This window comes from Fringilla coelebs, assembly GCF_963513975.1.
Source record: "Fringilla coelebs genome assembly, chromosome: 1".
NCBI lineage: Eukaryota > Metazoa > Chordata > Aves > Passeriformes > Fringillidae > Fringilla > Fringilla coelebs.
The window spans coordinates 82,213,989-82,358,167 of record NC_140028.1 but is presented as its reverse complement, the minus strand read 5'-3'; the positions used below and the strand labels follow the sequence as shown (position 1 = coordinate 82,358,167).

General features: G+C 38.7%; 2 protein-coding genes across 3 annotated transcripts; one reads left to right on the top strand and one right to left on the bottom strand.

Annotated features, from left to right (window-relative positions):
• Positions 1–53,353: 53,353 nt before the first annotated feature.
• On the bottom strand, positions 53,354–66,182 carry LOC311160065 (UPF0489 protein C5orf22 homolog). The gene is made up of 9 exons (XM_084216528.1): positions 66,077–66,182; positions 63,514–63,659; positions 61,597–61,746; positions 59,208–59,658; positions 58,550–58,612; positions 57,421–57,542; positions 56,470–56,536; positions 55,734–55,873; positions 53,354–54,525 (listed from the first exon to the last, which is right to left on the bottom strand). Exons 1-9 carry the CDS (start codon positions 66,161–66,163, stop codon positions 54,393–54,395), a joined length of 1,359 nt encoding a protein of 452 aa, XP_084072654.1. The 5' UTR covers positions 66,164–66,182; the 3' UTR covers positions 53,354–54,392.
• A 45-nt stretch (positions 66,183–66,227) lies between these two features.
• On the top strand, positions 66,228–141,306 carry DROSHA (drosha ribonuclease III). 2 transcript variants are annotated; one of them, XM_084217337.1, is made up of 33 exons: positions 66,228–66,294; positions 67,856–67,975; positions 69,121–69,978; positions 72,974–73,066; positions 73,966–74,197; positions 74,742–74,883; positions 77,328–77,482; positions 80,445–80,525; positions 82,198–82,284; positions 82,392–82,478; positions 85,372–85,443; positions 86,989–87,070; positions 88,250–88,324; positions 91,645–91,814; positions 96,393–96,517; positions 99,893–99,992; positions 102,927–103,034; positions 107,366–107,473; positions 109,850–109,988; positions 110,711–110,771; positions 112,668–112,727; positions 114,683–114,782; positions 117,036–117,138; positions 120,132–120,202; positions 121,273–121,317; positions 124,098–124,255; positions 125,841–125,946; positions 130,893–131,034; positions 131,979–132,061; positions 132,175–132,278; positions 134,222–134,314; positions 135,101–135,147; positions 138,059–141,306. In XM_084217337.1, the coding sequence occupies exons 3-33, from the start codon at positions 69,128–69,130 to the stop codon at positions 138,187–138,189; spliced, it is 4,011 nt and encodes a 1,336-aa protein (XP_084073463.1). In that variant the 5' UTR covers positions 66,228–66,294; positions 67,856–67,975; positions 69,121–69,127; the 3' UTR covers positions 138,190–141,306. The 2 variants fall into 2 exon arrangements, with proteins under 2 accessions (XP_084073463.1, XP_084073464.1); XM_084217338.1 differs by lacking the exon at positions 66,228–66,294 and having other exon boundaries at positions 67,377–67,975.
• The last annotated feature ends 2,873 nt before the right edge of the window (positions 141,307–144,179 follow it).

The window sequence follows — 144,179 nt, the reverse complement described above, 5'->3', positions numbered from 1 at the left end:
GAAAAATGAATAATACCAACTCTAACATTGCTCTTGGGATAGCTTCATAGCATACTGTAGCACCGAGGCTTGACAGAAATTCAGGGTGTCACTGCTGAACAAAGCAGTTATTGGGATAGCTTCATAGCATACTGTAGCACCGAGGCTTGACAGAAAATCAGGGTGTCACTGCTGAACAAAGCAGTTAGTTCACAAAACCTCCTTAGCCCGTGGGCAAGAAGTTCAAAGCCATTTATAACATCTCTATTGCCAGAAGGGAGCTGGGGTATGTTTTTAATGCTGGTTCTGAGGTACAGAGTAAACAAAACAGAAAATGACTGATTTTGCCTTCACAGATGCATGACATAACTCTGATAACCAACACAGAGGTGTCATTTGAAAAGGTTTGTTTACTGCTTTCAATCCTCAAACAAGAGTGAGTATTTATGAGAGATGCAACAGGTCCATGCACCTGATGTGAAGGCTTTTGCACTCACAATGCTCGTTCAGGACTGGCAGGTCTTGCTCTGCTACCAGACACTGAATTCGGCCAGGCTCTCCTTCCCATCCTTCTCTACAAAGGCAAGTGAAGGGACTGAGCAGGGATTTCCATTGGGTCCCCAAACAGCCTGCTGAAACCTTGTGCCTGGCTCTGCAGCATCCTTCCTTTGCTCTGGCCGTGGGTCTCTATGGCTAAGCTCAGAGGAGGGGGCCCATGGCACAAAGAGAGGACACACACCTCTGCTGCCAAACTCTGCAACATTCAGTCCTTCACACCACAAGGCCTTGACAGTTTGTTTCTAATTTCCTGCTATGGGGATGTGAAAGAAATAGCTCAGCTCCTTGAACTCTTCCTGAGCATCCCTCTTGAAGCAAAGAGGATTGTTCATTGCATTGCGTGCAGGTGTTAGAGACCAATAAACAGAATTAATCTATTGAATTAAAGGAAGCAATGTTCTTTATGAAAAATATTTTAGCAAAATACCATTATCCATTTGCTTCATACTGTATATTTACAAAAAAGAACATAAAAATCACAGAATAATGTAAATATACCTTATATTACATAATCAATCATATGAACCATATGCATAATTACTCTGACTTAGAAAATTCATTGATACAGAATGGGGAGAAGGGAAAAATACAACAAAGACTATTGGTTTTGAATCACATGAAAATCGTGTCAGACATATGTATAATTTAATAGCTCTTGTTCATTGCATATCTTATATTTTATATTTAATCCATGTGTTAAATAAAAGATGGGGTGAATAATTCTGTTTTGGTTTCCTTTCATGTCCTTGAAAAGTCTGTCTTGTAGTCTTGGTTATCCTCTTTATCATTGAGGGTAAAATTATCAAAGAAACCATCTAATGTCCTGAGAGGAAAGAGCCAGTTGTGAATGTTCTGTTTCAAGTAAAGTCTTACTATTGCTTGATCACTTATTTAGCTCTTTCTTACTTAGAAACACCACTTTAATTCGTGCTACTTGCTTTCTGGCTATTTCAGGTGACAGGGACTTGGAAACACATGATGAGATATGCTAAGGTGTCTGATGACAGATGACAAGTCTGAAACAGGATGAAGGAGTCCTGCTGAAAATTGAAATGTCAGAATATGCTGTTTCCCACAGCGAAAACACTTTGCACATCACAAGTAATGAAAATGCAATCAAACTTTCTTAAAGCTTTTTTACACCCCTACACACACTTGTGCATAAATAAATATTTCAGACATGTGCAGCAAAATTAAAACTCACAGCTGGTTGCTGTAATTGATTTGAATGCAGTCTTTAAAATACTACCTATTTACCTGCTACCTGGTGTTAGAAGATGTCTTGTGATCAATGCCTTACAATGCAGTTTCTCAGCATAGTCAAACCTGTGGTGATTTGAAGCCCTGAAGACGTTTATGCATAAATGTATACATTATCAGTGTGCAGTTGCATTCTTCTACATGCAAAATTCTTTGTGTCCTTCTGTTTCTTTTCAGCAGTATATTTTCATCATATTCAGTACAGGAGAGTAGTGTTCCCTGGAAGTTTTCACAATGGAAAAGGAAAGGCTGAGTGTTATCCTGCTTGAAAAACCTGTGTGTCTTAACCCATTAAGAAAAAAATCTGCTTTTTTGGGGAGGTGTGTGTGAGTGTGTGTATGTGTGTGCAGGCATAAAGTTTACTGATGGAATGTGTTTATGCTGGCAAAAAGTTCTGACTGCATCCTGTGGGTTACAGAGGCCCACAACAGAGGCAATACGCTTCAATACAGCAATGGTGTGGCATGCTGTAGTGCCTATGTTGCATGTATTGCTCTTCTGCTTTAGGACCCCCAAAGGAATATGCATAAGTAAACAAGGGAATAAAAAGACATTTCATCCATTCAGGTGAAAATGTACATATATACTGCTGCTTGACTGAAAAACGGAGAGGGTGTCTTCTGGTGGTCCAGAAGGTAGCTTTGCCATTATGAACATGCTATCTTCACATGATTGTGCTGTTTCTTCCAGAAGAAAATTTAAATTTGACTCTTGGTTTCAAGAGGGATAAGATGAGAGCCGAGCCCACATGCTAAGACAGAGATCAGTTGCCAGAATACAAGTCTGGTCTGCACATCCAGTTGCACCCTTATCCACTGATTACCCACTGCTGATCATCACCTGTTAGGTGGGATGGCAGAACCATCACTGGCTAGGTGGACACTCTGATTTTCTGGCTTTGGCAACCCCTTTTCCTGCTGTTGAGGTGAAACCAGAGATCCTGACTTGCCCTTCCTTATTTGTGAGCTTCAAAGTGTAATATATCCATGTTATGTGCTGAATCCCTAGAGCTTGTTTACTGGCTTCAGTTTTAAGTTTGTTAAATACATATAATTGGGTACCAGCAGCAACAATCTAAATACAAAACTCAAAAAACTCCTTAAAGGTCTGTGAAATTCAGCAGTCTACTTTTCTGCTTGATCCACATGCAAAAAATTTGTTTGTATTTTTACAGAGTTACACAAGTGTTTTCTTCAATACTGTCTTCATTTCAAACCAAGCCAAGGTTTGTCAAATACATTTTCTTATATGGCCATGGAAAACATTTTTTTTCTGAACTAACTGCACTGGTGAGAAGCTGTTTCTAACATTTTCCTCAGCTAAACATGCACACTGACACATTACATTTAAATAGTGGAGCTGTTACTTCCTTGAGATGACAGGACTTTTACCTGCTGAGTTTGGTAGTGAAGGGAAATCTCATAAAAATCACAGCAGTGTAGGCAAATGTAAGGACATACACTCTGGGAGAAGCCATGCACACTCAGAAGAAAAAATTCTCAACTGAAGGCTGCAACCAAGAAAAGAGATTTTTATGTTGGCTACTGGGCTGGGAAGACTGCTACCCTGATCCAGCCAGGCATTTATCTTCATAAGTCTTCTTGAAATGAGGGAGAGTGCTTCCACACAAAATTTGAAATGTCATCCCATTTCAATTATCTTCTAAAATATTTTTAAGAGGTGCATACCAGAAATAAATTATTGCAATTTTGCCCTATGGAGTAGTCCAACAATCATTCATAGCAGCAAGGGGTCTAGGAAGGAAGATTTGAGAATAAGTGCAGACCTGGAATTTCATAAAAGAGATCAACGGATATTTATGGACAGAACTGCCTATTACTGTAGATATCCTTAGGTATCCTTTGTACAAAACATCACTAGCTTGAATGTTAGCATGTTTTCACTAGAAGAGGATTACATCAGATTTAACATAACTGCTGCAAAGTGTCACAGCAGTTCTCACAGCTAATCTGGAAGTAAAGCACAAAATAGCAGACTTTTAAATGTGACCTTTGTGAACCCAGTGTTAAATGTCCTTTTACATGGGAGAAACATGCAAACTATTTTTTCTGAGCAAATAAGTTCTAAAATTTGAAGCCAAAATTAGAGTAAAACAAGTTAATCAAGAAAAAAAGTTCCATGATTTCTGTTCTAAAGATGTTGGAATTGCAAATATTCCCTCTTTCAAAAAAAAAGTAATCATAGAATCATGGAATTGGTAAGGTTGGAAGCAGCCTCCAAGATCACATGGGAGTAACTACCTACAAATACTGAAACGAGTTATGATTATAAAATACTCTGGAGCAACATTTTGCTCTGTAATATGCTAAAGCTTTCCATCTTTTAGAACAAATTGTAGCCGTTTTTCTCTGAATCACATTTGATTTGGCAAAGATGTATGCATTTATCAGTGAATTTAGTATTCCTTTGAATAGTGCTGCATAAAAATGAAAGCAGTGATTTCAACTTTTTCAGCCATTGGATACAGGGTAAAAGTTGTTAGTGTGTTCCACAGGGTGAACCACTAATCATTTTTGCTGAACATAGATTTGGAACACACCCTTTGGGACCCTACATATTTGATTACATCTGCCATAATTAATTACACAGGCAAACATAACCATTTTACAAACTGAGAATGTGGATGGCACAAAGAGCTCCTTTGAATCCTTGATGACATGAACTTTGAGGTTCAGGATTGGAGCCAGAAGTCTTTCCATCAAGCTCAGTGCCTGGAACGGATACAGAAAATGTAAATTCTCTACGCCAAAGAGCAGCCCAAGTAAGACTTAGAGCTTTGCAGCCAGACTGCTGAATTCAGCACAGATCCTGCTGATTTCAGTAGCCTGGATTATCACATTTTCCTGAGACTGCTGGAAGCACATTTTCTGCTCATTTTCCAGTCAGGTGTACTACTAGCACACTTTTCATCAGGTTGTAAAGGCAAGTCCCCCTTTTTTTTTTTTTTCCATTCCTCTTTAGAAAAAAATGAAAGCAAGCCACTCTCAAATGTACTTCCTCCTATGTTCCCCAAATGACACCACTGGTGAAACATTTGTTTCATTTGCTTTAACTAGTTAGGTTCAGTCCAGCTTGTTTCTACTTGTCCTTTTTTTTACACAAGCCAATTTTGTAGAAACACATTGCTTCTCTCATGGAGGACAAGTTTTAAATGAGCTTCTCATGGGTTTCCATGATAACTCATAAAAAAGTTTTCCAAAAGGCAGAGAAACTCATGATGTGCAATCATAGCAGAACTTCAAGTGCTGGGCTGCAAAATAAGTTAGTAAAAAGTACCTACCACACAACAACACTTGTAGTCAAGTATTTCTGAACAAAAAGTACATAAATAATCTCATAAGAAAAGTTTTGTAGGAATATTCTTCTGAAAACATGGGGTCTTGATTCATTAAGTTATCATTCAATAATTTTCCCTAGCATGGTCTCTCTGGGAGGCTGAAATAAGACCAGTTCCCACGTCTGGGTGACTGAATAAGACATCACATTCCCACAACTCTCTCCATTCATGTCCCAAACAGTAAAAGCTGCTTCTGTGCAGGAAACTATGAACAACCATATTGGCATCCTGCTGCGCTCAGGCTAAACCTCTCAGCTTTGAGGCTGAGCTCAGGCAGGGAAATGTATCAGGAGAGTTTTGTAATTTCCAGTTTATATCACACCATTTTGTAGCATAGGCAGAGAAAGCCAGATGTGACTAGACCAGTCTGTGCAGAAATCGCTCTCTTCTTGGGAGCACAGGGTGAGCTCCCCTTGGAGGGTTTGTCAGTGGAGAGGGAGAGGTGAAGGATCCCTATCCTTGTTTGCAGGGTTCATGAGGTGGGTGTTTTCAGCACAGCTCAGTCTCTTGACCTGCAGAGCTCACATCTCAGACATCTCATACACTGTAGTTCATACTACTGAGATCAGCAGGCAGAACGCTACAGGCTTTTTGTGGAAATTGAAGTAGCGTTTCCTGTGGGGCCCTCGATATATTCCTGTGTATCATTGAAGTCCATGGGGAATGGGGTGGTGGAGGGCTTTTTTCAGTTTACTCATTATCTCCCGTCCTTACCGTATTGATTTTGTTTTCCATCTTATTTTGCTAGAAGGCATCTTGGACTGAAGTCTCACGAAAGAGACATTTTAATTACCTCACTTTTTTTTTCTTGTTGTGAATCCTTCAAGCATTATTGAAACCCAGGTTGTTTTTAACTTATTCTTCACTCTTTTAAAGTCTGTTTTTTCCAAAATCAATATTTGATCCCATAGCCACATTTAACCTGTGTTCTGTTCACAGACTTACAAGGCTGTGTCCTGTGAAGGAAGGATTAACATGAAATAAGCACTGTACAAGCCTTAAAATGAAATTTTGGATTTTGAAAGTATTACATAAAGATGCAGACATCTGCATTGCAGAGTCAAATCTTTACACAGAAGATAATTTTGTTCGCTGAAACAATAGTTATACTATAATTTTTCAGATTTCCTAATTTATAAGCTTTCAGACCAGATTTGGACTCAAGTTGCAAAGATGTAAATTCAGACTAATTGCTTACCATGTTGGGAGCTTTTTCCTCAACAATAGGAGCAAACCCATCCGTTTTGCATTGTACCTCTGGGACCAGTGTCATTGCCTGACTCAGAGTGCTGGAGTCAAACACGTTTTATGTCAGAGAAAGAGAAAAAATAAATATTCTCCACCATTCAGAGTCTCTCTGTGTAAGCTATAGGGACCCAAAAACATGTAAGTGGGGTTTTAGAATAACTTTTCTTGTCAGTCTCTACTTAAATAGTCTGAGACAGACCAATCTGTCCTATATGAAGCTAATCCTTAGCATATTGATACAGTATACCAATATAGTACTATTCCAGTATACTAATCCTTATTAAAGATTTGATGTCAGCTTAGGTTAACCAACTCATCAACCTTTTGCCTGAGAACATTTGAACTGCATTTTCAGAAAATTAACAGAAATTTGGATTAACTGAGATTTTGAATGACTACTGTCTTGCAAAGAATATAGAGGATTTTCAGAAAATGTCACCAAAACCACATCCTAAAGCCAGAGTTTTTTGAGATATTCTTAAAAATCATAGTTAAATTTGAGAATTAGGATTTAATTAACTAATGTTTTAGTTAAGTATAAAGCTTTTGTCTAGACAGAAAGAACCATTTCTCCACAAGGATGGTTTACAGAGTCTCAGGCAAATATTCTATTGAATATGAAAATCAAATGCTACCATTTTAACTTTGACTCTTAACAAATAAGAATTGGCAGCTACTTTCGTGGAGACTAATAACAACTCTTTGCCCCCCCCTAAAGTGTGTTGCTGCAGTTGTGTACACTATCCTTCTTAGTTCCTCTTGCTGCTAAAACTGAGTCCCAAAGCTAGAAAAATCAGTTCTTTGTATGTTAGCACAAAACAGTTCCTTTTTAAAAAACAATTAGCTATTTTTTTTTTTGCTTCTGAAAATGAAATTCTAAAACCTTTTCTAAATATCAAGGATTTGAATTAAAAACAAAATAAACACGATTCCCTGTCAGAGCAGGTCAAGCTACTAGACAGAGGAATCCCATAGGCATGATTGTTAGTCTGCTTTTGAAAACCTCTTGCAATTCCCTTCAGTAGGAAGTATTTAAAATAAATACAAAGAAGCAAACTTGGTTGGATGCCTTCCAGTAACAGAGAAATTTAGTGCTCATTTCATGTGGAAGAGAAAAGCCCATTACAAAAATAAAAAACCTTCCACTGTCTTCAGTTTTATTAGAAAACTTCATATTGTTAAATTGTGGATCCCTTTTCATTTTGTTAAAATAACTGATAAACATACACTTCATATTTATCCATTTGTATAATACCATTTTCTCTTTCTTGTTTCCTTCATATATCATATAAGATTGAGCAAAAATTTCGCTGAAAGGATGCATCAGATATCAAGAGCACTTTTTTGAAGAGGCAATCTTATATGTGTGTGTTTTCACTGCCTTGAAGACTGTGTTCCTGAAAGAGAAATTTCTTGCACGACAAAACATATTCTTTTTCAAGCTATATTTTTTCTTATAAGTATGTCAGCTTTTCTTTGAGGGAAAATGCCCCTTGGAATTGCAAAGTAGGTTCAAGGAATGTTAATTTTAATTCCTTTTTCTTGAAAAAATTGTGCACCAAATATACCACTTCATTCTTGATTTTAGGTGCAGAAAAAGAATTTATTTCTTGAAAAAAAATTACAGAAATCTTCTCTATTAAAGTGCTTGTGCTCTTTATAAATGAAAAAGGAATGGAACATGCAAAAAGAACCAGTTGAATGATGTATTGCAAATCAATAAATGAAAACATCAATACTAGGTAAATTACTTTTTTCTTTAAATGATGTGAAATAGGAACACTTCAAATTATGTTGAATAACTTTTACAGAGGTTCTTCCCTAAGAGCCAAAGCATACCACAGGGCATTTGAAACCTGAAATTACATGAGGACAGTTGACGTAATTGCATATCTCTTTGACCATGGGGAGTCTCCTAGAAAATGTCTGTGATTTATGAGGAAAAAAAAGAAATTCTTCCAAACATAAATGTCATTTTATCATCCTAAAAAAGTCATAGTGGCTGCCTGGAGAAGCTAGGATAAAGTTAAATCACTAATTTCAGTCTCACAAGGGCTTGATATGAGGACCTGTTTCTTACTTGTCTTCTGACAGTTGTAGGGGCATTCAAGGAAATTTCTTTCAGATAGAGTTGTGAAGATGAATCATTTAATGTATCCCAAGTGCATGCAAAAGAAATCCCAAACTTGCAGCATTCAACAAGATGAAAACTAATTAAAATATTTTTGATAGCCTTCAGAAACTTGGCAGTCCACTCAGCAGATTTTTCTACTAGGTAGTTTCAGAAAGCCCTCCTAAATTGTATGCCACTGAGCACTGTCCTCATCTACCGAGAGGGGATAGTTATCCTTGTATTTATTGGTAGCTTTGCCCTCTACCATTGTCACAGTGAAAACAAACTCACATTATTTATGCAAGTTTACACAAATCAAGGTGTAGCTTTAGACATGTCCATCACTTTCAGCTGGCTGCATGAATATTACAATATTTATGCCAAAACAGTATTTCAGAACGGTGTTCAAGGTACATTAGCTTGGACAGAGTAGCACATAATATGCTGGCTAACTCACATGTTTTATGGAACACCATTATGTATTCCTACATAAATGTACTTTCTATTGTGTACTATTCAGTATTCTGCAGTGGTGCTTTTCTGAATTGTCGAGAAAAAAAAATACTTATTTAATTTTAGTTTACTACATTGGCTTTTTTTTAATATAATTGGTTTTAAACCTTACAAGTTCTCTATTTCCTCAGTTTTATGTTCACTTTAATTATCACTTATTTTGACCACACTTCAAATGATAAAAGACATCTCAGTTTGTGAAAATTGTGTGCTGTTTGGCAGAAGTGTTATGCTTATTGTTTTGATAGAAAAATCCTTCTGTGTTAGCTTAATTTTCTTGAACACTTTGCTTTTAAAAGTTACTTTATTAATAAGTGCCTTGGAAATTCATGCATATGTTTATAGCATTGCTAATTCTAGTTTTCACCTCTTCCAGTGCATTGAAGAAGATTCACCTAACACAAGAAAATTTGCATTAAATTCATATGAGAAACCATTCAACACACATCAGAAGCAAAACAGAAAGAATAACGCTTAGTAGTTTTCCAACAGACCCCAAATAAAGTACTTTTTTTTAAAAGTTGGAAATTTGGATGTATTTAGAGTTTTCAACAATCTTAACATTTTCATGTTTTAGCTCTTCTACTAAGCTCATGAAGCGCACAGTATTGTAGCATGGGGCAGTAAACAAAACCATTCGAAGTCACAGACTGCTGCAGTGAAAAAGAAATTAACTATTTCCTAGAAAATAGATTTGCTACAAAATTCAGAGAAATGAATTTGCAGTTTCAGAAAAAGGTGTGAATTTCCATAAGCATACTAGGATCAGATAAATATCCATGCAATCATTCTGAGGTAGCTACTGACCCTCATTTCTACTCCTTTTAAATCTTTCCTAGATTCTTCATTGGAAATGGTTATGCTATTATTTGTCATTTCAAGTTGTAGTCTATGTCCAAGCATGTGTTATGTGATACCAAATTTTTTTACGTTGCTCCTGCCTTATTGAAAAAAAATAAAAATTGTTGTTGAGCTATGGCTATTTCCACCAGTTTATAAGTAGGGAGACAGACTATATAACGTCAGGCAAGATGAGAAAGAAGAAAAGAGCACAGAGAGCAAGAGTGAGTATGCTGAATTAATAACAAGCTGGTAACTCCAGAATTCAGAAGTGAAACACCCACGTGAAAAGACACAAAAAACTAACAAGAAAGTGGGAGGTCAGAAGATGACAACTCAGGAAGCTCAAAGGATTGGCTTGCTCACAGGAACAAAGGCTGACACATCTTCATCTACTTGGGCATAGCTTGGACAGCAGATATGAGGGAAGGCAAGCATACAGATGTCTGGCCTTGAGGCATGCTGCTCTCAACACACTAGAGAGATAGCCAAGAAAATTGTTGGATACTAAAAGGTCATGGGTATAATTCTATTTTGAAGTCTGCACACACAATAAACAGACACCCAAGCAAAAGCGACTCAGAAATCTGAGGATTTATAATACTATTTGTAAACAATAACAATTTGCCTTTTGACTACATACAAAATCCCAAACAAGGAGTGATGTACAGCTATCCAAATAGAAAGTCATGCCAAAGAATACAAAAGAAAACCCAAGGCCAAAATAAGCACCTGCATCAATGCCTTAAGCACAATTAAAGCGCCATCAAATATAGCACAGTATTTCCAATTAATACATAGGCCCTAATATTTCTCAGGGCTTTACTCAAGTCAAGGGAGAAAGTTACCTTCCCTTATCCATTAAGCCATCCATACACATCTGCCATTCCATTCCAAATTAAATGAGAGCTTTGAAGAGAATCCTTGCTGACATCTCGAGTTGATATCCCTCTTCCTAGCTCTTAACATTTTTACCTCAGCTGTGGAGTGCCACGGAGGTATAGTGGAGATGAAGATGGAGATGACATTTCAGAAGCAAATTGAGGGTGAGCAAAGTTCTCATAGCACTTCAGAACTACAAGGGATATATTAGAAATGGAAGAAAAGATGGAAGTTATTGAGGCTTGATGCAGGTAAAATATGAGGAGTGAGAGAACAGTTAGGTGAGAGCATTCCTCTATCACTGGAATTTGAAAGGGAGACTTTTTGCAAAGTAGTAAGAAGGGATTTAATAATAGTACTTAGAATAAGAAGTAATAAAGGTGTGAATAAGGGACAGGCATAATTCACGTGTGAACTGATTCTTGTGTGCACTGCTATAAAACACTAACAGAGTGATGCAGAAAATGCGTAGTGGAAGAAGCTTGCAGCTGAATCCCAATGATTGTCTTAGTGATAACCATGGACACAGTTATCTTTTTCTTCTAAGACTGCACAAAGAAACTTTTCATCTTCATTTCTGTTTGCAATGAAAAGAGGCAGTTCTTTGCCACTGTTAGACATCTATACACTTAAAATGCAAATGTAGTTAAATCAGTTATGATTTTTAATATTACCTGGACTACCCAGGAGACTCAAGTCACTGATTCTGTGCTTCCTGTCTTTGGGTGGTAAAAACAGATACAGGAATCTTTTAAGAAACAACTTCAAACATGATAAATAATGGCTTTTGTTGTTTGAGTTAATAAAAGTACAAAAGAATATGCAATAATGCCAGAAAAAGCATAGTATTTAAAACATTCAATTACATGAACTGAAACTTGCATCTGTTTCAAGCTGCTGCTGTTTCATTGTAAATAGCTGGCCTTGTACTATTTTTGTAAAGTACCTTGTATTTGTTATAAATCTAGCCATCAATCTATCCATCTCTTGGGGACCTAATCTGCATGATTGTTCTTTATCTGAGTGCAGCTGTGACTAGATTAGGAATGATTATTCTTTTCTTTACCTCTCCTGTTTAGTGCACTGCTTCTAGTTTACAAATACAAGTAGAAATTGATTAATTATAAACTAGGAGGTGAAGGTGGGGGTAGAAAAACCAGAATAGATACTATTTTTTTACTCCTGACAGAGCTAGACTGCACCTAGCTGGTTTACTGAAGACTCAGGCAATGTCCTTGCATTCATTTCACTAAATACAGTAGCTAATCAGAAGCACATTAAGCGCATTATGCCGCTGACATAATTTTCCACTAGAGAGGCATCCTTTACATGGTAGCTTGCAGTAATTTCATGGGGGAACAACTGAACAAAATCTTTAATTTAAAGTCCGATTTGATTTAAATACGGATTTCTTTGTAGTTGTTTTCTCTCCTTAACTAGAGCTAGTGCACTGTTCTCTCTTGATGCCAGGGAATTAGCAGTATTCCAACTCTGGCAAGTGTGGCACTGAATGGGGACATGTGATTCTGGCACAGGAGATTTTGCCATGTCAGAAGTTGTGTTCAGCTGGGGGAAGAAGACTCAGCGGCCCAGCCTGTGACTGCAGTTCCTGAAAAGAATTTAGTCCCTAAATTAGAAGGACTGTGGTGAGCTGAGAAGAAGGATCTCATTGATCTGAGGATTTCTCTATTGCTTGGTAGGCAGTTTGTTGGAGTCTGGGAAGCATGCTGGCTTCCGTCATAGGCCATGATCTGTTGCTCTTCTCCTTATTTCTTGTTCAGAATTCTTTAGACTTATAGTTCCTGCAAAGTTTGGGAGGGTTTGTGTTTGGTTTTATGGGATTTTGGTTTGTTTTTTTCTGTGGGAAATGTGGGTAGGATTTTTTGCTGGTTTTTTATTCAGTTAATATTTCTGATGCAATAATGGCTTTTCTTGGCTCTTTCTGTGCTGGCTGGTGGTGGTCCATGCATGTCTGATTAAATGCTTTTTGTTTCTGCTTTTTGTTTCCAGTTCCAGCAAAAGTATATTTCTGAAATGTTCCAGTTTCCCCTAAAGGCCACTAGGTGAACCAGCATATTTACCACTGTGGTGTAAGAGTATCCAAAGAACTGCAGGGCCCTTTGTGCTAGGTTCTGACAGACCCTGAATGTGATTGCAAAGAGAAAGGAGGGAATCTGCCTGGAGAACAAAATGTGAAGTATCTGTAGGTGCATCTGCGGATTCACCTAACAACCCACACAAAAGCTAAGGCACTTTAACACACGTCTGTAAATATATCCAAGCATTTTCAGTTAGATTCTTCTCTTCACGTGACTTAAATACGGGCTCTAGGCAGTTGTATTTGACCAAGGTATGATCATTGGCAACATATCTTTTGCAACAAGAAGATACATCATCTTTTGAAAAGGCAATAATAGCTCTTTGAATGAGAAGAAAGCAATTCCTTATTGTAAGGAGCTGACTTTTGATGGCCCAAACGTGCTTACAGGACAATGGAGTTGATGGGAAGCTCTTCACAACTTGGAATTCTGTGCTACTCACTAAGTCTAAGAGCATTTTCAGTCGCTATTCTACCTCAGAAGTTGTACTTAAAAAATAATTTCCCCACTCTTCTATCTCCTTCTTTCAACTACTGCAGTACTTTTTTCACTAGTTTTCTTGGCTAGAAGGTAGCCTTCTGGACAGATAACTGAAATTGAGTGCTCGCTACAATTTAGTTCTATTAATGCCAAACCACAAAATTTTGCAGCCTCAAAAAAACCCCAACAAACTGCTGCCTTTCATCTCAGAGGAGACACCTCAATAGTGTAACTGCTAATGGATTGGATAGGTTCCTGCCAAGTCATAATTCAAGTAGCTTTCTTTTAATCAGTCACTCATCTAATGTTATTTACCCAGTACCACAAATTTAATGCCACATATTTGGATTTCTTATTACTTCCAGTATCTGTTCCTTGGAAGACTGAAATGATTCCCCTCAAATTAGACTGAACTGCAAGAGTTTCAGATTCAATGAATCACATGAAAGTATTTTTAATTTGAATTTATAAAAAACCCCATTCACTATAAGCCACAAATCAAACCAACTCAACACACCTTTTTCCACAAGATTATGCAAGACAAGATGTTGACTTTTCTAGCTCAGTGATTTCACTGGCTCATGATTCAGCCTTGCTTGTTTGCTGGTACTGCTGCAAAAAGTCTAAAGGAAACTCCTAAGTACATGCTCTGCCAAAGCATGCAAACAGGCTTTAACTGTAGTACATGGGATTCTGGATAGTAAGATGACTGTGGCTTAACTCCAGCCAGCTGGTAAGCACCACACAGCCACTCATTCACTCCCCCACCAGTGGATGGGAGACAAAATTGGAGAAGTGAGAAAATTCAGGGGTTGAGATTAAGGTGGTTTAATGGGGAAAGCAAAAGTAAACACAAAACAAAAAAAGGAATTAATTCATCGTTCTCCATGGGCAAGCAGGTGTTTATCTCCAGAAAACAGGGATCCATCATGTGTAATGGTGACTTGGGAAGACAAATGCCATTGCTCAGAACTTTCTCCTCAGAACTCTCTTCCTCCTTCTTCCCCCATCTTTATCTGCTGAGCATGACACCATATGGAATGAAATATCCCTTTCATCAGCCGTGGTCAGCTGTCCCAGTCAGGTCCCCTCTCAAACACTTGTGCACCCCCAGTCTCCTCACTGTAGGAGCAGGGTGAGGAGCAGAAAAGGCCTTAACTCTGCCCACCAGTAACAAAACCATCCCTGTGTTATCGATACTGTGTTCAGTACAGATCCAAACTGCAGCTCTGTACCAACACTGCGAACAAAATGAACTCTTCCCCAGTCAAAACCAGCACAAGAGACCAGGGAAAAGGACACAAATCTGGGAGCAGACTGTCACAGTCGGTTTACCTTCAATTTGTTTTCCTTGTGTAGTAAATCTCTTTATCTTTCAATACAAACTTGCATTACAAAACCAGGATGGCAATTTTCATTCACATTTTAGGCAAGTAGTTACGATTTTCTTTTTTTCGAGAAAGAGGAAGAGCATACCTCAAGAGCAAGGAATGCATCCATGCATCCAGCCCTATAATTCTTCTTATACCTTTGTACAATATTTCCAAGTGTTATTGCTGAGAAATCATAAAGAAATACAATTCTGGGGGAAATTTCTTTCCAATTGTTGCAAAGGTATAATCATACAATAGGAAACAAATATCAAAACCATAATTTTCCTTCCTTCTCCAGCCCCATTTAATTTTGACCTAAAAATATAATTCAATATTTATTGACTGGTCTAAATCACCAATTGTAAAATACTGACAAGTATCTCACAGTTCATTGACTTCTGTAGCTGCAGTTTATCTTGCTGTCAGATCTTCCTCAGTCATTCTCTCTGAGTAGGTGGAGAAGAGACATGTTTGTCTCTTCTCCACATGCTTTGTTTAAGCAAAGGACGTAGAACATATAAAAACCCTCCAGATGCTACACTATTAATCATTCTGGTCAAAAAGCCTCTGGAGGAAGAAAATCTGTGAAGGGGAAGGAACCTAGGAGTGGGAGGTTTCTATGGCTCATCTTTAGTGAGTCAGTGGTTAAAAGTGCTGAGTCAAATGGACAGTTCTAATTGGGAAAGTGACTACACCCAACAAAATTGGTGTTTGTGAAGTTGTTTTTCTTCCCTGTTACATTTTGGAGATTTTGAACCAGACCTTTTGGGTAGAGGTCTGTGTTAGGAATTAAGTGGGAGCAGAAGAAAATAAAACACTTGGTCTTGAACACAGAATTCATTATATCAGACACTGAGAGAAACACCTGGGTTCCTGACAGGACTAGGGCATGCACGAGATTTGCTATTTTCTCTCCATAAAATCAATTTTGCACATTTTAATAGATATTCTCAGCCTTTTGTTTAAATTGATTACATTAGTAGTTTTGTAGCATGTAGTGTTTTTCCTTAGGTTTTGCCACAGTCCTTGAATTCATATCCCCACAGACCACTCAGATGTGTCAAAGAGTAATTACCTTCTTATCAATACAGAGCTAGCCCAGATCACAATTACTCACCTAAAGTTCAAAGGCCTAGTATCTCATCTACAACTTATTGCATTCTGTCTTTTGCCACCCTTCAGTTGTTTAGTCCTCTTTTTCCACCAACATTTTATTTTCCATAATAGTGAATATATTTCTTAACAAAAGACTCATCTCTCAAGCTCAGATACTGAGTAAAATTTGATGCCTTTTCCTCCGCATCAGTTTCTCTGAATAAATGATATGAAAGATTTGATATTTCAGAATATTAAATATAATATTAAATAAATATTAAATGTTAATATTTCATCATTCTCCTTCACCCTCTCTCTCACTTCCTTCATTTGACCATATACATGAGTTGGAGCCCTTTTTTGCCATCCAAGGTTGTAGTATTTGCTTTATTCTTTGGAAAAGTTTGTTTTTTGAGAGTCTACCATGTGCAGTAGTTATTTCCAAATTTGGTCATTGCGTGAATAGACACATACTGGTAACCAGGGTGACCACTAAACCACAGCTGAAATGCAAACAGTAGATTTGTTTCATTATCTTGCTTACAATGATGGACAACACAGAGATTTTCCATCTCATAGAATGTCATGCCCAATATTAAAACAGGGAGGAGTTGTACAGGAGTGGCTGATCACAGCATGGGGGAGGTTGGCCATCAGTCAGTGTGTGGTGAGCAATTGTATGGACCATCACTTGTTTTTCTTGGGTTTTAATACTTTATCTCCCTTTAAATAGTAGTACTAGTAGTAATTAATAATAATTCCAAAAAATATTTTACTTTATTTCAGTTTTTAAACTGCTCTCATCTTGACCCATGTATTTTTCACTTTTCTGATTCTCCTACCCATCCCACAGCAGGGGAGAGTAGCAGTCAGCTGCATGGTACTTACTTGCTGGCTGTATAACCATATATGAAGTTTCTTCCTTCCACCTTACTGCAGATCCAACAAACAGTCACACTGACAATATATAGAGCATCTCAACCTGTGTGATAATCTAATAAATCACTCTTTGGAAGCTGTAAATTAAAAACAGGATTTCTCCCTCCTCTCTACAAAAAGTGCTTGTCTAGGCTAAGAGGGAAGTGTGTAGCATTTATATTACAAAGAATTACTGAAAGAAATAAAATACTGAAGTCCAGCTTTTTTTTCTCCTCAGCAAAAACTTCATAGCAGTTCTTTTGAATCCAGAACGAAATGGCAGTGTTTCAGTGAAGAAGAGGATAGTTAAATAAATGCTAAGTGGATAACATGAGTTAAGGACATCAGACAAAGTAGTTAACATGTCCTTACGACAATCAATCCAGAAGAAAAGCTCTTCATTTTCGGATCTTTTTCTAACATGGATTAAAGACTGAGCAAGCAAGACAACTCTTTTCAGTACGGTGAGTTGGCTGGTGAGGACAGCAGGAAGCCTCCTTTTCCCCACTGTGTTCAAAACCCTTCTTGATACATAAACTGCTCATTAATCCTAAGGAGATGCTTCTATTTTTGCTTTAAACTAACATTGACTGGAGCTTCAGTGAAAGGATAAAGTATCTATTACCACATATATCTGATGGAAAGTGAGAAAGAATATAATTCTAGTGTATTCATGTCATGGAAGTCAGGGAAAGCACTCTGGATAGAAAAGAACCCTTATTTCCTGAATATCTGTTTCAGTTTTGTTTTCATTTATATGTTTAATAGATTTATTTGGAGATATTTTATCATGCATTAAAAGTCATTTGACCTGCTGCTCATACTGCAAGACTTTCCACATGCTTTGCACCAGGTGATGAGTGTAGGCATCAAGTAACTCAGGGATTTAGAGACTGAGGTTTTTAACTGAATTCAGTAGGAACCTACTGGCTGGACTGCAGAGTAGGTGTGAAGAATACTCTTCCAATAAACTCTTCAAAATGAGGTGCCTTCGTTCAGTTTTTCCCCAGAATTGTAAGTTTTAGAGAATTTGAACTGCTAAAATGAAACACTTATTTTTCCCATTCTCTAAAAAAAGGTACAGCTAATGAAGCACTTTCTGATCTCTTCCTTTATCACAGCATCACTGAACATGCTGATATTTCTTATCTCTCTGCTGGTGGAAGAACCCTGACACAGGGTAAAGCACCAATTTCTCATCCAGCGTGAGAACTGCTATTACTGCAGAAGAATGTAAGAGAAACCACAGAAAGCTCAGATCTAACACACTGCTCATTTGATCTAAAAATTAGGCAACTAACAGGAAATAGATTCTGGCCCTGGTGTCCCCTGAAGTACAGAGCCTCATACTTTGAAACCGAAAATCTCAGTCCTACTGTCACAGTCTCCTAGCAAATCAACTGCAGACTCTGCAACGCTTAGCAGTCTTGTACTCAGCAGTTTCCTGCTCTCCAGGGATTAGTCAAACAAGGATTTCTGCTCTCCTTGCCACAATCATGCTTTTGGAGTCAGTGCTTTTATTCTAAATTGGAACTGGAATATATGTCTTTAAAAACCTGATGTCTAGGATTTAATCCAATTCCTCAGGTGCTTTTAAAGAAGCTCTGGCTTGGAGTTCTAAATTATCTTTTCTTCAATGAGGATGGAAAGACAGGAAATTTCTGGACCAACTATTACTCTATTGATTTAGATTCCACCTTGAAATTTTGGATAGTGGAAGAGGACAGCTTCAACTAACAAAGGCACCTGCAAAGTCAGGATTTGTTCAAGAACCTGACATGTGTGTTCCTAACAAAGAGCAGAGATATGACACAAGTCAATCAGAAGTACTGATTTTAAATATTAATTCTGAGCTATAGCAGTGTCATTTTTTTCCAGGTTAACAATCTTGTCCCCTTTCTTTTCCTTTCTAGACTAGGTGCCTTCTTGTTACAACCTTGCTTACGAGCATTTTAAAAAGAAGTGAGGAAAAATGTATGATTGATTAATCAGCAGATGCTCATGTTTTCCAAGTGCTTCTCATTTTGATGGAGATCTCCAAATATCACACTAAGGGACTATGCTAGACTGAGAAAATTTTCTGGAGGAGTCTAGTTAAACCACCTCAAGTATTTCATTTTCCTGGTGAACCAAGCAGATGAGCTCTCTAGAGAGGAGTGGTCAACTCAGCACAGCGGAGCATTTCATCACAAAGGCTTCTGGGGCATCCTCATAAGCAAGAGGGGGAAATGTGCTAGGCCAGGGGAAAAGGTGTATTTGCATCAATACTGTTGTATAAATAACTCTATGACCCAGAGCTGCCCCATCATCCTGGGCAGTGCCAATGGGAAAGCTACATCATTTCCTTCAGGGCTGCAAATCTTCATCTATTCATGCATTTACCAAATACAGACTTTAACAAGCCTTGGACTTCTCTGGGGTTAGGCATTGGACCAGCAACCACAGGGCTCTTGATTGCTTTTCAGGTGTCTTAGTTTGAAGTCTGCTAGCACTAATATGCACAAGCCTGTGTTGGATCATATCAAAGGGGCTAATAACCTACTGCTGAGCAAAACCAATAAAATCCATTTCCTTCCTCTCCAAAACACTGAGTAATTTAAGAGATGCCAGTGGGAGGAACTAATGAATTCTTAATTTCGGGTTGTTGCTATAGCAATGAGCAATGAGCAACATTTACACCAATGAGCTGAAAGGAAATCAGTTTTTTTATTCCCTGTACATTGGCCAGCTATCACACAGCAATAGCTCATCCACTGGAGTGTAAACAAAATAATCTTGTTTGCTACCTGAAGAGCTAAGGTCACTTTAAAAAAAGCTGAAGAAGGCTAATGTGTTTGTAGGTGTTCTTTTGTACAAAACAGCTGGAAACTGTGCATTATGAATATTGACAACAAATAATTCATTTGTACTTTAGATACATAAATTGTATGCCAAAGAACGAAGGACAGTGGGTGCTAATAATGTGGAAACTTCTAAGTATGCACAAAGGGTTCCAGAAACGTGACTGACTTTGATTCAGTAGAACTTTGTCATGTTTTATCTTCACTGAGGTAGCTTTACTCTGACAGTTCCTTAGTTACTGGTGAGACACCTGAAAAACTGCTCAAGTTCTGCGCAGTTGGAAATTCTCATTAATAGAAATGACAATATTCCCTTTGGACTTCTCACCTGACTGAACAACATCTAAACACAGTAGTTATGCCTATGACAGGATGCAGTACTGGTGCAACAGAGAAGATTTGTTTTCAATTCCTATTTATCTGGAGAAATATTTCATTGTGAGTTGTGTTTTATTATGAAACTTGCCCAAAAAGTCAGTGCCAAAATTTGAAACAGTGAAAATGATTGGAAATATATTAAAATGGAATAAGGTGGGAAAAGATGATTTTTATTAGATATTCAAAATAAACTAGCTTATGGGTCTCACCCCTGAATAAAATAAAATTTCTCAGCATGTTCCTTTCAGAATGTACACTGGAGCACTGTTACATCTCTATTGTGATAAGAAGCTTAAATGAAAGTAGTTATTTTTGCTGTACACCAGTAGATACATCACAAACTCTGCTTCAAGATGCTTGTACAGAAGTTCACTTCACACAAATTCCTCTGGGGGTAGAGACCAAATTCTCACACTTCTCAGCATTTTTGCATCACCAAGAATAGGCACTCTGCCCATTCCTGTTTGAGAGGCTCTGAAACTCTTTCACAATACCAGGAAAGAGAGCCTACTTTCAGATTTGCCAGAACAAATCTTATTTGGTGTAGTAAGATGGTAGAAAAGGAAAAAAACCATTGTTTTTATACTGAAAGGTAATTAATAGAAAGTGACACAGCTGCATGCCCTTTGTACGCCGCTTTTTGGAGGTCCAGGAATAAAAAACATCTCACTGGAATATAAGCAAGTTTCCACCTCATGACCTAATGCTCTAGTTCTATGCTTAAAATGGTGCCTGTGGTTTGAAGATGAATAAGCCACAGCTCCATTTCATGAGCTGTGTGTTCTAGTTGGTATCTCAGACATAGTAAAGAGTTGATATCTCAGACATAATGTCCAGACAAGGACCCTGAGAGGAGACACTGAGGAACTCCCAGGACCTGTGCTGGGACCTTTAGCTCTAGGTCTGAACACTATGAGAGCATCACCAGGTCTAAATACGAGAGCATCAAGTGGCTCTCAGTAGAGCAGCTCTGGACATGCTTGCAGGGATTTTGGTCCATGGGGAGCACACCCACCCACCTAGCCGGCTGTGAGTGCCCTGGGTTAGGCAGCAGTCGAGAAGCCACCCTCTGCCAGGAAAGGAGAAGGGCATGGATACATCTTCTTGGCATGGATGGGTGAAGACATCATCATCTCAAGTGTACCACCAGCTGCTCACCTACTTTCCTCATCCAAGGGAACATTGCTCTCCGTAGGATGAGCTCACTGTTCCCCTAAACTAGACCGTCAGGAAGAACTAAACCACCAGAGACTTCCCATTTGAAACAATTCCTCTGTTTTTTGCTTAGGTGGGTTAAGACAGGCTCACACAAACATCTCTGCCAGCAGGTGGGTGTCAGAGTTGAGTGCAAGCCATGGGGCACAGGTCAGCTGTGACAGCAGATGCCAACAACAGCAGGACCATACCTTCCTCTCTCACGAGGCACAGCCCCACCATGCCCCAGTAAACCAAGGTTAAGGAGGGCTGGTACCACGGCCAGGGCCCAGGGTTGGTTGCAGTCCAGCAATTGCCAGGTTAAGCTGCAGGCATGAGTTCTCAAGAGAGAAAACAAAGAGGGAAAAACAAAGCTGGGGTCAGCAATGCAAAGGCAGGGCACGGGCATTCCTGCAAGAAAGCGTGGGTAAGGGAGACTGACAGGCAGCAGAGAGAGTAACAAGAACTGTCTATGGTCAAATCTCAGGTCTTGAACTAATCTGACCTTCCTTGCCAAACATATACAGCCTGAGGGAGACACATCTTCTTCTTGTTAGAGCAGTGTGATAAATAAGCAGAAGGCAAAAGGAGCCTGCTGTGCAGTAGGATCCAATACAGAATGGATTTGATTTACCCAACTGTGCTCCTTCCCTGTAAATTTTCTCCCTGATTGCACTTTCAAGAAGCAAGGTGAGAAACTGTTGTGGTTTAACTCCTGTCAGCAGCAAGCACCACAGCCTCTCACCACTCAAACACCCCCCACCACACTCATGGTGGGGAGTAGAATGGGAAAGAAAAGGGAAAATTTTCTGTGTTAAGATAAGAATGATTTAAAATAAAGTACTACGATTACTACTGTTACAGATGATACTAATATTTTTAATGACAAGGAGAGAGAAATAAAGCTCAAGAAAAACAAGTGATGCACCACACAATTGTTTGCCACCTGCTGAGCGATACCCAGCCTGCCCCTGAGCATCAATCAGACCCCTACCTGGATAACTCTCCCAGTTTATACACTATGCATGGCATTCTCTGGTATGGAATATCCCTTTGGCCAGCTGGGGTCAGCTGGGGTCAGCTGGGCTCCTGGCCATGCTCCCTCCTAGCTTCTTGTGCAGCTCCTCTCTGGCAGATCATGGGAAACTGAAAATCCCTGACTTAGGGTAAGCTCTACTGAGCAACAGCCAAAGCATCAGTGCATTATCAACTCCACTGTCAGCCTAGGCCCAACACTGTACCAGCTGCTAAGAGGAAAATTAGCTCTATCCCAGTTGAAACCAGGACAGAAACTTGCAGTGCTCCCTATCATAGAGTGGAGCAAAGGGTTTAACTTCCACCTTGACGGGCCATGCAGAGAAGCATTTTCACATACAGAAAACTGTTCTCAAAGTGAGAAGAGTTTCAAAGATTAATAGCCAAATTTTGTTGATCACCTGTTCCACTAGGCAGACTCCTGATCTCCCATTTAAGAACACATTATCTTCTGCATTATCAGATTTCTTCTCACGCGGTGAATTCTCATCAGCTCATAGAAGCAATGTGTTCCTCATCAAGTCTGTTCATTTTAATGATTTTTAATAGGCTTTGCTTCTTTGCCCAAGTCTCATCCCCAGTGCCTCTTCAGCAAGCTGTATCAAGGTAAAAAGGTTTCCCTTTCAAATTAATTCAGCTAGCACAGTCTCCTGAAATCTGGAAGTACCAAATCAATTTGGACTCTTTACAACATTCGCAGTATTAGATATGGTGTGTGGTTTGTCAGCAGTGCTCAGACAAGTACTTCCATGACTCTGCATGCAGAATGTAATATTTCTGAAAGTACAGAGGAGCTTCTGCCCTGGTACACTGCCATCCATATAAGCAACTGGAAAAGAAGATAATATGGGACTGCAAAGGACTGTGCTGCTTCACTTGCAGAATGCTTCTGCTGAACTACAACTCATTACAACATGCTCTCAGACTGCGCCACTTATGTGAAACCCACATCCTGCTCCTGGTTTAGGTATTCATTGTTAGTCTTGCTCTTGCTTCATTTGCTGTTATGATACATTTCTACCAACTTGTGATTTTCTTCTATTGAAAGAAACTGTTGAACTTTATATGACCTGATTCAGATAAACACTGTTATACTTCATATAACAGTGCAGAGACACAGGCTAACTTAAGTGGATATGATGTTATACAGAGAAATATTGAAAATCACCCAGTCTTCTGTACTACCAGGAAGGTTATTATCACCAAATTTTCTTCATTTTCAGTCTTCTGTCTCTGCACTGGCACCATGGAGTGGAAGGAGCCCTCTAAAGATCTAGTTCCATTTCACTGGCCTCACTCAAATCCTGCCTCACAGTTCTCCATGGAATCAATGGCCCTCCCATACACAAGTGGAAATGGAGCTGTTGTCTCACTTCTCCTGAGTAATCTCTTTCAAAGTGTTTATTTGCTGTCTTGTCTTAGTCTCGATACATGAACTTTCAACTACCTTTTCTTTATTCAGATGGTATTTTGCATCAAGAGGCAAGAAGAATTAGTAGCAAAAGAAAAAAGTCTTGATAGAAAGAAGCAAAATAATAGCATCTCTACCTGACTTGCTTCAGCTGTTGTCAGTATCAAACAACTCTTAGATCCAAAGTATGAGATTTGGTCAAAAAATCAAGCTGTTTGATTCATATTTTGTAAACATGAATTAATAGTCTCCATGCCACAGTTACCACTAGCTGCAACTCTTGACTAAATGTGAATGAAGATTAATCATGCTCTGTATACCCAGCTCAAATAACTCAACGCTGAATTTGTCGAGCAAAAGCACTTGATTAATATTCAAGAGGCTTCAGGTGGGTGAAAAAAACTAGTAGAACAACAACAACAAAGCAAAAATATAAACATTTTATGTTAGCAGCTCCCTCTCTGGTTCCAGCATTCAGTGGGATCAGGCTACTCATGGTGTCAATGACTGCTTATTTGAATATTTTTCTCCTGTGGGGTAACTAGTTATGTAAATATGGCTCTGTTAAGAGAGTAGAGCTGCATGGTGAACTATGACCCAGAAAACGCCTTCTACACTTTTCTGGTAGAAGAACCCTTAACCCTTCAGTGTAGTTAAACAGAAAACATGAATCTCACCAATACCTGTGAGGACCCCACCTTGGAGCAGGGAAATACTGTGAGAAAACCTCCCCTGAGGAGGAAAGAGCAGCAGAGAGAACATGTGATGAACTAATCAGAGCCCCCATTCCCTGTACACTGAGGAGGATGAGACAGAAAATTCTGAATGCAGTTGAGTTCAGGAAGAAAGGGAAAGTTGGGAGAGAAGGTGTTTTAATATTTAATTTCTCACTATCCAGCACTGAATTGTTTGGTAATAAATTAAATTAATTTCCCTGAAGTTGATTCTGCTTTGCTACTGATGGTAATTGGTGAATTTTCTCTCTCTGTTCTTTTTACGAAAACTTCACTGGAGAATGCAGGAATAGAAGGCATAAAAATGGACCCCAACCTAAAATCGACATAATCATGTAGTTAGTGACCTTACAGAAGGGCAAAGTATTAAAGTCATTTATTTCAGTGGTCTGTCTCCAGATTAAAAAAAGCTGAACCTCCTGTACTGAGAATGTTTTGACTAATCTAGTTTGTTTTGTTTACATTTTCATTATTTGAACAGGAGTCACTCAAACAGTCATTAAACAGCTGCTTCTTGCAAATTTTTATCAAAAGAGCTCTAATAACATATCTCAGTGTATTCCTCAGTCTCCTCACTTCTGTTTCATACCTCCCCTGTCACTTTCTGAGCACGGATGCCACTGTTACTCCATCTAGCTGAAACTCCAGCCAAACCCTTTAGTCCTTGATCTGCTATCCCAGTTATTTTTCACACAGCTGCTTACAGTTTCTTGTTATCCCTACTGAATTTCTTCTGAATCTATTCAGTTTATTATGTATTACATTAAGCTCAGTGCAAATTATGTAAGCCGAACACCAGGCTCTATTAGGAGAAAGATGACCAGCAGGTTTAGGAAAGCTTTTATCCCCACTCTGCTCAGCACTGGTGAGACTGCCCTGGCAGACTGCAAACCAGTCATGTGCCCTCTCCTCAAAATATGGAGAAATAGGAAAAGGTCCTGCAGGGAACAAGAATGATGGACACAGGCAGTGGGCAAGTGTCCTGTAGGGACAGGTGGAGAGAGCTGAATTGGTTAAACTTGTTGAGAGGGAGCTAAGGGATATGCTGTTCTATTTGTAGAGCTAAACCAGGATTATGGGGCCAAATGTCTCCTGGGAGCATCAAATAGTGCACCAGGAAGCAGCAGTCACAAACTGTTACTTCCCAGGCTCGGATTTGAAAAACCTTTTCAGTGACAGAGTAGTGCAGCACAAAAAGAGGTTTTTCAGAGACTGTGGCTTCTCCTGTGTCCAAGCTTTGGAACACCTGGTTAGACATAGCCCAGCTGGTCCAGACTCAGCAGCAGTCCTGGCTTTGGGCAGGAGGTTGATCTAGGTGACCCCCAGCACTGAGTTTGTGACCTGAGGTTTGATTAAGCTATGCCAGCATCACCACCAGCTAGAAAGTTCATTTTCAATTCACAGGTAATGCTGTGAGCCACAAGGACCCCTAACTCACTTTCAATGATAGATTCAGAATTAGTGGAATGAAACCTCAGAACAGAGACACTAATTAAGGTAGAAAGATATTCTGAGTTATCAAACATCTCAAAACTTCATCTGCTATTCACTCTTATGTATATTATGGTAGGGAGAGAAATGTGTCATTTTCTTTTCATTATTTTCTACTTCAGTTCTTTTAAGTTTTGGCTTGTTATTCGTTTGTCTTTGCTAATGGGCTGCCCAGGTTGGTTCCTTTTGATGAAGCTATAAAGGTGGTTAAGTAATTCTTCATAGTTATTTAAGTTCTGTCTTGTTTTCAGACCAGACAAGCAAACATTTTATTCTTTTGAATAAAAGATATAGACAGGAGATTTTTTTTTTTAATTAGGATGGATGATTAGATTTACTGGGGAACATACATCAGTCTCTGCTGTCACAGGCTGATACTACACACACTCTGGACTAATTGATGGAAATTAAGCATTAGACTTCTATCCTTTCCCATAAATTCTTCAGCTTTTGGTTAGATTTCAGCCCTGACATACCATTGTCACTTTCATCTCACTGATAACATACACAGTGAATCAAAAATGGACTTGCTTTGCAACTTCCAAACAGCAGGACTGCATTGGAAAAGGCTTTTTAAAGTAAATAGTTTCCAATAAGTAAGGCTCATTTTCAAACCCCTTGACTAAATGCTCAGATAATGGATTATAAAATGAGAGATTAGCAGTGGTAAGGTTTACCACTAAGCTCAGATAGCCATGCTAAAGAAAATATACTCAGCACCTCCCAAGGATAAGTGAGTATTTAGTAAATATTGTAAATGACACATGAGAAATGTGATAGACCAGCACAAATCAAAACCGAATTTTTCAGCAACATTTTTATGGAGCAGTAATTCAAATGCTTTTTAACTTTTCTCAAAGTTCCATTGGACTGGGAGGGGAGTCATCTCAAAGCACATAAAAGCCTAAGTGTTACTGCATTTTTGAAAAAAATATGCAAAGTGTACTTCTGCACCTTTAGCTATATAATACCCACTTAACTGTCAGGTTAAATTTAATTTATCTCAAGTATGAGGTCCCCAGAACATTAAGACACTACTGAAATATATAAATATATATGTATGTGTGTATATATATATATATATAAATTTAATGTCTACATAATTTTATATATATGAAATTTTCCAGGATCAAAGCTGACTGAAAGCATGAGGAGACAGAATCAAATGACAAAAGCACCTTTTGCTCCTGTCTTGTACAGATGTTGTCCACCCACCCCTGTCCAGAGTGCCTCACCAATTAAATTGTCATTTCGTGTTGTTTTCTCGCTGTGATTTGGCATTGCACTTTTCTGCTAGAGTGGTTTTTCCTATTTGGCCCAAATGTGAGCCTTTTGTCCGAGATCCATTTTATAGAATGAGCTCAATTCTATAGACAGCTGGTTGATTATTGCCCTCATGAGCGGGGCCAATCATGGAGCGGTTATTGGTCGGGATTTAGTGTCTTGCAAAGACATTTATAGAGGAAGGAGATCAGCATTGTAACAGTTATTTTCCACTATATTGAGAGAGTTAGTTCCCTGTCCCCAGCTGCCTTTTCCCTCCCAAATATGCTTCCATGGTAACATACACAGAGCTGCTGCAATGGTGAAGTTAATCTCAGAAGTTTGGCTTTCACAGTTGCTAATATTCTGAACCAAATCTTACTTGAAATCCTAGTAGCACATAGAAAAAAAATAATATTTGGCAATCTTCATGTTACTTTTGCTTCCTGATCTACTTTCAATTATCTTCTTTTTCAGGTAGTATTTTAAAAAGGACTGCTGTACAAAAGAGAGTAGTATTTTAAAAAATTAATTATACAATTAATATGAACTTAAAGGGAAATACTCTAAGGGAAATTAAGATAAGTCATGCTTTACAGCTGATGCACCATAGAAATGTAATAAGTATTCCAGGAGAGGGGTGGCAGTTGAGTAGGTGGATAATATATTGATAGAGAAGCTCTTGGTATCCTGGGTGCTGGGCACAATCAAATTCTAAAGCACCTTCTGATAACACTTGTGGAAAATGTCAGCCAACATATGTTGTTCATATCAGGGTTGTTCCTTTTTACTGGGAGGACAGCCACAAGCTCTTTATTGAATAGATTTGATAATAAGTGAGCTATATGATTTTGCTATTGAGAATAGAATTATCTGTGTGATATGTCCTCAAACACCCATCAGTACTGATGCAGAACATCCAGAAAGAACTGGCTAGAATAATAAGTATTGAAAGTATTGTACATTTTTTATCCCTGTCAGTGCAAAATTTAATTTGTTACACTATTTACACATTTTATTTACTTAACAGGATTTGAAGGTGAAATTTATGAACAATTGCAACTGTCTTCCAACTAAGGAACTATACTTCTGGTACTGTTATGAACACTTGTATTATGCAAAATATGTTTTGGGTTTGCTCAAAATCTTCTTAATTCTAGAGAATCTCAGGTTAGCATTAATGTAGCTGGATCAGTTTAGTCATATAGAACATAGGGAACATGCTGTTAGTGAATAGTCACAAAAATACTTATACTTGAAGAAATTTCGAAACACCTTATAGGAACTCTGATGCAAAATAAGGATCTTCAGAGGGGAATTTAGTACCCTCTTTAACAAAAAACTTTTTCCTTATTGTGTTACTGTAGATGGATTCCAAAACAATCATCAAATAGGAACTGTGTCCAAGAGATTTTTTCACTGTACCTCCTTTTTTAACATTCTAAACAAGAGCCACAACAAGCCAGTGGTCCTGCTGAAGGTAGGGTATGATTAGCTGGTGTAGGAACTATAAATAAAGATTAATTGGAATTGCATGAGCAATCTGATTTTTGTTTCTCTAAATTTAAAATTGCTAAATGTTATATAAATCTTGTCCCTTCCTAATATGCAAGTATGAGAGAGAAAACTGCTCGTCTGTTTCGGTTGCAAAGACTACCTTTCCAAACACGAACAGCTGCTATTTTGTCCTGGCCTGAAAAGCTGAGCTTTGGGCTGCATGAACATTTTCCATTACATCAGCATGACATTAACCTGCACATAAAGTCATAGCTAAGGGTCACATCTGCAAACAGATGAGACAGACACATAAATGGCCATTTCTGCTTGCAGCCAAGCTGAATGCCAATTAGGCAGTTGCATGTGTAGAAAGGCAAGTGAGCAAATGACAGAAAGTTTTCAGCACATTTTCCCTCCCCAGAGAGAAATTCTGAATGAAGCACTAGATATACTAACAGATGAAAATTGCTAATGCTTTATCATGTCCATCTTTCCATTGGCAGTGAATGGAATCAGCTGGGAATGGTTATTGCCATTCATACCGCTGCTCATGGGCTTTGTTCTCCGCCAACACCTTAGGTGAGTCAGACTCTCTGCTTCTGTGGTTAGGAAAGTGGAATTTTGGAGCCCTTTGAGAGTTTTGCTTGTAGTAAAACACTGACATATTCAGCCTAAAGTCATTCTTCACCATTATGTTTGCTACTAAGATGCTTTGTAAACAGTTTCATCTGGTGTGACAGACTCCTGTATTATACAGAAATGTATTAAAAATATATTTTATTGGGTGAAAACAATGGAAGGAGTCATAATGAGGACTAAGACATAGTAACTAGTAGGGTCAGTTTAGTTGTAGGTAGTAAAAGAATGGCATAAAAAATAAAATAATATTCCTGACCTAGCATATAGGAACAAACGAGGGTTTTTACTGAGCTAACTTCAGTTTAAAACTGTTACAAATGGATATATGCAATCCTTTAAAATCAATATGGTACCTTATTCCTTTCTTTTTAAAATGCAACTGAAGAAGGACAGAAGGTAGGGAAGAAGATTATGAAAGACTTCAGGATGGCTGACAGAAGCAACTGCATTTTTTAAAAATCTCTTATATCCAATGCAGTACAGATCAAATGATGGTAATAAAGGATATGGGACATTGCTCTCCCAAAGTTTCCGTAAATGGGTCCTATATTTTTATCAGCAAGTGATCTTTCTCTTGATTTTCATGTTTTAGCAACAATGAAAAAGGCTGTAGAATAACTATGCATTAGCTGTACACACAATAGTAACTTTCTCTGAACAGTAGCAACTATATCCTCTTAACTGAGGCTACACAGTCAGTGGATTTTCTACATGTAGCCTTACAAACTACTTTAAAGACCTAAGTCCAGTTATTCAAAGAATCAATGTCCTCACCATATATTCCTTCAATTCATTGTATATTGCCTTCTTGATAGACTGGTACCAAGCTTCACAATTACAGGCAACTAATTTCAAACATATGTAATGGCTGAGCAGAAAATAAATTTTTTTGCCTCTTGATACATGATACTATTAGGGGATTTTCATGATCTTTGGTAGAAGAAACTGAATTACCCAGTACAATGTAGAATTATAATAACCATATCAAATAATAACTGTCTAAAAATGAACAAATATGCATTACACACATGCCCGTTTCATTTTTACAGCTTTGATTAATTCTTGTCCCTGTCCTTCCATTTATTTGTCAGATAAAATTGTATGCTTATGATAAAAAGGGATATATCCATTTACTGTTGGTAAATCTTTGTCAACTATATAAAATTGCATAATAAATGAAAGTAAAATTATCCTTGTGAAGTCATTATGAATTTCAGTAGGGACAAAAATATATTTTGCATACATATAATACATTTAATTTCTCCCCTTCTGCTTCCTTCTTTCCTCCTTTTTGACCGTTGCTCTAGCACAGAGCTAAAAAATACATTTCAGAGCGGACATTGTAGTTTCCTGAACTATTTGATGTAATACATCAAAATGGATTAAATAAGAAAAGAAACATGCAATTTAACCCAGCAAGGTGTCACTGAAGAAGCTTGGAGGCTTATCAGCAATGGGAGTTGCATTTTCTATAATTATCTCATAGACAATATCATTGTGGTATTACAATGATCCATGCCCAATCATGTTCAAAGTTTTAAAAGCAAAAGGAATATATCAACAAAATTGTCCTTTGAATCCATAAATAACAAAAAAAACCCCCTTTTGTGAACACTTGTAATCATGTTGCAATAGTTCATTTTGTTCAACCAGACTGAGCCATTACAAGCATACATTAATGCTATTTATAAAGTCAACTTTTAATATGCAATACTCCTTTAAGGAACAGCTCCAACAGATATCTCCAAGTGGATCTTTTACCAAAAAAAAAAAAAAAATCAGGAAAACTGGGGAAAAGTCCATAAAGTTTACTCACTGGGAGGATACTTACTGGAAAATGAGAGATGGCAATCCATCAGTTTTCTACTTTTTTTGCTATGACAAGTGATGCTTGACTTTCTGATCACTAAGCTTGAAAATTTAGTTCTATTAAGAGAGCCTAAAACCTTTTGGAGGAACACAACAAGGAAGATGGTAAATCATACATATTTTTTCTCATAGTGGAACATAAAACTGATAGAATCTCATCTCAGAATATTTCTCAATATCTTTCTGCAAAATAGTGCCTGTTTAACATCCATCCTCTGTTTTCTTAGTTGAGCTACCTGATGATTCTAAATACTAGAAGTAAACAGAGGCTTTAGTAGAGCGGTTTTGAGACAGTTCAAAAGCAGAGCAATTGCTTTTCAGCAATTTGGGCACTCTGGAATGCAGGCTCAGAATATCAAAGAGTCAATAGTATCTGGAAATTTGAGTCTGAGGATTTTGGAAGAGCTGCAAAGCTGTAACTTGGGCTGATAGCACTACATTTAGGAAGTGTAATTACTTGCCTTTTTCTTCTACTGCAATAAGATAGTCTGTTTTGTTCAGCTTGCATCAGCATGCACCAAGCATAGTATTTAATCTTGAGATAATCAACAATTATTATCTAATAAGAAAACCCTTTGGCAGTAGTTATTTTTTTTTTAGTTGCATACTTGTGTATGTGTGTGTTTTCAGTGACTAAAATTCATTTGAAAAGGCAACCCACGTGGAGAGGCAACAAACAGTCATTGAAAGTATTGGTAAGGAAATACAACAGCAACCAGTTCCCTCATCCTGATTTTAAAATCAGAGCCATAAATTTGTGTATCAGATTTCTCTTGTGGATCAATCAACTCATGAGTTTCCCACATGGGGATTTAGAACAGCAGCCCAGATGTGCTGAAGCCAAGATCCTCCCACTCCCCAAGCTGGCATGGAAAGATGTTAGAATGGCATTTTCCCCCTGATTCTGGCAGTTTTCCCTCTGAAATATAAGGAGAAAGCACAGTCATTCCCACTCTGAGAAAGCAGAGAAACTGTAGGGGGATAGCATATAAGAAAAATAAAGGTAGTATAGAAAGTAATCTTACCCCTAAGGAGCTGCAGCTGGGCCAATTATCAAAGATTAGGAACAGGCCTGACTTTAACAAGCCACAGCTGTAACCAATGAGAAGAAGAGTGCTATAAAAGAGTCAGTGCTTGGAGGGGCAGTCCAAGAGAAAACACCAAGCAGGTATGAAACTTTTGCAGTAGGAGACACCAGTATGGATCCCCTGTAATAAGATGACAACAGGAAACAAAGCAGCCAGCTGCATGTGTTTTCCAATGGAATGATGAGTTGCATATTATGGTCCATGTGAGTATTGTCCAGGCAGGAGGCAAGAAAGGGTGGTGAGCTAGGACAGCTGACTTAGGAAGATTTAACATGACTCCTATCTGCTGAGAATGGAAGGTGTCAGAAAAAAAAGATGTGTTCTTTCTCCTGAAAATCCTTTTCTAGCGGGATGCAGTTCAGCACCTTTCCCCTACAGTTATCACATTGGCCTTTCCTTTATTCAGGCTCCCAATGTCCTGGTGAGATGATGGTGTGGGGGGTGCCAGGCCAGGCTTGGCAGTCAGGGAGGCCAGTGGCTTGGACAGGAGCAGTGCCTGGGGCTCCGAGGCAGCTCCCAAGCATGAAGTGCCTTCCCTGCCTCGGGAAGTCCAGCCAATGGTGCAGTCACCTCTGTCTTGCTGCTGGTCCCTACAGGATGAGTGCCTGCAGGAGTTTCCAGTGTGCAGCTCAGTGAGGGATAAGAAATTTGATTGTACTGTGTACTTCGTAAAGCCACGCCTTGTGTTGAGCTAGAGCATTAAACAGCTGTTCCAAGGGACTGAGATAAAGGAAGGACAGTTTTCTACTTTACTAAGAACCTAAAGAAAGCAGATTTGAAAAAGCTGTGTGCAGTGTGTCAGCCAGACCAGTGCTCACCACCTTTTAACAGGCATAAGGCAAGGGTGCACACCCAGAATGATGCCAGATGGAAGCACATGGGTCCTCTCCTGCTGTGGATGTCTTGCCATCTCCTGGGATATGCTGCAGCAGTGGGGAGAAGCACCAGCTGGAAATACCAGGGTGCCTCAGCTGTGAACTCACAATTCACAGGTAGGGCTGTGGCCGGCAGTGCATCTCAACACAAAACACAGACCTTGTACCCTTTTCAAAACAAGGCTTGTTGATTTTAGTTGCCACAACAAAAAGGCACAAACACCCCAAAAAACATAACAAGAAACCAAAACAAAATCAACAAAAACTACCCCCCCCCCCAAAAAAAGACAACAGAGTCCTCACACTAAAACAAAAAACCAACCAAACAATAAAGCCCACAAAAACAATGCCACAAAAATCTCCATATAAAATACACCTTCCCTACCCTGCATGATCTCTAGATCTTTCTGTTTGCTTAGATAACTGATAATTTTAAGGTAGACAGTTTAGGGAATGTGTGCACTTGAGCTTCTAACCTTGTTTACCAGCTTGGTGCCACAAAATCCACTGGAGATTTGTGTAGTCTGCACTAAGTCTCAGCAATCACTCAGCAAGGGACTTGAGTGAAGGATGTCAAAACTCCAGTGGCACCTTTGGGGTAGGAAGAACATGCAAAGTCTCACAACAAGATTAATATTTCATATATTTAGTTGCAGCTTCTGGGTGACGCTTCCGAAGAACTCATCAATTCAGTAGCTGATGTATTCATTTTAATCTCTCCTCTTGCTTTTCAGCCTATGTGATAAGGAGTAAATCACCCATAGCACTGCATGACTATTGACATCTCATTGAACCTGAGATAATTAGCTTTTGTGAGCTGACCTATGTTGCCATGTGAACAGGTATACAGATTCTAAGTACAATGCAGGCAAGAGAATTTAGCTTGTAGAACTAAACTCCAGCAAATGTTGGCCTAAATGAGAGTTCACCACCATCACCAGTTTGTCAATATCAACCAGAAAAACTTTGCCAGAAATAAAAGAAGTAGTTGGAATCACCTATGCTGCAGTGCAGTGAAGATGCTCAGTAACAAAGCTTTTGTAACAAAGGCAGCTTTTGTTCCTAGATCTTCATGTTTACTGAAAGCTCTTTACCAAGAAAGCTCGTACGCAAGAAACAACTCATTTTGCAGAGACTGAAAAGTGAGCTATTGGTGGGGTCTCCATTTCTCTGTTTAATCTATAATGTGAATTTATAATGTTCACTTAGAACATCTATTCAAGCTAAATATGTAGAACTAGCTTGGAGAACCAAGCCCATTTTTTACGTTTGAACTTAACAGACTTTAAAGTGAAGTTCATCTTACTTGCATATAATTTCTTTCCCCTGCGATGCAGCCTTATGGTTTCATACTTTCCCAGACACAGCTGCACTTCCATAACTGCTCTGTGACAATTGATTTTCATTTTTGTTCCTTGTGAGAGAAGCTTTGTGCTTGCCTGATATGTCAAAATCTTCTTCACAGGCTTGAAGAATTACCAAGTACTCCTTATCTATTCTGAGAGTAATGGTTTACTTGGTATCTTAGCTGAGCATGTTTAAGCCCTAGCTAGGCAATTATTTTGAATCTATTAGATAAATGGCTAGCCCAAATTCTGTAGATGTTTGAAGAAAATTCTCATAGTTTTGAATTCAGAGTGGTGTTTGAAATTTGAGTATACAGTGTTTTCCTCACCCGTGTCTCTTTTCATCAAGCTCTACAAGTAACAACAGACGGGGAAGAATAATAATGAAAATTCAATTTCCTGAAGGTTTGATACAAAGCTTTTCTTGAACAATATAAGGTGCTTTGAAATGAAGATAAAATTTAAAAAAACAAAATAACCACAAATGACAAAAAAACCTGCCTGTTGTTTCTAGCTGTGTCAGACAGATATAAGGTTCATTTACTTACATATATAGAAGTTTTAGATCAACAAAGCAACAGTGGCCAGGAGCAGTGATCTACAGGTTAGCCAGAGTAAATTCACATCTTTCTGAAGTTATACAGCAGCTGAAATGTTACTTGTTGACTATGACTATGTGATTCAGAGGCTCAAAGGACTATGATTTGAAGACTTCAAGTTGTTTTATCTCAAGTGATTTTCAGCTATCAAGCTGTAGCTTTGCTACAGTGTATTTTTGTGATCCACGTGTCTGTGCCTTTGGAAGCTGAGCAGACAGAAGCTAATAATGACAAAGAACACCACAGTTTTCTGGTTCATTAATATCTGTGTGTTTATAATACAGGTTGCCTGGATGAATCTGAGAGATGTGCATCCAATGCAATAACTCAGAGTAAGCATTTACACAGTGTGTGTGTTTAAGCTGGGTTTAGCTGGGATAGAGTTCATTTTCCCCACAGTAGGTGGTATGAAGCTGTGTTTTGGATTTGTGCTAAAAACAGAGTTACTAATCTAATCTAGATGTGTTTTTGCTCTTGCTGATCAGGGCTTACGCAGAGCCAAGGCCTTTTCCACTTTTCACCCCATCCCTCCAGTGAAGAGGCTGAGGGAGCAAAAGGGTTGGAAGGGGACACAGCTGGGACAGCTGACCCTAAGGATCAAAGGGATATTCTAGACCATATGTCGTCATGCTCAAAATATAAAGCTGGGGGAAGAAGAGGAAAAGAAAAGAGGGGATATTTGGAGTTATGGTGTTTGTCTTCCTAAGTCACTACTACCAGAGGGGAATCCCTGCTTTCCTGGAGATGGCTGAACACTTGTCTGTCCAAGGGAACTGTTGAATGAGCTCTTTGTTTTGCTTTGTTCATGTATGTGGCTTTTGCTTTGTCCATTAAACTGTCTTTGTCTCAACCTACAAGTTTTCTCACTCTTATCTCACTGGTTCTCTCCCCCATCCCACTGGTGGGACAGTGAGAAGGCAACAGCATGGTGCCAAGTTGCTGGTTGGGTTTGAACCAAAACACTGTTGGCACAAACATAACCTATAGCAGAGTCCTGAAAGTCACTGGCTCCACTGTTACCATGAGACTGAGCGCTTTTATCCTGGAGAAATTGAATCTGGTTTGCACTATACACCATTGCTCACAATCTTTTCCCAGGTCTTGTCTTCTGTGTTGTTACCCCCACTCGAGCATTTAACCAAAGTAGTAGTTGGTATTCAACTAGAGGGTTTGGCACTTTTTTATCATATCTCTCAGCATTAAAAATTATGTTTGCACTACAATTAACACCTGTTATTAGGTTTGCTAGGTCACTAATATAACAGTTTTACATAGTCTTCTCAGTAGGAGTTATTTTGATGTATTAAAACAAACTCTTTTTGAATGGAAAACATAAGAATCCACAATTGTAGGACATTAATTGTGTAGCATTTACTGATTTTTTTAGATCATTATGAATTAATTTATTACAGTAAAGTAATTTTGGTAGAGGTTTTAAAATCTACCTATCACACACATATAAGGATAACACTGTACAGAAAAGTTAAACGTGACAACCTGACTTCAATGCTACTAAAACCAAGAAAACAGATTATTACAGCTGTACAGGAAGTGTATTCAAATGTATGAGCACAGAGGTTTAGCTGAATTTGAAGCCATTGTGTTAATTTGTGGTTAAGAAGTATTGTACTTTATATTTTTATAGTTGATCTGGGACTTAACAGTAAAGACAAATTTTAACAGATGTTATTTCTTGTGGTAAACTGACAGCTCTACATCCAGCTCCACTGGACTTCTAACTTACTGTACAGGGGTGTGACATTTAAACAATTCTTAAGAGCTTGATACATTTCACTGAGGCACTCTGAACTGTCAAGAAAGTCCTACAAAGATATCTAGATTTTCAGACTAGAGCTGCCAAAAGCCTCTTGGCTGGTAGAATTTGCAGTAGCACAATGCATCACTGTGAAGCCCAATCAATTGATTCTTAAGCAACCATTATTGGGAAGTAGGGAGTCTGTTCATTAGTGGAACTGAGAGAGGTGCTAACAGAGAGCACTTTACTGCCAGTTTTCAGAGCTCCAAGAGGAATATGCAGAAGGAAATTGGGCCTTTAGAATCTTGATTCCTCATCATTACAGCTACACCCTCAGAAATGCATAGAAAACAGAGGACCAGTTTTGATGACTTGCCAAAGGTTGCCTTTTACAGCCATTCATGCCTCAGATAGTTTAATCATATCATGTGCTTTTCTTCAAATGTCAGTTTGGCAAAAGTCTAGTCACTAGGCTCTTATACCTCAATTTAGCCTTGATTTATCAGAAGTTGCTGCTGGGAAAAATCCCAGACTTTTAAAAATGCATAACTATGAACACAGCACTGCTCTCTTCTAGTGGTGGGAGGTAGGTGTCCTTCTTTCACAGCCCTCACAAAAATGGACTCGATACCACTTGTGAAGGGTTGTCAGGGTATATGAGAAGCAACTACATTCTGCTTTCATCTCTTCAAAGGTTAGTTCTTCTGATGCAGTTATAAAACCTCCTTCCTGACTTCAAAGCCCCATTGCAATCAGGTTTTGACTGAACCTTCAGAAGTATGGTACAGACAACTAGAATTTAAGAGAAGAACTCCTTACCAAAGACAGTAACAGTAAAATTCAATTCTAAAATGTCAATATGGTTCTTAAGGACTTCATTTTGAAGCCATTGGTATGGCTTTTTTTCTACCACCTCTGCTCAGAAGCCTGAGAAAACAAAAGGCAGGATGATGGAACTTTCCATGTTTAACTAATGTAGGGTCAATTGTCAGTCATGCTCTTCTTCTCCAGCCTTGGCAGGGAGCTTCAGCTCAGGCAAAAGAATATCTAGATCTAAGGTGCTTTGTAAGGAGACATCAACATAGGATTTTTCTCTTTTCCATGAAACTCTAGAAATGCCTAGTGCTTTTGGATGTTATGGTGACAACATGAACCAAACTGCAGCATTTGGTTACTCTTTTAAGAGAGTGACACATACATCAAGAGTTCAGACAGGAAATTAGAAACAAAAATTAAAATACCCTGTCAGTACATTTGAGATACTTGATGAATAGACTTTTGGGGTGAGGCTTTTTCCCTTGCTTGCCACGACATGCCACGTGAATACGCTTGGAAAAGACTGCAACAACATTTTAATGTTGAAAATTTTAGTTAACTGATCTGTTAAGTTTTCAGTCCAGTCATACTTCAAGGTCAGATAAACTTGCACTTATAGATAAATTTTAAGCTCCTTTGTGACATTTTGACAGTCATAATAATTACTTCAGGTTACATCTTCCAGTCAATATATCATGAGATTTGCATAATTTACACAATTGCCACATGACATATAGCACACATTTCATTAATATTTCAGATTCTCAGAGACCAGCAAGGGATACTCTTAATTCCAAGTGCCCCAGGACCTGGAAAAGAAGCTCTAATATATCCATTATCTCTGTCAATCTGCATTTTAGGTATAATTTATTGTTTCTGCTATATTTTGCCTTTGTTCATAGGTTTGGTTTATATCTGTTTCATGCTGCAGATTTCTATGCTTTTATGCCAAGCAGTATAATGTTTAAATAGATCTGCAGTTTATTATTTATTTAAGCAATCTTGGAAAGATTAGTATTTTTTTAAGTTCAGCAACACAGCAAACACCCTCGTTTTGTCCCTGCAAAAGACTGTTTGAAATGTGAGAACTTAGTGAGAACTGAACACTTGTTTCTCTTTTCTTTTAATGATACTTTTCAGTACATACCCAGAGGTAGCTATAAAATTAGACTACAAGGGGATGTAAGCATGTTTAGAGTAATTTGTCTTGCCAGAAATTGGACATGCTCAATTGATTGTAATATCACTATTTCTTCTTAAATGCAGATTGTGGGCAATGATGAAATACATACATTACATCTGATGATATGAAAAGTGTTAAGCAATTGTCATGGCATCACACAGCAGAACATCAAATACAATTGCTAGAGGCCTGTATTTTCCTGCAGAAATAATAAAGAGGTTTCAGACTCATCCATTCAACAAGCCTCAGGTTCTCATTTCCAAGTAGTTTCTTTCAGTGAGAAGTCAGCTCATCCGTTGCTGAAGTATATTGACCTACAGTTATTTCTTCTCCATCAGAATAACAAATCAACAGAATGACCTGTCTCTGTTCACACTGAAGTACTGTAGTGTAGAGTCTTACTTCTGAATAGATAAATTGTACCAAGTAGATTAGAACCTCTTGCTTCAGGCTTCTGACATCTGACCCAGTAAAGACAACACGACTCTTTCTGTCAAGGAGATGATGGGTGAAAAGTTATGTTGCATTATGCATAAATACCACAATCAATTTATTATTTTATAGAAATAGGCTCTTGAACTTATGCCATCATCTTCTCACCAAAAAAAAAAGTACAAGTTCATACTCAGCTGCCGTTGAGGATTACTGCTAATTTTGTTTCTCATGAGTGTATGTGATTCTGCTATAAATCAAATGACAGCACAGTTGGGAATTGAAGATGATCTGTACATTTCAAGGATATGCACTGGCTACAAAATGGTGCCACTACTTCTGCCAAGTGGTTTGAAGTGACACTTGATTAAATTAGCTTCAGGCAGGAGTTCTACTCCCTCCAAAACAACTAAGGATGCTAAGTCCACAACTGAACAGCTAGCAGCAAAGCATTACAAAGCACAGTAATTTTAAAGGAAATGCATATCTTGCAAAACAGATGACCTGTAACTTAATGATCTTGTTTATTGAAGTCAGATATCTATTGTTCTGCATTTTAATGTGTGCTGAAGAACTCATACTCCAGCCCATCAAAATCACATCCATGTTTGCTGCTCAAAGATCTCCACATTAAGGCAGATAATGCAGTAAAAAGAAAGGGATTATGCAGTCTCTTCACTGCATGTATCAACTGATTTAGGAAGGTGATAAATGTTATCAGGGCCACGAATGGACACACAGTGCTACTGTGTTGTTGACAGAAACAGCAAATTTAATGAGGCATGCTTTTACTCAATGTATTCTTATGACTTTGTTTGGAAAGTCCATAGCATTTCTGGACTTATTTGGCGTGGGGGCTCTACTCAAGAGAGTGACACAGTCACTATTCCTTAATGTACACTGTGACTAGCAATTTTCTTTCCTTTAAAAGAACATGTAGGCATAAAGCAGGATACAGAAACTCAAAGATTCAGATATTTCTGCTGTAAGCACACATGTTGAACCATCATGTGAATAATTAATCAAAGCCATGCATGTAGTCTGTGACCAAGTAAATGCCCTGATTATATTGAGAAAGTCTGCCCTGAAGTTTCTAGTTATGAAGCACAATTCACAAATTTAGATGAATAAGAGTTCTGACAGCTTTGATTATTTCTTTACTTATGCAACCACTTTTTATCAAGAGCCAAAAATGTGAAATAAGTTTCAATTACAGGTGTCTGTCCTAGCCAAGAAAAATTTTGAGGTGTACTTGTAAGTAATTATTTTTGTAATAAATAATAATGTATGGAAAGAACTGGATGGCAGGTGACAAAAAATCAATTCCTCTCAACAGCATTTCACATATATTTTAGCTACCTTCAGATTTAAACCCTGATTGAACATTTAAAAATTACGACAATGAAAAAGAAACTTTACAGACATTTTTATTTTACAACACAAACAGAAGCAAAGATATATTTTAGTGTTATAACTGAAATACACTGAAATACAACCAAAATACAATTTTTTCCCTTGCCCTTCCAAATTAATAATAACAGCAGCATCCCAGAGGTATATTTTCTGTTGCAAGAAAACATTCAGATGGATTCTGTAGAGAAAAAATAACTTTTTTCAAACTGGGGTGTTTGACATGTCCCCACCATATGCAATAATCTGCCCTTACTGTCTGCTTTAGAGTTTTGTCAGGGCTGGCAACTTGGTTTTGCTCAGTCTTTGAAGAATCTTCTGCAAGACGTGATTTATTTCCCCCCTGATTCAGATGTCACTATTTAAAATGCATTCTGGTGAACTTTAAATGAGAGCATAACAAATTAAACAAGAGCAGGCCCTAGGCGTTTATAATATAAACAGCTGGAGAACTAACTAATATTTTTCCAATTAAAACAACTCTAGCTCATTAAGTGTGAGGGAAAATTCATTTCAGATTTCAAATACAACAGGCTAATAAACAGTCAATTAACTTTTGAGTCATGTCTTGTCCTCCAAAGTGAATGTTAATACCACTTTATTACTTGAACATTATACCTAAGAAAGAACAATCCATTTCATACCTAGTAATTTTTTTTAGTGAGGCCACTTTTAGGCTGCTGCTGATGCCACCTATATTACATTCCTATGTCCAGTGCACCCACTGCCTGCACCGTTGACTTTGAGTTTTAAGTTCTGTGCAATAACCAAAAAAAAGATTATGCTGCAATAGTGAGTGATGGTTGCAGACAGCAAAAGTTACATTTCCTTTCACTTTCATATAAGCAAATTAACCATTTTACAGCTTTTATCCATCACTTACTGCTTTCAGTCCTGCATAGTGCAGTTGGTAGATCTCTCAACATGCATAGAGTGCACACCTTAAAAAAATGCACTTAGGGAGAAGAAATGCAGGTTGAAACACAGCTTGAAATGCAGAATGGTTTTTAATCAGCTGAACCATATGCTTTACCATAAGAAGTAGAATTAGAAATGGCTGAAAATTTTTCTAAAATGTACTCAGAAAAAAAATAAATCCCAGAAGTAGAAATAAGGAGATGATAATTTGTGAAGAAGCTTTTAAACAGAAAGATACCATGGGTATCTTTCTGTTTAAAAGTTTATCTTCAGCAAAGATAAACTACTATAAAGCAGAGAGTAGCTCCTTGCGGACAGAGGATAAAATTAGATGAAGAATTGTGACACTCCATCTGTGACTGTAGGCTAGAGATCTGCACAGCCAAACTCAGAGTTTGTGGAGGCAGTTTTCTGAACTCCTCAGTTTCTCCTTACTTATGAAAGAATCATAGAACATCCTGAATTGGAAGGGACTCAAAAGGATAATCAATTCCAACTCCTGAAATGAAGACAGAATATTAACTGAAGAGGGAAACTTCATAGATTTGAGAGAGGAAGATATTTACAGTAATGAAAGGGCATGCACAGAAATGTTGAGATTCCAGATATATATACCATGTTATCTTCAAGAGCAACAGCTACTGCTCAACTGTTAAAGCAAGATAATTTTTATCACACATGTTTCGTGGATATGCAACGGCGGACAGATATATTTTGAAGAACTTTTAAAGAAGAAAGTAATGAAGAAAACCCTGCTCACCAAAGATAACTGCAGCCAGTTATCAAAGCCCTTCTGACAGGTTGGATACTGGGAGATCTGAGCCTAAACAGGGATTTTTTTTGAGAAACTTTTCCCCAGGCATAGCAAGACAAAAACAACTTCAAAAGATTTTGGTTTAACCCTCCTTCATTTCATTTTTTGTTTCATGAAACAAGAATCGCAGGGTCAGAAATCATTAATCTCAATTGAGGCTGCAAAGATAGAGGTCAGGACCACCCTGAGGGTTCAACACTGGAGCATGGCACTTGGGAACTGCCTCTAGCCTGGGAAATAGCCTTCAGCTCCAGGATGTCTGACTGCTTTTCCTTTGGAGCTAGGGACACTATGCCCAGAGTCAACGCCTATCCACATGGCAGCAAATTCTGATTTAGCCAACATGGCTCCTACTCATTGCCCTGCTCCAAAACTCAGAAAGCAAATCACATTTTGAGGCAGCATGGTCAACCGTATAGAGAACAAAATCCATAAAGCTGTTTTGTCCAGGACAAGAGCTATGATAATTTATACCTTGGAGAAATCAAAAGTCACTGTTGAATTTAATGCCAATTAAATAGATAATTCACATGCAGCAGCAGCTTTTACAAAAAGAAGACTGAAAAAAGCCCATTTTTAGGTTTTCTCTGCAGTACACTTTTCTTTCTCTCTTTCTATAGCCTAAAAGCACATCTCAAAAATGTTATTCCCTTCTATATATTTCTGGAAAGAAAACCCACCTCTATTTTTATTCTTATATTTAATTGCTATAGCCTTTTGCTGGGTGTTATATCTTTTCAAACAAGCAACACAAATCTGAGTTTCTCTTTCTCTTGTGAAAATCTAATCCTACTCTATCAAGTTTATGGGTTCCAGTAACGTTTTCATACTTGTTCTGTGTCAAAATGTAACGGTAGTTTTAAATTGCTTTTACTTGAAACTGAGGAACAATTGGTAAGCATTAAAGGCACTTTTATCTTCATCCTGAAGAATAATTTATCTTGGAGAAGAGAATAAGTTGGTACAGTAACTGTAGAATTGAGAAATGCCAGCTTCCTTCAACCTGTCTCCACAGGAGAGATTCAGTACAGATGGATTTCAAAATAACAACGAAAATTAAATGAATGTTAAAGAGCAATTCACTTTTTGTGTGCAATCTCAAGCTACTCTACACTCTTAATATTCCTATTTGAATGTAATTTGCTGCAGTTATTCTAGTATAATTTTATTCTCATAAGCATTCAGATGAGAACCTCTTGAACAGTGAACAAAGATAACAAGAACTGTTTAACCTGGAATGCTCAAATTGTGTCTGAAGACATTTTTTCCTGCAGGAACAATTGCCTCAATACGTGGGTACCAGGAGAAATGTTTCCTAGCAAAATGTTTTTGCATCATGACAGTTCTTTCCCAATTCTTGAGCCATTTCAGCTAAACACAGTCTGAACCAGTACTTACACATATTTTAAAAAATAAGAAAGCTACCATATTTCCTGGGGAGTTTCGTTGTCTGTTTTGGTGGGTTCAAAGCTCTCGAAGTTTCACCGTTTTACATAGATGCACCAGGATGGATTAATACAAGACAAAATTTCTTGGGACAATGAGGCATGTCCTGGGATCCTTCAAAGAATTCTGGTATACTTAGTGAGAGATAATGCTTTCTAAAAACATCCTGAAATTTCACTCAGAATAATCTCCCTTAAATGTATTTCACTGACATTTACATCCAGAGGGAAATGAGCAATGAGAGGAAACAGGATGAATATACTTTTTCTCAAGGTAAGCATCCTAATTTTCAAAAAATTAAAGAAATTCCAGGTCCCCTAGAAAAGTCAGTAAGACCTATAAGTAAAGACTTCAACATGCAATATATTTTTGCAGACCTGTGGAGGTTTCTATCTGATCTGAAATAGATATTCTTACCCTCACCCATATTACTTCACTGGCATTTCAATTCATAGCTTAGGAGCTGTGAATCCAGGAGCCCCTCCTGGACAGCTGTCAGCAGAGGGAATAAGACATGGCACTTAAATGGGATGTTCCCTTGATCTTCTAGTCCACAAACATCCCCTACTCCTTTCTCCCACTGCTGCACTCAATCTGTTCTCCACCCAGCCTACATCTTTTCTTGGCATTGCCCCAACACACATGTAGGACCTTGCACTTGTCCTGTTGAGCCAGCTCTTGTTAGTAATAGGCTGAATCCCCAAGAAACATTGGGTTAGAGGAGCTAACAGTTCTCCCTCAACTCTTCTGGGGGTCAGTGAAACAACTTGATTCTTTCTGTTCAGTGTTTGGGATCTCTTTGTTCCTGAAAGATCATGTAGGGAGAGTCTGGAGTCAGACTGGGCTTCCAGGTTGTGTTACTCTGCTACAGACTGTATACTAAAGTGCTTCTGCTTGAGAAGACAGACATCAAGTACCATTTAACCTCATCAGTAATCAGAAGATTTCCTATGCCAAGTCTCTGCATGAACAGCAGAAACAGTGGTCAATCCCCCTAACTAGTGAGCAGTAGAAGAGTATATGCCATTGTTCAAGGACATGAAAAGCAGGCAGAGCAATTTATGACCAACAATGATGAAGTAGTACAGGAAATAAAACCTCACTTAGGTATAATTAATGTGAGACAGATCTCAGTGACAAGAACACAATGCACACATTTTGCAAACAATAGCTCATTTTTCCTTTCTACCAGGAATTTAGTGCTACATGACATCGAGTGTCTTAACTATCAAATACAGGAAAAATCTTTTTTGAAACAGTCTCATGTTAATTTCCCTCATGGAATAGAATGATAAAATACTTTGGGTTAGGAAGAGCCTTTAAAAGCCTTCTAGCTCAACATCCCTGGAAAGACCAGGACACCTTCAACTTGTTCAGGTTGCTCAGAGCCACATCCAGTCAGACCTTGAACTTTTCCTAGTAGGGGACACCTAAGCTTACACAGTGCTTACACACCATCAGGGTCTTTTCTGCCCCTCTCTGCACTCAACCAGAGACTTTCAAGCAGCTCCTGAGACCCACACCACAGCTTCTTCACCCTCTTCTGCTTTTCCCTTCTCACTGTGTCACACATCCTCTTCATCAGCTACCACTTGCTACAGCTACTAAAAACCACTTCTGCCTCGTACAACTTCCAATTCACCCGCTGAGCTCCCTGGAACCTCAATTATATGATTTACCCAGCAGAAGCAGAGCTTGGGGCATCTCCTTTGAAAGGTCTGTCACCATTCTTAATATGCTATTTCCTTTTTATCAGAGAAATGTTAAAGTATATACACATTTAATGAAGTGTAAAAAAACTAAAAAGAGATCTATAACTAGTCACGCTGAGCAGGGGAAACAGAAAGAAAAAAAAATTATACCCCCTGGGTGAAGCAGCTGTTGCCCTTACAGGTGCAGGTGCTTTAATGACTGCAATTACTTAGTACCTCGACATTGCTAAGTGGCACACTGAGCACTGCAAGCAAAAGTAAATGGAGCATTAAGCTAGCCATTGAAAAGCCTTTCATTTCCTCAAGTCAGCAAAGAGGCGTAAGATCGCATAAACCCAAAGAAAGTAATTTTATTTACAGATCTAGAAGCTTCCAGATGGTCGAAAAAGGAAAGCCTGAAATAAATTAGCACAACAATCTCATACTCCAGGAGAAAAAAAATAAAGGTTGGTTGGTTTGGTTTTTTTTTGTGATCTCTTCCCAAGTTTTGCATCTCAGTGTGCAATTTAAAACTAGTGGAAATGAAATTTGCTGTACATACATATTACTGATTACTTAATTTTGTAGGAGGCAATGTCCAGTCCTTTTAAATTTCTTGGAGTCCCATGCTTCACTTTGCAAGGCAAATTGGTGAGACAACCTTTAGCAGCTGTTTTATTTTCCAATAAAATAGTCATCTAAAGTTAAAAAATGGCTCAATTTGCAAAAGGATCATGCTGGTCGTGACCTTCATTGAACCCATAGAAAATAACTTGTCTTCAGTAAAGGGCTGATTCAGATGGTTTTGCCTTTGCTGCTGCTGTTTTTAAGATGCCCAAGATTCTCCTCAGACTGTCAGACAATTTATTCTCAATCTCCAGCAATATGAAACTCATCAATTTAAGATTACCTGGAAAACACAGTGTAAGAGTCCACATTTTTTTCAATCATGTCTCTATCCAATTGTTAGGAAAACCTCCAAACCGAGTAAAAGTATATTCACGGATAAGTGTCATCAAAGCATGTATTTTTCACAGGCTCAGTGTTGCATGGAAATGTCTTATCTTGGGGAACCTGTGTTTCAGAGAACATCTTTGTCCATTGCATGTGTTGTTGCTGATCTTGACCTGAACTGTGTTTTCCCACTGCAGATGTTCTGGAGCTGTCTTTGGTTCCAAAAACCTCTGGTTTGCTAATCCATGAATTTCCCTTTCACCTCTCCTAATCCACACCAGAATTTACTGGAGGAAGATAACAGAGCCAGCCAGCACTCATCTGGGGAAAGGGAAAAGGAAGAACAATAGTCACATTAAGTCTCACCATATGGTGGTGATAGATGTCTAATTTCTTTAGAAGGCTACACATTTTTGAGAACTTGTCTAGCTCTGCCATAGACCAAATTGTTTCTCTTGGTCTTCCATCTATGGATGAACAGGGCTTAAAGTGTTAACTCACATCCTTTCACATGATGGTTTATTACACTGGGAAGGTAAGTAGGTCTGTCATTGTCTTTTCCTTCCAGGACTGGACATTCACCACCAACATTCTTTGTTGTCCTGAAATCTTCCTCAGTTTATGATGTAATTAAAACTTCCAGACTAAAGCTGGGATTATTTTTCTGCCCCATCAAATACCAATGTGACTTGTGTGTGGGGCTATATAGAATTCTTCCTCGTGGGAAAATATAGAAAATTGTTTTGTCCAGAAATTTCTCCTAAGGCTTATGCTTTTCAACTGGAAAATCAGTTTTACCAACATGCCAAATACAAACAACACATTGTTTTCCTTTTGTGTTTCATTTTACATTCTTATCATCTAAAGAAAAGAAATATGCTTTCCCTCCCTATAGCTATCATTGTTTAAAAAGAAATACATATACAACTTGACCTTTACCAGCAGATTGATTGCATCTAATATTATTCCAGCCTCAGGAAATACATAATTCTGAAAATCAAAATTGTACCATCAAAGCATAGCCACAGCATTGGTCCTACTGGCCGTGGGAAGAGCATAAACAAATTTGAGATAATGTCAAAGGTACTTAGTCGTCATCTTTCATAAACAACTTACAAGATCCTGCGTTTTCACTGCTAAATCATAGAGAATCACAGACACAAAAATTTTGCAGTAAGTAACAAACATGACAAATAATGGAATTACATTTCCCTCTTCCTTTTCTCCTTTACTCAGTGGAACACTCACTGTGATTGTGAAGGTTAGGTTGATGAAGTATAGGTTGATGAAGATTGATGTATGTTTAAAATTAGTCTTAATAAAAGATGCACTGCTGTGCACTGCATCCTTACAGATTGTGAGTACAGTTACAGGTGCACAGTGCTGTACTCATTGGGGATTGCATTGTACAGATTCCAGCTATGGAATTCAGCTACAGGTTCTTCTAGAACCAGACACCAATAAGCTGTTGATAACTCTTTAAAATGCTTTCTATGGCCAAATACCTAAGGACACTGGTGGCATACGTTTCATATCTACCCTAGGTTTACAAGTTAAATTGCATATTTACTTGTCTTAATTGATTACTAATCAATTAAGTAAATATGCCATGCAATACAATGAAAATTTTCTTTGTATACCTAGGTATTAAAAGTGCTGCTGCTAGCCCATGACAGGGTGGGAAGGAAAATTTGGGAAAAAAAAAAATTAAAATCCTGTGTTGAGATAAAAACAGTTTAATACTTATAACAGAGGAAAACAAAACGATAATAATAATTATGATCATGACAACAACAATAATGCTAAAGGAGAGGAAGAGAGAGAGCCAAAACCCAATTGAAACAAATTATACACAATCCAATTGCTCAGCACCTGCTTGCTGATACCCAGCCTGTGTCTGAGCATCTCCTCAGACTCTTTTCCATGTAATGCCTCCAGTTAATATCCCAGGCATGGCATTCTGTGTTATGGAACAGCCCTTTGGCCATTTCAGGTCAGCTGTTCCAGGCATACTCTTGTTCTTAGCTACTGTTAGGATTTTGGTTTTAAATATATTTTTCTTCTGAAGTATACAAGTTGTAACATTTTGATCTTATTTCAACTAATACACTAAATTTTTCCGATGAAAATACTTATATTCATACATTTCTTTAATCATACAAAAAATTAGACTCCACATGGAAGCAAATACATTAAAAACATAAACAATGTTGTCCGTTGACTAACTCAGTATGAAAAATTTTCACAGATTAAAAAAAATTACGGATAAAAATGCCAGTCTCCTTATTGCCAGTGAATCAAAGAAGAGGTGTATTTTTCTAGTTACCTAAACAATAATTACCAATTATAAAATTAGGCACCAAAAATAAGACCACAAACTACAAAAGGGAGAAGGGGAAATTTGAGGAAGTATCTTTGGCAGGATGGGAAAATATGTAAAACACAAAAGAAAGAGATTATAGATCACATTTATATTTGGAATTTTCTCTTAAGAAATCTTTAAGTAAGCAGACTGTCTTCTGTTTCCAGTCACTTTTCAAACATTTATTGACCTGTGACAGGCATTTACTCAGAAACCTGATGAATCACAGGCAACAACAAAAATAAACATACTAGTGGGAATTCATCCCCAATAGCATTCAGTGCTTCAAAAGTGTTTTTTCTCCATGAGGCCAGTCCCAGGTATTCCGTTCACTGAATGGTCCTTTTTTCAGCTGTTGGACCTAATTATGAGGATATTTTGGCAACAGGCTTAAGCAGCATAAATAGTTTCTCAGTAAGATTTCTTGTTTGATGATTTTAGTGTTACTTACTCTGCATTGTGCACAAGGTTTTGGTTTAAAGAATGAGGCATTCAGGGCATAGAGATGTTTTGTGCCTTATGTGTTAAGTTTCGTATTGATCTGCTGGGTAGAGTGTGAAAATATCAAAAGAAATAAAGGCTTAGAAGGAAAAAAAGGAGACAATCAAGGCAAGGAAGTAGATTTAAAAAATCCAAGAACAGGTAGCTGGGAGGGGAGGGAACAGAGTTTTGTTATTAGAATTGCTAGCCTCCTTGAAACCTGACAAACAGAGAAAAGGAATATTCCTGAACTGTCTAATGATACATGGTGTGACTTGTTAGAAAAGAAGCAGCATCCATAACCTCATCAAAGGCAGAATTTTTAATCTGCAGATTTCATTCTGTCAAATTTCCTATAAAAACCCAGAGTACCATATGTACTTTACAAACCTATTTCTATTACTGCAACTTACAAACAAGGAAGCTAAAAGTCTTATCTTTGAAGTATTTCTGTCTGACATGATATTGTTACATTCACTGACACTTTTGGGCTATCTGGGAAATGCAAGTCACCAATGGATCAGCTTTTGACTTGTACTTCTAAGGAGCTTTAATGAGCTAGCTTTGAGCAGTGCCATATTAATTGAAATAAAATAGCACCTAGAGGTATGGAAACAAAAATGCAACCATATTCTGACTGTAGTTACAGACTTATCTAAAATGCCACTTAAAAAAACAAAATCAGGATTTACTGCTGGTCTCATTTTAATGACTGGCCTAGAGCTAGGGCAGGGAGTAACTCAGAGAAGCTAGTGGTCTTACTGGAACAAGGGGCATCTGAGTCTGGGCAACTGGAATTACACAAATGATATCAAGCATTCAGTGTTAGTAGGAATTGGGTAGCTGGTAACTTGTACTTAGAGTGAGAAAATAAATAAAGTTGAAGTAAAAAGAGGAAAGTCCCAAGGAAGGCTTTGATACATTTTAGTCAGGGATTTGAGTTAGCTTGGCCATTAGTATTCAGAGCTGAGCAAAATCAAGCAGCAGGGAAGGACCACCTGGTGGAGGGCACAGTGTTCCAGAAGGCTTTTGTACACCTTGGAGTCTTATTAAATTTGTGTTGTCCAAAACACGTTTAGAAGCAATTACAAGAAAGGCTGGAAGAGATGCTGGGTAGCAAGCAGAGTACAAAGGACATAAACACTAGAAAATAATGTAGTACAGTGATATTCAGTATAATATTTGTATTAGTAACTCTGCTGGGAGATAGTTATTGACTGTACATTGTGACACCGTACATTAAATAAATACAAGATTTAGTATTGCCTAGGGCAGGCAAAAGATGGACATATTTTAGACTTGTTTTGGGAGACCTAGCCCTAAGTTTGCAATGAACCTCATTCTGTAAAGCAGTGAAAGACAAACACAAATTAGTACTTGTTTGTTTTGGCAAGGACCTTGAGTAAAACAGTATGCTAACAATTCTGCTAAAGGCATGAAATCCCTAAGAATGCAGCCCAGCAGACTATGCAATCCCCTGTGGTAGAAGATATGTAAAACCATCGGGACATTCATGGAAGCTGCTGAAAATACATAACTAGCATTTAGCAAGGGAAGACTGGAATGATTTTTCTCTCTCCAGTAAGATGGCTCCTGCCTTGAGAGGGTAAGCATCCCTGTTTGAAATTATTTAATCTCAAAGGAAATTGCAATAAAACTGTAAAAATAATACCCAACCACTACACAAAAACAGACAAAAATTCAGACCAGAGCCACTTCTTGAATGCTTGGGACTATGGTGAGTAATGCTCTCCTTTGCAGATGAGAGCTCCCTTATCTGAGAGAGGGGGGAGTTGGGAGTCCCTTTAAGTCGGCAGGGATGTGAGCACCAGCGAAGGGACCAGCACCTTCCAGAGCTGTGCTTGTGACAGAGAAGCAGGGCAGACAGTGTTCCACAGCCTCAAAGGCAAGTAAGGAATAAAAATAGCTTTGGGGGGCTGATATGATTCTCCCTTGGTGTCGTTGTAAACCTAAGACAGACTGCCTCTCTCCCAGGATTGGTCTGCGGCTGAACCTGATGCCAGTGAGGGGATTTGTGCCAAAGCAGGAGCTGGGACTGGGTTTACTGGGTCCCTGACTATCTACACTGGGGGCTGGGAGCTGCACCTCTGCTGTGGTGACAGAGGATTTCCTCTTGAGAGAGACATTGAAAGCTGAAGGCAGAAAATGAATGTCTTTCAGCCTTCCTCTTGAGAGTGGTCGTGACTTACGAAAGGTTTGTAGCACTGATGGGGACAACAGGGGCCATCAAACAGGACAGGAGGGGACCTTCCAGTGCTCTTCCTTGGATGTTCCTTGAATAAAGGATCCATATTCTGGGTCTCCTAGAAATAGTTATAGAACTGTTTTGATTGGAAAATATCTCTAAGATCATTGAGTCAAATCATTGACCCAGCGCTGTCAAGTTCACCACTAAACCATAGCCCCAAGTGCCACATATGCAGATCTTTTAGATACCGCCAGGGAAGGGTCTCATCCCCCAAGACTCATCTTGCTGGAGAATTATCTTCTTCTTCTTCCTCAGCAGCAGCAGAAAGAAGATATTTATGGAGTTGACTCTTCAGCCCCCACAGTCCAGCTCTGACCAAGTCTAGGGTGACTGACTCACAGCATCATTACCAACAGACAGGAAGGGACAGAGATGCCACAGTCACTGAGACAGATGCCTCAAGGAGAGGAAGAAACGGTAACAGAGAACACAGTAACCTCCACCATCTGACTCATCCCCTGTTCATTCTTCTTGGAAAAGCTCATTTTGTTCCACAGTGACAAGCTGGGAATCCACATTGTGGCTGGGGTGGGGGGCTGATGATGCACAGGGAAGGCAGAGGCTGCTCAGCATATCTGGTTTAAGGCCCTATTTCATTCTGCACACAAATGTGCGTGTGTGTAGCTGCTCAGGTCGATGGTGCATCGTGGAAGCTGAGCCACAATTACAACAGAACTATCTCCATCAATGAGGAATATCTGCAAATGCTCTCCAAAGTGGGCATCCTTACTCCTGTTCTGCCAAAGGGAGCAGCAGAGCAGGCAGAGGCAGACATAAGAGACAACACGAAGCTACTGACTTAGACAGTGCTGCTATGCTTATGCTAATATCCTCAGGTGGGTTTATTTCTAATGGGCCTTCATGTCCCATCCTTGCAGCGCTGATTAGAGGAGTTATGCACTGCGATTGCACTGTCTTGTTCTGCATAATACATTATTCTGAAATAAGCTGAGAAGAAAATGAGGCAGACACAGGGAATGCAGGATTGGTGCATTTGGTTAATAAAGAAGCAGTATAGGGCAAAAGCAAGAAATAAGAGACACCTGTTTCTGGCTTGGCTTGATTACTTTTCACCAAAGTAAAAAACAACCTTGCAAATGTCCTTAATGTAGAAATTAATGTCTTTCTTATTATGTGAGACTGGCATTTTCTGGCATATACACAGGCTGTGTTAATCAAGAGATTTCAGATGATAACAATTTGACATTCATAAACAAAAACTATGCTTGAAAGGAAGATTTCTTAATTAACTTGGAAAACAAATAGACAACTCAGGATGCTATCTTGATTCTGCAAAACTGTGGTAAACATGTGTGCACGAACAAGCATAGGCAGGGCACAGGAACAACTGCAAGACCACAGATAAAATGCAAAGAAGTAAGTTTAATTTTGTTACCCCACTAAACAAGGCACCCCAGAGCAGCATCCAGGCAGAGATGCAGGCACTGGTGGGTTTGGTCCATACTAAAAGTTTCCCCACTAGGACACCTCAGCCCTGGCTGCCAGACAGCATTTTGCCCTCCCTTGCCCAGGCTTTCCCTAAGGAAAATGGGTTCTCACCTGCCCCACAGAGGGGGCTCAGCCATGCCCCACAACCTTATGAAAAGCCCAGCGTGAAGGATCTTTACCTTGGAAAAAACCCAATCTTTCCACAAGCAGCACATAATGACTGCACTTCATTGCTGCATGCGATGTATGGCTATTTATAATTTATGAAGTATTAAGGATATTACCTCCAAGGCTCCTTGTGACAGACTCAAATAAAACAGATCCATGGTCATGGAATTTATTCTACTAGAACAAATATTTTAAAGGAATGATATATTTACAATCATTTTTACCAACAACAGAAGTAGTAAAAAACTCTAAAAGTGCACAAAATCCCTGTAAAGCAAAGAGTAAAATTAGCAAATGAACTCCATTATTTCAAAATTTATTCATAATAGAAGACCATATTCTAGGTAGCATTTTCTTTCCTTTTTCAGTTTCACTCCAAATAAATCCTGTGGGGTTTTGTCCTCTGAAAGTACCAGTTTTCTCTATAACTATATTGATTTCTAAATTAAGTAGTTCTAAAACTGTTATTTCCTAAATAGCAATACCAAAATGAGTGAAAAATTGGTACAGAATGTTTTGCTGCTGACTTCAGTGAAGCAAAATCTTTGTTTCTGAAGAAGCCATCAATTCCTTACAGGATTTAAAACATAAAAGCATGCACATGCACACATACTTTTTATCCTCAAAATAATGTAAAAGTGAAAATACCAAGCCCGATGTCTGTACATTAGGGATATTATCTAAGCCACGAATAAAATACTCTAAGGCAAAATAAGACATTAGTGAAACAGAAAATAAAGATAAATGACATTCTGTGGATGGGGCAGAAGCGATGAGCTGCTGTAGAGAAATGAGAGGGTCACCTCAGCATAACAGACAGGAAAGATCACTACATAGACCAACAGTTTTAAGGGCATTTTTAAGACCAGTTTTTAAAAGACGTAACACAACTCAGGAGCAAATCTGTTACCAAATTAAAAAAAACATACATAATAGAAAACTATTTTAAGAAATTATATATATTTTTTTACTGACAAAAAGAAATGGGACAAAACCCCTCAATTTATAGACAAAAAGTCGTTTCTCTTGCACCAATTTTAAGAAACAGAACAGTAGAAATAAGAATTACAGCACTAATCTGAACAAAGCCAAACAGGTAACAGTTCAGATGCAGCCAAGGTGGAGAAAGCAATGCAACTCAAACCCTAGTTGGGTCAGCTTGGGTTTTAGTGCCACCTGCTGAAATAACAGCATTCTTCCCCTTGCAATCACAGCTAATGAACAATTTAAATTAATCTTCTGCATTAGACAGAAACACATGAAGAAAGGTCACGAAGAAGACGAAGTGCCTGAGTAATCTAAGTGCACATCCAGTGAGCCATACACTGAACGAAGTAAATCAAGAACCTTCTCTTGAATGATGTCAACCTGCTCTGAAGGGCAGTAGTCATCCAAACTTGATCTGTTAAAAAAAAAAAGCATGAGAAAACAGATATCACAACCATCACCACAGTGTGTTCTCCTGCAATGCTCTGTGGCTAGGCTGAAGCCTCTTTCAAACTGCAGCAAGTTTTGCCTCCCTGTATCCCTTTTAAGCACAGTGCTGTGCTTCTTATCACTACATTTTAAGTTTAATAGAAAGCCTGCAGCAGATCAGGAACACAATATAATCTTTCCTGTTCTACTCTCTTCCTGAATCTGGGACAGAACGCACTGGCAGTCAAAGGTCAAGCAAATGATCTAATTAAAGGACACACGAAAAATTTAGATTGAAAAATTGTAATGCTACTGTAGGTAAAGTAGGCAGGAAAACTTGAAAAACATCTTCACAGTACCTGGCATATAGCATTTTTTACCGTATCTATTAATGAACTTCAAACAGATACTAATAAAAACTGACTTCCTGAATTTTTTATCTGTTAAGATCTACAGAGATGATTCTGGTTTCTCCACAGCAGTGGATAATAACTCTGCAATTGGCCCAGGGAATAGTTTTCTTTTATTGCAGACATTAGCCAAACTAGTTGTTGTTGCCAAAACTAGTTTCATATCAGCTTCTGCTATTGTTGCTGGTGCTTTAAGAGCACAATTAGTATTTCTGACTGATTAAATTGCAATAATTTGTCAAGAGGTACACTGTGGTCTTCAAATTAGATTTTTTCAGGCCATTTCTTTGGTTCTCCCAGGTCCCTGGCCTCAAACTCCATTCTGTTATTCTAAATAAAACCCTTACAGTCCTGGAAGCCTAACTTTTACCCCATAAAAAAGTTTTACTAGAACTTTGAAGAATATAAATGCCTTTCAGTCTACTAGATGAAAACTTGTTCCAGCAAAAGTTTTACTGAAAAAAAAGAAATCCTATCTGTAGTACAATGAACTGTAGAGGAAGAGAGTAAGGAAGGTGGGATTTCAGCCCAAGCCAGCTTTGCTCGAATTAGCTCAAGTAACACAAGCAGAGATGTACGAACAGCGACAGTTATCAACAGTGACAGCTATCAATCCCAACATACACAAGGCCTCATCACAGGCTTTACATAACCTGTGCTGAAGCACTGTAAGGCTTCCACTTTAACAGAGCTTGAGACAGAACCAGTGCTATATTGACAAGGTCATTTAGCTTCATAAGCACAGTCTGGACATTTTGAAGTGAAAGTATCTGCACAGTCTTACCGAGCAACTGTCACCAGTGTGGGCTTGGGCAGATCTGTCAGCAGAACTTTAATGGATTGTATGAGGCCTTCAATCTCATCTTCAGTGCTAACATGGTGAGGAAGCTCCACATAATCACAGGTCAGACCAGCTTGATGGACCTGAGGGTAAATTAAAGAGACATTTAATTTCTTTTGATGAATTATAGATTCAGCATATGCATGTCGAAAGTCTTTAGGATATTATCCCTAGCCCATCAGGTAACTTGTACCTCTTCACACAGGGTGGTTTTCCCCCCAGCTTGTTCTCTAAACAAGTAAAATTCTGGAGGTTGTATGGATTATTTCAGTACCTCTAGTACCCTGTACCTCTTCTTATGAATTCAGAGTATGCTGCAGCCCTTGAAAGATGATATAGCTCTCATATGTTATAAATGGGTACCTTATTTTAAGTTCTACAAAGGAGACCAACAGACTGGTGAAATTTAGCCTCCATTCAAAGGATGCAGCCAAAGCCATCACTGTCCTGGGAGATCACACTAAAGTTGCCTGAATATAGACAGACAAGCAGACTAGAATTTTAGCAGCTTTGAAAGGAAAAGCTGGTCTAAATAATAAGACATAAAACCTAAGGAAAATTACCAAAATCACAGGAAGTTCTGAATCAAGAAGCAAGTCTGAAAGGAAGTATGACTTCCTCCCTCTGTGTTGAAGCTATGCTTTTGACATCTGTCTGCTTTCTGCTTTTTGTCACCTACCATTTCATAGTCTGGGCTTTCCATCCTGGTTTTCAAACTGTGAACTAGTTGAACAAGCGGCTTCATTCTGGAGTTAAAACGAAACCAAAATTTGTTACAAACAGTTGGAAACATTTATATACCTTAAATGATTAGAGAAAAAAAAAGGTGAGAAAAAAGAGCAAAGCAGAAATGATGGCCTAGGATTTGAAAAGGAAATTTGCTCCTCTGTCATCTTGCACCTGCAAAAATGAAAATTATCAGTATTATTGTACTGTTTCACCAGGTCTTTCTTATAAAGTCCTTATATTTATACCTCTGGCAAGTCTTCCTTGTGCTTCTTTTAGGGTATACCTGCAGAGAAGCTGTTGCAGCGCAAGAGTCATATGAACTTTATAGGAAATACTTCTTGTCACTGCTACAGAGGTCGTACAGTAACTCCTGCATTTGATGAGGAAAATGAGTGATTTTTCTATCAAGGAAAACCCCAGACTTGCCCTGTCTCTTTTCACCTGAAAACCTTTCATGTGAAAACATCTAGTTTAAAAGCAGAGTGATGCAGTTCAGATGTTTAGTGGAGACTATCGCTTAGGTACAGTTCCAATAACTTCCATTTTTCCAAAGAAAGCAGTTCCTTTGGGAGCACCAAAGAACTGCTTCTCCATGTCCTCCCTGGTTTGTTGCCTTTTTTGAGAGCTGTGCTCTACATTGATGACCAAGGTTTTAGTCACCAAATATGCCTTTATCCATAGACAATAAAACTTGCACGAAGCTGTACAAGACTGAGCTTCCAAAGCTTACAGTAGTGCTGAAGGCAGTAGACTGCCTTTCCTTTGGTTTTGTCTCTTTTTCCTCTAGAACTAAAGGAAAAAGCGTGTACTTGCACAGATCCTATCTTTTCTGTAATCAAAATGCTGGTTAATCAGTTCTCAAACTTCTATTTGCAATTTAGGCCTTTTAGAAACCTCCTACCCAGGATACGAAGCCCATTTCTGTAGGGTTTCTTCATCATCACTGTCACACAAATCTGCAAATGCTGCTTCCAGATCTTCCAGCTGATGAACACGGTTTTCAACACAATCCAGCAAGTCTTCCTTTAAATAAGCATATACAAAAGTATGTTAGGAAAAGAAAGAGGTAAGAACATTATGACTTATCCTATGATTTAATTTCTGTAATGACTGATCTGCTGGAAGTGGGGAATCAGAAACAACCAATTCATTCCTACAGCACATCTTTTCAAGAGGATCATAACAAATGCCTGCAGAAACTGTTATACCTTCAGAATAAATCATCTCACTTTGTTCTGGTTTTCCCACTACAAATTTTAAAAAGCCACCTTTTATATATATACCTGCTTTTATTCCTGATTAACTTAGAAATATAAAAATCAATCTGCCTATTCAACATATCTTTATTTTTTATTCGCACATATTAATTAGGTTTCATTTATTTGTGATAATTACATGTGTTGAATGTCTCTGTATTAGTGTTCAGATGACATTGTGAAAGCCTGTATTTCCATGTTTTAAGCGCACACCACATAAAATGAAAAGTACTTTAAGTACTGCAAAAAGGTACTGTAAAGTACTGCAAATACCATAATACCATCCTTTCCACATCTAAACAAAAAGGTAAAATACCAATTACACATTCAGCACAGCTCTGACTTTCAAGAAAGAGCAACAAGGGAAGGAATGGGAGAGCCTGCAGGGAGGAATAAACAAAAAGAAAAAAGAACCAGCCACCAAAAAAACCAAAAGAGAAACACCCCACCAAACCTAAGCCCTCTTAAACCATAAAAACAACAAGTTTGCTGGTGACTTACTAGGTTTTCATTCCTTCCATGCAAATTACCATTTTGTTTACAGAAACAATTTCTTACACTCGTACTAAATATTTATGCAATTCACATGTTTAATCAAAACATTAATAGAAAAAAAATTCTAAGATGCTGCTGATTAGCATTCAGCTGCATAGCTTAATGTGAGACCACTTCATTAAGCACCTTTGATAGGTTCCTTCCTGTTGTCGTAACTCATTTTCATTGGGTAAATAAAAAGAATCATTCCTTCATACGTCCCACAAGGAAGCATCATACCTCTGTTGCATTTTTATGTGGCTTCTTGAAACTGTACAACTCTTGCAAAAGCTCATATTCTGTCTTTGAAAAAGAAAAAAACAGGAAGAAAATGACTCTTTAAATGAGAAACCCAATCCTCAAAGCCTTCAAAAAAAGATAATTTCCCTACTCTAGTATGGCAGACAATAATGAGCATAACAGCCTCTCATCAGGACACTCTACCACTCTTTGGACAATCAACACTACTGTGCCTTTTGAAAGGCAGTCTTCTGATACCATCATGGCTTTCTAAGCACAGGTCATAGAGGGTAAAAGATGATAAAGGCTCTCATCTCCCCCAATGAATCTTGCTGCAGGTATTTGGAAGGTAATCTCTGGAAACCCAAGCAGAGCTTTTATGTCCCAAGCAAAAAGCAGAAGCTGAGTATATCCCTGAGTTTGAACATATACTCAATATTGATACCAAGTGTAAGAAACTCCCACTATTTGGTGGTTTAAACTCCCTTAGAAATATTTCTTTAAAATGGAAATACCTCTTTAAAATATTACCATGAATCATTAACCATGATAAACTAATCTGCTAATTTAGTTTAGATGAGAGTTTCTCCATAGACATAAATATTAAGGCTGGGACTCTTTTGTGAGTGGTATGAGGCTACTCAATTTCCATACTTACCTGTGTGTACATTTCTTTAAATGGATTTTTAACTGAAAAAAAATCTAAGTCGATGTCCAAAACATATACATCCCCCTTCTGCAATATTTGGAGGACATCTTTAGCAACGTCCCTTATTGGGCATTCACTGTTTTTAAGACAGCTTGAAGCTGAGCCCTCTGTGAAAGTTTCTGCCCCATTTAGGGCACCTGCATTTTGTATTTCCTTTTTCTTCACACTCGGGATGATGTGATCAGGAGCCACTGAAGAGGCAGAAGTGGCACTTGCTGTGTCATCTGTATTTAGCTTCAGTCTTTTAGCAGATGCTACTTCGCCGCTTCCTTCTTGGCTGTTTGATGATTCAGTAGGACTGATGAGAATGACGTGCAAATTTAAAGGCTTCTGGTTTTCTAGCTGATCAGCAGGAACATAAAGACCATCACTTAAGAAGTAATTATCTGTGCCTGTAACCCTACAATTGACAATAACTCCCAGTTAATACACATCTTGGCAAAGAGCTTAGGAAAAAGCATTTTATACTTTAGGGATCCAGAGAAGAATGAATAGATGCTTGATGACTAATAAAAGCAATACAACTGTGTAGACAAAATTATTTCTTTTAATCATCAAACTTAAATTATATTAAAGTTATTTCTACTTTTTTTATTGTGGAATATATTAAAATTCACTCTATATTTATTATGATAGCCCTACAAGGTTTTAATGGATAAAAAAAGACAATGCATTTCATGCTGCTAAGATTAATTTGAAATTGAATTGCATTTTAAACACAACATCCAGAACTGACAAGATATTATCAATACTACGGCACATAAGATTGCAAACCTATGGATATTTTGTCTTGGTATTATAACTTTCTGAGAAAATTATGATAGTTGGGTTTGCAAAGTGCCCTGAAATGCATAAATATTGACTTAGTGAAAGTACAATATTATGAATTCATAAGCAGAATTTAACTTTTTTTTAATCCCCAACACATTCCCTAAGTGATAAACATGGTAACTGGAGGATAAATAGCTAGTTATCAATTGAATCCACTTTTAAAAAACCCACAAAACAACTGACCAACCAAAAGCAACACTAAAACTTCTGCTTACAGTGAAAATTTAAAGTACAGAATTTTCAACCTGTATTGCAGTACATGAAGCCTTAATCATCATATTACAAATAAGATTAAGAAGTGTGAACTGCTCGCTTGTGGTAAGGCCTCATTTGAATACAGGGTATCACCATCAATCAACCACACAGACAAATCATTTCCTAAGCAGGAGAAAGTTGAAGTTCAGTTCCGCAGTGTCTTGTGGATGGATCACCCTCAGTTTGTCAAGGTCAGGGGCTGGATTACAGCCCCATCTTGTTGACTAGGCAATCACAGCACATCTCAGAAATTCTGCAGGGTTCACCATGAGCTCATAGTACATTAGTGTCCACTAATGATGAGGCTGTATCTATTGCCTATCCATCTCTTCTCATCAAAACTTTTAGGACATTTGTATTTATGAGGACTCTTTCCCTTTCTTCCTTCATGGTTTTGGTAAGCCTAGAACCTGAAGAAAATGTACCACACAGTCTTCAAAAGGAAGGCTGAAATGTTGTTTTCATGCCTGCTAAGGCCACCAGTGAGAGAGCTATTTGACCATTGTGAATTATTCCTATATATTGGCTAAATAATTAAATGCAACAGAAAGCAGTATTTTTTTTTTGAAAAATCATTTAGGTTCCATTTAGGGTTCAGATTCAGAATTGTAGAGCTTTAAGTGTTTTATTTAAGGTGGTAAAACACAGCATTTCTCTGCTGTTTTCTGTTAAACTTGTTTCACAAGATTTATTTTGCTATGCTCACAAGAGACATGATTTGCAAAAATCCCCTAAAGCTGTACTAAATCACAACACTGTGAATATGGCGAATGCAAAATTATTATGGACTGCATCCTGCAGAATGATGAGGGGCTCTGATTCAAACTTGAATCACAGAATAATTAAGATTCAAAGAGGCAACTGGAAGTTTCTAGTCAATCATCTGATCAAAGCAGAACTGACTTCAAAGCTAGATGAGGCTGCTCAGGCGAATTGTCCTCAAGTATTGGAGAATTCACTACCTGAGTGCCTTTTTCAGTGATTGACTAGATTAACTTCTAAAAACCAAAAAAACTCCAAACAAAAAAAAAGCCCATCCCACACTAGAAAAAGTCATGGCTGATACCAAATAACAATTTTACTAGTTAAACCAAAAACTAAATTGATACAAGTGTAACTACATTAGGTTCTAAGGAAATTTTACATACAAATTAAATGCTCATCTTTATGCAAGAAAACAAAAAAAAAAAATCCAATTAAATGCTACAAAGATGGTTTTTATATTACTACTATATGTCAGCAGACAATTTACCTGATTGTTGTTGTTGATACATCTTTCCCAACTAGAAAACTGTGTTTCCCTTCTGAGATCTGCTGAGCCCAGGGTGGGTGAAGCCACACTACTTGAGAAATATGGCCAGCATAAACAGCAGGCATAATCCAGTTTTCAATACTTAATTCACTGTAATCAGTAGAGAAAGACAGAAGATAGCAATGTTACTTTCCCTATAAATATAAACTTGACAAATGGTCAAGAACACCACAAACATCTTCCACATCTTGAAGGCTCCCATGCAATTCATCTAAAATTAGTACTCCATGTAAGGGTAACATCAACAAAGAAACAAAGAGAGGGAAATCTTTACTCATAAGACAAACCAAGAATGTCTGTAGTATGTACAAAAAAAGTTTGGATGTAGAGTGGAATTGGCTTCACTCTTAGCATGGCACTTTGATTATAAACCCCTTAGTGGTGGACCTGGCAGTGTTAGGTTAGACTTGATAATCTTAGAGGCCTTTTCAACCTTACTGATTCTGTGATTCTATGCCCTTTATCTCTTGATACATCAGACAGAAAAAAGTGCAAGGAACATCATCAACATTGTTGTAAATAACCTCAAACTGACCTGATGAGAGTGTTTTACTGTAAACTGCTCCAAGTGTACTTTAAATATCATCACAATAATTACAGTGAGTCAATCCACATCCACAGGATTAGCATATTTCCTCATTATCAAGACCCTATTTTTTTAGGTGTATGATGCCAACTGTATCCTGGGCTGCAGCAAAAGAAGCATGATGAGCAGGTCACAGGAGAGGATTCTTCCCCCCTATTCTGCTCTTGAGAAACCACACACCTGGAATGCTGCATCCAGCTCTGGGCCCCCACATAACAATTACATGGACCTGTTCAAGCAGGTCCAGAAAAAGCCACCAAGATGATGAGAGAGCTGGAATACCTTTCCTATGAGGACAGGTTGAGAGAGTTGGAGTTCTTCAGCCTGGAGGCTGCACAGAGACCTTATAGTACCTTCCAATACCTCAAAAGGGACTACAAGAAAGCTGGAGAGGGACTTTTTACACGGGCATGCAGTGACAGGACAAGGGTTTGAACAGAAAGAGTTTGTGTTTATATTAGATAATAGGAAGAAATTCTTCACTGTGAGTGTGGTGAGACTCACCACATGGGCTGTCCAAGCAGTTGTAGGTGACCCATGGCCAGAAGTGCTCAAGGCCAGGTGGGACGGGGACCTAAGCAACCTGGTCCAGTGGAAAGTGTCCCTGACCATGGAAGGGGAGTTGGAATTAGATGATCTTTAAGGTTCCTTCCAACCCAAAGCATTCAATGATTTTGTGATAGAGTCCACAAAATCTTTTAGTCATCCAATAAAGAGAACAAAATATTGACTTTAGCTAAGGTGATTCAAGTACACCAAACGCATCAGCTTGTAATTGCTGTAAATCACCATAATACTGAAGCAAACTATTTTAAATACTGTTTATTTATTTATTTTAAAATAAATATTTATTTATATTTCACATATTCAGCATGCCAACAAAGGATGTGCTATTTCAATCTCAAAGTCTGTTTTTCAGTGTGATGAGAGAACTGTTGTTTCTATTTTATAACTACAGCTTTTCACACAAAGCATCCATGCAGAGTGCTTTTCTGTTACCCAGAGGAACCACTTGGGATAATACCATCATACACTACTGAGACAATACACAAAGCAAACTCATACATCTTAAATTGCTAGATATGCAAGGTAACTTTTGCCATTAAAAAAATAAAGTTTCAGCAAAAGTGAAAAGACAGAAGATACAACTTGAATCTGACTTATATCTCTTTTGTTCATCCTGTCTAGGCAGTCATAGCAATACTCACTGTGAATCAAAGGCAGCAAGAATTAGACTTAAAGTCTACTCTGAAGCAGTACCAAGGGCATACCTAAAAAGAGTTTCTTTGTCAAACACAGTGTCCGCAGGCATATTCACAGGAATAAGAAGGTCTGGATGGGAATCAAGATGAACAAAACTGATGTTACTGGCAGGAAGATGCTTTGAACCAATGGCACGATAGATGAAAGGCAGCACCTAAAGCAACATGAATAAAAACATTTTAATGATAGCCTGTGGGCAGAAAAATGCAACAGCTTTAGCAGCAAAACCACCAGTACCACTTTCATTCCTTTGGAATTTGGATTAGAGGGGGGAAGAGACAGAAAACAATACAAAGGGGAAATAACTCCAGTGGCAAGACAATTCACGAACAGTAATCATTATAAGCCCAAGCATTCCGGATGAAAAACTGCTGAAGAGTCACAGCTTTACACCCTTTTTCCTTCTTTATAGGAAGTCTTGTTTGCAGTAGGTCTTCTCACCAGCCATTCTACTCAATTCCTAGATGACTGAGGGTTTTTTTTTCATTTACAACTAAGACCCAGGAATGCCTTTCCTCTTCTGCAGATCATTGCCTTCTTTCTCCATGATATAAGGCTTCCTCACCATGCACTGGTGCTACGGAGATAAAAACAGTTTGCTCCTTATAAGTTAACTGATACACATTGAAAACTGACACCTCCATGATTTAAACTTTAGCTGACCATTAAACCTATTCCTCTTGAAGAATTAATTCCTAATCCCTCCATGACTGTTTGCAATAGAAACTACCTTTCTCAACTGCCCAACTTTATTCACTGCTGAAGTTCTTCACTCAGAAGTGTGAAAAACAGATGGGGCAACTCACCAATTTACAGCACAGCAAACCACTGAACTGCAATAACATAGGGTGGTAAAAATGAAAAAACAGATGGCTGATTCCTCTTGGAGCTGCAGTACAGAGTCTCTTCCACAGTTAGAAGGCATCAGCTGCCTTGGCTACCAGAGCAAATCCAACAAGGATTGTGAATCACAGCCCTATTTTACAGGGAATGTGAAGACTGTAAGAAGCAACAAAAATTATATGTGACCACTGCATTACAACAGCAACTGAGCTACGTTTTTGGCATAAAACTGACTGAGATGACAAACCCTGCTTACTGCTTAGACATAACTGTAAAACATATGTATATTATTGCAATAGTAGATAAAACAAAACTAAAACCAACATGGTTCCCTGACCCATGGCTTTTACTTCTTTGGCAAAAAGAAGCAATCTGGCCTACTAAACAACCTAAAGTATTTTCAATTAAAATTGAAGCTTCATCTCAGATAAGTGCAACTAACGATTGCAAGTGACAAGAGAGACTAAGTTCTCTAACCTTGCAAGTTCTCCTGATTTGGATAAAGAACAAAATTTCCTTCATGACAGCTGGTAGTATTAATCAGTGCATGACGCAGCTACTGACAACTTGCTTTGGAGGAACATCCCTGTCAGTAGGGCTGATATAAAATTTTCTGTGAAGTTCTTACACTTTGGGACAAAAAGCCACTTATGTTTTATGCAAGATAGACCAATTAATCCACATTCCTACACTGAAAACATTTTAAATTAAATGTATAGTATTAATAGAAATTTAAACTAATTAAAATCAGAAATATAGAGACTAAAACAAAGAAGAATCATTAAGAGGCATTATGTCAGAATTCCTACCACAGTGACACTCTAAGTCCTTGGGTACCATGGAAAACCAGCTGTCACAGCATCACATATTCAGTGAGTCTTAGCAAAAATGAATTGCATTAAACTACTTAAAAATTTGTAAAATTATTGTCTTTAATAAACTTTACTACACTGATATTTTATCTTTATAAAGAATCTAGTAAAGAATCTGTTATTTTAGGATTAAAGCCTCAGTTTATGCTATTATAAAAAAACCCATGAAAAACCAGATGCAACAGTTCAAAATCAACTTCTCCTTCACTCCCTTTTTCAATAACTCCATGAAAAAAAGCCAAGCTCCAGATTTTTAACATTTCTCGTCAAGTGGGAGTCATTCTACTAGTTGGGATGGGATTATATTTACTTATCCTCTGCTGACATGTCATACACAGGGTAGGGCTGAGTTTCCAAGCACCCCACTAAATAACTAGCAAATTATAACAGCAGTGTAACGTAGGTAATATCTCCTTTAAATCAGAGCAATTAATGACACAAAGAAGAAAAAAAACATTCAGCAATGATTGCTTTAAAAGATGCCAATAATGCGATCATCGCAGTAAGTAGCTCAGTCGCTGAATCGGGAACGAAAATCCGGCCAGCTGGGCGCTGAAGTTCATGGATGTTTCAGCAGCGGAAGGGAAGGCAGCTCTAGGGTTTGTGTGTGGCTGCGGAGGAGAGGGCCGTTCCCAAGGAAGCGTCCGGAGAACCCGCACACAAGACAAGCGCATCTCCCGGGGACACCGCCGGTGACCGCACCGGGCATCTCTCTTATCTCTTATCAGCCCCACTGAGCATCCGCGCCGCGGAGAAACACACCAACAAACTCACACAAACAGAACGAACGAAACCCCTCCCCACGCCCCGCCCGAGGGAGTCCCCATCGCCCGGCAGCCCAGCGCGGGGCACTCACGTCCTGGTGATCCTCCACCACCCACACGGGCAGGGCCGAGTAGTGCCGCCGGGAGGCCCCGCCGGGCCGCGGCTCCGCTCCACTCATGCCGTCTCTCCCCTCGGGCGGGCGGCGCTTCCGTCCGCAGCGCCTCCCACCGCTTTCCTGTTCCGGAGCCGGGGCGCTGCGGGCGGCGCTGGCCTCGGCGGCGGCGGCGGCGGCGGCGGCGAGGGCGCCAGGTGGGCTCGGCGTGCCGGGCTGCCCGCCGAGGGGCGGCGGGGCCGCCTTTGGGCCGCTCCGCGCTGCTCGCGGGGCTCCGCAGGGGGCGCGGCCGGGGCTTGGCGGGGTCCCGGGTCCCGGCGGCGGGAGCGCGGCGGGGCTGGCGGGGCCGTGCGGCCGAGCAGAGCCCGGAGCGGGGCCCGGCCGGGGGCGGCTCGGCGGCTCCGCGCCCCCGGGCTATCGGGAGGCGGCGGTGGGGTGAGGCTGGGTGGCTCTGTATGGGTCAGGTCGGAAGGCACCACAGTGGCTCGTCTGGTCCAATATTCCTGCTCCAGCAGGGTCATCCCAGAGCACATGGCACAGGATTGTGTCCAGACAGTTCGTGAGTATCTGCAATGAGGGACACTCCGCTACATCTCTGTGGAATCCATTCGGTGCGCGGGCATCCGCACACTTAAAGAAGTTCTTCCTCATGTTCAGGTGGATCTTGCTGTGCATCAGTTTGTGCCCATTCACTCTCGGGCTGTTGCATGGCACCGCCGAGAAGAGCCTGCCTCCGTCCTCTTTGATACCCTCTCTTGGACACTTACAGACATTGATGATGTCCCCTCTCAGTGCTCTCTTCTCCATCTGCCAGTGCCCTGTTGCTCTCAGCAGTGCATCTGCAGGGAGAGGCGAGTTTATTCAGTGCTTTTTTGGGGGCCAGTGCTGCTTTAGAAGGGAATGGCTCCCGTCAGTGCGATAAAATTCTTCTTTAGGTGTCAGGGGAAGGGGAGTTTGCCCTTTTCTGAGTTTTCGAACTTAGTTAACTTTAAATGAAAGTTGAATGTGACTTGTGTTTGTAGCAGAAGGAGCTTTAAAGTACTTTGGACATGTAAAATAGTTTCTTGTCTTTTTGAATCTTTTTTTCCAGTTGTGATTTTGTGGATCCCTGAAGGACTGAAATTAAAGTGGTAGAACAAGAACAGTTCTCTGGTGTCAGAGAGGTCTGAGAGCTGATAAACAAGACCATTTGTTTGAATGCTGTGACATGTTAGAAAGAAGCACACCTAAAGACAAGGCACTGTTGGTACAGCCTGTTTAAATAAAATGTGTATGTGAACGCGAGCAAAGTCTAGAACAGTCTTCTGTTGCAAGCCTGAGTTGTGTAAGGGCACAACAGGAGAACCAAAGCAATAATAATTCAGCATCTGATGGATTATAATTAGTAATGTCTAGTAATGTCAAAGGGGTGCACTATTGCCACACAAAATGGATATTGACTTTCTTTTTTTCTCCCCTGGTTTGTTGTGGCTTTTTTTTTTTTTTTTTGAGAGCCCTTACAATATTGGAGGGTACTGAGGAGGTACAGGCTTACTGGAAGGAACAAGTTGCTTTATACCATCATGGCTGCTATCTCCTCTCAGTGTGGGATTCTGGGATTCTCACTCACATTGGCCCTTGGTTGTTCTGGAGAGGGAATGATCCCCACCAATTCCACTGGCTTCCACTAAGCCCTACATGTGTAAGGAGGGTCCTCTTGATTCTTCCTCTTTGATATAAGTCCTTTGCCCTTGTGTTTCTTTTCCTTTCTCCCTGCAGTTCACCAGAAGCTGTATACTTTCTCTCAGCAAGTGCTGCATCTTTTACTGCAGTGTCACCGGAATGCGGCTGAGAGTAGTGCTCTGAGCAGTCCAGGTTGGCCATGTTGCACTACAGCAGGTGGGAGAATATTCTGTGCATGTACTTCAGCATCAGCAAAGCCTCAGTGAAAGGGAGTCTTTGTTTCCTTTTTCTGGAGATCTTTCCAATTGTGTGTGTATGTGTGTGTGTGTCTCCTTTCTTTCTCACTTTCCCTTATGGAAAACAGGATTTGACTTCTGGAGATGTTTAGATAATTTTTTTAACCTCTCCTTCCATTCCAGCATAGATTTTCTTTAGTGTTTCTTCCCTTTTTTCAGGTTTTGAAACTTAACATTGTTATTAAAGAATCAATTTAAATTTTAATGAAGCAAGGTGCTTTAATTTATAAATGTTAATGCCTTAAATACATGCCTAGTTTTCAGCAACACTTAAGCCTACTTTAAGCAGCGATAGCTTCTTGAGGGTAACAAGGCCGAGGAGGCAGTTGAGGGATTTCTTGGGAATCGTTTATTTCAGTGGAAATTAAGGAATAGCACAGTCTATGATTTTTTTTCATGACCTGTAAGATGTGTAACCTGTTTTTCCACAAAAATATACCTACCTAACTTAAAACACTTTGAAGACTGCGTTGAATCCAGTCCTTTAGTACATTGGGGACTCAATAGTGAGTGTCAGTTGCTAGTATTTAATTTAAAATTTACATGATTTGTTGGGCAAATTGGGCAGTTGGCATGCAGTGGGGTGTTAGTCAAGTCATTCTGCCCAAAGTTTAGCATTGTGTTCTAGAGAGAGCTCTTTGTTATGCAACTTTGGATGGCCACTGAAGTTATTAATAATGAGTGATTTCTTTGGTGTGGGGTTTCCAAAGCTTTTATATCAAAGTGTCTAAGTGCTAGTGGAGCTGGTTGTATCCTTCACCTGTCATCATAACAATAATTTTTTGAAATTACATTGCCCTAACTCGTAAAGCATGATCCAGCTTGGTTCTGGCTTGAAGACAGTAAGTACTTTCATGGATTAGAGGCTTGAAGGAATCAAAAGGAGCATAAATGGCCTGCACTGAAGGTCTGAGGAGCACAGAGCTCCTAGTGAAAGTGCATATAATTTATTGCTTCTGTTAAAGGAAACTGCAGTTTCAGCCCTTCAGGAGTAGGTCCTGCAGATGCATTGAGGTTATCTTACCAAAGTTGTCTGACTTTGGATTTTTATTCTCTTCAATAAAGGTGAGCCATGTCTTTCCATTCTGGGCGAGGATGTCCCCGTGGCCAGGGGGGACCAGGAGCAAGAACTTCAACACAGACCTACCGCCCTCAGAACCTGCGGCAGCTCCACCCGCAGCAGCCCTCCGTGCAGTACCAGTATGAGCAGCAAACTGCCCCTCCGGCCACCTACTCCAACCCTCCAACCACCGGTTACATGCCTCCCAGGCCAGACTTTGTGCCCTATCCTCCTCCAGTGCCCCCTTCCACACAAAATCCCATCAGCCAGTGTCCCATGAGGCCACCATTTCCAAACCACCAGATGAGGCAGAGCTTCCCAGTGCCTCCATGTTTCCCTCCCACTCCTCCACCAGTGCCAAACCCTAGCAACACTCCCGTGCCAGGAACGCCTGCTGGACAAAGCACCTTTCCTTACATGATGCCTCCCCCCACAGTACCACACCCTCCCCCCCCTCCGGTCATGCCACAGCAAGTCAGCTACCAGCCTGTGTACTCGGCGGGCTACTCGCAGCAGTCCTTCCCGCCGCCCAGCTTCAACAGCTACCAGCACGGCTCCGGCTCCTTCCCGAGCAGCGCTGCCAGCAGCAGTGCCAGCAGCAGCCACTTCCGGCACACTGGGCAGTACCAGGGCGAGAAGTCCCAGAGTGACCGGCGCTCCCCGGACAGGAGCAAGCACTACGATGAGCACCGGCACCGCGAGCACGGGCACATTCACGGCGACAGGCATCGCTCCGCTAACCACGGGGATCGTCGGGATCGAGGCCGTAGTCCGGATAGGAGGAGGCAGGAAAGCAGTCGGCACCGGACGGATTATGACAGAGGAAGGATATCGCCACATCACAGAAGTTACGAGCGAAACAGGTAACTGTTATCTGCCTGCAGGGGGGAGATGTCATCATCGGTATGTGTTTGCATCGAGGTTCTTCCCTTACCCTTGTTTGTCCCCCTAGCTCGGGAAGTAGCCGGTAGTCAGGTCTCCTGGAAAAGTTACTGTTTAGACACCTTTCAGGTACACTGCTTTGCCTCACGGTTGTGAGCTGGCGGACTTGTTGCTCTTGTCCACGGAGATGGTTTTCAAACAAGAGCTTCTTTTCATCCCACTGCGTGGATTGTTTAGTAGTGCTCAACATATTTACCTTAGAAATTTATGCACACGTGGCAGGAAAGAGTTGGCACTCTAAGACTATAGAAAGTTGAGTCTTACAAACAATTAAGCCCCAGCACTTCAAATTTCAAGATTTAGGTACCAGAGTAAGGGTCCCAGATGTTACTTTCTTTCAGTAAGCCTTGTATTTGCAGAGAATACTGACTTGGTGAGGTTTATAGTCTGATGGGGCCCACAGCTAATACTTGCAGTAAGGTGTTTTAGTGAAGAGCATGTGGTGTTCAGGGTGAAGACCTCAGCAAGCCAACCTCAAGAGAGGACTGAGGTGAAAATGAGCGTGGGTCAGTCGTAGGCTTCACTGATGTCATTCAGATGTCAGAGCGTGCACTACTTCTTTTGGGATTTGGCGTGAAATGTCTGTCCCTCTTCTTCATGGACACAAATAGCTTGGAAATTATGGCCTGGCCTGATGTAATCTGCTGTGCTGCCTTTTTGGAGCAACCACCATCAGTTAAATATTTCTCATGTCTTAGATTTGTCCTGTTTGTAGCTCTTTATGTGTCTAATGAGCTTTGCCAAAATATTCAAAGAGCTATTGGAAAGTTAAGTATTTATCAGAGTTCCTGGATCCCATGCTCTTAATTTTAAAAGCTCAGAATTTTTTCATACCACTTGTGAAACATGAATTTACACATAAAGCCTGTGTAAATGAAGCCCCTTTGATTTAGATATGGAGAGACTTAATTACAGAATCTTAGATGCCTGCATTCAAAAAAATAACCCAAGCCTCACACTCCGTAGATTTACTTTGATTTTCCAAAAAGGATTTTCCTAAAACTGAATGCAACTGGCATTAAAGCACTGACCTTTTCTGTTTAACATGCTTGTGCAGTTTCCTCCTTTTTTCTGCATCATTTCAAGCTTCAGTTTTAAGTCTTGAAAGTGCATGTTTTCAGTAACTTCTTTCTCAAAAACTTTTGGATTGCTGCTTCAGGCCAACAGCTTCCAGATCTACTTGATAATGTATCTGCTTATTTCGATTCAGAACTGTTTGCCAGACTTAGGGTTGATTTTTTTTTGTGCAGCATGTGTCTCTCAAGGAAATCAGATGGCATACAGTATGCTCTCTCTGAAGACTGAATCCATGCCTGAACAAGGCACCAACAAATGGGGCTGGGGAAAAACAATAGATAGTTTATCTGAACTTTTTCCTTTGTAACTTTGCATTGTTTCATATTATGAGCATGGAAACAAACATATATATATATATGTTCATAAATTTGACTCATTCTGTTAACCCACCAAGCCACTTGAGGCAGCTGTTTATAATTCCTAGTGTATCAGCAGACTAGAAGTTTTAACAGATGCACAATGACTTGCCAGCTGTTAGCAGAGTATAAAAGCTGCCTGTGTGATCTTTCCTGCCTGATAAATACAGTAATTTCATAGAATCATTTCGGTTGGAAAATGTCCTTAAGATCATCAAGTCCTACCTGTAACCTAATGCTGCTAACTCCTCCACTTAATTGTGTCCCTGAGTGCCACATCTACGTCTCTTTAAAGTGTCTTCAGGGATAATGATACCACCACTTTCCTGGGGAGCTATTCCACTGCTCAGTAACCCTTTGGGTGAAGAAATTTTTCCTGCTCTCCAAATAAAATCTCCCCTAGTGCAACTTGAAGCTGTTTCTTTTCATTCTGTCGCTTGTTACCTGGCAGAAGAGGCTGACCCTCCACCTGGCTACATCCCCCTTTCAGGCAGGTGTAGGGAGCAGCAAGGTCTTCCCTGAGCCTCTTTTCTCCAGGACATACAACCCCAGCTCCCTCAGCTGCTCCTCACAGGACACTCTCTAGACCCTTCTCCAGCTCTGTTGCCCTTCTCTGGAATCGCTTCAGATCCTCCATGTCCTTCCAGCTGTGAGGGTCCCAGAAGTGGATGCAGGATTCACCAGTGCTGAGTACAGGGGGACAGTCAGTGCCCTGCTCCTGCTGGCCACAATATTGTTGATACAGGCCATGATGCCCTTGGCCTTTCTGGCCACTTGGGCCTGTGCTGGCTCATGTTCAGCTGCCTGTGACCAACATCCTCGTTTGTTCTGCTGGGCAGCTTTCTAGACACTCTTCCCAAAGACTTCAGTTAATTTAAAGCTTTTTGACCCAAGAAATGTGTTTGGGTTGTGAGATTCTTTGTGCACGTGCCAGCTGAGTCTTGGAGATGAGAGTCATAGTTTCAGCATCATGCAGATTGTCTGTGTCTGTTTGGTTTTTGTGCGTGCTTGAGGTTGCTGTAAGGAAAAGGAGGCTTGCCTCAAACACTTGTATGACTGCTGTGCTTGCAAAACTATTGTGCTTGAAATATGTTTTTTTTTCCTTCCTTGAGGCATTTAGAATGGTTAGATATGCCAATCTTAGATAGATTGTATCAATAGATACAATAATTTTACCCTTTGCCATTTGTAACAGGAGAAGAGGAAAAAGTGTTAATAAGTCCTGTGGGGAATTCATAGATGTCACCTCTGCATGGTATGAATTAACTCTCATATTGAGATAGATGGCTTTGTGACAAAGGAGGAGGACATGGATGCTTGACTGTCTTTTACAAGTTTCTTGAAGAACATCTGGGGTTTTAGCAGTCAGCATGTGGATGTCATTTTGCATAACATGATCTTCAGCTGCTTTTGGGTTTGTTTCAGGTGCAGACTGTATGAAATGCCAGATTTCTCATTTAATTTATTTTTTGAACTTTTCAAGGGAGCGGGAGAGGGAGAGGCATCGGCACCGTGACAGCAGAAGATCACCATCACCAGACAGATCCTACAAAAAGGATTACAAGAGAGCAGGAAGGTAAGGAAGGCTGCATGAGCATTTGAGGCTCTGTGCATCCACTCACACGAGGTTTTGTGTATGCATCTGAAACCCAGAAAAAATGAGTGTCTTAAATTTAAAATCATCTACTGATACATACCAGTTATCTCAGACCTTGTAGAGTTAGAAACAGGATTTGTTTCTGGAGAGAGAGTGTTTCACTGCTGTGTCCTAAAGACTTTCTCCTAAGTCTTCTAGTCCATAAAGTACCAAATTATTTAAAGTCACTCAATCTTTAGATTATCTTTTAGAGGCTTTTCTTATATTGCTGTTCCTTTCTGAATGCTGGATAGTTGAAAATATTGCAACATTATTGGTTTTGTAGGTAGAGGAGATTAAAACAAAAGTAGGTAGTTTCCTTATTCTTCTTTCAAAAGCATTACTCTTGTGATGCACCTTGTGTTGTTCAAAGGTGTATTAGAGTAACAGAAGTGTGAGTTTTGTATAATGCTTTGAATCAAACTCAAGTTCTTTTGTCATACCAATAGTTTGTGGACTGTGCTTTGAAACTTCTTAGTATAACTTCTTGTTGTGATAATGTGACTTAGTTTTTACCAATCAGTTCCTAACTTAAAAGAAATTCACCTAGAATGCAACTAAGAATTTTAATTTAAAATTACATGTATTTTTTATTTTAATTATTGAATATGGCTTAAAATAAAAAGCACATCACATTTTAAGTCATTTCTATAGTAGTTCAAAACTACAAATTACTCTTGTACTCTTTATGGTGCAAGAGTAAAAAAACTTTAAAAGCTGGAAAGGCAACTGGATTTTGCTGCAATTTAAATGATAGAATGACTTACTGATATGAAACAAACTGGTTTTCATTTTAAAATAATAAAGAGAATTGCTTTTGTTTGCTTTCTCCCACTAAGCCGGTCTCCAAGCAGAGAGAGAAAGAGAACCCGGTGGGAGGAGGACAGAGAAAGGTGGTCTGAGAACCAGAGCTCCAGTAAAGAGAAAAATTATACTGCTGTCAAAGACAAAGAATCAGAAGAGAATGCATCTGAAAAAAATGAAGAGGAAGATGAGGAATTGCTTAAGCCAGTCTGGGTTCGCTGTACCCATTCTGAAAGCTATTATTCCAATGACCCTATGGATCAAGTGGTATGTCAGTGAGAGCTCTAAAATGACTGCAGACAGTCCTTTATAATATGAGCCCTTCAGCAGGATCATCATTTTGTGTCATTTAATTCTTCTCTCTTCCCAATCATCTCAGTCTTTTAACCCTGTTAGGGACTTAATTTGTTGCTATTCTCTGTTTTCATCAGTTCCTTCTGTCTGTTAGCATTCAGATAAGTAGTACATGGAAGAGGCGTACTTTTTTTTTTTGTCTTCAGGATTGAAAGATCTATTTTTCCCTGTTATACACTGTGTTTAACCTGTGAGCAGAGATGCCCCAATCACTGTATATTCCTGCAAGCTTGGAGAAATGCTATACTAGCAAATGAGATAATTTCTCTGCTAGTTTACCTGGTGAAGAAGTGCAATAATATGCTAAAGCTTTATTAGGTATTCCCATGTTTCACTGAAATATCTGTTTTTCCCACCTTTTTGGGTTTTTTCATGAAATGCTGATACATGTTGACTTGTGCTATTTTAACACTGTCCTTTTTTTGTTCTGTTGTTGTTCTAATTTTTTTATTAACAGGGGGACTCTACTGTAGTAGGAACAAGCAAGCTCCGGGATCTGTATGAAAAGTTTGACGAGGAGTTAGGAAAGCGACAGGCAAAGGCCAAAGCAGCCAGGCCACCATGGGAGCCACCAAAAACCAAGCTGGATGAAGATTTAGGTAGGCTGAAATGATGACAAAGCTCTGAAATGCACTAATCTGTAGTTAGCCTCTTTTGGCAGTTGTGTGTATTTAATAACTTTGGTAAGTAATTTTAAATCCCTCCTTTGTATTTTGTATCCATGGGAGTTTTACTGTAGCTTTTGATAGAAGTAGGGCTAGATTCTTTACCCAGAAAGCCTAGGGGGAAATAGAGAGTATTGAGCACTACTACCAAGTGCTAGTTTCTTTCAGGCCATAAAACACCCTGAGCGTGATCAGGTAGTTCAGAGAATGGCATATGAGAGTCTTTAAGGAGCTCCTGGTTTTACTTTCTAAAAAGCAAGCGAGAGTAGTGGTGATAGACTGTGCTGTAAAAGCAAACATCTGAGTTTTTCTTCACTATTGTATTTTTGTTGTGTTACTCTGCTTAGTCTGATCAGACATCTGCAAAACTATCAGTTTTCATAACATACATAATCTGCATTATCTTGTTCCACCCATATGGATCTTCTGACAGTGAAATACGGTGAAGATCCTACATAGATCTTCTGACTGTGAAAATCCAGCAGCATCAAGTACTGGAGAAATACTGGTTGAATTAGCAGGGCAGAGTTTTTTATAGCAATATGTCTCCTTAGAAGTCAGTTAAAGCTATTTTTCTTGGTTTGTTTTGTGAAAATTGTTGTTCTTTTCATGCTTCCAGCATTTCAGTGTTTCATACTGTGTTTTTTAGTCAGTTGCTTTAGTTCAAGAAATTTGTAGGTACAGTAATTTAGATACTCTGTTGGGTTTGTTTTTTAAATATTGGCTTATGTTGGCCAGGTTAGCTGCTTCAAACTCTCAGGTCTCATCTAAGTAACTCATTAAAAAGTCGCATATCAAAAATTCCAAAGCTGAAATACAGGCATAATTACATGGTTACATCCTGATGCAAATCATTGCAAAAGGATGCAATGAAGAGGAAAGAAAAAAACTAAATACAGATGAAATAAAATGTGAACTTACTTTTGTAAAGGAGTTCTTCACATTTTTTTGAAGATTGAATTTGCATATATTTAAACTCCTTCAAGAGTCTCTAGCAAAGTTAACTGTAGGGTTTTTTAGGAGGTGTTTTTCCATGTGTGGATGAATCAAGGACATGGCTGCTGCACTTAACATACCTGTGTAAAGCCCTCATTCCTTAGATCTCTGAGGAAGAAAGCCTGCTGCTCCAGGCTAAAGTATGATAGGGCCAAGGGCAACTTCTGCGTTTTCTTTTTGCACTCTTTCTGGAGAACCCTAAGGCTCTACGTCTTCACTGTTCCCCTGGGCTGACTTGGTGTCCATGCTTCTCCTACAGCCACGTAGTGTCTAGTAGTTTGTCTTATTTTGTACTTCAGTAAAGGCTGTCTTTGTTCTGGCTTGTGTTAGCAGCAGTCATGTGTTGCAGTGGGATAGCAGTGCGCTTCAGGAGTACTTTTAGATCATGAAAGGCTGATGATGGAAGAAATTCTTTACTGTGAGGGCAGTGAAGCACTGGAGCAGGTTGCCCAGAGAAGTTGTGGATGTCCTATCCCTAGCAATGTTCAAAGCCAGGCTAGATGGGGCACTTTGCAACCTGGTCTAGTGGGAGGTGTCCCTCTCCATGGCAAAAGGATTGGAATGACATAGTCTTTAAGGCTTCTCCCAATATGATTGTATAATTTCAATACATTACATTGAAAAGTTCTGTGTTAGTCTTTTAAAACTCCAGCTTACTCTCACAGGTTCCATGCATATTTTGCACCTGAAAATAGACTTCATAGACTTCAATATTAATCAGATGTATATCAGAGAACTTTTGAAACTTAAGTTATTTGTTGGAATACATGTGCGCACTTTGTGAGGAAACTCTGTTTCAGCTGAGCATAGATGACCTATGTAAGCCATGTGTTCTAAGTACGTATTTTAATAAATGCCTTATGCCAAATTATGAACTGTGTAAAAATACATCTTGAAAAGAAAAAAGGAGAATCATTTTCCTAGTGATGTTCTCTCCTTTTCTCTCTCTCCTTTTTCTTTCAACTAAGGAGAGTCTTCTATTCAGTAAAAATGTGTTCTTTGAAACCATAGATTCACAGTATTTGAATAGTAATATATTTGCTCTTATGTCAAAACTTAAAAAATGGAAGAAACTTTGCATTTTATTCCAAGAATAAAATAAGCTTCACTTGCATACTGGTAGATGTCTTGGCTACGAAGGCATTTATTTAAATTGGAGCTGAGGATATCTGTGGAAATAAGTGACTAGAATTACATGCATAAGAAAGGGAGTCACTCCACAGTACTGCAGGAGATTAGAGATGTTGAGATTAAGGTTTTTGTGTGGGCTTTTTGTTTTTTTTTAATGTTAACTCCAGACTTTAATTCATGATAGAGAGTGCATTGCTGTGGAGCATGTGGAAATGTTTTTCAGCCATTTTTATTTCTTCTGTGTGAATCAGAGAGTTCCAGTGAGTCAGAGTGTGACTCCGAAGATGACAGCAGCTGCTCCAGCAGTTCAGATTCGGATGTTATTGACGTCATTGCAGAAATTAAGCGCAAAAAAGCACACCCTGATCGTCTCCACGAGGAATTGTGGTACAATGATCCAGGACAGGTAGGGTGTGAGGGAAAAGTACTGGGTGTCCAAAGGTCATTCTCCCAGTAAATTGAAAATTTTGTTGTCAAACATGCAGAGTGACTTCTATTTCAAAATGCTTTCTTTGCCCCTGTTTTCCCTTTTCTTTCTCATCTTCTTCAAAGCGCTTCACTTTTGATTTCAAGAGTGTGGTTCCAGCTAATTAATGCTGGGGATTATTCTGTTGGAATCACGTCTGACAACATTAATAAAAACTGAATGCTAACAATGTGCTAATGCTGTTCTTTTAGCCTTGAGATAGAGGTACCCAACTGGAGAAAAGGCAATATATTTACATCCTTTACAAATTTTTCACCTTAAGCTCTCAGCTCATAATGATAAATAATGTTTTAAATATGCAGTTAATGCTTCTAATTTCTTGTCTAATGGTTCTTTTGTAATTGCATGGAGATTGTAGTTCTCATTAAATGTAATTGCTGAGCTCATGAAGTGCTGTTTTGAATGTAGACATTGCACAGAAGACTAGTTTGTGTTTGCAAATCCACCATCTTCATCTTTCTTACTTAAGTATTTAACAATCTATTCTCTCATTTCATGTGGCACCTCAGTAAATTTATTTTTCTGTCACTTTGTGTGATGTATGAGTTTAGCATGCAACAAATCATAATGTGAAGAGATACTGGAATGCATATTGCCACTGTGGTAATTCAAAAGTCTGTTGAATATTCTATTACAGATTCATATTTATGCTTCTAGTTAAAAAAATGATTGAGCATAGCTAGCTGGTTTTATTTGTATGGAAAACAAATTAGCAAACTGTTTAGATATTTAACAGAAAAAATCGTGTAGCTCTTAGGCACACTTCAAAGTAATGTTCTATGAAGAATATTAACAGAAAAAAAAGTGAAATAACTGTAGAAGGAATAGATCCAGGAATGTTTGGTATATTAATTTCCTGATAAAAAAACGTGCTTTACCAAAAACTTTCTTGAGATTGACTCTTGATCTTTCTTGAAAAGGCTAAAATCTATCATGGTGAGCCTGTCAGTGCTGTACTACATCTGTGTAGATTTTATTTGAAAACATTTTATAAAGTTTTCATAGGAATTTATCTGCTTTCTGTCAATAAATAAAACAGGAATGATTGCCATGCGCTCTGAAATGTACAGGTACACCATCTGACATGGGACTAGATTTGTGGGATGGATCTTCCCAACCCTTCAATCTGAGAAGCTTCTTTGTTAATTTGGATAATCTCCAGCAGTGCTGACAGTTGCCAGAAAATAAATTGTTAAATTCAACACCGCAGTGGCTTTTGCCTTACAAATGTGATCTGCTTGTTTGTGTTGCTCTGTTGTCAGAGAAGGCATTGCTTATGTAAATTTGTGATCTCTCACCATCATTTTACCATCAAATCGTGATGGCTGTCTGCAATCTGCATTGTTTTTCTATGAACAGTGTTGTTAGGGACAAGATAGTTTTGTATCTGATTCCTTCTCAAGTCTTGGGCTTTACAGGTGCTTCACATCTCTCTCAGTTTTGGCCTGAACAGAGGCCATATTCGTGCTGAACAGTTCTAAGAATTAAGGATGAGATTTTCAGAAATACATGATGATTATTTAAATAGCCTCAGTAGATGCTGAGTTTTGGAGCACTGATGAGCAATTAGCTGTTGACTGCTTTTTTAATTCTCTTCTATCTTGTTGCTGTACAAGCCAGTGAGAAAGCATGCCCCTGCCTATGAGCATGATTCTATTTCTTTGAACCTGTTCTTTCCTCAAGGGTCTCAGAGTATGGGAAAAACTGTGTGAACAACAAGCTGTCACGTCACCCCATTGTTAAGATTGTGTGACTGAGTTTCCAAAGGAGTAGGGAAGTGTCCTGCTTCTTCTGTTCCTTTGCACATACGCATTGTGCCGGTCTGAACTGAGGTTAACATCAAAACTTAAAGGTTGCATCCCTCTCCCAGCTGCCTAAAGCTAACAGTGGTTTTGTGATTCTTGCTTCCTGTGGTATCTTCCCCTTATATCTATCATGTGATGATGCCATTTAGCCCCACCGTGGATGCTGTTGGTGTTTTCAGACTGCTTGTAATAGCCTGGAAAGTTCTGCTGGCTTTTCTATTGCATTGCAAGTTTAGTGTTTGGTTGGTTGGTTTTTTTCCGTAAGGCTAAAAGAAGTTTGACTCCTTGGATTCAAGCTTTGATTAAAAACTGGGGTTGGGAACTTAATTTGTTTTTCTGGTTTGTTTCTGGGCTTCTTATGTTGGATTTCTGCAATGAGCATAATGTAAGAGCAGAAAGCTTAAGGCTGTTGCAGTAGATAGTCTGCATTGATCTTTGTCATAAAAGTGAAAAGAAAGACACCAGCTTTATGGTGTATTGCATTGGCCCTTTTTGGTATAGGCACTTGATGCACCCATACAGAATACTCAAGTGGGTATTTTTTCCTCTTTTATCTTTTTTACTGATCTATTCAGAGGATGGATTTGAAGTGTTCCCATCAGTTCTTTAAAGCACCAAGTAAAATATTTGAATAGCCTGCATTTTAGAGGACAGCCTTGTTCCATGGCAGAGGGCTTAGTCGAGGATGGGTTTTCCATCAGAGAACTCAGTGGAAATGTTTGAATATGGAGAATTCAGCATGTAAATATTGACACATGCATGTTTAGGACTTGAATTTTGTTACAGGCAGTCAGCAGGCTGTTTGTGTGTATAAGCAATGGAAAAGAGGTATATTATAGCAGGGTGGTAGAATTCTGCTGAGAATGTTTTTCCATCTTGAGCTTCTGAAACAGTGATGAAGTTCTGATGCTGCTGTGCATTAGTCTGCAGTGTTTTGGGTTTTATTGGCTTAAGAACATCCACTTAATCTAAGCATGACAGGCTTTTAGAAGCATCAGCACTCAGGGCATTAAAACCAACATACTTTTCCAAAACCACTTTTTCATAAAACCAGAATCCTATTTTGTTTTTGACAGATGAATGATGGACCTTTGTGCAAATGCAGTGCTAAAGCCCGGCGAACAGGAATAAGACATGGCATTTATCCTGGTGAAGAGGTACTAGTAATTCTAAGGATTGCAATTATGAATACAAACTTGCAGCTGCATACTCCTGCTTGGGTTGATTTGAGGGGGTTTTCCCATGATTTATGGGCTGAGTGAAAAAACCTCTTGTGCTACTTTAAATCACTTAGTTGTGTAACCTCATATTTAAAATGCAGTACTGGTAATGAAATCCACCTGGAGACTATAGAAAACTTTTGCTTGTGTTTGTTTAGTTTTAGGATTTTTTTGGGGTTTTTCTGAATTATTTTGTTAATAGAACTTGTGATCAAAGATCTGCTATCTTCAAGTGGATGAATGTGTTTTGAAGGGCCCACTTTGTGAAGTGATTGCTTTAAAAGAAAAGTAAATAGTAATTCTGCTGCTGAAAGAAGCAGGCGGCTTGTCAGGAGGCATTCTTGCCTTGGCACGTAGGCTTTACCATTTCTCTTCATACTTTTTCTTGAAAAAAATCATTTTTCTGTTGGCCTTCTTAAATATATTTACTGAAACAATTGTTTATTGTTTGCAGTTAAGGAGTTATGAACATTTCTGTGAATTACTTCAGAAAATTCGCTTTGGTCTGAAGCTTATTATAACTTTCTCCAGTTCAGGATCTACTCCTCCCCGTGTTGCATCTAGGGTTCTTCTTGCAGAAAAGGAAGAAAATTTAGGAGGAGAAAACTACTATATATAAAACTTGCTGCATGAAGGCAGCTGCTCCCTGGAACAATGCCATCTGGGAATCCCAGGTTTCACAAAACCTCCTTGGATATAATACTTTTCACAGTGTCCTGTAGGTGAAGCTGCCTACTTTTGAACTGCTTATTTGCAGCTGCCTTGTTGCAGCTGTGAGAAGCTTATTTTGGCGCTAAAGAACCACGTTCCTTACTGCCAGAGCAGTGTAGTGGTGTAGCTGTCTTGCCATTGCCACAGGCCAGCTTTTGTCCTGCAGTTCAGAATAGTACCCTGCTCACTGCAGTGGTTTTATTCTTTTTCCCAGTGTATTCCAAACAGGCTGGTGGCAGCCTCTGAACTGCAATTTGTATGTAGGGCATATGAAAAAGTGGTTTTGTCTGGCCGTTGAGGGGTTTAGGTCTTTACACAGGACTTCTTCAGAACAAGCTGGAAGGAAACATGAAATCACAGGTGTCCAGCTGCTTTTGGACCTCAAAGTCAAGCATTACAGCCTGGGAGATAAGAGTGGTGTTTCCAGTGCCACCTCTGTGTGATAGAATTTCCCCCAGGCAAATGAGCTGATACCTGTCTGTCTTGATGATGTACTTTGAGATCTTCTCATGATGTCCAGGCTCCTCTTTGTGAGCTTTTAAAATGTGTTTCCTGAAACAGATTTATATAGGAGGGGAAATCAGTCTGGAACATAAACAGCTAACTGTTGTGTGTAAGAGAGATGGAGAGTTAAATGCAAAATGAAAAAAAAAAAAAAGAAAAAAGAAGACAAAAAACCACTTTTTTTTGCTTTTGAATAGCTTTAAAAATATTTCTTAATGTGAAAACGGAGATAAGGCCACACTTTCATCCTTCCCAGAATGCTTAATTATGGCTACCTGCTTTTATTTAATTTTTCCTAATGCATATTTCATGGCTATTAGAAATGCTTTATTCTCTCTTTTAATCTAAATTTGCCTTGACTCTACACATAATTCTATTTATCTCTTTCTTTAAGCCCATTAAACCATGTCGTCCCATGACCAACAATGCTGGAAGACTGTACCACTACCGAATTACTGTGTCACCTCCCACAAATTTCTTAGTAAGTACTTTATAAATAATTCAAACTAGGACTCTGATTTTGTTTTCTGTGACAAAAGTCATACTGCTTCTTGCTTACTCCCTGATGGTTTTGTTTGCTTTTTTAAGACAGACAGACCTACTGTTATTGAGTATGATGACCATGAATATATCTTTGAAGGGTTCTCCATGTTTGCACATGCCCCGCTGACAAACGTAAGTGTGGTCATTGCTGCATACCTTAAGTTTCATACAGGGGATTTCTTTAGAAGGGGCTCATTCTGCCCTGAAGCAAAACATCTCTGAAACACCAATACATCTATGCTACAAACATCTTACCAGCACCGGGCACAGGGGAAAGATAGTTGTGCTAATGAATCTCAGGTTTTGTCTTGACTGATTGTGGTAGGCAGCGTCTTCGAACTGTGACTGAAGCTGTGATGTGCATCAAAGTAGTGTTTTTATGTGGTTTCACAGTTTGGAAGTGAATTAAACCATGGAAGAACTTTTTAAGACTGCTAATTGGATTTAAATTGGCTGCGTGGGTTTATTAAGTTGGCAAAGTTCAAAAAATAGCAATAACAGCAAAAAAAGGTTTTCCATAAAAGTGACAAATGAAATTTTTCAGAAATCCACTCTAAAGGGTTTTCTCTCTTAAAACTTACCTAGATGTATCCAATACTTTGTAACAGCTGTTCAGCTTCTTCAGGATCTAGCAAGTTACAATTTTTTCCTAAAAGTTGTAGATGTGTACAGGTGTTTAATTTTGTCTTTTGAAAGCACATCTAAAAAGAAAAGCACATGATTGGTACCTGACTGCCTTGCTTTTCCAATATAAGCTGAGTTAGACAAACATGAATTGAAAATATGCAGATTCTTAATTTCTGTACACTTGAAGATGTTTTTGTTATCTTGGTAATTTCAAGGTTGTCTCAAAAAGTTCAGTGTGTGTTAGTTTCTATGAGTTTTATGACTGTTACTGGCTACATCACCAATGCCACAACTCAGTGTAATAATGGTTATGAACACAGGATAGAATAGTTTGCTTACATAATGGATATGGTAACACTTCCCTTCTGGTGGTCAGGGGAAGGGAGTCTTGTTGAGAAGTCAGTGAGCGCGTGGAGTTCAGCCTCTGGCATGGCAATGGGAAGCACTGCTGCCCAGTAGCATTAACTCAGCCTTGGGGTTCAAGGCAAATTTATCTCAAGGCTTGATGTTTCCACTTTGCAATTGAGCAAAAAGGAGCAGTTTTGTTTTACTCACATTAAATAATAAAGAGTCCTCCTTATCTTTAAAATTTTTGTGTCTACTGTATGACAGGAAGGTAGAGAGTTATGGAAATCTTCAATATACAGGCAACAAGGAAAACTCTTCTTTGATATGAGTAGTTGATGGAGCTATTAAGCTTACTGTAAAATGCATGTTTACATGCACTTTCAGACAGGGGAAGTGAACAGCTACAAATTGTTCTTTTTGACAGAGTTGAATACAAAGTTACACTGTGGTGCCAATTCCTGTTAATAGCAGATATAAAGCCCTTTGGAAGGAATCCCTTGATGTCATGAGTTGATTTTGGCATACAACATAAAACCTGCTCTTTGAGGGACACTTCAGAATATATTTGATAAAATGGAGGTAGCAAAAGGTAGTAAAAATGGAGATCTGAACACTAACATCTTTGCATTAATCGAATTTCTGTAGTATGAAATCCTAAGTTTGCATAGTTAGGGTTATTACTAAGTTACTGCTGTTATTACTGAGTAATAACTGAGCAGTTCAAGTATTAGGGAAAATGGTTAATACATTCATAGAAAAAATTATTTTCTTACTATAAATACCAAACCAGTTTTATAGTACAAACCATGTACTCCTTTAATGTGTATTTGCTTGTGTACATGGAACTCGAGTTCAAGGAGATCTTAGTTGTGGTCACTTCTCTAAAGTATTCAACTTCTAGTTTATGTGTTAAACTAGAAGTTTATGTGTTAGAAAGTAAGTAAACAATCCCTGGGCTTTTTTTAAAGCCTCACTGATTTAAGTGTGACAGGTTTTCATCTGCTCAGATTCTAAATGGTATATTTAGCTTCCAAGGTTTTGGGAGGGTTTTGTATTCACATTTAATGCTGTATCAAATTGTAAGAAATGCAGTTTTGTTTGGTGCAGCTTTATAATTTATCCTACAGATATGAATAGATTTTTGTAGTCAAAATAGTCTAATGTTTAACAGTGGGCTGTAAGAAGATGCAGGCAGAATATTGCACTTAAGCTATGTATATTGATTTCATTGCAACCCCAGCACTGTTCAGATATTTATTTGTGTGCTTATAAATGTAAAATAACCTTGGGTTGCTTCACTTTCACAGATCATGGAATTGTTCTAAAATTCTTTCATACCTTTGAGGCCAGTGAGTAGTAAAATTTGGTAAGACCTGTAGATGTGTAAGGGAAAATTTGGTGGTTTTGTAGTCTTTTAGGAATTTAGCTTTTTATCTCAGAAAATCCCATTAAAAAAAAATGAAACATCTTCAGCAAATTATGGACTGTAAAAAGGTGAAAAAAAGGAGTTAAATGTTTGTCTTGCTAGCAAGTTGGATGAAGTTGAGAATATTTATGGCGTGAATGTAGTATAAAACTGCAATTTATCCCTAAGCTATAACATTTGACTTAAAACTGCATTTTAAGACAGTACAGCTGACACAATTGACAGTGTGCTAAAAACATCTTGCTTTCAGATCACTCTATCAATCTGACATGCTGTGTCACAAACAAATTCACTTGCAAATATCCAAGTGAAAGAAGACAGGTTTACTGGGAAAAGTACAAGTGTACTTTTTCTCCTAAAGAAAATTTCATCTCCAGTAGATGGCATTATTTAACTTTCCTTCACCATCCCTCCTGTCAGCACTGTGTTTTATTATTGAAGTGAAGGCTGGAGCTGGTACTCCCTTTACATGTGCTTGTATTCTTGTCTTTGCATGATCTCCCTGAGCAGCTGTTTTAGTAAGGGCCCTTTTCAGCAGACAGTAATACCTTGCATACAAAATTGTATTAACTATACATTTGATGCTGTATGGTTTTTAATGCTGAATTTCTCTTTTCCTTCCAGATTCCTCTATGCAAAGTAATCAGGTTTAACATTGACTATACCATTCATTTCATTGAGGAGATGATGCCTGAGGTAAGATGGAAAATTAGTCTGAGTCAGAGTGGGTTATGAGTTGTTGGTATGTTTAATAGATTAAACTCTTTAGTGTCCCACCTTGTGAGGTCTTAAGAGACTGGCTCTGTTCTGAACAAGTGGCTGAAACAGAACTTGAACTTAGAGGTACTAGCATAAATCCATCTACCTAGGCTATCATATATTAAAATCAAACAATAAGAAGTGCTTGTATCCTAGGTTCCTTTCATTTTAAGTTATATGCAATATCTGTAAATTGAAGTAGACATTACCCTTCTCTTACATCTGACAAAAATAAGGCATGTGGAGGTACTCCTTTGCCAGGACCGCATAAGACAATGGTGGAGCTGAAACTTAATCAGAAGTTTGAAGCTCTGAAGATTGCTTATCAGTACTTAATATAAGCTGTTGCCAAAACAAATTTCCTGTGGAGACAAACAAAGCACGTAGGCTTCATAATCTTTTTGTGGTGGGGTTTTTTATTACTAATTAATGCCTGGTGGAGCCAGTTTGTGAAGTAAATTGCTGCAGTGGAACAGTGTGTATAGGTACAGAAGCACCCCTGCATATTAACTACAGAGATTGGATCAGTATTTAATTTAGTCATATATATTTACATTTTTTTTTCTAGTTTTCTCCTTTTTTGTTGCTCAACAGCATCTAAATTTGTGCAACAGCCCTGAAATGCCTCAGAAAGAATAATGTGATCAAAGCAATTAATTTCTTGTTAGTGAGTGTGTTATGTTGTCTGCAGTTCTTGAACTGAAACAACAAATGGCCACCAAGCAAAATAGGAAAGTCACCATTTGGGAGGGCTTCTGGGTGAATGGCTACAGCATTATTTGCAGACTATCTTTACTAATGATTTTTGAAAGATATTGCGTGTTGAGTTTGGAATTTATGGCCCATATCATACATGCACAATTTATATCAATCTGGCCTGATTCTGTTTATTCAGGAAAGTTTGTATGTTCGTTCGCTGAAGGAGCCACTTCCTCACTTGTTGAAAAGAATCTGGTTTTGGTTGTTTTTTTTCCCCATTTCATCTTTTTTCTTTTTCTTCTGTTGGCTCTTTAGGTCATAATCCTTAATTTGTGTTGTACTCATACTTGCTATGGAAGTGATTGTGATACTGATAATCACAGATTGTGATTTATAAAAGTATATTATGAGCATGTGGGAAAAAGTGAACTATGAAAAGAAATGTGCCATCTGCTTAGCTTGCTCAGGTGGAAGGGGTTTTAGTGCTTGGCAGATTATTGCAGATTTATAATTTTTGCCTATACTGTTGATTTGGACATTGAGTGAAAAGGGTTCAATGCCATTCTTTCTTGACAATGCTTTCTGAAGGGACCAGTGTGCTGTGTTAGAGTAGATGATCACAAATATATCAATACTGTTTCCAGAACCCAGTATCTAGTGGTTGGCAGATATGACGACACTGTTTTTTTTTTCATTGTGTTTTATTTAACTATAGATAAATGGCATTATTTGTACTGCAGTATTATATATTTATAATTTTATTCTCCTTTTTTGTTTCCCCAGAATTTTTGTGTGAGAGGCCTTGAACTGTTCTCTTCATATCTATTCAAAGATATTTTGGAGTTGTATGACTGGAATCTTAAAGGTAGTGTTCTCTTTGAGAGGATCCTCAAAATAGCAATGTAACTGCTGTTTTCCATGAGAGGGACAAACTTCATCTATTCTTCAAGAAGATGAAATTAGAGTTCAATAGTGTGAGCTGTAGCAATGAAAATGCACAAACTTGGCACTGTATTCTCATAAGTAAATTGAATTTCTACCTTCATCCAGAACTTTTATATTTTATCAAACAGTAAATATTACTGCATGTTGAATATTAGAGAGTATCATGTGCGTGGTATTTTGAAAGTCAAGGTGTCAAGTAGAGTATTCTCTTATTTTACAAGCTAAGAACAAATTGCTCATACAGTACTTCTCTGCAGTCAACTCAGAAAGCAGCGTCATACAGACAGCTGTGGAGAGTTAAGGTTATCATTATAGGTGAATGTTTTTGTCTTTTGACAAGATGAAAATGCGTGTTTCTGTGAAGACTGCAACAAAGGAGGATGCTTCCCATGGTCTAAAGGAGAAATGAGAGTATTAGAGAAATTGCATTTCAGTATCTGTAGGGTGTCTTGACTTTGTCTGTGGAGCTGCTCTCTGCACTTTATGCAATTAAACAGAGTAGCACACAGGTTTAATCGATTTTGTGCAGCCTTTGGTTTGATATTAAATGTATTCTAATATCAGTATTGTCTCTCCTGTCACTGCTTCTTATTGTTCTTTCTTTTTTTAACACCAGGTACTTACAGGTTTAGTTTTTATTTTCTTGCAAAGCTTTATATGATGAATAGGAAAATTTAAAAAAGCCCCACAAAAAAGTACTGTGGAAATTTTCATGTTCTCTTTGTTATGGTAAACAAAAACCACCCCACTAATTGGAAGGAGATAAACTTGCGCTTGTACCTGTAAGGCTCAAGTGTAATAATTAATTGACTATATAAACCAATCTTTTTTTATTACTGTTTTATTTAAAAGTACTGGGGTTTTTTGTGAGGTTCTTATTATTTTTAAATTATTTGGATTTCTTTTAAATTGTCCATGTGAAAACTTTCACTACAAGTGCTTATTTGTTCTTTTTTTTTTTTTTTGTTATTTTTTGGATTGAAACTTAAGCCCTATCCAATGTAATCACCATTCATTGATTTTATCTGCAGCAAAGTTGCCTCTCTCCTCCTTTTACAAATATATTGCTATTCATAAATCTTTTTTTTTTGTATTTAAGGTCCTTCACTTGAAAATGATTCTGTTTCATGTCCCAGATATCACTTCATGCCACGGTTTGTGAGATTTCTCCCAGGTAATATTTGTATTATATAGCTTTATACAAATTCGATCTAAAAATCTTATTAAAAAAACCAAAAACAAAACAGAAAACCACCCTATCCCCCATAAGGAAAACCTCCACAAAAAAACCTTTATTGCAAGTCAAATAGTTCAATCAGTGCAGAGATCTGGTGCTTCTTCCTGAGGTGCTTGCTGGCAGTGTGGATGGTTTACTCAGAACAGGAATTCAGATGGACAGGCTAAGTCTTGCTTCCAGCTTTTGTGTCTGCAGTAATTTTAGGCAGTGCTGGGTCCTCCTTGGCGGGCTCTGTGATGGAGCTGTGATGTTTGAGGAGTGTTATTATCTAATCTTGCACATTTCATGTGCCCCCAGCTCTTCAGGGTACCAAGTGGTTAGATCACAATTCCTGATGTGCAAGGATCAGCATCATTGGCACTCCTGAGCACGTTTGTCTGATTGTTTCTTTATCCTAATGCAAGCTTAGACCTTGCAGCAAATAGAGACAAAAGCCATCATTCTAACACAGTTCAGCCCTGGCCTGCCAGCCAAGGACAAGATTGCATGTGGAGCATTGCGCTCATTTTGGGCGGACAGCTGACGTAGGCATTTAACGCGTCCTGGGACACCAGGACAGACTTTCAGTTGATGTAAATGTCCTGGCTCCATTCAAAACGTGTCCTGCTGAGATCCTGCCAGTGATTGCTCCAGGAGGGTTGTGTGGACAGAAGGATGTGTTTCAGATGTGGGATTTAGGGTGCAGATGAAACATGGAACAACCTTCATCAAGAGGGCTGTGACCTGGAGGTGCTTTCTGGTCTGAGCTTTGAAATTTTATTGGGATATTAATTATAGCTGGTGCAAAATGAGTTTTGGCTTTTTACTGTGGAGAGTACTGATGGCTAGATGACTGTATTTCTAATTGTTGTTCCTTCCTGGATACACAGTACTCAATCAGAAGCAGAGCTCTGAGGCTTGCTAGCAAACATTGATTTGGTTTTACTGAAGCAATTTACAAAATAAGCCATCAAGCCACATGTGGCTGATTAACTTGACCTCATCACAAAATGAGAACAAGTTTGTCCTGCCTAGTTTGTGTAGCTTGAGGGTGCTTTCCTGTTCAGGGTTTTTATATTCTGATTTGTTTTTTTTTTAAATTTTAGATTAGAAGTCAGCTCTTTCTGTGCTGTTGGGTTGTTTACTGATAGGGAGAGATAAGTCTCTGTAATATGTATTCCTGTGTGCTGCTTCTTCTTTAAGGTCCCCAGCCATCTACCTCTTTTTTAAAAATGTCTCTTTCCTGATATTTCTGCATATGTAGTTGCCTTTTAACATCTTTCTGACAGTTTTTTTTTTAATCAAGCTTTCATTTTTTATTGATTATTTTTTGAAGTATCCTTGAAGATTTTTAATTTTCAGAGACTGGAAAACTATTTCCTTCAGGTATGTTTGCAGAGCACTTCTTAAGTCTAATCAAAGAAGATGTTGGTGCATCAGATCTCCACACATGCATCAGCTCTCTCTTTATAGACAGGAATGAATTGCTGATTTCCTATCCCTTCTACTTTTTGTTTTTTACTTTCCTAACATTGTCTAAAAATAATGAGGTTTGGGCTGTCAGGTTTTCTATGTGGATTTACTTAGAGACAGGCCTCGGAGTAGCTGTGACCTACTCATATCTGAGATGCATAGCATGCAGAGCAGTAGCTGTATTGTATTCATTTTCATAGGTTTTTATGATGACAAATATATTCAGAGGGTAAAAGCCTAGAAAAAACACATTTGAGGTCCCAGGTACTGCATATTCTGATTTAGAAAGGGTCTCTGACTTTCATTTAGCACAGCTGTCTATAGCAACCTGTACATAATCTTCCATAGATAAGGATACACTTATATTTTAGTGATTGGTGGGTGGGGGCTATCTCTTGCATGAGAGTATAATCCAGTTGTTGACAAAGAACAGTCTTGTAAGTGGAGTCCCCCTTTAATTTGAAGGAAAACTTTTGCACATTTAAAAATCTGTCCCTGTAGCTACTTAGAAGTATTTTCTATTTCCAGTGAGGTTTGGGGTGTATTTTCCCCACGTAAGATTCCACCTTGGAGTTTAAGTGAGTTAGCTGTTCTGAGAGGCCAAGTTCCACCATTGCCTGTCATAATTTCCATGCAGTAGTGCTGTACTCCCAGCAGAAGTAAGAGAAGGGCTTGGTTCCTCACATACCTTGCAGAGGACATCATCTTACGCAGTGCTGCTGCTGTGCAGCGGCTCTGCAAGGCTTTTCCATCGTGCCTGGGATCACATTCCTTGTGCTGTGGTGTGTCATCCCCCATACTGCTCTAAGGTTTTACTTCTGGTTTGTCACCATTTCTCTTTTGTGGGTGTAGTTAGTGATAGAGAGAACATCCTCAGTGGCTGGACTACATTGTTTCTGGTTCTTGAGAGAGGGAAATCAGCATTTGTGTTCTGTGGGGCTGAAACTCAGAGATTCTTCCATACCTGCAAATTAGCACTGTTATTAAAGGAGGGAATTAGAGAGATGTATGTCAAAATTAAAGCATTGTGGGAACATGCAGTGACTTTTCACTGACAAGAGCAGACATACTGGATTTGAATAGTCAGTGATCTGAGTGATCACTGAGTGGTGATTTGTCAGAACCATCACTCACCTTCCCTGTTTGCATATTCTGTACCTGGCTACCTGAAGCCAGTCAGATGATGGTGTTTTCTTTTGTTACAAGCAGCCTTTGCTGTGCATGTTTCCTGAGGTCTCAGAGGCGTTTAGTAATTTTCACATGCCCTTGATTCATTTAGTGACAGAAGACAGCATGAGACTCTTTAGTCTTCATTACTGCAGTTATGGCATGTAAACACTACAGATGAGCTTAAAGTGCAGGGATGGTTTACTACATTCATCCAGAAGTATCCTGTAAAATTTTGAGTGTACTAAAAAAAAGCTGCCTAACACCTAAAGGCTTTTTAACTGCTGTTGGAAAAGAATCATAAAATTGTGGAAAGGAAGGTATAACCGGACAGCATAACTGATTGTTCTGCTAACTCATTTTGAAGTTTATTCAGGCAAGTTAGAAACTTCAAGTTCACAGTAGGATGGAAGTGTTACTCTTGCTGCCATTACTGAAACTGCTTTAGTTTAGCAATTTTATTTATGTGTGAGCAGAATTCATCAGTAAAACATTTGCCTTCGTATTTGTCAAATCGCTTAAGCGTTTTTTATTTTATTTTGCTCATACAAATGCTTTGTGTTCTGCATATTTTCTTTTATGCTCATGCTTTAGGAGTGAATCTCTGAAATGTTTTTTTTTTTATTTTTGGTTTTTAGATGGAGGAAAAGAAGTACTCTCAATGCATCAGATTCTGCTCTACTTGTTACGATGCAGTAAAGCTCTGGTGCCTGAAGAGGAGATTGCCAACATGCTTCAGTGGGAAGAACTGGAATGGCAGAAATATGCAGAAGAATGCAAAGGGATGATCGTTACCAGCCCTGGCATGGTAGAACAAATAAATAATTTTTTTGGTTTTTTGAACAATCCAGTGACATGTACATGTTTTCTTTCAGAGAGTTTGTTACAGGCTAAATTAGAACAGGAAAAGGTGACCAGTGGCAGTTGCAGATTGCAATAGGAACAGTTTATTGACTGGTTCCAACCCTGAATTGTCCCTTCTGCTGCTGTACTAAAGGGTGTGTTTTCAGATGGGCACTGTTTCAATGTTCATGTTAAAAGGAAGAGCTATATTTTATGTGTGTAAAACTTTCCTATTTTCTCAGACAGTCTTTATGTGCATGATCTCATTCTCTTTTCCCAGACACAGCACCAGAGAAATAGTAACTATTTGCTATTTACTTTCCTCTTCCTCTTTTGACCCCCTATTGACAGCTCTGTTTAATGTGTGCTGTCCTAACACTGGCTTGAATATGGAAAAAGTGTTTTTTGCCTATGTATTTTTTTCCACATTGTTTATGTGTTGCTCTCACTCACACTGAGGAATTTTGTGTACATTAATTAATGCATGTAATAATTTTCAGTGCCTAGTTTGAAACCCCTGTGGCCTTATTATTTTTGGAACAATTGGTATTTTAAAGCACATTTCTCTGAACACAGCTCCTTTCAACTCCGGTGGGTATGTGAATGTGAGTCAGCCCATTAGTCTGACTTTCCCTTTTAAGAAATGTGGGTCACAAGAATAGATGAATGGCCACTAAAAACTGCAGGATTGTATTTGTATAGTTTGCAAAAGGGCATCTTAGAGGCATATTTTAGACCTAACATTTGAGACTGACATGCAGCTTTCTCAGTAGTAATACCTTTCTTTTTCTGACTTAATTTTCCTCCTTAGCTCATAGCTCAAATTCTTAGTTTCTGAAGAAAAAGTGTAACTTGGTACTGTGCCTAAGAAGGAATCCAGTTTTTCAACTGAAAAATCTGTCCCCATACTGCAGCCAGGATGACATGCTAAATACATTTTTCCAGTTCATATGTTTAAGTATGACAGCATTACATTAGTAAACTACTTAATAAGCTAATAATAACTGGAATCAGATAATTTTCCCCTTGATTTCATTCTGAGTGAAGTAAAACTTTTGAAACAACAAGAAAATTAGGCTGTTTCTGGAAACACAAAATACAAAAATACACGTCAACTCTCGCTATGGAAAATTCTACCTCAGCTGCTTTAAATGGTTGCTAAACCAGAATCCCATAATAGAAGTTGTTAGAAAACCTGAACAGCCTTAACTTGCCTTTGGTTTCTGTGATACAAGGTACATGCCTGTCCACAAGTTGTCAGCATCTGAATGCTATGCACTGCCATAACTTCAGTTATTTTGCTGAAGATATGCTGATTTCAGCTAGCTGAAAACTGCCTTTTTTGTTTAGCATGGGGGAACGCATGTGTGTTCCTTGCTTGTGTCACGGAACTCTAAATGTCTGTACATGCAAAGCAGTGTGAGTTGTGAGCCGTAGCGTTAATTCTGAGATCTTGTGTGATTTTTTACTGGCAAACCTCACGTTCTACAAGGCAGTGTCTTTAGAGACGTGTGGACATCAAAATATGTAAGCATAAAAGAAATCTGTAGCTCTTTGAAGTGTCATGTTATAACAGCATCGTTAGAACGTGTCTTTTCTCTCAAGATTGCAATGACATTCTTCTTAGTTTGTGGATTTTTCCTGTACATTGCAGCACACTGGACTGATTATGAATGTAAGTGAAGAACAGAGTATGAAACTACTACCTATGCATTTTACAGCATTAGAGGATAAAACAGTTCTGTTGGAGAGACAATATGAAACTGTTTTAGAAAATGACAGCTCTTCAATTCAATTATATCCACTTGAAACAGCAAAGTAAAAACACTGAATTTTGTTTTGTTGCACAGCATCTCTTCAGAAATAATAATTCCTCTTGTGATCAAATCTAGGTTTTATGTGTGTGTTTTATTTTTTTTTTTCAGTGTGAGGTATATATATGTGCAATATGGAGAAGGTAAAAAACTTATAATAGGATATGACCCCCACTTAAACAACTAACAGTATTTCAGCATTATTTAAAATTATTTTGCCTATTCATGGTGTTTCATCAGTTCAATGAAACTTTGTGTTGGAATAGATTTAGAAGTTCACAAATTTTAGTCATCTTTCATGCTTCACTCTTCCTAAAATATTGATGGTTTTCTCACTACTACATAGATATATGTGTATATTAATATACTTCTGCACTACATCTGCATGCTATTTCATGTGTTGTTCTAATGTAAGCAGAGCCTTGATTAATGAGATTCGGAGTAGGAAACAAAAATAAGGCTTCTGTTCTGTTAGAATTTCCTTGGTTTTGATGTGACTTTAAAGGCAAGGTTGTGATTATTGGATAGTCTATCAAAGCACTTTTAAATGAGCACAGGGATAAAGCTCTGGAAGAATAACATCTAATTTGCTTGCATCCTGTCTGCTGGTGTGCAATTTATACTCGGTGTTTCTGCATGTTGCTGTTTGTTCATTTAACCTTCAGAAAGGGCACTGGAGAGGAGGCTGGTGTTCATGATGAAATAAAAAAGCATAACCCAGCTACACCCCTCTCATAACTGTCAGTGAGGAGACAGTTGTGATTAGGTCTTGGAGAAGTTCTTTTGTCCTGGTTGCTGTCAGCTGTCTGTGAACAGCTGTGTAACTGATTGACAACTGCAAGGCACTGTCATGGAAATGAAGAGGAGTCTGGTTTTGAGTAGTCCTGAGGTCACACATTTAACACAGACCCTGCTACATGCATAGTGAAAGATGTCCTTTTTGCATTTATGAATAGTTCATTGCCTCTGTTAAAGTATCTAAATTGTGTCTGTATTTTTTTAATTGTATTGATTATAATTGTGTTGAGTACAATTCTTGTTTAATATTCTATTAATTATATTTTGCTGACCCGGCTCTCCGAGGAGTGGTGTATCAAGGCTGCTTTTTTAAGAGATGGGAGAAGTTCCTCAATTTAATATTAAGAGTGGGGAAAACCAACAAATAACTTATGAGGAGACAAAAACTTCTCAAGCTGGTTTTGTGCAATCTCCAAAAAAAATGAAAAACAGCCCCCTAAAAAATAAACTTAACTTAATCCTTAAATATCAGGACTTTTAAGCTCTTGTTTAGGGAACAACATTCTGTCTGGTACAAATCTTGCCCATTATTTTCTTTAGGGCTTTTTTTGTTCTAATCCTTTTATCCTTTTTTATAAGAAGTGCTGTTTTTTGTGAAGCCATCAGCTTTAATTAACTAATTTAAGTAAGTTACCTATTAACTATAACTATTAACTAACATAAATATTTTTTTCCTCTGGTTTTTTTTTCTTTTTTTTTTTTGGCTGGGGAGATGTAACTTTATGTTCAGTGATCTTGTCTAAAGGGAAGCTGATAAGCATTTTTCCCTTGGAAAATATTTCTTTATCTGAAAGTCAGTCATTTAAGTAAGTTGGTGGGTTTTTTTTAGAATAGATTGAACTGTGGCCACATATAGAATTGACTTTGCTTTTCAGTGCAGAGTATTATTCCTGTGAACAGTTCTACCAAGGTGGTTTGGAGGGTAAATGCTTTGTTCTTGACACAGTTTTGATTGTTTTGTGAAGAGAATGGTGGGAGCTGTTTCTGTAACACTGAAACTCATCTTTGAGTGCATCTTTACAGTACTAAATGAGAAGTTCTGAGATGCAGGTAACTAGAAGTAATGCCCTTTTTCTGAAGCCTAAGACAAGCAAAATATATTGGCCTCATCCAGCTGATTGCAAAGGGGGGAGAAAGCAGGCACATTACAAAGCAGCTTGACAGGTAATGGAGAAGTTGTTTACTTGGAGACAAACTGTGCACCTTCAGCTGAGTTTTTAAATATGCTGGGTAAGTGATCAAAAGCTCTGTGAGCAGCATGTCTGCTGCAGTGACATGCAATTACTTACTCTCCGCGTTCATAGAGCTGAAGCAGAAGTTGCCTTCTTTCGCACTGTCCTTTTTAACAATGAAAAGAACTTCTGTTTTGAACTGTTAAAAGGGCAAAAGTCTCCTCATTATACAAGACTGTATTCCTCCTTGTACACATCAGCCTAGGAGCCTTTTCTGAGGGTAGTGTGATAGATTTTTTTTTGATGCTGTTTAGTCAGTGTGATTGAATGGATCTAATAATGCCTTCATTTGTTTCGGGAAATCATGAATTAAAATGAGAGAGGTAACCTGATCTTAACAAACTGCTCGGGCACGTGGGTGTTTGGATGCCAGAATGCTAATCCTAATTTTTATTTCTGGTGTGATGCTTGACCAGAGAAAGTTGTTTTAAATTCTTGGAAATAGTAAAAGTATATTTCCAGACGTTTAAAATTAAAAGGTCTTCTTGTTTTTTTTTTCTTTGAATGTTAGGTCAATTAACTTTGTTTCGGTTATTGTTGTTGCCAAATGTTTATAATAGTATTAATGATTAGTTTAATGTGCATCTTAATAAGTTTGGAATGTGTTGCTTTGTGTTTCCTGGATAGTGTGGGCTTGAGGCAGTAAATTTTCCATGGAGCTGCTGTCAATTTAGTTGTATTTTGTTTTTTTTCTTCTAGAAGCCCAGCTCAGTTCGTATTGATCAACTAGACCGCGAGCAATTCAATCCTGATGTAATTACTTTCCCTATTATTGTGCACTTTGGGATACGACCTGCTCAACTCAGTTATGCTGGAGATCCTCAGTAAGATGCTTTTCCTTCTTTCTTTTGTTCAGGAGCTCATTACTGTTGTCATTTGTGCCTTAAGTAGGGCTTGGTTATGTGCTTAGTTGAGTCCAGTGCTAAGCTTAGTGCTTATGGTATCGGACACAAGCTCCTGCAAGTTAGAAAATATGAGGAGTAACATTTTCTCTGGAATACTTCAGGATCTGCTGAAGTAAACACGCATGCATGTGCTGTATGAAACTTCTTAACCTGACAACAGCTCTTCTGGGTCCAGCAAAAATTGGTTCCTCAAGCTCCACGTTGTTTCTCTGAGAGGCCAGTGGCGGGTTTTCAGAGAGAGAATTGTGTAACCAGAAGGCAGAGAAGGAGAAGTAGTTACCCAAGCTTCCTAATGTCTGTAGCATATAGATTTCTGAGCTAGAGGATGTATTTAGGTCATATGTTTAAACAGCCCTGAATGGATGTTTTAAAATTTCTCAAATCACTGTTTGAGTCTTATGCTACTGACAGGGAGAGATTTCAGGTAATCACTTCACCAGTACTGCTGTGCATCATATGCAAAAGTAATGATTTTTATTTCAGAACTGCTGCTTGATTGTTTAATTAGATGTTCTTCAGGTCTCACATCTAATAAGGAATAATATAGCCATTTTCTGTTTGATTACTTCATGATGTTTGTTGCATACTTGCATACTGCTATATCCTACTTAATCATCTCTTTCTGTGCTTTGAAGGATCATGTCTACATAGTGTTTCCTAGCTTGGAAGCTCTTTTCTCTGCTTTTTATATCCTGTTAGAGTTTGGGAGGAATGTAGAGGAGTGGAGAGGGAAACAGGACTTAGACAGACCAAGAAATACTGTTTCACTGTGGATTGATGAAGGGACACAAAAGAGATGATTGGATTTTGTTCCCAGTTCTTTTCTTAACCTCTGACTATTTCAGGGAATTCTTCCTGTGATTGGGACATCTGCTTTCTGCATGATGACAGTACAAAGCCTGTCTCTGGTGTATGTGTAGTTAAGGTTGTCTTTTTCCTCAGTGCAGTAGTTTAGGAATGGTATTCCCCAATTAAGTACTCCCACTAATGAGAGAACCACAAGGCACTCCCTTCCCCTTCCACTGAGAGACACAAAAAAGCAGAGATCACAGGTTGAGAGAAGAATGATTTACTGGAAACAGCAATGAGGCAAGAAAATAAACAGTAACAGCAACAGTACTAAAAAAATTTAAAAAGAGAGGATGATTTATGTGCAAAATGTTCAACAGATCTGCAGTTTTGAGGCCCAAACACTCATGGATGTATAACAGTTGTATTGTGTTGCAACTGCTTGCTGAGGATTTTAAATCCAACATGGCAGGAAGTAAGAATATTGAATGCTAATCCAGATAATAAAATGGGGTTTTTTGGCTTTGATCATTAGTTTTATCTTTAAAATATGTCTCTTTATCTTTTAGTTTTCTTGTCCATAAAAAGGAAATAATTAGACCCAAAAATATAAGAATTATCTCTACTTTGATGCTGAATTAATTACTTACTGTAAAAGTTCTAGTATTTTCATTGAAAATAGTATAAAGAGACAAAAATTACTCTTCCCACACATTTTTATTATCTTTTCTTTAAAATTTACTTGTGGGTTTGTCTTTTGTTTTGGATTTTAACCTCAGAACTGCTTACAGAACAGAGGTATGTTTTGTTTTATCAAAGTAAGAAAGCATTTTTTTGTGAAAGACCTCTGTGGTGCTGTCATAAATGTCAGGCTTAACTCCGATATATGTGCACCCAGAAGAGACTTTCCTCTCATGTTATTTTATCTCTAGTGTGTCTTTTCTTTGTGATGTTCTAATACAGAATTTTTTGTAATGGTAATATGTTTATTAATTCTCAAACTAAATTGCAATAACAAAGCTTGTTAATACTTGTAGAAAAATGTGTACTGTAGATCACAGTTTCAGGTTCTTGTTTTTGGGTTGAAACTTCCTCAAGGCATTTATTCTTTTTGTTTTGGTTGATTTGGTTGTTCATTAACTAATTTTTCTTTTTTTGGGTGGTGATTTGTCAAAAATAGATGCGCTGTTCTGCAGATTGCAGAAGTGCAGTGAATGGAGCATGAGAAAAATCTATGGATTGACCATTTCAGATGTGTTTGTAGACTGAAAAAATATCAGTGTCTCCAGAGGCAGAGAGTGTACATTCAAGAATGCTGCAGAGAAATAGCTAGGGAAAAAATGCCAATAAGAAAAGATTTGTTTATGTGTCTGTGAATGTGTGATGCTGGGAAGATTATGAAATAGTAAAGGAGCTGCTGTTTCATTGATTGCTAAGCCACTAACATGAAAGCTTCCTAATAAAACCACTGTTCTAAGTTGTTGCTTAAGTAGATTGTCTTTTATAATGTAAATACGAGTAAAAATTAATTTGGGTAAACTTCTTTCCTCTGGCCTCTAATTCCCTGCTTCCTATTCAAAGTCTGATTTATGGTTGTCCTGAATACAAAAGTTACCTTTTGAAGGTAGGTAGCATTGTTTCCTAAGGACACAGGGTCCCTGTCACAATTCACTTTGTTGCTCCTCCCATTGTAACTTTTGAACCTGTCAGTCAATTGCAGCTGAATGTAATGTTGGTATGTGGTCTTCAAATGGAGTAAGTTCTTACAAATTTGGTGAAAGCTTGTGCTAGATCGCTGAGGGGCTCCCACCAAGGAAGACATTGTAATTGCGGTTCATGTGTAATTAGACACTGCCAAAATAAGAAAAAGCTAGATGGTTGGAGAAAACCAGAAAACTTAAGTATGTGCCAATCACAAAAATAACTTGAATTGCTCTTTCCATTCAGCAGAAATCCATAGGGAACAAAACTTTAATTTCCCTTTTCACAGAGTAACTTCATGTTGCATGTGGCTTGTAGAGCTCTTCCTCATGTGCTTCACTGAAATGTTTGAGCTGGTGTAAGGACAGACACTTTCTGGGGAAGGGTGCTACTCCTTTGCAGTGAGTGGTAGGTAAACCATGTGGAGAAGGAGTTTTCACCTGCCTGAATTGAGTTAAGGGACAGGCACGTCTTTTCAGCATGCAGAGGTGGCCCTTTGGAGATGATGTGTGGGTGTCTGGGAGACCTGGGGTCTGCCTGGATCTTTGCTGTTCTTCACCTCACTCTGAGCACCAGTGCCTCCTCTGCTTCCTGGCCCATCCTGCTGGAGCAGCTGCCCAGGCACTGTCACCTCTCAGAAAGTGCATTGAGATTATTTCATTTCTGTAGCAAAGAGGTGCTTGTAGACATTCTTTGTGTACGTTGTCTGCATTATTAGCAGCTGGTGTGTTCCTAATGACAAACAGGGAGAGAGAGACTTCTGTTCACTGACCAAAATACTTGTTTTCTGGTTTTGTCCTTCAGATACCAAAAGCTGTGGAAGAGTTATGTGAAGCTGCGTCACCTACTGGCTAATAGTCCCAAAGTCAAACAGGCTGATAAACAGAAATTATCACAAAGAGAGGTATTCTGGACCTTCCTATGACTGATAATTGAGGATTGTAATTCGAGGTGGAATAAAGCCATATGACTGCCCTGTTTATGGAAAGAATAGCAATCCTTTACAAAACAATTTCTTTCCAGACTCTTAACGCAAATTTTATTTTTATCTATGCTTGTTATTGAATGGAGGTTTTTTCCTTTTTTTAGCTGTCAAACTGCTGCAAGTTTTTTACCCAATTATAGAAATTATTGTTATGGAACCATAACTTCTTTATAGCTGTTGCCATTAATGGTTTCAAGAATTAGCATAGAGGAGGACTTTTTATTTCATAATGTACTTTTAACTGGCTCATAATTTTAAACATTTCTCTTCTGAAATAAAAACTGCCACGCTTGTGTGCATAAACCATAATTTATTAGGTGGTATAGTGACATTGCTTAGGATCTTTGACTTGAAATCATCTGGTTGTTGTATGATAGACAAGATATTTTTCTCATTTTGTTTTTTTCCTGTAAAGTGATGAGCAGTAAGCATTTCCTAAGTGCAAATGCTCAACCAATTGGGAATTAAAAGCAGAAAAACAAAGACTTCTAAATATAGTCTAAACCAGCCTATTTCTATAAACCCATGGACTGAAGCTTTGAATTTGTCTGGTGCCTGTCTATTGGGCACTGTTAATTTGACAACCTGTGTAAAGAATACACAAAGGAGAGATTAACTTCTCAAGTACAGGATGGTATTTAATTAAGTGGTATTGTATTTTTATTTATTCATTAGAAACACTAATTATTCATAAAATCATTGACTACCTTGGGAAGGATGCTTAAGAGTCATGGAGTGTGATTCCTGAGACTTTCCCAGTTTATTGGGGAAGTCTCAGAAATTGCACTTTTGGAATTACTTTTGGTTGCAGAAAGTGTTTGATACATATGACATTGCACCTGATTTTTTCATTGTTGCAAAGCATAGCATGCTGATGTGTGAGCAAGAGTATCAGTAAACATTTTATTTATGCTGATATTAAATAAGCCCTTGGCTTCCTTATTTGTAAATGGAAAAAAAAAAAAAAAACCAAAAAAACCCCACAACATTGTGACTGAACTGTGCCACAGTTGTAAAGGAAAAAAAAAGACTTGTCCTTACAGAGGTGATTTTGTTTGTCACATCTACACACAGAGCAAGTAGAAGATTATTTTTTTATGGGCATATTTTCATTAGTGGGTAATGGATAGCTCATTTGTAAAATTGTAGTGGATTGTTTGTAAAGGGGTGATCATATTTTGCTCCAGAAGATAAAATGCTCCTTTGTTATTTATTGCTGATTTATTGTTATTGAACTGCTGATTTTTGTTTCTAGACTGTATTGTCTAGGATAACGAGTTCTACAAGTAGTTTGCTAAGAGGGAGGCATACAGGACTGAAGCAGAAACTTTATGTGAGGATAATCTATGTATTTGTCAGTGGAGCTGTCAGTAACTCAGAAGGAGCTGGACTGTACCTGACTGGTACATAGGCTTTTAAAGATTATGAGTCATATATTATGGAGTGCTTCTGAGCCAGTCAGACTGGCTCAGAAATACAGCCAGGTCTGGCAAACACTGTAGCACCTTTCTCAGGAAAACTCAATGACACACCTCTGACAATGCACAAGGGGTGCAGTGCTGGCAGCATCTCTGTTCCCTCTGCCATCAGTCATCCACCACTGTGAGGTTGTACAATGATATTATTTGTGACAAGGTCATGCCTGGGGCTTTGTTCCTCTAACCTAACTTTGAGCATTTACAGCAGGTGCATAAATTAGGACCTGAAGGCTCACTTTGAAGTCAGTGGAGGGAGAAATGCATTTTTGAAGCCATTTATCCCCTTCACTGAATATAAAAGGAGCCAGGGCTATCTAGCGTCCTACCCTAGACACTGCTTCACTGAGGTGTCTGAGTTTTGATGAATCTGTGTCTGGACAGATGCACCCGTTGGAACTACTCTGTGAGATTCTGCAAATCAGAACACAGAGCCTGTTCCTGCCCAGCCTGCTCACAGGCTTCAAACTGGGAGCTGGGAAGAGACAGCTTTGAGCAAGTGCCCTGTAGTGAAAAGGAGAAGGAGAGGCAGGATAAGTTGCAGCTTTGAAGAGCTTTGTGTTCTGAAAGAAGGCAAAGCAGTGAGGGGTTAGTTCATGCTGCATGGGGAGCTTGCACCCCCCCAGGGCTTTATAGTATTGGAACCAACAGATTCTAATCCAGGGCTGATTTATTTTGTCTGTTTTTCTTTCATTTCATTTTTACAGAAAATATTTTCTTTCAAGGGTACTGTCAAAATCTTTTAATGATTCTGACCCTATCATGGTTTCTAGAGACAAATTGTTTGCACACCACCAAAATAGCCAGTGGTCAAGGTAAAACATATTTTTAATAATTTTTATTGAAATAAAATTGGTGGATTTCAATCAGTATAGTCTCTGGACTCTGGTGAATGCTGACCCCTTTCCCAGACTAGGCAGAGTGACATAGCTGAACAGGAACTGTTGCAATGTAGCCAAGATGGCAAAGCAAAGCCTGTTTTGCTCCTCATGAATGTTCAGACCAGGAGTACTCCCAGGGATGGACATGAATGAAGAGGCTGTTTTGTACATCTAGTAAAGAAAGTGCTTTCATTATAAGGACTTTACCTTTCTTACTCTTGTATCATCTTGGATGTGTGAGTTGGACTGGTTTGTTTGGTCATGTGCAGAAAAGAAAATGTAGTCACTTTTGTTCTCTCCTTGGTCGACCAAAATCCCCTGCTACACTGTATTCTACATCTGCCACTCTTTGGGAGTTATCAGATCTGTTCCAGCCTTAGAAACTGCTGACCAAAACTGAACCTCATATCATGGGTATTGTGAACGTGCTGGTGTGTGCGTTGCTGTGCTTTGTTGTAGCAGCCTCTTCACAGGAGCTCTGTTCTCTCCCTGCTTAGGAAGCGCTGCAGAAAATTCGCCAGAAGAACACCATGAGACGTGAAGTGACTGTGGAGTTGAGCAGCCAGGGCTTCTGGAAAACAGGGATACGCTCTGACGTCTGCCAGGTGACTGAACTGGGGAGATGTATTTTCTTTCCTGGTAGCTGCCGTTTACCTTGGCAAGGGTTTCATCTAGACTGAGGAACCAAATGGAAATGACTAGCTCAGTAATATCTGTTGATCTAGGGAACTCTTCTAGTGTTCTGTCCACCCCTTCTACACACACAAAAAAGGTAATGTAAAATTTTCTGCCAGAGGTTGATTAGTGCAAGGGAGAGAGGTTAGGAATGGCCAGTTTGAGGCTGGAGGTTTGTCAAATGTTGAGTCTAGTGTGAAGCTCTTAATCCAACAGCTGGTTTTATATATTTTAATATTATTGCATTTTTCTATTTAGATAGCTTTTAAAAACACCCCAAGTTTTACCATAAAGCATGAAGAAATGTCTTTACTTGAAAGAAAGTAAAAAAACCTAAAACCCCACCACAATTACCCTTTGAGGTGAGCCTTAGTAGAAAGGTATCTTTCAGATACTCTGTTTCATATGCATGACATCTCCAAGGAACATATCTCTGTCAGATCCTATTCTGAAGCAGTTGACAGCAACCAGCTTTGTGATATGATAAGAATAAGTGCAATTTTAATTTAATTTTGTATTAGTAAAATTTGAGTAGTAGTAACAGCCAAATAATTATGCTAGAGATATTCTTGCATTATTTTTTAGCTGTTGTTTTGGTGATGTTATTTAAAACTTAAATGCATGCAACTTCATATTAGCTTAACAATGTGAAGAATAAATTAGGGGGGTTGCTAGGCAAGGGCATAGGTATAAATTCCATTGTAATTGTAGAAGTCTGGTCAGGCCTAAGGGGGAAATTCTAGAGTGAGAGAAATGCTAGTAACTAAAATTGCTTTTCTTCCATCTAAAACATTTCTTCTGATTCTGCTATTGCTTCTGAAGTAGAAGGAGAATAGGGACACAATATCTCCTCACATAGCTCAGGAACAACACAGCCATTCCCTAATTTTTTTATATTGAACTGTATATATTTTTGCAGCTTAAGTAAACAGAGTAAATTTCCAATTTAGGCACTTTGAAACTGTTCTGTGTTATTCATAACATCTTTTGTGATTCATCTCCTAATGTCTTGAATATTCCTGTTTCATTTTGTTGAAGGACAGCAAAACACCAAAGAATGATAAAAGTAAAGCTGTTTCACAATTTTTGTGCCCATCTGCAGCTGTAACATCTAAATCAGCCAGTTCTGGTATGAAGGTCCTTTGATTTGATTTCTTTGAGAGGCCAAGAATAGGCAACTGTTTGTCTGTAAAATGAAAGATTGCTGCTGTTGCTACATGCTTTTTTCCCAGATTAAAGAAGACTAAAACTAAATACGCATAAATCAGCTCTGGGGGCAGAGCTCAAGTGCAGTGATTTAAAATTACTGCTTTTAAAAGCATTGCAGTTTAGGAGATTGAAACTCTTTTAAGTCGCTTGTGATAGCTTATACTTGCTCTGAGTTCCATGTAGCCCTAATGACTCTGGTCTTTGCTGTCTCAGAAATGAACTGCTTGAAAGGGGAGAAAAAATGGTGAGTGGAATGTTCAAAAAAAGTGTAAAATGTCTGAGTTCTGACAGGCTCACTTGAAGTTACCCAGTATATCAAGAGCAGTACTTGGCCATTGAGCTGGGCAGTGAGTAGTGCACAGTGTGGCAGGATCTGGCCATGCTGAGAGTCACCACCTCTGTTCCCCCTCTCCACCCATGCCATTATTGCTGGTGAGCCTTCAACAGCAGTGTAGAGTGTTCAGCATTTCTGCATTCCAAAATACATCAGCTCACCTGCTTCCCCTTGGTAACTTCATGTCCTGGGGCATGAGGGCACTATCTGAGGGCACTTGAGAGAGTCTCTGCCTTGCTGTGCAAGCTGCAGCAATAAAAGGACATGCAAAATATTTGAAATCATATATATTTTAAAAACATCTCTTCTACAGAGATAAATACATAAAACATCAGAAACACTGAATAGCCATAGTCCAAGAGGAGAGATGTTGATTCAATCAAATAGTTAGTGCCAGGAAAGCAGCATTTTGTCAATATAACTTCAAGAGTCAAATGAAAGTCTTTCTGTGTGCTCCCAGGGGTCTGTCAGTTCTTTTTTCACTGCACCCCAGCTGATAAAAGTCTGAATCTTGGTATCTCAGGCCTCAAATGCCAGGACACATGTATTGGTGTAAAGAATGTTAAATGTTGCTTGAGGAGACTCTTTCTGTCTAGTACGGTGGAGTGTAGAGGCAGGGAAGCACAGATGTCCTGTGAAACAGTTTCAGTTTGGTTGTTTTGGTGTTTTTCAATTAATTCCTTCCATGAAGAAACACACAGGAAGCACACCTGTACAATTTATATGGAGATAGAAGGGATGTTCTTACAAATTCCCAAAAAAACCTGTAAATGAGTGACGTGGTAACAAAATAAAACTTCCTAATAGCACTTCCTAATTCTGTTTGGAGTGGTTTTATATTTTTCTGCCATTTGGAGATCCAGGGAGTCTTTTTATTGCATATTAGCCGGTTATTTCATCTGAGAGTAAAGGACTAGGGAAGATTTCCTAGCCAATAGCTAGCTAACTGTACATGAGCCAGCTTGTGCCCAAGTGGCCAAGAAGGCCAAGGGCATCCTGGCCTGGATCACACTTGTGTGGCCAGCAGGAGCAGGGCAGGGATTGTCCCCTGTACTCAGCACTGCTGAAGCTGCCCCTTGAATGCTGTGTCCAGTTCTGGGCCCCTCACAGCAAGAAGGACATTGAGGGGCTGGAGCAGGTCCAGAGAAGGACAACAGAGCTGGGGAAAGGTCTGCAGCACAAGCCTGAGGGAGCTGGGAGAAAAGGAGGCTCAGGGGAGACCTTATCACTCTCTACAGCTGCCTGAAAGGAGGGTGTAGGCAGGTGGGAGATGGTGTATTCTCCCAGCCAGCAAGTGACAGGACAGAAGGAAATGGTCTCAAGTTGTACCAAGGTTCAAGATTGGATATTAGGAATAATTTCTTTGCAGATAAGGTGATCAAGCATTGTAGCAAGTTGCCCAGGAAAGTGGTGAAGTCACCATCCCTGAAGGTGGGACATGGTTTAGTTGGTGTTTACTTTAGCAGTTGGACTCACTCATCTTAAGGGTCTTTTCCAGTCTAAATGATTCTGTGATTACCTTCCAACCCTGTGTTTAGTTCTCAGAAATTTCATGGTCTTTTACTTAAACAGAAAGTCTTGCCATTAGTTAGTCTTAATTTTTGATCTTGTAACATTGATCAGTTTGTATTTTCTGCTGTTCTGTCATTAGTGACCTGCAGAAATCTGTAACAGCATTTATTCTGTAAATTATACATCATCTACTTCATGTGCTTGTTTTTCTTGCTTCTCTCCATGCTGTACACTCATTTCCTCTAATCATACACAATCCTTTTTCTGAATTAATTATGACAGCCCTCAGATTTTAATGGCCTTAAAACACACTTCTATTTTGACTATATTCATGTCATGTCAGTAATAGCAACAAATAGAAGAAGCTAGCTCACAAATGGTCACATGCATAAAAGTCTTCAAATCCTGCATTTCTCCTGTTTCTCTCTTCATTCTTATGCAAGAATTGTGATGTTGATATCATACTTGCTAGAGTACTCTACTGGTAAACTATAATAGTGGCTTATTTCAACCCAGATCCATCCAAAGTCTGTATTAGTGGAGAATTCCTTAAGAAACACTGAGAGAGAGGGGGGCTGCCATTGTTACAAAATAGAGTTGTTGTTTTTTTCAATTTTATTGACAATTTTCCCCAACAGAAAAACACTGTCTGTTTCTTAGACAAGCAGCAACTTTTCTGATATTTTTTAGCACATTAAATGTGCCATACTACAGCATTTCAAAAATCCCATAATTCTTCCTCAAAAGGAAGTGAAGCCAGGCACAACTGTGCTTGAAAATTGAGTGCCTACTGTTTGGTGAAAGCTGGTTAAAGTGGTGTAAAGTGTTTCTTCCCTTAATGTAATGAGGCAGAGGGGAAGTGGTGTTTCTTCATTTTTTAAGCAGGGTGTCAAATGAAAAGGTACAAACATATAGCATTGTATTCAGTCATAGCTTCTTGAAATTTGCTTTTTACTCAAGTTGCTTAAGTTGAAGACTGGATTTATGTATTTATTCATTTAGTCTGGGCAGGGCTGTGGAGATAAAAACATAGGATTAATTAAGTGCTGTGATAAGTGAAGGATGGGAAACTGATTTTTTTTTCCTCATTTAAACTAAAACACTAAACAGTAAACAATTGGGAAGTATTTGTATTTTTAGCTCAGTCAACTGAAGTCTCTGTACACTAAAGCTGAATGATTTTCCTTGTTGCATTTGTTTTTTCAGCATGCAATGATGCTTCCTGTCCTCACCCACCATGTCCGCTACCACCAGTGTCTGATGCACTTGGACAAACTGATAGGCTACACTTTTCGAGACAGGTGCTTACTGCAGGTAAGATATGAAAAGAAAACCCCAGCATCTTGCTGGTTTCTCTTCATGATGTCACTGAGCTCATCCATAGTGCTGAAATGCATGGCATTGTCACAGCTTGGATGGACCTGGTTACTTGTACTGCAGATCTCTTGAAAGTTTCAGTTTTCTCAAGAGACTTCTAAATAGATATCTATTGTTCACATAGATATTACACCTACCTTTGCTCCCAGGTGTAATGTGTAGCAAGACAAAAATGCAGTTACTGAAAAGACTGTCAAGTACTCATTTCTGGGTAAGTTCCTTTTTTCAGGTATTTATAGAGAATACAATGTTATTCTGCAGATGAGTGGATGTGCCCTGCTTCTTGTTTTTATAGCCGGTTGTTCCAAAAGAGAATAGTTAAAACATTGCCCTTTTTTTTTTTATTTGTAGCTAGCGAATAGAAATTTGCAAACTTCTGTTTAGCTCTTGATTTCTACAAGCACATGATGAAATTTTTTTTTTATTAACAAGCAAGAGCAAGAACTAGAGATGAGAAGTTCTTACTTGTTTTAGTTGCATCCATGTCACATTACCAGCCTTTTATGTTAGCGCATACTTGGAACTGATTACCTCTGAAGTTCATTCTTTGCATGGTGGCTCCTTTCCTCTTAGACTTTTTCTGAATTTACTGAAGGAAAATGGGGACTTCTGTTCAGATCTTCCTTCTAAAGTAAGCGTCATCTCTCTCCAATGACTGGACTAAATTCAAAACATGGCAATTTTTAATTTCTTTACGGATTTTGTTCCCAAATTATTTTAAGGAAATGTCTTTTCTCACAGCTTTTCTGGTTTCTAGGATTTGTTTTCCAGGCCTTTTCCTACTGCAAGTTACGTTAAACATTGAGCATTTTTTACGATTTGGTTATTGGCAGGTTATCTTTGTTTTAATGTCAAAGATAAAATGCAGTGATGGAAGCTTACAAAATGTTGAGACCAAACACAAACCATCAAGTAAATTCTAATCAAAAAGAGATTAGAGTATAAAAATCAAATGTTAGTCATGTTTGGTTATAAAAAATGTGCTTTTTAATGCTTTGTCCCTACACTCATTTATTTAAGACCTAAGAACATTTTCCATAACAGGAAGAGCTTTTTAAAAATGTATGTAGGATCAGTAATCTGCTTGAGCATAGGCAATGTTAGATGTATAATTCTGCATTGATTGTTACCTATTTTATCATGGTATATTCTTTTTAACAGGCAGGTAAAAAAAAGATTACACTGAATTATCTGTTCAGAAAAGCTGTAATGTGTCATCTAGTCCAGATGGAGCAGAATTTGAGAATGTGCAATTACAACAAACTTAGTAATACTATCAAGGAATTAAAAAGGACTTGGAGAAAGTTCTTATTGTTGATTAAATATAATTTTACTCTTTTAAGTTTTGTGCTTAGAAAGCAACAGACGATGTTTGAATGAATTACTGCATGTCTTTGCTCACAGTCTGCAGCACCAGTCCTCCATGTGTGTCAGAAGTATCTTTCTGAAGCTTGCATTTTCCAGTGTTTCCTCTTTTTTTATACACAAGTTTTGTGTATACACATACTTTCATACGTGCACAATATTTTGGTCTGTGTATGTGTAAAGAAGGAGAAAATGTGTGAGTTTGCAGGATGGAGTTCTGAAAAACAAGCTGTAGTTCTATTTACTGCTGCCGTTTCTGCAGTGGTGGTGTCAGCAGCAGAGTAAGCTTTTGGTAGTCCTTGGTGTGACAAAAGTAAAACAGAGGACCAATCCTGTCATTCCTCCTTCATTTAAATCCTCTATAGTCATGAAGGAAGGAGTTCTTCTGTGATTACCTGCCAAGAATAATGTACTTGTTTTATTTTTTGAGCTAGGAGAGTTCTATAGATACTTAAGTAATCTATAGAAGTAATCTATAGAAGTATAGAAGTATCTATATTAAGTAATGTAAATATGGATGGTTGAGGAGCTCTTTTAATTGCTTTTTTTTTATATGAATATTTATAGTTCAGTGTTTGAGTGAATATATTTTTAAATAAGTAAATATATTGAAATCAGGTCAGCAAAGCTGGTAAGCAAAAGTCTTAAGGCAAATTGACAGTTCATGCTTTTTCTCTTCTAAACTAATTTTTCTTTAAAGAAAAAAATGATGAAAGTTAATTAGTTAAATTGATGATTGAGCATAAATGTTGCTTCTTTCTGACATCTGAAATAGCTCACCCTACATTTAAATTGCTGGAACCAAGTTTCTGATTGACTGCATCACTCTGTAACCTTTCTTCAAACTGAAAAATAACTATTGCTAGCTACCAGTCTAAGATAATGTTTTTCTTTCATTTGCAAAAATACATTTAACCCTTTTTTTTTCCTGTATGTCTTACACTATAGCTTGCCATGACTCACCCAAGCCATCATTTAAATTTTGGGATGAATCCGGATCATGCCAGAAATTCCTTATCCAACTGTGGGATTCGACAGCCCAAGTATGGAGATAGAAAAGTTCACCATATACACATGAGAAAAAAAGGTATGCTATTTACACCACTAACATTTTTCCCGTACCTGACATTTAATGAGTAAGAACACCCTTTGTTCTGTTATCATTTCCTTGGCCATTTTTCTTTTGAGGGATGTCTTCAGTAGAGGATTTCAATGATTATATGCAGACACCGGTGAGATCTTTCTAAAAGACTGGATTTTGCAAATTAGTCAGTAAGTAAAGAGCTGAGAGCATGCAAGGGTAATAAATGGGAGGATGTATTTGCTTAGATTTTTGGCAAGTACTGTTTTCTTAATTTGCTGCTCAACATGGTGTACGAACTGGAATACATTTTGTAAATGTGTCTTACAAACACAAGTAAGTGTGAACATGAAGGCATGAAATGTCTCTTACAAACACATGAACGTGTGGTCTGTCTGCTGCAAGATATTCCTCACCCCTTTAAAGTATATTCAGTGATAATGAAGTAAATTATTTGTTGCTTGTGTAATGTTTAGAATGTCCTTTTCATGCAAAGGTGGTATTTATCTGGCTGTCTGAGTGCAAAAATTCAATACTGTTGTAATGGGACTGTGGTCAGTTAGGCAGAGAGCATTGGTAGGGATTATATTTATGTAATGAGCCCTGTAAATAACAGGATAATCTTGTGTACAGCAATTACAAAGTAACATTTTGAGTAATTGTTTTCTACATTTATTCAAAGTGAATTAGTGGCTGTTTACTTAATAGTGCATTGTTTATGTTTTTAGGGATAAACACCCTGATAAATATTATGTCCCGTTTGGGACAGGATGATCCAGCTCCTTCCAGGTAATGAAAATAGTTGTTTGCAAGTAGGGAAGCTGCTGCAGTGGGAGATATTTAATAGAAACAACCAACTTACTGTCAGCAACAGCTTTGGCAAATAGTTGAAGTGAAAAGTCATTTTGAATTGACTTTTATATTATGAAGGTGTGCTGAACTTCCATTAGCAGTGACATAGTAAATGTTTGGTCATGCCTGCAGAAAGCGTCTGAGGAAGGTTTTAACAGATAATTCTATCATTTTTGTTGATCCTTGAAATGAGCAGGACTAAAAGGCTACCTTTTTGCTTTCTGCAGAATAAAAAATAAGATTTGTTGTTGTTGTTATCAGTGCTATAAAATTGGATTCTTCATCACGTTTTCTCACAGTAGCACCTTCCTGGCATGGCACCTTGTTAACAGGAGTGTGGTGCTGAGCATGGGCTTTGCTGATTTACTGTTCCAATTTAAAGACAGATGCAAAACCCATTAATGTTTTAATGCCATAATCTGTAAATGACCACTAAGAAATCTGTGTGTATAAATAGAGTTGAAGATGTGGTTTACAGCCACAGGCACCATATTGAGCTGAAGATGAGTACACAAAGCTAATGCAGTTGCATTTGAAATCTCTTAAATGCATGAACTAGATGGCAGTGTGTATTTTAGTCAGCTAGTGCTCTAGCTGGACTCAAGAGCCATCATTTTGAAAGAAGCTTGGGAATAGGAGAAACTTAGTTCTGCATAAATTATTGTGGCACTGTTCCCTAAATGCTGTTTCAGCTAGACCATGCCCTTTTCTTTTCAAGCACATTTGAGTCCTCTAAAGACAACATGGCTAAATTGCATTAATTCTTATGAAATAACACAAAAATGTGAAGTCCCATTTCTGAGACAGGTGTGTTTTTAGTTATGTTGCCACACAGAGGTGTTGTAGATTTGCTCACACATTACTGTTTTATACAGCAGAAGTAATTGAATGCTTTCAGCCCATAACAAAGGCCTGCTATTTCAGAAATTACACTAATTATATAATTGTTGGAGGAGTGAAAATTACAATAAAAGCTGCCAAATACTTGACAAGGATCTTCTGGATTTTAAAAAAAATAAATCCTGGGGCAATTGCCTTGATTCTGTTATAATCATGTGTGAAATCAAAAATGGTGCTGCTTACTTGCTTTGGTGTCTGGAGTAGAAATTTGTATGTATTCAAAGACAAGCTCACATTCTTTTTCAGCTTCTTGCCCTTTTAGTCCTTTGAATATAAGCAGGCAGACAGCTTGAAGGAAATGAAACTTCATGGAAAACAAAGGTAAATCAGGAGCAGTGATGAAAGAAAACAGGAAATAAAAAATTCTAATAACTTAATGGCATCTTTGGATGCATCTCCTGGTACAGCCATTCTTTCTTTTGAGCTCAGAGGAAGTTACAGAAAACAAGGCATTTAAAGTTGCTATGAAAAATCCAAGTTCCTATTCCCTCTGCCATAGCAACGAGCTGCTGCAGGGTCATCCTGCCCTGCAGGTGTTGATGTTAATTAGGTAGAGCTCCCTAGTGTCATGCACAAGGCTTGGAACAGGCTGTTTGTTTCAATCATCTGGTGCCCTCTGATGGACAGAGAAACCTGACTTCAGTGCCAGGCAGCAGTCCTGTTTCCTTTTCCCATTTTGTGAAGCTTTGACAATAACTCAGAACAGAACATAGGGAAATTTTGAAGGAGGTAGTGTCCTGAGTTTCATGATTCACATAGTTATTACTCTGTTTTGGAAAGGATTGTAATCCAGAGATGGTGTGGGAGGCTGCAAAAATTAGTATTGTGACTGATTAGCAATCAACTCTGATTTTTTTTCTGTTTTAATTGTGTTGTGTAAATAACCAGTATGTATTACTTAGGTTATGGTGAACTTTAAAATGCCTTTTTCAGGATTAACCACAATGAGCGTTTAGAATTTCTGGGAGATGCTGTGGTGGAGTTCTTAACAAGGTAAATGGGGAATTCTTCAACAGTTCTCACCTTTGTATGTTATTATTATAGTGTTGTGTTTATTGAACTTTCCAGTGTCTACTTTCACTGCGAATGTTTGCAGTCCTGCTTGATATTTAGACCTGCACACCTGCAGCCAACTCCCTTGATAATTCTTCTAGTGGTCATGATAAAACAAGAAAGATTACAAAATAGAAAGTTAGAGTTTCTGTTTCATGGAGTGCAATTGATTTGGGTTAGAGATTATTCAGCTATAAACAAGTTGAACTTAATACCCTTTTTTTAAAGGAAAGATTTTTTTCTAGCATGCTATTTTGTTTCCGTGGGTTCTTTTTGGCTAGTTGCAAGGGAGAAGCATTTATGGGTAATGTTGAATGTGTTGCAGTTCTTGTATTTCCACTAATTAGGGCTGTAGCTTCCATAACAACTTAAATAGTTGAGCACAAATGCAATCTATTCAAAAGTAATGAAAAAAACTCCATGGCTCATCAAAAATTTCTCCAGTTCTGGCCTGAGTATTCTGAAATCAGTGAACAATACAGGCATATTATTAGTTACCTCCATTGTTCTACCTTACCTTACTGGAGGCAAACAGGTTGCACAGTATAAAGATTATAAGCTATTTTCACCTGCTTTGTTCTACTGTTTTAAATAGAGATGTAGTCTTGTTTACTGCTAATTTGCTTTTTAAGCCAGTTAGTTACATGAACAACTAAACTGTCTTTATATCTGTTCTCTACTAGCCATTAGCTACGTGATATTAAAAACCATTAGCCTATAAAGGTCTCCACTGCCCTTAAAACTCATGGCCTTTTCTCTCATACAACAGTACAGGCTGATAAGATGGAAGACTTGCTGATTAAAATGTCTTGCATTTTTCATTGTCATTGTTCATCAACCATCAGTTCACTTTCTGAGCTAACTTTTGTCTCAATTCAGAAAAAAATGAGCTCCATTTTTGTTCAATAGAGCATATAAGCACCTATTTAATTCCGATTTTTTTTTTCTACCTCTCTCAACTTCAGGTGTCTGCTGTTGTGAATTATGATGCTTGATTGGATTGCCTCTAAGTTTTATAGCAGTTTTTGTCCTTAAATAATCTTGCATCCATCTGCATTTTCTCCCTGTGTAGTGGCTTAATAAAATATTTTAATAATTAGTGCCATACAGTGCCTTAATTGGGGAATGTTGAAAACCCTCTATGTGTTAACTTTTTTTGACATGGGTTAGATAGTCATAGATGAAAGTATCCAAAATCATTTATTCATTACTCAGATCTTGATGGGATCAGTGAATTACTTGTTTTGTTTTGTTTCTGTTTTATGAAGTACATTACTAGCATGATGACAAATACCATTAAAGGTTGTTAAAAGCCTGTGATTTTTACTTCTTTTTTTTTCTTTTTTTGGTTGTTTGTGGTATAATGACTTCACACATTTGATAAATCCAGGCTGTTGAGTTCTGTTCTTTGTTTCCATTAGCATCTGTTAAAGTACTTTAAGAAACATGTATAAACAGGTGTGTATCCTGTTGGCAGCAGCAGCAGTACCTGAAAGCACTGTGTACCCGCAGCACGGCATTTCTCAAGGCTGAGGCTTCCCTTGTGCTTTATTCCTCAGCATCCTCTAGGTGTCAGCTCTGCCGAACCCTCTGCTGCTGCTGATAGATGGAAAGGAACTTCAGGCTGGGAACTGCAGGGATTTGTCATTATGTGCTGCCCAGTAGAGAGCAGCACTCTTCTGCTCTGCTGCCAGTGCTAGCCCCTCAGATAGGATTGGCCATTGTTTGAATGTTGGTATCTTTACCTTACTTCAAGCTGAGCTCCACTTTGGGAAGGGACCTACCTGTATTACCCACTAGGGTCTGAGGGAAGGGCACAGTTCTTTGCAGGTGTTGTATGTGGTTCCTCTTTAATCACATGCTAACAGCATCTGGCTTGCTTTTTGTTTTGCCAGTGTCCACTTATACTACTTGTTTCCCACTCTGGAGGAAGGAGGGTTAGCTACGTACCGCACTGCCATCGTACAGAACCAACACCTGGCCATGCTGGCTAAGGTACAGCTCTGTGTCTCTGTGTTTGATGTCCGTGGGTAGAATACTCTGAGTGGCTGCACTGCTTCTTGAGGGAGCTGCCTGCTTTGAACATCACTTTCTTTGCTGTGTTTCGTGTACAAGATTAGGGATGCAGGAACCCTTTTCAGTTTTAAAGTAGATTTTAAAGATGAAGGAAAACTTTGTGTTTTCTCCAAAGCATGCTTTCGAGAAAAGTGATTTTTGCAGGCGTAAAGATGTTTTTAGCCTTTGTTGGAGGTGTGCCTGTACTTGCCTTTAATTTGCACAAGTAATGAAGCTGACAGTAGAACTTCAGTGAAGAAAAAGAATCAAACTTATAAACATGTTGTTTATAAGAGAATTTTCTGATAGAAGATGTAGGGAGAACGTGGCAACAGGAGCTAGAAAATATTGGGGGGGAAATGGCATCTGCTCCATAACCTATGCAGTCATTTTCAGGTCCAGTGTAGACTGTCAGAATGGTCAGCAGTATATTAAACAGGGTTTTGGAGAAGAGTTATCTCCTAGGAAAAATTAAGATGCCTTATTTAATTTAGTTCTGTGAGTGATGGAGCTTATTTTATTTCTCTACATGATACTGGTGCATGGTATTATGATAAATAACGTTGATTCAATCTATTCATAAATAGGTAGGTAGCTCCCTTATTCATTCTTGATTTTGTTAGCTTTGTTTTTAAGAAACAGTCTGAGACTTACTGATGTAATTGATTATGCCACACTGTCCACTGTGTACTGCTGATAGTTTTCAAGAGGCTCTTTTAATCCTTCCTCTGTGTAATCACACAGTGCCCTAAACAAGCTTATCCAGTCTTGGGATTTTGGCAAAAACTGCAGGATGTCTAACATACCATCTTTTTTCTCAGCTCTCAGGAGAGGCATAGGGTAGGCAGTGAACAGAATAATTTTCTTCCACATCTTTCTTTATTAATTTAGATAAGCATGAATTGATTGAAACATTTCATATCAGGGCCTTGTTTACAAATATGCTATTGCCTGACATTTGAATTCATGATACTATTTTTAAACCTGCATCAGGAAAGCTCATATATTCTTCAAGTCTGTTCAAAGCCTTTATCATTGTACAAGAACAATTTTTATTGCATTATTTAAAAAACTGTAGATGCAGCTGTAAATGTTAAATATCTGTATATTCCCAATTTTTCTCTCATGAGTCTTATATGATGTTCCTGGTTTCTTCCCCTGCAGTGTCATGTTGCATTCAGTTCGCTTGATATAATTCTCAGCCTCTCAATGTCTCTTGAACTTGTGGAATGCTGTTCATAGTTAAGAAGCAAATAATGAATATAAGAAGTTGAAATTTTATATAAAATAATTAATATTCTACTCTTATGTTGACTCTAGCAAGTGCTGGCTGTGCATTATGAAGTGTGATGGAACACTGTCAGTTGTAATTCACAGTGTTCTGGAGCAGTGAACAGGCTGCCATTCACTGAAAATAGAGAACTCTTTTTGGCAATTGAAACGTGTCTAAACCATGCATCTCAAACAACTTAGTCTCCAGCTTTACCTCTTAAATATACTCTGGGAGGATGAAGTTAAAACTTAACAAAAAATTAATCAGTAGAAACTTACACCCAGCTGGGAAGAGCCTTTTCTCATACAAACTTTGCAAGATGCATAAATCTCTTCTTTAAAAATCCCAGTAATGGTTTTGTGTCAAAAAGACAAATATGTAAAGAGAATCTAGGGGCTCTTGCCTGCATTTCTGTAGCAGAATTATCATATATTATAGAAAATATCTGGCTTACTGTCTGAGATTTTGACTGACAAGCAGAACTATAGTTCAGGCAACAGAAGAGTGTTAATGATGCACTTTTGAAAGGACGAAGGAAGCTAGGTGGCACTGCAGATTAAAATATGAGCCTTCTCTTGCAGTGCCCAAAGGCTACCACCTGTTGATGGTCTTAGAGGAAAAAGCCAGATGTTCAACGGATTATGTCTACCAGAATTCCAATTTCTCACTGTTCTGCTTTAGTTTCCTTTGGTTTGATAATTCTAGTTTTTCCATGGTATCACACTCCAGTTTTTACCTCTGATAAACAAAGGAAATTTTTTAATTTTAGTCTGTGTCTAAATTGAAACTTTGGTGAAAAGCTTAATAATTCCTTCAAAGCTAGTAGCTGCATGATGGCAGTGTAATTGAACTTTAGTGACTAAACTGGTACTCTTGTACTTCTAAAGCCATGGTTTTCACTCTTTCTACATATTTTGCAGAAGTTGGAACTAGAACGATTCATGCTCTATGCTCATGGTCCAGACCTTTGCAGGGAGTCAGATCTCCGCCATGCCATGGCCAACTGCTTTGAAGCCCTAATAGGTAAGGTGTTTGCATTTGTGTGTGCAGGCAGGTACATTTTAGACCTGTCTGTGAGCTGTGCTGCCTGTGATGGAGGAGATGTGGGCCTGTTGAGCAGTGCTAGTAGGAGTAGGCAATAGAAAAGCTTCTTGCATCATCTTTGTCCCTTCCCCTCTCCTGCATATATGCCACATGTATAAACACAATGAGTGTGTAGTACAACCATGAAAATTTCATCTCCCATGTCCTGGCTTCCACACACTGAAGGTGAAGCCGTCTCATGTCACTGCAGAACTCCACCTCTCCTGTGCCAGCATGGCCTGACACTTGTCCCCTGTGGGAGGCAGGGGAGCAGTTCAGTCACTGTGGCCTGGCAGAAGATAAGCAGGTTCACTGCTTCCAGTAGTGCTTGAACAGACCTGTAGCCTCAGCCCTGAATTTTAAACTGCATCATGCTTTCTGAATGCATCAGGCACTCCCAACTGAGTCACCAGACTACTTTCTTTGGGCCCTGGTAGCCTTCTGTGAATTTGCAGAATAAATACCTTTTAGTCTTTGCATCTTTCTTACAGGTAAAAAGCATGGCAATATGGCTGGTGTAATAAAGCTACCCTCTAGCTGAAGATGAAGGAGAGTTGTGTAAAATTTGCTGTTGGGCACTAAGATGCAGATTAGTGACTGGCTGCATTTATCTATAGGTTTATATTGCAGAGGAAATCAGGGCCTGACCACAGTTACCACGCCAGGAGGGTGAAAATCTCATTGGTTACATCTGCACAAGCTCTATTTTAAATAGCAAATTTTTTATGAACCTTTACTTGCTTGAGTACACAAAGCAAGTTAGTCTCAGTGGTTTGACTTCATATTCATCGAGATGTACTGTACAAGTTACAAGCTATGGGAATGGTTTAGCCCCCATGCAGGTCTCTATGTACTACAGGAGCTCCTGAAGCATTTTGTCCTGCTTTGAAAAATAGATCATAGTTGGCTTAGTTGTCAATAGTTCTGTGCATTCTGCCTTGGGCCAGATTGCATTTCCTCTTATCAAGAAATAAGAGTTTTCTTTTTAACTCTGTTTTGCTTTCCATGAACGCTTTGATCTTTAATTTAAAAATAAAAAGCAAACAGAAGAGGAACACTAGATATGTATCTGTGTCTTTGTTCATAGGCTTCAGCTTGTCTAGGATGTAGTGATGAGAACTATTTGGCAAGCATTGAGATTTGCTGAGAGAGCAGGCTTGCTGTTTAACCTCCAATACAAAGCTGTTCAGCAAGTTAATTGAGCAATAAGATTTTTTCAGTGCTGTAGCTAAAATGTGGGAGCTTGTTAAGGGACTATAAAAGTATATGTAGGGTCTGGAGCTCCTACTTGAGGCTCTTCTGCAAAGTCTGGTGCTTCATCACAAAGTCCTTGTGATGAACATAAAAAACAGAAGTATGAGCAGGCTGCCTAGGAATTGTTTAAAATTTTGTGCTCTCATAATATTCCTCTTCAGGATTAGTCTTATAAACCCCCAAACTGTTTTTCAAAGAGTCCAAAGAAAGTAGTTGACCTAGTGAGGAATCAAAGGGGAAGGGAAAGGCAAGGCAAATCATGCACTCCCTTTCTCTGTATTCTTGATGTAGCTGTGTATTCCATTTGCTTTTATGCTTACAATAGCAAGTTTGAGATTTTCAGAAGTTCTCCTGTAAAACGTATTAGAGGACAAAATGTTGATACTAATTTAAGAAGTGCCTGTGCAGATATAGACTATATAGGGTACACACAAAAATATGTTAAGTTTTGCAGAGCTTGTTACTGATGGACATGTGGAGAGAGCTAGTGAGGGCTGTCTGTGAAGTTTAAAAAAAAACAAACATGATCTTCAGAAACTGAGACGTGCAGAGATGCCCTTTCCAGCTCAGACAATAAATTATTGTGATACCAGTAAGGAAGGAGGCTCAAGAAAGACCTGGAGCTTTGCAATAGTCCCGACACATTGTTTATATGCAGAGTGTAATCTCGTTGCAAGTATAGAGTAAATGGTCATTGTTTGCTTATTATTGAAATGTATTTCATGGGTTTCCCCATCTGCAAATGTTGTTGTGGTTTATCCCCAGCCAGCAGCCAAGCCCCATGCAGTGCTTGCTTGCTCCTCTACCAGTGGGATTGAGGAGGGAATCAGAAGGATAAAAGCTGGAAAAGTCATGGGTTGAGATAAGGACAGTTTCATACGGAAAACAAAGGCTGTGCACACAAGCAAAGCAAAACAAGAAATCGTTTCACTGCTTCCCATGGGCAGGCAGCTGTTCAGCCATCTCCAGGAAAGCAGGGCCCTGTCACACATAATGGTGACTTGGGAAGACGAACACCATCACTCCCAACAAACCCCTTTCCTCCTTCTTCCCTGCAATTTATATACTGAGCATGATGGCATACAGTCTGGAATATCCCTTTGATCAGGGATGTTCCTGTTGGGGTCACCTGTCCTGACTGTGTCTCTTCCCAACATCCCAAGCACCCCTTAGTCTCCTCTCCAGTGTGGCAATACAAAAAGCAGAAAAGACCCTGGCTCTGTGTGAGCCCTACTCAGCAATAACAAAAGCATCTCTGTTTTATCAACCTCTGTCCAGCAAAAATGGAAAACATATCCCTGTACTAGTCACTGTGAAGAGAATGAGCTCTATCCCAGCTGAAATCAGCACAATTGTCTAGTTAGCTGTTTACTGGATAGTACTTCTGGAAATACAGGTTAATTTCTATAAACTTTGCTCTTTGAATGTGTCATTTTCTATCACTGATATAATTATTTCAGGTTTTTCTTTGCATTTTATGACGCTTGATTTACGCTGGTGTTTAACATGCTTTAACATCTGTTTTTTCTCCAAAAAACAGTGTTGCTACAGAAAGTATGCTTTTAAAAATGAATGTGTTGGAGATGAAGAAGTCCAGGATCTTTGACTTTATCATGCCTGGTAATTTTCTAAGTGCTAATTGCATTATTGACCTTTGACATATTGGTCCCCTCATGTAGGAGCTGTTTATCTAGAGGGAAGCCTAGAAGAAGCAAAACAATTATTTGGACGTTTGCTCTTCAATGAAAAGGTATTTATGTACTTACATGATTTGATTTGATTTCCAGTTCAAAAATAACTTGATGTGCTTTCGTCTCCATTGTTTTTCTTAAGGATCACAAATGAACAGAAATACTGTTTTATGCAGTTCCTGGAAATTGAATTAGGACAGCAAGCCGTACTGATCCAGGCAAAAAAATTGTGGTATTTTCTCAGGTGTGCTTTGGGTTGCTTGGCTTAGGTAGGAAAAGGGTGTCTGGTGTGGGAAAACCTGACAGCTTCCATTCAAAGTGCTGCTCTGAAAACATAAATGGGTGCTGCAGATCCAGGTGTTTGGCTCTGAGGGAATGATGCACTTGAGCAACTATTCTGTTTCATCAATTAAATCATCCTACCCTAAAAGCTTTAAACATAAATTTGGAGAAAAAAAAAAAAGGAGGGTTTTTCATTCAGCATTTACCCAATTGCTCAATTGCAGTGTGCACGAAGAGATCAGGCTGTATCTTAGATGGCTGTAAGTTGGAACATGTTCTGTATAAAGGTGAAGGAAAGTACCCACCGCTGCAACAACACACGTGGCAGTGGTGAGAGGATGAATTGTGTATTATTTTCCTTCCTTTAAGTCTGTGAAATGACAAAGCTTATTAGAAATAAAAGTATTTGGAAGCCTATTGTAACTCACTGTTTATTTGCTGCTCGGTGGCTGTAGTGAAGAAAGCCTTTAGGAAATAGAAGAAAATAAGTGGGGTTTTTTTTCTTTTTCAGTCCTTTCCTTTGGAGAAGTCAAACTTGCTACTGAGGACTACTTGCAAATGAAGTTAGTCCTGAGGCTTAAACAAATCTTTTTCTTCCTTTAACCACTTTTTATGTGGTTCAAGGATTTTTCCACCTCTTTGACACAAGCTAATTGGGAGAACTACAGGCAGTTTGAACAGCAAATACATGATTTTAAAAATTAGTTTGCCAGCACTATTGAATTTGCAATAAGCAGAGTCAGCATCTGAAATAGTTCAGTATTTCAAGTAATGACATTTTATTTAGTACTGTGGAATTTGTTAAATGACTCCCTTGAGCATTAAAGGCATCTCTCAATGTTTGCAGGACCTGCGGGATGTATGGCTTAATTATCCACTACACCCACTCCAAGTAAGTGTATCCCTTTCTGTAATAAATTTCACAGTTCTGTTTTATTTTCAGGGATGCTTTTCCATAGGTTTCCATTGTGATGACATCTCAGAAATTGTGCTAAAGATTAGCCAAAGGAATATATATATGTTTTCCTTTGTGTTTGGCTTGTGATTTGTTTGGTTGTTTTTTTTAAATAAGTAGTGAGTTTTTGCCTCTCAGAGAATTAATCCTTCACCTTTCCTTGGCTCATGTTTGTTGTATAACTGTGCCTATACAGTAAATCCAATGAGAGGTAATGTTTTGACAGCTTCTTGTTTGTTTTCACAAAGCTGGAGGAAAAGGGTGCAAATACCATCTATGAACATATTTTCTTTACCTGAAATTAGGACTGAAACCTTAATAGTAGGAAGGCACATTAAGTGAATGCCATAAAAGTTTTGATTTGATTCTATTTTGATTTTGTGTTTTTGTGCCCCTGCAATGACAGTGTGGTTGTTTCAGTGATTCCAGTAATTTTAATACCACGTAAGCACTAAAATTATTATTATTATATATAACTTGTCCTCCATGTATCAAAGGATACAAGTTCACAAGCTGTCAGTTTATGAGGCAGGAAGTTGGGAGATTGATGTCCCAGTCCATTTTCCCTTACTGAATTCGTGGGCAGACATTGAACAAGTCTCAGAGCCTCTCTGCACTGTGCCTCCTTGTCTTCAGTGCAAGCAGGCGTGTGCAGGGTTGCTGCAAGAAGAGCAGGGAATGCACAGACAAAATCTTCAGTAACAAATCAGTGCATGTGAAGAATTTTTACAACCACATCCCTCTGAGTATAAATACAAAGTACTCTTAGTGGAAGGTAACATTTTGAGATTCAGCACTGGCTGTCCTGTGTGGTGGCACACGCAGCTCCAAAGAAGATTGTTCTTATTGGGAATTTCTTTCTTTTCTCTTACTTTATTTTAACCTTTTCATCCCTGCTTTACAAAGAAGACTTGCACTCTGCTTAGAAATTGGCAAGTCAGTGTAGGAAGCTTATAATTTCTTAGTAGTACCTTGACTTGTGTGATGAAAATTGTTTTCTTCCACATCCCAAAAACATCTTAGGGGGGGTTTGGCCGGTAGGAGAAACACAGGCAGCTTGGGTTGGCCTTTTGGCACAGCTAGCCTGAAAAACATAGTTTTTAAAAATTACTAAAAATCCCTGTAACAATATGCCAAATGAGATCCCAATCAATAATTAAAAAAAAAAACCTGGGCAAGATAACAGAGTTATAGGTCTACAGTTCTGTGAATTTGGCAGTAGCCAAGTCTGTAGAAATGGTCTAAAAAATAATTAGTGGTCATCTGGATGCATATGGACTCTAGAAAGAGTCAACATGTAAAGACAAGTCCTGCCTCACAGATGTATGGGAAGTTTTAGGAGACAAAACAGCATGTGATAATGCAGATCATACTGTCTGCTGGGTTTGCTGAGAGGCTGTTGGAAAGACAGTCAGGAAAGGCTTTTAAAATTTTTATCTTTTTTTTAAGAACCAATAAAAAGCAGTCACTCCAATGAAAAATGTCAGTCTCTACCAGATTAAAAGGAATGGCTAAAACATAAGAAAGGGAGAGCCGGAGTGAAATGACCACATCTTGCAAGGAATGGTGATCACTGGCAGATTTCCCTCGGGATCTTTGCTGAAGTACAGGCTGTTCTCATTGACAGCCTAGGGAACAGGATGAGCAGTGAGGTGGCAGTTTGTTGACAGAACCAAATTATTTCAAGTAGCAGGGACAACAGCAGACTGAAGAATTGCACTCTGGTTGTGAAAATGCAAGGGTGACTCACTATGGAGTTTTAAAAAGCAGTGTAGGTAAATAGAAAGGGCTGTGCATGATGAAGTAAAGAGCATTCTCAACTCCACATGCAGCTGAACTCCAAAATGACAATTACCACCCAAGTGTGGAATTTTGGTGCAAGGGTATGTAGCTCTATGAAAGTGTGAACTGAATGCTCTGTACAGAAAAAAGACAAATTGAATGTAATCAATTAATAGAAAAGGGGCAGACAACAAACCAAAATTATGTCAATGCCAGTTTAAAAAGCTGTGATTATTCTTACTTTTCTTTTAGGCATCCTTTTGGACAATTCCTCCTCTAAAGCATTACTATACCAAAGAGATGCTCCGAATGGATGGAGGAAATGCTTAAGCCATTTCCCAGCTCCACAAAGGCATTTAATAGTGTCATCACAATAAGGGCATCAGACAAGAAACTGTTAAGAAAAGATGTTGACCCAAAGCAATAATTTTAATTTTCTTGTGTTAGTGTGCCCTTTTGAATTTCATATTTAAAGTATTTATTCTTGATTTTTGATACTTAAGGAAAGTGGAAGAAATTGATTTGGATTTTGTCTCGTCTTAACATGCTGTCAGTCTGCCAGCCTTATTCTAATAATTTTTGAATGTGTTGCTCAGTTGCAAACAATGTGATAATGTTAGAAAATGCAGAAATATACAATTGTACATATTTTGTGAAAGTTTGTATTATGCTACAATGCATCCCCATGTAGAGACATGCAAGTGATGGGTTTAAATGCCTCAGCTGTTAAAGGAGCATACATCAGAGCTCATCTTTTCCTTGGCTGGTAATTACTCAAGACCAAAAGGCAGAGGAAACATCATTTTCTCAGTTCAGCTGTCCATGGAACTTGTTCATTGTATTCTTTGCCCTTGATTTAAAGAATGCTTGCTTTTCTCTGAAAATTTCTGCAGCAGTCTGAGTTTGTCATTACTTACACTTCATTTTTCTTGCAGCTGCAGGAGTCCAATACTGACAGGCAACTCATCGAGACCTCCCCAGTTCTTCAAAAGCTTACGGAGTTTGAGGAGGCAATTGGAGTCATCTTTACTCATGTTCGACTTCTAGCACGTGCATTCACTCTGAGGACAGTAGGCTTTAACCATCTGACCCTGTGAGTACATAGCAAGAGTCCTCATAGTAGCCCTGTTGGCCCTTGTGTTAAAGTATTCCAGATTGCCTGGTTTGTGAACAAACTGTGTTACATTTATTTCGTGGAATAGAGCAGCTGTGTTCACAAGCCCACCTGGCTCAGTATGCCACCTCTGACAGTAGACAGTAGCAAATACCTTGGGAAAGGCTGTAGAAGGTATTAGAGACCTATCCTGGTGTTTATTTTGGGCTTTTTGCATGACTGATATTTGTACATCACTCCTGATACCATAGCAAACCATACCTGGAGGTACATTTGAGTAGATAAAAGAGGTAAAATGACGTTCTTTGGTCCAGGCACAGCCCTTGTGTTCTGTTGCTTGCAAAGCTGCCAGGCCCTGTTTTCAAGCAAACGGTATCATGGAATATGCTGAGTTGGAAGGGATGCATTGGGATCATCATCAAGTCCAACTCCTGGCCCTGCACAGTACACCCCGGGAATTATACCATGTGCCTGAGAGTGTTGTCCACACACTTCCTGAACTCAGACAGACTTGCTGCTGTGACCACTTCCCTGGGAAGCCTTTCCAGTGTTATACCACCCTCTGGGTGAAAAACCTCTTCCTGATATCCAACCTAAACCTCTCCTGACTCAGCTCCATGCTGTTTCCTTGAGCCCTGTCTCTGGTTGTGAAAGTGAAGAGATCAGTACCTACCCCTCCATTCCCCTCTGCAGTGAGGTCTCCCCTCAGTCCCCTCCAGGCTGAGCAAAGTGACCTCAGCTGCTCCTCATAGGGCTTCCCCTCAAGACCTTTCACCATCGCAGTTGCTCACCTTTGGACTCTCTCTAACAGCTTAATGTTGTCTTTGTATTGTGGCACCCAAAACTGTCCCCGGCACTGGAGGTGAGGCTGCCCCAGCACAGAGCAGATCAGGACAATGCCCTCACTTGCCTGGCTGGCCATGCTGTGCCTGATGCCCCCAGGACAGGGTTGGCCCTCCTGGCTGCCAGGGCACTGCTGGCTTGTGTTCAAATTGCCATTGACCAGATCCCCCAGGTCCATTTCCGGAGTGCAGCTCTCCAGCATCTCATTCCCCACTTTATACACCCAACTGGGGTTGTCCCAGACAGAAAATCTGGCACTTGCCCTTGTTAAACTTCATATCAGTGCTTACCCTCTCAAGGATCTTGTATGAATTTAAACCCTGATCCTTTTCTTTCTTCTGAATGGACATTTTTCTCTGTTGAAGTATTGCATTCATTAGTTCATTTTCTTAAGGCAAATTTGAGATAGAGATCTTATCCCAATACAGATTTGATGTTAACTGCCCTTCTCCTGCATTTAGTCTGTGATCTGTAATGTAATGATTGCATTTATTTGTAGCTATCCTGATTTGCTTTTTGCCTGTAAGTTGGTGTTACTACAGTAATGAGCTGTGTTTTCATCTCACCTGATTAACACTGAAAAATTGTCTTAAATGTGTTTGGAAATGAGCAAGGCTCACTTTCAGATCACTCTTCATTTTAATTTGTGTGTGCATGCTGGTTTTGGTTTTTTCCTCATGAGTGCTTATTGATTTTGCTGCACTGATGTCTCATTTTTCAGAGGCCACAACCAGAGGATGGAATTCCTGGGTGACTCCATAATGCAGTTGGTAGCCACAGAGTATTTATTCATACATTTCCCCGATCATCATGAAGGGCACTTAACGGTGAGACTGCCATCAATCATATTCTCCATAAGAGCAAGAGTGGGATGGAGACCGAAATTATCGGAACAGCCAGTGAATTGTTCTGAGTTTGATTAATAGAAGAAGCCTCAGCAACCACTGCTCTTAATAAGGCTTTGTTAATTTTAAGTCATGAGCACTGCAATGAATAGAAAATGGTGATTTATGAGCCCACGGCAATAATTTCTGTTCAGTCTCTGAAATTGATCAAAAATTTTAAAGATGTCAGTGATGAAATAGTGAAAAACTAAGACTAGTTCTTGTTTAAAGGTGGGTGTCTTAACCCATTTATTTAAATAGATGTATCATGTGACATTTTTTATTCCTGTCTTCTAGTGTGTTGAACATGCATACAGGCAGTGTTATACATCCTGATAAAAAGTTTTTACAATTTATTTTAGTCTGGTTTTCCTCTTGTCTTCAATCTGGACTTCCTGAGGTAGCTTTTGTATTTAATTTTAATACAGTTATAGTCATCTGTTGATTGCTATAGCCTTTTAGCCTCTCTTACCTGGGCTTTGAACAACTAAGTTTGGGGACCTTCCAACAATTTACAGTACTTTAAACACAGCATGATAGTATAAGTAGTTTTTCCTGATTGATGCATTTAGCTCTGCAGCTGGAGAGTTGTGGCTTTGTTTGAAAGTAACAAATTTTCTTTGGCTTACTAAATTTTCTTCGTTTACTTGATCAGCAAAGCAATACAAATATCATACATATATCAGGAATGTTAGTCCAGTTTTCTAGTCAAAGTTAGGAAGCAGCCTAATTTTAGAGTGGCTCCCTCAGATCAATAAAGGCATGACAATGCTGTGTCTCTAGCAGGCAATGTCTTATCAAGATTATGGTTCTTGAATCTTTTGGGCTAAAGCTGTTTACAAGAGGAAGGAAAAAGTATATGCTGTGACTAAAAGTTACTTGAGTTTTTCTTCACCATTTCTCAAGTTTCAGTTGTATTTGTATGGATTCTTCTGCACCATTCAGGAGACAGGGTATAAAGCCTGGTGGGGTTTTTTGCTTTCTACATAACTTTTAAGAATGTAGGCATGCATGGTCTTATAACTCTTGCAAGAACTATTTGGCCAGAAGGATATGGGATGTTGCTGTTAATGGGTGTAAATTCTCAGAACAATGATTAGAGTGTCTTTTTGTTGCTTAATGTAATGATTAGTGAGTTGGAAAGTACAAGATGCATGCTTCAGTTTTTAGGCAAAACTGCAAAGTTAGAGTGGAGTGGATGCTGAAAACACATAAAAATACGAAGGAGCTGGCAATGCCTAAAATAAAATTTGAACTGTGGAGATGTGTTCATGAGTAGAGAAAAAGAAAATTATCTTAAAATGTTTTTAAATTTGATGACAAATGAAATGAGACTTTTGAGAAAGGATGCTGATAAAGTGGAATCTGAAGAGAAACTGCAAACTCTAAGCTCTTTCTTCTGTTATCTGGGAACATGCTTAAATTTGAAGTAATAGTAGAACATCAGCTAAATGGTGTCTGGTGTGTTGAGGGCAATTTTGGTCAAAGATTCTACTAGACTGGCAATGCAGTGGCTTCCCAGTGTGGAGTGATTGCTTGTGGAGAGATGTCTGTAAAACAACTATACTTAAGAAAAAGAAAGGAGAACATAGTCTCATCTATATACTTGGAGATAGCCAAATAATGTACCAGAAGAGAAGTTGACATTTTGTTCAATGTTGGAAGATACAGCTTCTCCAGTACTGAGTTATGGATACATTCTTCTGGTACAGTCAGGAGTAGTGGTATGTTGGGTGAAGATGGAAGAATTAGGAAAAAAGCTGCTTTGTAATTAAAGCCAGGCTCCAGTTGAGCATATCATGTATCATAGCATCTGCAGTGATCTGTGTGTTACCAGTGTAGAGACTGACTCTAAAAAAGCTTCTGGAAAGGCACAGGGACTTTGTCTTCTCTGTATCATTAAGAGGAATTGAGTTTCTTGCCTGATCACTCTTGTAGGGAGGCAAATTCTAATATAGAGCAAGTTGATAACCACAGTGCTAAGAGAATAACTGAGCTTTTTTTTCTATCTCTAATTCACTGCTTAGTATATATGTTGCTCTTTGTTTTATGATACTACTAATCATGATTATGGATTCCATCAAAATAAATAGTCTGCAAACAAAATAAAATAAATCCTTCTTCTTCCATTACAAGAAACAGATTTTTGTCATGGGACACTGCACTTCTGTCTCATAGGTTACGTATTAGGATACTGTACTTATATATTGTTGGGGAAAGTACAGTTTATTTATCTTAAGGACATAAAAGGAAAGAATTTTGAAAAGGAACAAGTAGTAAATGAGTTTAAACAAAGGTTAGGGAGAGAGGTAATAATACTATGTGCAGTTTGCCTAGTTTACGAAGATCAGGTTATGAGTATCTGCTTCATACATCATTGACAAACAAATTATGAACATACTGTTCTTTGTTTATCTGTTGTGAGAGATGAAGTATCAAGTGCAGCAAATAAATCTTGATTTTTCATAAGCTCAGTTGATGTGCTGGAGCCAGGTAGCATATAACTTGTATCTAATAAGCTGAGCAAATGTGATATGGAAGACAAAAAAGGAAAAAAATGTGTGTGCAGCATCTCAACTCTAGATTGCACATAAACTGTGGAAAATAGAGACATTCTTTACTTCTCACTCCTACCTCCTATAGTAGCTGTAACTTCTTGTCATGGGTTGACCCTGGCACAGTGCCAGCGCCCCCATGAAAGGTGGATTTTCCAAAGTGGTTACTGTGAGATGTGACCCAGGAACAGAACAAAACAGGCTCCAACTTGGGAATGGAGGAAAAAAAAAAAAACCATTTTATTAATCTACATAGACACAAAAGGGAAAAGGAAAAAACTACACACAACAATCCACAATAGAACATCTTCAAAAACACTTCTCCTCCCCCCACCTCTCCAACAAACAAATCCCCTCTAACACATCAATTCTCAATTCCAATACCCTCCTTCACACACACTCTCCCCAGTTCATCAGGAGAGAGGAGTCTTCCTCTCACACCATGGGCCTCCCCAGGAAAACACTGCAAAGTCCCCAGTGCTTCCACGTCACACACTGCAGCCGCCCGAAGAAAATCTGTAGCGGTGACCATTCTTCCTTCCATGTCCAGCGCTCTCACCACTGTCCATGGATCCAAACTGCTCCTTAGGTCCTTTTAAGAATGCTTTGCCTAGTTCCAAGAAGTGGCCGCCTCTCACCATTTGGGACACCTGTCCCCCCCATATTATTTCCCCTGGGGCCTGGGGCTCTCAGGAACAGAGATCCTTCCCTGGAGGCAGAGGGCTCCACCACACCCTCCCCCTCAGTCTCTGTTCTCTCCGCTTCTCCTCGCGGCCTTGTCACTCCTGGCTTCCAGCCAACCGCCTCCCCCAAGGAGCAGTCTCTGTATTATCAGAAGAACTTGGTTTCGCCCGTGGCTGTGTAAGAGAAAAGTCCAGCCAAAGCCACTCCACTCATCTCCTCCACCTAGGGCACTCTCATCTACAAGCATTTCTTCACCTAGTCAAACTTCTTCTTCTTTCCCATCCTCTTTCTCCTCTCACTCCTCAGCTGGGGAGGATCAGTGTTTTTAAAGCTTCCAAAGGTTCAAAAAGGTTACAAGCTCGGCCTGGTCTGCTGACGGCTGGGCACCTTGCCCCCCCCCACTTTCTCCTCCTGGCTGTGCTCCCGGCACCAGATAACAAATTTCCAGCCTGCACAGTCTCTGTCATTCTCTCTCCCAGGGGGGCTGCCCAAACCATCCCAGGACTCCTCCACCCCTGCACCTTGCCGGGGCTCCGGCCTTCCTTCCCAGGCCGCATGGCCTCCCCTCCCCCGCCCAGACGCAGCTGGGCAGGGGAGAGGTCAGAGCAACTCACCGGCCGGACTCCAAAGAGGAAGGTCTTCTCTAAATCCTCTGCTTTTTAGCCCACTGAGTGTGTTCTCGGAGGCGTACCCAAATCCTCAGTGGCCACACCAAATGCCAATTTCACATCTGGCCACTGATTGGTTTGACCATAACTTTCCAAAAAAAAACTCTCTTCCGGGTCAAACCATGACACTTCTTTAATGCCGTTCCATTTAAAGCAAAAAAGCAAACAAGCAGGAAAAATGCTGACCTCTCTAAAGGTTCAGAAATTCTCCCTAAAATTCCAAAATACTCCTTTAGGCTGTGTGGGAGCTCTGTGTCTTTGTTAGAGCTCTATGTTTAAGTAATCTGTCTGGAGCCAAGGTTAAGTATTTTCATGACACATCCTTGCCCTTGTCATATATGGAACACGTTAGGGCAGATCTGTGTCCGGGATGCATCGGCTCAGCTGTGCTGCCTTCTAGCAGAGCAATTAGCGCATACAGGCTGTCCATCTGTGTATTTTTTTCTTTGGCCAAAGGAATGGAGCAGCTTCCTCATCTGCTCATTCTGAAACACTGAACTCTCTTGCTTTAATGCGTATTTGGTGCAGTCACCACCTATTTGTTTATTATTTGGTGGACACTGGGGGCTGTTCCATGAACTCCAGAATATTGTTTACTTATGCTTTTTGTGGGAAAATGTATACAGCTGTGTGTTACTTAAACCAGAAAACTGCAGATTAGCAGAGAAAGTACAGGACTCATGAAGACATGGTGCATAATTGCAAGGAAGCTCACAAGCAAGCATATATACAGAAGTAATGTGCCCATAGAATACGTAAAGATTGGTGAGAAGAATTGAAACAGAAATAAAAATCACCAGTAGAAATAGTGGCAGTGTGTCTCTATGTAAATTACTTGATATGTCCTGAATCAAAATGTCAGTAAACTAAGAGAAGTGAGAAACCTCTAGGATTAAAGTAACTTTTTCTCCCCAGCTCTCCTAGATTTTGTAGTTTGTTATTGGTAGTTGTTACTATGGAACGGAACTTCTTTCTTTTGCAGCTGTTGAGGAGTTCTTTGGTGAACAACAGGACACAGGCCAAGGTGGCAGAAGAGCTGGGCATGCAAGAGTTTGCCATCACTAATGACAAGACAAAAAGACCTGTAACTCTTCGAACTAAGACTTTGGCTGATCTCTTGGAATGTGAGTTAATTTGGTTATAATAACTTAGTACTTAATGACTTCCTTTTCCTTGGGGCTTGTTTAAGAAAGCCATTAGAAATCCCCTAAATCGCTATTAAAAATGTATGTTCAGGTTTCCAAATGATTAATGCCTATACCTCTGAAAGCCAGATTTTTGAAGACTAACCTGGATTTTTGAAGTCTGTATAAAAGTCTGTATAATTGCAGATAGAAATTTGAAAGCTTAGAAATTGAGGGGTCAAGATGACCAGGTCAAAAGCATGTCTTCAAAGTTAAAGCTTATACTCTGAGTTGAGCTATTTAACAGCAGTTTCAGTGTTTAATTCGTATGTTCTTGACACTGTTGGAAGACCAAATAGTTCCTTCAGCAGGTAAATATTTCTGTGGTGCATTTGAGGAGGTTTTAAAATGGTCACTCCACAAGAGGAAATTAAATTATTTTTAGTCAATTTTTTGGAAGCTTGTGCTGCCTTCCTTCCCACAAAATGGAAACAGCAATAAATATTCTGCAAAGAAAGTTAATCCCTGTCTTGTATACTGTGATGTATTTTGCAAGCCATTCAGACCACTTGGCTTTTGCAAAATCCTGTAAACAAATGGAAATAGCACGCAAACAGGAGTGATTTATATCTAAATTATTTTATGGTACCCAGTAGTGATTTATTTGTAAGTATTCATGGTCTCCTGGTTAAAATGTGAGATTAGAAGCAGAGTGTTGTTTCTAGCACTTTAAATGACTGGGTGGATTTGGGTAAATCACTTAATCTCTTGGTCAACTTGACTTTTTTTTTTTTTCCCTGCGTATGCAGGATAATACCTTCATCAGATCACTGCTCTGAAACATAATTGAATATGGCTTTAAAGTATTCAGTGATACTTGTTTCTAAAAGTGCAAGCCAGTAATGCTCTCCTTGGAAAAGTGACAGTATCTTTTTTTCCCCCAGCCTTTATTGCTGCCCTGTACATTGATAAAGATTTGGAATACGTTCACACTTTCATGAATGTTTGCTTTTTTCCACGACTAAAGGTAAGATCAGTCGGTTTCCTACTTTCCTGCCACTGTGTTTTAACACATCGTGGCATTTGAAACCCTTACTGCAATCTCTCAATCATAAAAGCATCTTTGTGGATTTCCTGCAGGAATTTATTTTAAATCAAGATTGGAATGATCCTAAATCTCAGCTTCAGCAGTGCTGCTTGACTCTCAGGACAGAAGGAAAAGAGCCGGACATTCCTCTCTACAAGTAAGAACAGGCTCCTTATGGATACCAGCTAATTATAAATCTTCCTTGTATATGGAGCAAGATGTGATCAGTCACCCTACATTTTCCCCATAGTTTGCTTTTCTTGTCGTTATCCAAGCCCTGTAGTCTTTCTTTGCCTGAAGATGGAAAATACTGTTTTCTAAGCCTTAGTGTTTAAGCCATTACACGGAAGAGTTACTAAGAGTTACTGTTACTTTACAGTTGTAAGGAAAACATAGAGTTTTTATTTTGGAGTGGAGTGTTTAATTGGCATAATTCTATATCTGTTTTTCTTTTAAGGTAGGGAATGGCAGTATTAAATGAAAAGAGTTATAGAAATGGCTGTTTTGTTGGGAGGTCAAGATATCGCCATTCTATTCTCACTAACATATGAAGTTTCTTTATATTATTATGCAAAAATAACAATGCTTTATGTTATACCTGCCGATTATGGGCACTATTTCTCATCTACAGTCAGGCACTGAAGGGCAGTACAAGTTTTGGACGTTTTTGCTGTGTGGTTCAGCTGACAAATGTTCCTGTGTTCAATGACAAAGAGCTCAGGGCAGTGAACCTTTTAACTTGTGCTCGGTTAGCTGCCTGAAGCTGGATGGGATAGATCTCCCTTTTCACTTCCAGTTGCTAAATAGTGTAATAGCTGCTTCAAAAAGATAATAAATAATAAACCTTAGGCTGTATATTGGATCCATATCCATTCAATTTATGTAGGAAAGGGTGCAATGTTGGCCCCAAAAGAAGAGATAAAGGCTATGAAAATTCAAGGCTTGTGTTGTTGGGATTATTATATCAAAAAGATATGAAGAATGAAAGTATAAGTGCAGCTGTCACAGGTACTGAAGTAAGGTTTCCAGGCAGTTCAGTGACGGTGACACGCACTGCACTTAGAAGTGCCCATCCCCTTAACACTGCAGCCAGTGCTCTGCAGATCTGACTCTTCTGTCTCTCTGTGTGAGGGTTCAGGGCTTTGTCTTGGCTGAGGGGAATGAATTCAATAAAAAACAATTTCCCATTTTTGTAAAAACCACTTAATATCAAGTACCGAATGTTTGTTTTGTTTTGCTGTGATGATAAATTGATTTTTATAGTACAGCTCAGACCTAGTAATACGCTGTTATCTTCCTATTATCTTGTTAAATTCCTTTTCTTGAGGTTATCTGTTTCACTGCAGTCAGTACTATTGCTTTTAAATTTAGGGTAGGTTTTATTTTCTCTTGTCACAGTGCAAAGAGCGATAGAGTACTTTAGTTAGATACTTTAAAAATTGATGTGAAATTTGTGCTTCTTCTAAAAAGAAACAAGGTAGCAGACAGAACTTGATCTGAAAGTGGGGAGAGCTTTGGGACAGCAGTAAGAAACTGGAAAAGAAGCAATTCATTGCCCATCTGGGGAATTACCTTTTCCCTTTCAAAATGGTTGTTGATGTATGTCCTAGACTTCAGGTCAAATGGAAAGTTTGTTTTGTGACAAACTAACTTTTCAAAGCTGATGGAAAATTTCTTTGTACTGTGATAATTCAGTGTAGAGAACTACCATGTCTAATAAAAAGTCCTTATAGAACCTTGCTGCCTGCAAAACTCTCAGGGACTAAACTTCTAGTGCACACATAATTGTATGGGTGTGTTTACTTGCAAATGCACAGCTATGCATAATTTAATACTTTATTACGAGTGTTTTCACAGTGTTTGAACACTTCATATTACAGTTTGCATTTTTACCTTTAGGTTAAATAAAATTTTAGTTTTCATGTGGTGCTCCTGAGTGAGCCTGGAGTAATAAACGTGATCAATATAGATACTGTGTGGTAATCTCTGGGTTGATGTGGTCTGTACAGACATCCTTCAACCCTTGCTCTATGTTTTGCATTAATTGCACTATATGTATTGACCAGACTCCCTGCTTGAATACAATATTTCTTCTTTCAGGACCCTGCAGACAGTGGGACCTTCTCATGCCAGGACATATACAGTAGCTGTCTACTTCAAAGGAGAAAGAATAGGATGTGGTAAAGGTCCAAGGTATAGTAAAAAATTAATCACATGGTGTTAGAGTGTGGTGGTGTCCAAAATTACTAGCAATGGAGATAGACTGTTGGTATGTCTGCTGTAGGAAAGGAAAGTTGTAGAGCCTTCTTCATACTTCTCTGCTTTACAAATACCTGAGGGGTTCAGTGTTGGTATCATTTTGGATCTTAAGCTTTTTTTGGTGAATTTGCCTTTAAGGTGGCTGGCAATGCTAACTTTCTGGCTCTTGGAGTAGTAAGTGCAGAACACCTTCAGGAAATAGTGTCTTTATCTTGGTATTTGCTATTGGATTGCCATGCAACTTACACTGGCAGGGTAAGAATGCCACTCTATTATGCCTTTTTTTCCTGAGGCTACTACTTCTAGGCATTTTGGAATGGTTCTAAGTGTTCAAAGACTTCAACCATGAACCCCAAAACCCTCATTTTATGATACCAAATCTGGTGGTGGTTATAAAATTTTCATTGCTTTTTTTTTGAACATTCACGCATCTGTGATTTTGTTCCTTTTTTTCTCTCAAGTAAAAGCAAATGCTTTAGTGAAGAATGGACTGGAATATTTTGTTAATATTAATGGTCCAAGTACTACTACTGGAGCTGTAGTACTATTGCTCACATATTTATGGAATGGCTGTTGTATCATCCACTCTGGGACTTACAAGCTGCTGGTTTTCCAAAAAGTTTCATTATAAGTGTATCTAGTGGTCCATTTGGTCAGGAACTTTAGTTTATTCTGTACAGCTTAGATCTCATGTAACATGTTTTTGTTTGGCTTTCACAGTATTCAGCAAGCAGAAATGGGAGCTGCAATGGACGCACTTGAAAAATGTAAGATACTTGGGCAACAGAGAATGCATAGTTTATTTCCTTGTTCTTTAGTGAGGCGAGATGCAGATTTTGTGGGGGATAAGTTTTGAACAGAACACATATGTTAAGTGCTGTCAGCTTCTAAGCAGCACAGCAGGTTTTTCTCTTAGTACTTTGAAGACAATTTTGTAGCAGTTGAAGTTAATATGATCCCAACAGGTATATGTTAATCGGAGCTGATCAGCTACAGAGGATGCAACTTCAAGGGAACCCTGTGCAGTAAAGTTTCATTGAGGTTTTCCAAGCTTATGCATGCAGTGGGATAAGACTACATAGTCTCTGATGCTTGCCCTTTGTTTCAGGGGAGGAGCCAAGTGTGACCTTAGAAAATAAAATTTGATACCAGATTATCAGTAGACTAGGTTAAAATCTAAGAGGCAGATCCCCAACAATTTCAATTGGTATTTATCTGTCAAGAAGGGCTAATATCAGCTGCAGATCCAGGGATCTGTGTATACATCTCTCTAAATTACATGCTGCATAGCCAGCATGGGAGCAGTCCTTCAGTGAAATGTAGTCTCAGATATGAACGAGTGTGGGCAAGCTTCTTGTATTAAATAACTTTGGTCAGTTGGGTTAAAGTGCCAGGTGTGGGTGACCTGCAAGTGAATAGATTACCAGCATTTTGTGCAGCAGAAAATCTCTATTGAGAAGAACATGGGAAGTCCATTTTTTTGCATTTCATTCAAAGGAAACATGTGCAGTTCCTCAGATGTCAAAGGTTTTTAATCTGTTATCTCTGCATCTGGAAATTCAAGAGCTTAAATATTTCAGAAGGCAATGAATCTCTATGTTTTTATATCCATCTGCTAAGCATATACTTCTCACCACCAGTAAATTTGACAAGTAGAAAAATGTGACTTTCCTTCTCCGCTGAGTATCTGCAAGATGTTACTGAAGTTTTCTTTGAGTGAATTTTCTTGTGACAGTATCACCACTCAAGAGAGCTGTGAGTTTCATGGCCTATCAATCCAAGGACTTCACAGCTATCTTCTGACATATATATTTGTTTAAATACGATAGAAATCTAGATGTCTGTGCTCCTTCTGCCCTTCAATTCAAAACAGAGCCAACTTTCAAGTTAGTTTCTCTGTGCCTTGCCAGTCAAGTTTTAATTGTCTTTCAGGACGGAGGTTACACAACCCTTAAGGGCCCCTCAGTGTCCCTGTTGTATTATGTATATGGTGGTGCAGTAGAGTTGTTTGGTTTGGTTTGTTTGTTGGGCTTTTCAATGCATAAGTAGTTAACTTCAAGTGAAACTGGTTTTCATATACCTATTTATGATAGCTGTGATGAATTTATTATATGAGTTTCCTTCTTACCATCCTAAACATATTAGAAGAGGTTGCTACCAAGCTGAGTTCTTAAAGAATCATGTACAGGCAGTGCTGAAAATCTGATTTTCATTTTATGGGGCACATGAGCAACAAAATATCCCAGAACTCCATTAAACAAAGCACTAGTGGTTTTAAAAACAACAGCAATTTAAAACCAATTTTGTTTAGATTGCTTTCTGGTTTAAATAAATATACTCTCCTATGCTCAGGTTGTAAATAACTGATGAATAAACCTTTTATTCCTGTAGTATATATAATAAAGGGCACAAATTTCACTGGCCAATAAAACAAAGCAGTACAAAGTTATTCTGCTCTACCACAAACTCCTGCAGTTTATGTGGCTTCTGCACCGCATTCTCTAGCTGAGAATCCGTGCTGCCTGGGACCCAGAAAAAGGAGGAAAAAGCTTGATGCCAAGGTACTCCTCCCTGAGAAGCCTCAGCTGAATTCTCTCTCAATAGCCAGAGAGAGGAGAGCAGTCCTTTGCTGAGACATCTACCAAATTTATGGCTTTAAAGATCAGTGTAGTAACCTTTTGCATTCATCTCAAACTGATTAGGTAGCCAGTGCTGATCCCAGAGCTCTGTGTGATCCCAGCAGGATTCATCACCAACTGCAGCCTGTCACATACTCTGCCACCCCATTGCTTTCTGACTGGCTGGAGGGTGCAGGTCTCCACAGCACAGACACATGTGGATGTCAGCACCCTGGTCATGCAGAAAACATCACATTCCGTGAGCCGTGCGCTAAAGTGAGAGCAGTTCTGTTCACTTACATAAGCTGTTCTTGCAGTCTCAGTGCTAATGTGTACCTACACATCAGCCAGTGGACAAATGCCTGAAAGCAGGAGCATCCATCTCCTCAGCTATTTCTCCATCACCTCAGCCTTGTCCAGTCTGTTTCAGGCAGTCTTCACTCATCCATGCTCTGAGACTGTGCTAAGGCAGCCTTCTGGTGCATAGCCAAGCATTAACTTTTTCAGGAACAGACTCACCTGCATTCCATCTTGCTACACTATTACTTTCCCATTAGGATCCCCGCCATAGTGTGGGGCATATAGTTGATTCTGCATGGTCTAAAACAATGATAAAAATAATGGAAACATCTGTGCAATGCTTGAAAGCAGTGGCTCGTACTTTTCAGAGTGAGAGCAAGACAAAAAACCCTGACAGCATTGACAGTAGTTTCACATTTGTTTTTCACTATCAGCCACCTGTTGCTAAGGGAACAGAATGTAAAATCCAGGTAATACCTGGCCATGTCACTCTACCAGGATTTTATATTTTGTTTTTGTGAGTATATTAGATTTGGCAGTGCTTTGTAGCAGGAGGAACAGATGTAAAGAAATCATGAAGAAACCTGAGTCTTATGAAACAGTCCTGGTTTACTATATATTATAAGAAATAAATGAGTAAAAATAGGAACAGCATTGTTCCCCCCTACCTCTAATAGCATCAAAGTTTAAAACAAAATGAGCTGAGGCTTTCTCTGTTACCAGTTTGTTTATTAATGTAAAATATTTCTCTTTGTGTCAGATAACTTTCCCCAGATGGCCCATCAGAAACGGTTCATTGAACGGAAGTACAGACAAGAGTTGAAAGAATTGAGGTGGGAAAGAGAGCATCAAGAGAGAGAGTCAGAGGAGACTGAAGAAGCAAGGAAATAAAAGGAGGGCACAGAAGCAGTGGCATATTTACTTACTTAATAACTCTGACTGTGGCCTATGGAGACCTAACCTAGTTTCTTGCAGATGAATGAAGAGTGCCTGTTGATATCAAAAAGAAAATTGTAATATCTTCCTTTAAAAGTGTGTGCAAATATAGTATTTCTTTAGTTTGGTTTTAAGTTTGGCTTTTTAATAAGATTTGGGTTTAAATCCTTTTAATTTTTATGAAAAGTTGTTGATAATTTTTATTCTTTTTACTGTCTTGTATGAAGTAATAAAGTATTAATTTCCAAAGCTAATAGGAGGAAAGGCTGTTAAACAATTGTCTCCTATGTCTAAGTGCTGTATTGTCAGTGACCAGCCAAGTTATTGCATGAACTCTGCTGTGAGGGGGACGAAAGTATTATGAAAAATTGATTTAGCTGAGCACTTAAGCATGTACCTAACTTAAGTTTTGCAGCTAAATTTACTTCTTGAGTCTGCTAAACCAGAGCTTTAAAGTTCAGGCCCTTTTTACAGAAAATGGTGCAGTAATTAAAAGGAGATTCTCAGTTTTGCTTTGAACAGTGGATGTCACATCTGAAATGTGGCGTAGATGTGTGTGGAAGATTGAGTAGTTTTTTTTTTTTTAATCACTGTTATAAGACTTGAAGGAGAAGATAATTATGAAGCAAGAGAATGGCAGTTTTTGTAGAGAATGTACATGTAGTTTACCGTAACAAGTTTAGTTTCTTTCTGAGCTTCTTGTTCTGTCAGGCTGGTGTCTATTCTAATGGATTTCTTTGACAGGAAGATACCAGTGTGGCCATTACTGTGAAATGGTATATTAGAAACTCTGAATGGGTGCTGTTGCAGAGAGATTCATTGAAAACAGTTTTTGTCAAAAGAAGGACAGAATTTATCCCCAAAGTGGTATGCAGTTTTAAGTCACCCAGTTTCCTTGGGTTTTTTGATGTCTGTGGCTTGTATTAGACAGACAGATATTTCTTCTATAAAAGCTCTGAACAGCACCAGAAATTAAAAATCAACTGTGTCTGTTGGTATTTTTTCCCACTGGTTGTCAGAGTTGTTTGTTCTTTTAATTTTGCTGCTTTAAGCCATTCATTTCCATTAAGCTGGTTCACAGTTAATACAGTCCCTTGGTAGGTATTGTGGAGTCATTTTTCATCTTTCTTTTCTGATAAGCAAAACAGATTGAACCCTTATTTTCCTTTGCCGCGCATTTTCTTCCTGAAAGAAGGAAAGATCCTTTTTGGCCAGTCATTTAAGCATGTCCCACAGTTGTATGTGTTAAAGTATGGGGCAGCATGGATGCCCAAGTCTGGCCCGAGGAATTCGTGCTGACCCATGGAAGAAAACTTCTGCCTGACGGCCACTCTGCACTGAGCAGCTTCTGCAGCGATTGCCTGAAGCGCCCCTCTGTAGGTGTGGGGTGGACATCAGGAGAAGCACTTCATTGCAAAAGTGCCAAAGTAGACACCAAATGAAGCTGAAAAATTCAGGCTGCACAAATGTCTTCCCAAAGTTTCACTTGTGAGCTAATCAATATGTGTATTTTCAGAAGCATACCTTTCTACACTTGCAATGTGAGATGCACTTAAATAAGGGGGGTTTTTTACACTTGAGCCCACAACACTACCTCACTTCTTCCAGCTCTATGATTTGCCTTTTCCTAATGGATTGATGCTTAAAATCCATTTCAGAGGATGAAAGAAAAGAAAAAAACACATTGTCTAATTTAGAGAGTGATAATAATGGAGGGAATAAAAACAAGGTAAAGGCAAGGAGCTGCTCTCTGCTGAATGCTGCTGCCATTTGACTTTGAGAGCTGATTGTAACTTCTTTTAGCTTCAGTCAGTAAATAAAAAGCTGAAATGCTTTTCAAGAGTAGGAAGCTTGAAAAGCGCCAGCAAGTCCCCTGTCCACAATACTTTTGTATTTCAAATTCTTTTGTATAATTGCCCATCTGCTTCTAGCAGTAAGATGAAATGGTGCAGTGCTAGAGGGTCAAGTGTAATTGTGTAAACCATTATTTTATTTTTCCCTCTTAACTGTGACCGGTTTCATATGTTTAATGAATAGTAAATTACTTCAGGTATATGATTGCTTAGCAAATTTCAGCCTATTTGACATCACCAAAGAGCCCCAGTGGAATTGTTAGTTCATAGTTTTAACATTACTTTCATTATTCCTATATACAATTTCACTTTCCAACTGTAAGAAGACTGCAGTCTTATTCATAAATATTTTCATTAAATTAGATGGAATTTATCAGATAGGCTGTTTTGAGGGAGGAGCCCAGGACTGTTCTTTTTTTCTTCTTTGATCCAGAAATTGATTGGAAAAAACAAACTTTTAAAATAATTCCTGCATTCCAGTTACTGCAGTTAATGAGTTTTAGGCTTCCCTCAGTAAAGTGTTGGTGGTAACTGTGTTTTTACAAGTGGGCTATCTTCCCTTTTTTGCTGTGTGGGCTAGGAAGATTGCCTGAAGCAGTTTTGTTTTCCTTGTCTTCAGAACAAAAAACAAAAGGTAAAAAAAAAAAAAATCCTGTTTCCTTTATTCAAACCGCAGTGTCTTTCTGTGTATGGACTGTCTAAAAGCAGTGGCTGTGAATGTTCCTGTTGATTTCAGGAGTTGTGTAGAATGTGAAATGTGAGCACAGTCCTTTACAACAGCCACCAAGGAGGGGAAGCCTCTTCAAGCTGCCTTGGTAAAAATTATCATTGCACTCATGCTGATCAGTGGAACAGCTGTAGCTTTTAACTAGGCAGCTTGTGCTGCTCCTTTGTAGGTGTGAGGGGGTCTCTGGTTTACTGATAAACTCAGTCCTTTTTTGCTTCAGAGCGTGTTCTCTGAGCTAGAGGTTTTCTTGCAAGATCATTGACTTGAGCTGGGTACAAGTAGATGAATAGAGAACAAGACTGGGATCTTTGTGAATCCAGAAGATCCTGAGAATATTTTTATTGTGAATATGTACAGAGCATTGAATAGAATTGTAGCTGATTTGATTGGGGATTTCAATCGAATTAACATAAAATTCATGATGTTATTTGTAGACCCTAAGTTTGCTTTGTAAGATTTCAGTTTCTGGAAGATTATTTAACAGCAGTACTAAGAGAACCTTGGTCTCTAAGATTGTTGTAAACATCATTGCTAATAAAGTTTCCCAGAAAAGACTTCAGGCACAGTTGTTACTTGCTAAAACAATTTGGAAAGATCAAAAGGCAAATCCTGATCATCTGTCTCCCTACTTCAAAGACTCTGATTATACAGGCTACATATTTAAATGAAATAAGTGGTTCACTTGTAAAAAGTTTCTTTTTGGTGGAAGTTTGTAAAGCCCGTAACAGCTCAGGGAGATGTTCATCTGCATCATTTACCACTGTGCATTTGATGAGGGTGGTGTTGCAGCAGAAGTTTCTGTGACCCCTACATCCACCCTGCTTCTCCTCCTTCCTACCCACTCCCCACATCACAGATTCACATGCTTTCTGGGGCCCTTAGGTTAAATCAGCTGCATGCTCCAGCTGTGCATATTTCTCTATCCATCAGGGAGCAGGCTGACCTTAGAGGCCCTTTTCTTCACCTGCCTGCTGCAGATGACAAAGGGAGCACCAACTTGCACCCAGAGTCTTGCTAAGTATATTTCCCTTTGCCTCAGTCATCACTGTGCTCCTCTAAAGGATTTCAAAGCCTTTCCTGAATAAAGGTGTAAGTGATTTGCCTGTGACTTACAATACAATTGTACCTGGAAATGTCAGTTGTGTAATTTTGTTACTCTTCACAGCACCTTTGTGGAGGGACTATTTATTCTGTTACTAAGAGATGAAAATGATAAAATTGTCACTGGGGGCCAGGGCTCAGGATGTCTGTGGGAGTCCAGTGGATGACTTAGTCTGTGGCTGTAGTATTGCCCTTGCAAGGCTTCTCTGATTCTCGTGCCAGGCCTGAGAGGGTCTTCAAGGGAGAAAAGAGAACTTGGCTGTGCAGGCTGGGCACTGACACCCTCATTGCCTTTTCCTGTGGAGACTAGGAAAGCAACAGTCAAGAAGATTGGGGACTCCACTGTAAGAAACCAGAGTCCAAACAGCGTGTTGCTTGTACACCTCTTTAGAATAAATTAATAAATAAAACCTTCCACTTTGAGCAGACATTTCAAAAGTCATCCATTGACAAAGGGACAGGCTCTTGAGCTGGCAAATTGTGAATTTCACTGGTGGCAGAAGCATCAGAGGTCCAGAAGTGCTGCTGCAGTGATGGGTGGGTAAGAGTTTGTCACTGGAGGTAGCTCGTTACTTATTTAAAGATGGGGATGGTGGTCAAGGGAGCCCATGGGACCTCACTGATGCAAGCTCAGCCAACATTTCTAAAAAAAAAAATAAATTTACTTCTTTCTAAAAAAAAAATCAAGTTACTTCCCTGCAGGTTTCCTCCTTCAGTCATTTACTCTGTCAGAACAGTTCTGACATGGTGACCAGTTTTTGCTGCCAACTAGAATTACAATTCAAGTATTGCAGCTGTTTCCAGAGGGATACTTGAACTGACAAACAAAAAGCGGACATTTCTCAATCCAGCAGCATTTGAAAATGCTTATACTATTCTGTATCCAATTATAAATTTCTTTTTTATATTTAAAAAATTAAAATTCTGTAAGGTAAGAATTTTTAATGATCACATTGAATAAGTCATTCAAAATTGCTGCTCTTACCTTTTGTTCTTGTGATGAAAAATATTGTCAAAATACATGTGTCTTTAAACTTTATCATTAAGAAAAAATAAATATACCATCTGAAGGAAAAAAAAAATTATCCTGAATGTTTAAAATTTGTCATTCAGTGCTGCTGTCTGCTTCCTTCTTCCAAAACCCAAACATTTTAAATGTGTGTTCCACCTGTCAGATTGTGTCAGATTTTACAACCAATATCCCATCTCAGTTGATGTCTGTACATTAACAATCAAATCAATTTGTAAGTTATTGCTTTCTAGTTTTTGAACCAGGACTTGACCAGACATCCAAAATAGTGTGACGCTTCCTACCTTATAAGACCTCAAAACTTGCAGAGAACTCAATGGCTTTTGCCCAAAAGAGGTTTTCAAAGCTTCCCATTACCTTTGCTTCTATTAGTTTTATTTTAATTTTTATTATTTTTCAATGTTTTCATTGTTTGTTTGTTCTTAATGTGATCTGTAGCATCACTATTTTCTATTTCAAGGTTCCCTGACACTTACTTCTGCTTAGCAGATAGGGCATCAATTCCTTGCTCACTGAGACTGGAAAATAAATGACCTTGAACCCTTTGCTCTTACAAGTCACACCTCAACACTTATATCAGAAATCAAGTGCCCACAGCAAGAACAAAAACCTGGCTGCTCATCCATGGAAACAAAGTACTGAATCTTTCCAGTACAATTTCAGGGATCCTGTCAGATGTTTTAAGAGAGGCTGTGAATTCTTGAGGCATGCAGTGATGTACTTTTTGCAGCTTATGTTGTGAATTTATGCAATTGGATTAAGTTTGGCATCTATTTCAGCTGGAAGCTTATAAATGGACATTTATATGTGTAAGTGAGGAGAGAGAGGTAAGAAAAGGCAGAACAGATGCTGAAAACACTAGAAAAAAAGCTTATTTCAGCACTGACTGCTGAGAAGCAGATTGATTTGGATAGAAAAATGTTAACTACTTTCAGATACAGACTGAAAAATATGAGGTTTCATTGTAACATAAAATACAATTCTGTGCCATGTGCTTGGGATAATGATGGCTTTAAAAAATGCATTCAGAGTTGAGTTTCATGCAAAGCTAGAAAATAAATCTTATTGGTAAGATATAGCAAATGTATTAGAAGTGAGATTATAAAACTTTAGTATCTTAGAGATACAGAGGTGGGATGTAATCTAGTAAAGTTGTGGTAGTTTTCTGGATTTTAATTAGGAACATAGTTGAATATGTGTGTGTTTGCTGTAAATGCAGTTATGCATGCATATA

Coding starts and splice junctions, on each gene's coding strand:
- LOC311160065 (XM_084216528.1), bottom strand. CDS start 66,163: ATGAGTGGAGCGGAGCCGCGGCCCGGCGGGGCCTCCCGGCGGCACTAC. Junction 59,659..61,596: donor GTATCAACAACAACAATCAG/GTAAATTGTCTG, acceptor TGTCAATTGTAG/GGTTACAGGCACAGATAATT. Junction 54,526..55,733: donor ACACTGGTGACAGTTGCTCG/GTAAGACTGTGC, acceptor TTTTTTTAACAG/ATCAAGTTTGGATGACTACT.
- DROSHA (XM_084217337.1), top strand. CDS start 69,128: ATGTCTTTCCATTCTGGGCGAGGATGTCCCCGTGGCCAGGGGGGACCA. Junction 99,993..102,926: donor AGAAATTATCACAAAGAGAG/GTATTCTGGACC, acceptor CTCCCTGCTTAG/GAAGCGCTGCAGAAAATTCG. Junction 109,989..110,710: donor TATACACATGAGAAAAAAAG/GTATGCTATTTA, acceptor TTATGTTTTTAG/GGATAAACACCCTGATAAAT.